The 144179-nt window shown below is 37.0% G+C and overlaps 7 protein-coding genes across 13 annotated transcripts in view; 6 read left to right on the top strand and 1 right to left on the bottom strand.

Moving 5' to 3' along the window:
- The window catches only part of LOC136856655 (uncharacterized), a 140200-nt gene extending 112891 nt beyond the window's left edge, over positions 1–27309 (top strand). The window contains 2 exon segments of the mRNA XM_067134669.1: positions 13131–13217; positions 26882–27309. The gene's annotated coding sequence lies outside the window, so the exon portion shown is untranslated.
- A 12152-nt stretch (positions 27310–39461) lies between these two features.
- LOC136856654 (uncharacterized) lies at positions 39462–44426 on the top strand. 4 transcript variants are annotated; one of them, XM_067134664.1, is made up of 2 exons: positions 39462–39836; positions 43481–44426. In XM_067134664.1, exons 1-2 carry the CDS (start codon positions 39689–39691, stop codon positions 44212–44214), a joined length of 882 nt encoding a protein of 293 aa, XP_066990765.1. In that variant the 5' UTR covers positions 39462–39688; the 3' UTR covers positions 44215–44426. The 4 variants fall into 4 exon arrangements, with proteins under 4 accessions (XP_066990765.1, XP_066990766.1, XP_066990768.1 ...); XM_067134665.1 differs by lacking the exon at positions 39462–39836 and adding an exon at positions 40105–40281; XM_067134667.1 differs by lacking the exon at positions 39462–39836 and adding an exon at positions 41519–41598.
- Positions 44427–48036: 3610 nt separating this feature from the next.
- On the top strand, positions 48037–74412 carry LOC136856656 (uncharacterized). Of its 3 annotated transcripts, XM_067134672.1 has the most exons (9): positions 48037–48180; positions 49255–50297; positions 50341–51437; positions 56965–57129; positions 60979–61170; positions 63164–63384; positions 66077–66189; positions 69140–69259; positions 70383–74412. In XM_067134672.1, exons 3-9 carry the CDS (start codon positions 50379–50381, stop codon positions 73619–73621), a joined length of 5109 nt encoding a protein of 1702 aa, XP_066990773.1. In that variant the 5' UTR covers positions 48037–48180; positions 49255–50297; positions 50341–50378; the 3' UTR covers positions 73622–74412. The 3 variants fall into 3 exon arrangements, with proteins under 3 accessions (XP_066990773.1, XP_066990771.1, XP_066990772.1); XM_067134670.1 differs by having other exon boundaries at positions 49255–51437; XM_067134671.1 differs by lacking the exon at positions 56965–57129 and having other exon boundaries at positions 49255–51437.
- Positions 74413–80922: 6510 nt separating this feature from the next.
- Positions 80923–90756, top strand: LOC136856657 (calcium and integrin-binding protein 1-like). The gene is made up of 7 exons (XM_067134673.1): positions 80923–81221; positions 84774–84808; positions 85868–86015; positions 86784–86883; positions 87853–87947; positions 88629–88732; positions 89409–90756. Exons 1-7 carry the CDS (start codon positions 81171–81173, stop codon positions 89428–89430), a joined length of 555 nt encoding a protein of 184 aa, XP_066990774.1. The 5' UTR covers positions 80923–81170; the 3' UTR covers positions 89431–90756.
- Positions 90757–92155: 1399 nt separating this feature from the next.
- Positions 92156–100727, top strand: LOC136856659 (uncharacterized). Its single transcript, XM_067134676.1, has 2 exons — positions 92156–92292; positions 97310–100727. The coding sequence occupies exon 2, from the start codon at positions 97576–97578 to the stop codon at positions 99430–99432; it is 1857 nt and encodes a 618-aa protein (XP_066990777.1). The 5' UTR covers positions 92156–92292; positions 97310–97575; the 3' UTR covers positions 99433–100727.
- Positions 100728–101745: 1018 nt separating this feature from the next.
- Cdk7 (Cyclin-dependent kinase 7) lies at positions 101746–120675 on the top strand. The gene is made up of 9 exons (XM_067134678.1): positions 101746–102048; positions 111979–112038; positions 112660–112830; positions 113002–113115; positions 114050–114177; positions 114807–114984; positions 115112–115284; positions 117146–117264; positions 120476–120675. Exons 1-9 carry the CDS (start codon positions 101953–101955, stop codon positions 120502–120504), a joined length of 1068 nt encoding a protein of 355 aa, XP_066990779.1. The 5' UTR covers positions 101746–101952; the 3' UTR covers positions 120505–120675.
- A 4471-nt stretch (positions 120676–125146) lies between these two features.
- LOC136856658 (DNA ligase 1-like) overlaps positions 125147–144179 on the bottom strand; it is a 202603-nt gene continuing 183570 nt past the window's right edge. Inside the window, exons 1-5 of one of the 2 annotated variants that reach the window (XM_067134675.1) lie at positions 142518–142767; positions 137162–138660; positions 136181–136342; positions 132094–132333; positions 125147–125521 (exon numbers count right to left, since the gene is read on the bottom strand). In XM_067134675.1, the coding sequence (XP_066990776.1) occupies positions 125314–125521; positions 132094–132333; positions 136181–136342; positions 137162–138660; positions 142518–142598 (2190 nt within the window). In that variant the 5' untranslated portion in view covers positions 142599–142767 and the 3' untranslated portion in view covers positions 125147–125313. Of the gene's footprint in view, positions 125522–132093; positions 132334–136180; positions 136343–137161; positions 138661–142517; positions 142768–144179 lie in introns of those variants that run through there. The other variant, XM_067134674.1, reaches the window with a different exon arrangement.

Here is a 144179-nt window from a genome sequence, read left to right on the forward strand (position 1 = left end):
TTGGCCTTCTGGAAGACGCACAGACGCCTAAGAGAATGACTGCGAATGGAGTTCAGTCTTGTGTCTCAGAATCTTCAGAGGGTCAAACCTGATGTCATTCGCACAAGCTGCCTCGCTAATTTCTGGGAGTCCCTCTCTATTGCCAGTCTGAAATCGGTTTGGGAGTCGGCATAGAAATCGGATACATCTCTGATGCCGATGTGACCCGATTTCTTTAGAATCTAAGACTAAACCCGATATTAAGAAGTCTCTGAATTAAATCAGTCTAATCCTTCTGGCCAGCCCTAGGAGAGCTGTTAATCAGCTCAGTGGTCTGGTTAAACTAAGGTATACTTAACTTTTTTTTTATTGCTGTACAACAACTCTCAAGGAAATAGTGAGAATCGGCATATAACGTCGTGGTTGTGGTAGACGTTCCTTTATCAGTTCTTAGTGCAGGGTTGCAAGCAGCGCGTGCAACAATATATTGTCAACTTCGCCTTCTGTGTCATCAAATATATTGCAAATATATTCCTTAAAAAAAAAACTCATACTTATCCCGTACATGAACACAAACTGCAACAGTATATACATCACGAAAAACTCAGGTGTAGAGTTAGAAGAACAATATATTTTTGAATTTTACGTTAATATATTCATCTAAAAAACATTCAGACTTACAGATAATATGATTTAAGCTTCCGTTAACGTGATGTTTTTCAAGCGAAGCCTTTTCATCGGCCTTAAACATATCTTAAGGGACTGAGATAACTTCAAAAATGCCCACAGCAGCACGTGTCATGAAATGGTGAAACAAATCCACAGTTACGTGTGGGTACGTGTATTTAAATATAATCTCTACAGAGAGCGCTCTTTGTAGAGATTTATTTTCAATACATGTACCCGTAATTAAATGTGGATTTGTTTCTCTAGTGAAGTCAATACCCCCAAGCAGTTTTGCCCTTGAAATTCACAAGTAGAACAACGACATAAACCTTGCTTATCTTCTACAGCATCTGTAGCGATAAGGAACGGCCTACACGTGGGATTTCTCACAAGGGAAGGTCATCTTCGCTCTGAAGGTACCGCCGCACTGCAAGCGGCAAGCGGCGAGGCAGCGTCTAGCAACTAGCGGCAGCGGTAGCGTCAACGCGTTGCATGGCCACACTGGAGCCGTCGAAGACGCACGCGACACGTTAGTCGAAGCTTATCACCAGTGCAATATACTGTATATTGCTCAGCAGACTTGAAGAGAGGCTGCATATACCTGTAACAAACTTCAGAGAGCCCAGTTCTCCTAAAGGAAAACGCTCGGAATTACGTGTTTTTTTTTTAAACATGCTGCATCGTGCGGGACGAGCGGCGAGGTTTAGCGAGGCGGAAAATCGCCCCACTCCGCCAGCGTGGCCACCTACGTAAGAATTGTTAAGTTTCATAACTGGCGGCATGTCGCGCCGCTCGCCGCTCGCCGCTTGCTGTGTGGCCTTGTGTTGGATGTCGATTGCTTAGTGTTCTGCGGTCCACGATGAAATACGTCCGGGATAAAACTTTATTTTTCTGGGTCACAAATGCTCTCCCGTTTCTGTTGCTGTTCTTTTTCTTTAAATGACAGATGAGGGCGGACAAACAGGTTTTTCAGGAGGAGGGTGGATGTCTCCCTTTATCCAGTTCTTACCTACCTGCCACCCGGTTGACAAACAAGATCGGATCGTCTCAGATTTTATTACATATATATATATATATATATATATATATCTATATATATCAATATATATATATAATATATATATATATATAATATATAAAAACTATATATATTATATATATACACACAATTTACAATTCAGGGTTGCTTATAAAAGCTCCGACAAACTTCATCTTAAAGAACTGAGTAAATAAGGAAAATAATTGGCTTGAAAGAAGATAAAAGACAGGAATAACAAACAGAGACAGGAGCAGAAACAGTCTCAAATCTCTGCAAAGAACGAATTGAAACGGGGATCAACAATGACCACAGACTGGAGCAACTTCGCACCTACAGTAGTTTGACATGTCAGCTCCCTGTAGGGGAATAATGCCGTCAGTACACCTCACGGGGTGGCTGTAGGCATTACTTAAAGTTCTTTGCAGCGTTCCTTCGGCCCCTAGCTGCAACCCCTTTCGTTCTTTTTACTGTACCTCCGTTCATATTCTCTTTCCTAGTGCAACTTCCAGGTTTCCCTCCCGTTACAGCTTCCTTCCTTCTTGACATGTCAGCTGTGCTAACAGCGATGTTGACCTGTCAGACTAGGTATTAAGTTCAGTGTCATTACCCATTGGTAATAACAGTTCAACAAACCCATTGTTAATAATGTTGCAACGCATCCATTAACAATACGATTACAGTGATATTACCAACGGGTTTTCACCCGTTGGTAATATCATTGCTGCAAACCCACTGGTAATAACTACATCAAACCCATTGGTAATGAATCTGCAGCAAACCAGCTGGTAGTGACTTTGAAACAAACTCATTGGTAGTGCCATTGAAGCAAACCCATTGGTAATGAAACTGCTACAAACCCATTGTTAATAACAGTACAGAAAACCCATTGGTAATGACATTGCTACAAACCCATTGGTAATAACATTACAGCAAACCCATTTGTAATGACACTGAAGCAAACTCGTTGTTAATAACATTTTAGCAAACCTAGTGGTGATAACATTGCAACAAACCCATTGGTGATGACATATCAAAGATATTGGTAATGACACTAGGAAATCCTTTAGTAATAACATTGCAGCAAACCCACTGTTAATGACATGGAATCAAACCCATTTGTAATAACCTTGTAGCAAGCCTGTTCATGATAGCATTGCAACAAGCACCTTGGTAATAACATTGCAACAAACCCATTGCGGCGGACCCGTTGTTAACAACGCTGCAGCAAACCTATTGTAATTAATTGAGGCAAACCAATCGTTAGTAAAATTGCAAAAAACCCTTGGTTAATAACACTGCATTAAACCCAGTGGTAATGACACTGAGGCAAACCCACTAGCAATAACGCTGTATCAGACCTATTGGAAATAACATTGCGACAAACCCATCAGTAACACTGCATTAAACTCACTGGTAATAACATTGCATCGAATCCACCGGTAATGCATTAGCAGAAAATCCCATAGACCTTCAGATATCCCACAGATCTAGTCATCCCACAGATCCACAGTTATCCCACAGATGTACAGTCATCCCACAAATCAACAGGCATCCCACAAATCCACAGTCATTTCACACATCTACAGTATCCCACAGATCCACAGTCATTCCACAGATCTGCAGTATCCAACAGATCCACAGTCGTTCCACAGATCTACAGTATCCCACAGATCGTCATTCCACAGATCTGCAGTATCCCACAGATCCACAGTCATTCCACAGATCTACAGTATCCCACAGATCCACAGTCATTCCACAGATCTGCAGTATCCCACAGATCCACTCAAATCATTCCACAGATCTGCAGTATCCCACAGATCCACAGTCATTCCACAGATCTGCAGTATCCCACAGATCCACAGTCATTCCACAGATCTGCAGTATCCACAGATCCAAATACAGATCTGCAGTATAAGATCCACAGTCATTCCACAGATCTGCAGTATCCCACAGATCCACAGTCATTCCACAGATCTGCAGTATCCCACAGATCCACAGTCATTCTGATCTTCTATCCCACAGATCCACAGTCATTCCACAGATCTACAGTATCCCAAGATCCAGGTCATTCCACAGATCTGCAGTATCCCACAGATCCACAGTCATTCCACAGATCTGCAGTATCCCACAGATCCACAGTCATTCCACAGATCTGCAGTATCCCAAGATCACAGTCATTCCACAGATCTGCAGTATCCAACAGATCCACAGTCGTTCCACAGATCTACAGTATCCCACAGATCAGATACAGTCATTCCACAGATCTGCAGTATCCAACAGATCCACAGTCATTCCACAGATCTACAGTATCCCACAAATCCACAGTCATTCCACAGATCTGCAGTATCCCACAGATCCACAGTCATTCCACAGATCTGCAGTATCCCACAGATCACAGTCATTCCACAAATCTGCTATCCCACAGATCCACAGTTATTCCACAAATTAAAGTATCCCTAAGATCCAAATCATTCCATAAATCTGGTATCCCAAGATCCACAGTCATTCCACAGATCTGCAGTATCCAACAGATTCCACAGTCATTCCACAGATCTACAGTATCCCACAAATCCACAGTCATTCCACAGATCTGCAGTATCCCACAGATCCACAGTCGTTCCACAGATCTGCAGTATCCCACAGATCACAGTCACCACAGATCTGCAGTATCCCACAGATCCACAGTCATTCCACAGATCTGCAGTATCCCACAGATCCACAGTCATTCCACAGATCTGCAGTATCCCACAGATCCACAGTCATTCCACAGATCTGCAGTATCCCACAGATCAGTCATTCCACAGATCTGCAGTATCCCACAGATCCACAGTCATTCCACAGATCTGCTTTATCCCACAGATCCACAGTCATTCCACAGATCTGCAGTATCCTCAGATCCACAGTCATTCCACAGATCTACAGTATCCCACAGATCCACAGTCATTCCACAGATCTGCAGTATCCCACAGATCCACAGTCATTCCACAGATCTGCAGTATCCCACAGATCCACAGTCATTCCACAGATCTGCAGTATCCCACAGATCCACAGTCATTCCACAGATCTGCAGTATCCCACAGATCCACAGTCATTCCACAGATCTGCAGTATCCCACAGATCCACAGTCATTCCACAGATCTGCAGTATCCCACAGATCAAGTCATTCCACAGATCTGCAGTATCCCACAGATCCACAGTCATTCCACAGATCTGCAGTATCCCACAGATCCACAGTCATTCCACAGATCTGCAGTATCCCACAGATCCACAGTCATTCCACAGATCTGCAGTATCCCACAGATCCACAGTCATTCCACAGATCTACAGTATCCCACAGATCCAAGTCATTCCACAGATCTGCAGTATCCCAAGATCCACAGTCATTCCACAGATCTGCAGTATCCCACAGATCCAAGTCATTCCACAGATCTGCAGTATCCCACAGATCCACAGTCATTCCACAGATCTGCAGTATCCCACAGATCCACAGTCATTCCACAGATCTGCAGTATCCCACAGATCCACAGTCATTCCACAGATCTACAGTATCCCACAGATCCATTGTCATTCCACAGATCTGCAGTATCCCACAGATCCACAGTCATTCCACAGATCTGCAGTATCAACAGATCCACAGTCGTTCCACAGATCTATGGTATCCCACAGATCCAGTCATTCCACAGATCTGCAGTATCCCACAGATCCAATTCCACAGATCTGCAGTATCCAAGATCCACAGTCGTTCCACAGATCTACAGTATCCCACAGATCCACAGTCATTCCACAGATCTGCAGTATCCCACAGATCCACAGTCATTCCACAGATCTGCAGTATCCCACAGATCCACAGTCATTCCACAGATCTGCAGTATCCCAACAGTCATTCCACAGATCTGCAGTATCCAACAGATCCACAGTCGTTCCAAGATCTACAGTATCCCACAGATCCACAGTCATTCCACAGATCTGCAATCCCACAGATCCACAGTCATTCCACAGATCTGCAGTATCCAACAGATCCACAGTGGTTCCACAGATCTACAGTATCAAGATCCACAGTCATTCCACAGATCTGCAGTATCCCTGTATCAGATCCACAGTCATTCCATAGATCTGCAGTATCCCACAGATCCACAGTCATTCCACAGATCTGCAGTATCCCACAGATCCACAGTCATTCCACAGATCTGCAGTATCCCACAGATCCACAGTCATTCCACAGATCTGCAGTATCCCACAGATCCACAGTCATTCCACAGATCTAAATCCCACAGATCCACAGTCATTCCACAGATCTGCAGTATCCCACAGATCCACAGTCATTCCACAGATCTGCAGTATCCAACAGATCCACAGTCGTTCCACAGATCTACAGTATCCCACAGATCCACAGTCATTCCACAGATCTGCAGTATCCCACAGATCCACAGTCATTCCACAGATCTGCAGTATCCAACAGATCCACAGTCGTTCCACAGATCTACAGTATCCCACAGATCCACAGTCATTCCACAGATCTGCAGTATCCAACAGATCCACAGTCATTCCACAGATCTACAGTATCCCACAAATCCACAGTCATTCCACAGATCTGCAGTATCCCACAGATCCACAGTCGTTCCACAGATCTGCAGTATCCCACAGATCACAGTCATTCCACAAATCTGCAGTATCCCACAGATCCACAGTTATTCCACAAATCTGCAGTATCCCACAGATCCACAGTCATTCCGCAAATCTACAGTATCCCACAGATCCACGGTCATTCCACAGACCTACAGTATCCCACAGATCCACGGTCATTCCACAGATTTGCAGTATCCTACAGATCCACAGTCATTCCACAGACCTACAATATCCCACAGATCCACAGTCATTCCACAGATCCACAGTCATTCCACAGAGCTACAGTGATTCGACAGATCTACAGTATCCCATAGATCTGCAGTATCCCACAGATCCACAGTCATCCCACAGATCCACAGTCATCCCACAGATCTACAGCCATACCACATATTTACAGTCATCTGACAGTTCTAAAGGCATCCCATAGATCTACAGTCATCCCACAGGGCTACAGTCATCCCCAAACGACATTACAGTTTGTCCCACAAATCTTGATTCTATCGAAATTGTAAATTCGACGAGAGTTCCTTCAGTGACTTATAACTGACTTAAGAGTGGGATAATGCGCTTAGATTCTCGTTTGACTGAGAGATTGATTACATTAAACTGAAGTTATAACGATTACGGTCACAGAAACCTGGAATTTCTTATTAGATGTCATTCGGTTTTCTGTTGAGATTCACAACGCTAATACAAAAAATAACAGAAAATCTACGGTAATTAACTGCGCGTTTTACTTACTTCCTTCTAAGCTGTAAAACTGGTATTTCTACCTTTTAGTTTAAAAAAAAAAAACTACTGTGCCGGCTTTGTCTATCCGTCCGCACTTTTTTTTCTGGCCGCACTTTTTCCTGTCCGCCCTCAGATCTTAAAAACTATTGAGGCTAGAGGGCTGCAAAATGGTATGTTGATCATCCACCCTCCAATCGTCAAACATACCAAATTACAGCCCTCTAGCCTCAGTAGTTTTTATTTTAATTAAGTTTAAATTCAGCCGTAATCTTGCCTTTGGCACGATGTAGGCCAGGCCACCACCGGACCGAAGTTAAAGTTTCATGGACCGCGGTGCATACAGCATTATACCAAGACCACAACAAGATAGATCTATTTTTCGGTGGCCTTGATTATACGCTATACAGAAAACTCGATTGCGCCGAAGTTTCTCCGTCGCATTTTCTCCTTGTTTTTCTTTGAATCTTCAGTCAAGATAAAACTCTTAGGAAACTGGGTAGTATTAAACCCGGTGCTGGAAAACGGCACACTGTTTGCAGCAGCAGGCTGCCTAGTGTTGTGACGTCTTTATTAGAATGCAGGAGAAATGATCTTTCCAGCCAATATCCTTCCTTAGGCAGGATAGTAAAGGAAAAAGCTTTTCATTCGTAGATTTTAAGTAGACTTTCACTTTGTCAAGAAGTCACAACAACCTCGATTTAAACAGAACACAAAATCTTGATAACACACCATCCTTGTTTTTATTTTTACTCACATTTCCTCATAAATAAAATAAAATAGTAAAAAATATATCACAATAAAAAACTAAAACTTAAAGATAATTATAAGTAAAAGTTATAAATGGGAATAATAAAATAATAAAAGCGCGAGGACGAACACCTTAAAGGTACTGAGGACCGAATCGGCAATGAGGCACAGTGACCAATAGGAAGACGCCATCTATGTGACGTCATCTTTTGTTTACATTTTGTGATGAAATGTCCGCAGAGAGTGAGGAAACAGCTGTCGGCCATAAATATTAAATGGAAGAAAACATAAATGACCTTTCATTGTTCGTAAGAAGTATACTTCAAAGGAAAAATGACTATATAGAAACAAATTAGGATATAAATTAGGAAATAGTCTCTGGAATAATTTCATTGATTTTATTAGAGACTCTGAGAGGATATATGCCTAAATAGTACATACACACACATACATATATATATGTGTGTGTGTATAAATATGTACATACATATGTGATATACTGTATGTATATATATAATGGTTGCTATCATTTATACCTTTAATACGGTTTTTGTGTCACCCCTGTGAAGTGTCACTCCTGCGACACAGGCCCACAGACAGAGTGACATCTGAGGCACAGAGACAGGTGGGTGACTTGGCCGGCAATCAGTCGTCATAAAAGACTCTCACACGGGACAAGTAGAGAGGGAAGTCAAGTGTGCAAGTAGCCTGCTCTCATTTTTGAAAGGCAAGCAGTTATGGCAAGTGTTGTTTACACGCAACAAGTGATTCGAGCAAGTGTCCTCTAAGTTTGTGGTGTACGTTTGCCGCGTACAGTACCTGTCCGGCAACTGATCTGGAGAGGAAGACGACCGAGTAGTGTTCACACAGGCCAAGTAAGTGGCAAGTAGCTTGCCAGCATGGAAGGAGGGGGAGGCAAGTTGCCCAAAAACAGAACTGCGGGCTATTAACTTGCCTTGCCTCTCAGCTTGCCTGGCCAGCTGCTAATTACTTAACTTGCCTAATTAAGAAAGAAAAGTATCTGTTTACACACGGCAAGTAACTTGTAGCAAGTTACTTGCACTCTTGATTTGCCTTTCCACTTGTCCCGTGTAAAAGCCTTGAAAAGAGCCGAGCACGAATCGGGAATGCAATGCTTTCCCCAGGAAACTAAAGTCATTGGGGACGGAACGGAGTGAGCGTGATACTGTAAAATCTTGAAGTCATTCACATGCCCCAGCAATAGAAAGATATGTAATTGTTTTGTATATGAGAATTTATGGATTATTATGTATTTGACGAAGTGTATACATCACTTAAGATCAAGCAATATTTGCAGAAAATAGATGGACGAGTCACGCGTCAGTTCTAAAGAAGATTTGAAACAAAAATGACTTAAGTTAGTGAAAAGTAAACTGTTTATGATTCTTATAAGGCAGTGACTAGCAGTGAGAGCCAAAACTGCGCCTGTACTGTGCTTAGAGGATGCATAAAAAGCCGCTGTTATGACGGTTACGCCAGCAGAACGTTAAACAATAAAAAACGGGTTTAGAAGTATAGAAACAGCGTCATATTAGATAAAAGTAAAAAAACAAATTTAATTAAAAGACTTGGATTCCTTCGTAATTCTCTTTCAACTGTGTAGCGTTCTTAAATGATTTTGTATTCCCCATTAATTATATAACAACTGTGTAGCATTCTAAAGTGATTTTGTATTCCTTAGTAATCATCTAACAATGTGTAGCATTCTTAAATGATCTTGTATTCCCTATGAATCATCTAACAACTGTGTAGTATTCTTGAGTGATTTTGTATTCCCTATTAATCATCTAACGACTGTGCAGGATTGTTGAGTAATTTTGTATTCGCTATCAATCACCTAACAAGTGTGCAATATTCTTAAATGAAATTGTATTCCCTATGAATCATCTAACAATTGTGTAGCATTCTAAAGTGATTTTGTATTCCCTATTGATCATCTAACAACTGTGTAGCATTCTTAAATGAATTTGTATTCCCTATTAATCATCTAACAAGTGTGTATCATCCTTAAATAATTTTGTATTCCTTAGCAATGATCTAAGAGCCATGTAGCATTCTTAAATTATGTTTTTTTTTTTCAACTGAAAAGGAAGGTTGCTATTTGGCGTGACTAGGCACTAAACCTTATCATATCTCCAGTTCTTCAAGACGTATTAGAACCAAGATTCCTTATCAGTTTAAAGTGCATTTTATTGCTGTTCAAGAGTTGCGATTCAAAAAGACTTTACCCAGTTCTTTGACGAATTGACTGTATTTTATGTACCCCAGGCAGACGCAACTGTTTCTGATCAACTGTAGAGAGGGTTTATATATTGTCTTAGGGTGAAGAATGTCTCTTTTTTTTTTTTAACCTTTTTGTGATTTCTCAACCGTAAGATTGACTCCACGTGGCTGCTATCGCCGCAGCTTGTGATCCTGTGATTGCTGTGTGATTGGGTTGACAGCCTTTTTTTTTTTTTTTTTGAAAAAATAACAGTTATAAGAGAGGAAGGTGATACGAAAATTATATTTGGGTATATATATATATATATATATATATATATATATATATATATATATATATATATATATATATATATATATATATAGAGAGAGAGAGAGAGAGAGAGAGAGAGAGAGAGAGAGAGAGAGAGAGAGAGAGAGAGAGAGAGAGAGAGATACATATTTACATACATATATATATGTATATATATATATATATATATATATATATATATATATATATATATATATATATATATATATATATATATTATGAAAGAAGGTGGTACGGAAATGAAATTATATTTGGGTATATATATACATAATATAGAATATATACTTATGTATATATATATGTATAGAGAGAGAGAGAGAGAGAGAGAGAGAGAGAGAGAGAGAGAGAGAGAGAGACAGAACAGAACTGAACATGAGCTGGAACATGAGCTCCACATGAGGCCCCCTGCTTCCTTTCACAGGGGCCTGTGCTGGCATAAGGCTCGTTACATCTAAACTTACTTCCCAATAGGGCAGAAAAGTGTGTCAAATGTGGTTCATAGAGTATTCCATTAAAATACAAACCTTGTCTTGAATTTAATGGTGGTTTTTTAAGTTACAAAAAGTTTATTGCTTGCGCGCACACACACAGGAACTTATGCTATGAATAGATATAACAAAAATATGGCTGCAGCATTATATTTCGCTGCTGTGGCTACATTTCGAGAAACAGCTTAAAGTTTGGCAGCTGATGTTCCTTTGAAGAAAATTGTACAAGTGATCATTATCAGTTATTTTTATTTAAAAATGAATCACGAACATCACGTAAATTACTTTGCATTTATTGAATGTTGGTATTCAAGAAAAAGAGGCTAAGTAGATGGAATTCTGCACAGTAAAATAATCTTGTTATGAGTCATATTACGAACAGACAAGTTATCACCGATGCCCTTACAAGAGTTGACAGTCAATACAACACTGTAAATTGAAGGACGTTTCTGCAAATTTAATTTATCTTTCTTGGGATGAAGTGTTATTTACAAAATATATTAAATTTACAGTAGATTTGTGTCAATAAATAGATTCTGTAATTTTCCAACGGCTTGGTAAATGATTTTCAGTACACAATTTTCTGTGAGTAAACACTGAAGACCCATTTCCAAGAGTTTGGTATTACTTTACTTTGAAACCAGCCCTCCATATTGGATCATTTTGCTCTGTCTTAAACCTCCTTAATATGCTTAATAGGAAAATCATACTCAAATCTATCGCAAACTTATCGTTAACGAGATATTTACCGAGGAACAGTGTCATCTAGTCAGACTTTTTCCTCTCCTAAATTCTATGTTTACGTCCGACTGTCACGCAAGTTGGGACTCCAGATAGGATTTTGTTTTTACCCAGTGTTTTGTGGGCAAAATGGCTAAAGTATTTGTAACCTGTTTTGTAATTTTCACCGGGAATTGTGGGGACGTGAAATAATGTTGAAACCTGATTGGCTCTTTTGTTTTAAGTTGGAGAAACAGACTTCAGTTTGTAGCCATGGCTACTTTAGTGTGGACGTGTGACTCTTGTTCCTTGAATTATTTTGGCTGATTCGAACTTTTCAGCTTTTGTTTTTGGGTTTTGATATATTCCGAACATCCCTGACATTTATTTCAGTAATGAACTAGTAGTTTAAAGATACTGGAACCCCTTATATCCTACAAATATGGGGGACCTTTGTGGGGGTTGGTGGGGAGAAAATACACAACGCGTGACGTGATTCCTTCCGTGTCTGACTGAGGTAAGGTTTATTGAACTTCTATTTGGTAAATTTTTACTTTAAGCTGTCTTTGTATTTTGACGTTGAAAATATGAAGTATCCGTTTTTAAATGTGTGTTTTTTATCGTTTATGACGTTTATTTTAGAAACCGTGTAGTATGATAGACCTGATTTTAAGATACTGAACTCCTCTCATATACTAGGTTAGATTAGGTTAGGTTACAACCCTATTATTTATTCATTTTGTATTTTACATTGATATAATGTTCGCTTCCGGTCCGAAGATCCCTACTCGATTTTTTAATATATCTTTCGAATCTTCATAAAAAAATGAAAAAAAATTATATTCATAATTCTTGGAAACTAATATTTATCACAATAAAAGATAAAAGATGTAAATAGTTGAGGATTTTTTTCTCAGTCTCAATTTCGCAAAATGCACTTTGGGGACATTTGAAGGGACGTTTGATCCCCAGGGGCTAGTACTATACACGGCAAAATACATTTGACCCCCCAGGGATAGTACTAAACACACCAAAACTCTGTAGATGAATCACTTTTGCCGTGTTTAGTACTAGCCCTCATGTGGAATTGGAGTTCGGATTGGAAACAACTTTACCTTACATTGCCCGAGGTTAGGTTAAGTGGGCTGGTCTAGGGAGGGTGAAGCAACCTCTTCCCCCTTTGTCAGGTTAAGACCCGGTGCCCTAGATTAGGTTAGGCTACAACCCCATTTTAATTTACAGCGCCCAAGGTTAGGGTAAGTGCGCAGGTCCAGATTGGATGAAGCTAGGTAAGGCACCCTAGGTTAGGTTTTAGGTTAGGTCACAACCCTATTTTGATGTACAGTGCCCTAGGTTAGGTCAGGTTAATTATATCCTTGTATTTAGCTCGTTTTGTGCTTTCCCCCACCCAAAAACCTAGCTTTCCCAGTATGGTACACTCTAAAAACTATTGATTTGCCAAAGAAATGAACCTCCTAATGTGATCATGTTTAAAGTAAACATTTCCCAAAAGTTTTGCTCCAGTAACCAGGTACCTAAGTCTTTAGGGTTTTAAAAATCTTATTTTGGTTTTCAGTTGTCTGTTTACGTCACCGCATCTGCAGAGACTTTAGGCCTATATTCCAAGATGCCATCCATGACCAGAAATTCTGGGGGAAGCAAGGTAAATGACTATAATAAATACATACTTCATTACGAATTCTGTAAAGATGCTTTAAGGAGGCTTTGTTGGTATCTTTTAAGGATTACTTATTAATTTTAAGATAATTACATCCCCCAAAGACTTCGATGTTACTCGGGTCTCTTAGCTTGTCAGTCAATCTGTTCAGTACCAGCATTACCTAAAACCATTGCGGAAGCATGAGACACTTTCCTCAGACACTTGGTGAACACCAATGCATTATAACTTGCATATAATTCTTTTTTATCTTGGGTTTTCTTTCTCAGGATTTTTCAAAACATTACGGGAAAGACTCCCATGAAATTTTTTGTATGAGAATCATCATTGGTCTAGACTTTAGACCTTATCATCAAGTTCGAGAGTTGATTAGGCCTAATTGCTTTCTGTTTCCATCTGCTAGCTAGTCAATTTTCCTGGGGATGAATCTGGCTCCAGTAAGAGTGAATCAATGGAAATTGGTGATTCAGATTTATAAGTTGGGTGGTTGGGAACTTGTGTCAAGCAGGGTAAAGACACGTTGTACTCCATTGCTGGTGGGGCCCCAAACATAGTAGTACCAGGAACTCTAACGCAGAGCCGTAGAAACTTGACCTGTCTTGTACAGAACTTAACCTCTTTAGAATTTAATTACTGGCAGTGGCTGAGTGTACCAAAATTTCGAGAAGCATATCTGCCACAGATGTCTGCATTTCTAGACATTTTATCAACTTGGGAGACACCTGATCTAGGCAAAAAAAGAATAATTATCTGTCTGTCCTGATAGCGATATCACACACCAATTAAATGCGATTTTATTATCGAGTTACAAGTTGCAAAAGCAATGTGAACAATAAGTTACTAAGGGAATATATGTATATGCATATAGGTGGTGTAAAACCATAAATATTTATTTGTAAGTTATAAGGGTTCTGTCTCATAATATATGTAGTTTGTGTCTCTATTCCCCATTAATTTAGACAGGTTTTGATAATCTGAAATAGTTAAATAGCTTGTATTCTCACGCCTGATTCTGTAACTTACAAAATTCTGCAACTTGCAAAACTAAAGAGCTTATTATATACTTTCCGCAAGAAGTTGTAATGGTTCCTTTGTTTTTAGAGATTTTAAAGTACCTGAAAGCATAATCATGTGATGAAGAAACAAACAGATGTCTTTAAAGGAGAGAGAAAAACAGAGAGAGAGAGAGAGAGAGAGAGAGAGAGAGAGAGAGAGAGAGAGAGAGAGAGAGAGATTACTATAAAGGAAACGTTAACACAAAAACAAGATCATTCTGAGAGAGAGAGAGAGAGAGAGAGAGAGAGAGAGACACGACACGACTCATCTCAAAAGCATTACCATAAGACCAAAATTAATATGGAATAAGTTATTTCAGTTTATAGGTAGGAAAGACCAATAATAATGACTATAATGACCTTGAGGAGAAGTATAATGAAGAAAGGATGAACTTGAGAAGTATAATGAAGTAAGAATGAACTTGAAGCATAATGAAGTAAGAATGAACTTGAGGGGAAGTACAATGAAGAAGAATGAACTTGAGAAGAAGTATAACGAAGAAAGAATGAACCTGAGAGGAAGTATAATGAAGAAAGAACGAACTTGAGAAGTAAAATGAAGAAAAAATAACCTTGAGGGGATGTATAATGAAAAAGAATGAACTTTAGAAGTATTGTGAAGAAAAATGACTTCGAGAAGTATAATGAAGAAAGAATGGCCTTGAGAAGAGTTATAATGAAGAAAAAATGAACTTGAGAAGTATAATGAAGAAAGAGTGAACTTGAGGGGAAGTATAATGATGAAAAAATGAACTTGAGAAGTATAATGAAGAAAGAATAACCTTGAGAAGAAGTATAATGAAGAAAGAATGAACTTGAGAGTATAATGAAGAAAGAATGGCCTTGAGAAGTATAATGAAGAAATAATGACCTTGGGAAGAAGTATAATGAAGAAAGAATGAACTTGAGAAGAAGTATAATGAAGAAAGAATGACCTTGAGAAGAAGTATAATGAAGAAAGAATGACCTTAAGGGGAAGTAAATAAAAAAAAGACAAAAAAAAAAGGAAAATTTACACATTCTAGGCTGATGTCACACGTCTTCGTAATCAGCGCATCTCTTGCTAAGCAACATGTTCAATTCTCTTAGCAAGTGTTACTTATATTTTTCCATATTCTTATCAAGAGTACTTATCCTTCTCCCACACTGATATGCCTAAAAAGAAATACAATGATAACACTCTATTGTCAAGTGCTGATTTTAAATTATTGGAACAGTCTCCCTGAAGATGTGCAACTAGAACCTCAAATGTTCACCTTGTATTTAAATAAATTACTTACATTCTTATCTGTTAATGTATTATTTTGCTAATTTATTTTTTTTTTTTAATTTTCTAATAACTGGTCTCTTCTTTGTGTGTTTCCTGGTACCTTCTGTTACTTCTTTTAAATGAACGCTGTGATAGTCTTTGGAAGCTTGACTTTCGATTCAGTGATCCCTGTGGGCTTATTCCATATGAAAAAGGTGTTTATGTTCATAATAATAGTAATAATAATAATAATAATAATAATAATAATAATAATAATAATAATAGTGTTAGGAAATAGTAAACTGAAAAAGGAAGGAATATCTTTATTCAGTTAAAATCTTGTTTGCCTGCAAATCAACACAAAAATAGGATCATCCCGAGAGGGAGAGAGAGAGATGGTACAATTGTCTTGCTAAATCGACTGGGGGATATAGGCCTGCTCAACCACTTGTGATGGGCAAGTTATATTTAGTGCCATATTTTGTAGTCCCTGCGTTAAAAGGCAACGATAACAAACGTTCTAATACGCTCTTATGCATACAAGCACACCTACACGTGCACACGCAAATTCACGAACAAACAATGATTGGGTACCTCCCACAAGCGTCAAACCTTTTCGTCGGCAAGAAAGGGCTAGTTCTCTCTCTCTCTCTCTCTCTCTCTCTCTCTCTCTCTCTCTCTCTCTCTCTCTCTCTCTCTCTCTCTCTCTCTCTCTCTCATTCACATCAAACAAGCCGCTCTAAGAGAAGACAGTTGTTTGTCCTCTCTCAGATTGGCTTGTTTGATTATCTGAATATTCTTCTTCTTGCATATCTGATTCTTATGTATGGATTATTAAATTAACTTGATTGACGTAGGTAAAAGTATCAATAGAGACCTGGGCCATTTAAAATGCATTAAAATGGTGCTAATTTACGTTTTCCTTATGATTTATTTATTTATTCCATAATGTATTTTTTCTGTTGGTAGTTGCGCGTGCCTTTGTCTAATAGTTTAAGTAGCGTGAAAAATAATAATAATGAACTAGAGTTAATAATTTGATGTAGTTCTCGTTATAAATATAAGTAACGGTCTCAGGTAACCGTTTTCTATAGAGTGAGAGATTATTTAAAGAAAACGTAGTTCTTTGAGTAACTATAGCATTACGTAGGTCATGGCTCGTGACTTCACTTGAGTTGTTTTTTAAAATGACAGGGGATTTCAGTGGGTTCAAAAATAAAAGGGACGATAGTGATAGAGCTTAAATAGGTCAAGATAGTCTGATACTGAGAATAATCTATTAAACCACTATGAAAAATGGCAAAATTTGGTCCAGAGAATTCGTCGGAGCTGGTTTGAGGTCGCTTGTTTAAGGAGGTAGGCCTACTCAAGAGAACACTTTTTGTTCTTTTTTTTTAAGTTTCATGGGCAAATTTTTGCTAAAACTTACTCGTTAGTAATTATAAGTATAATTAGTTAGTTGTATTCTATATTTTTTGTTTTTAGTCGTACTTATAGCCGTTATAGGTATATTTTGGACAGAAGCTTCCTATGTAAATCCTTGGATTTTGTATATTAAAATTTGTGCCCCTATCGAATATTAATGTAAAAAAACGAAAATGTCAGAGGCATTAAGGTATTCAGTATAGATATAACAGCCAAGAGAAATATATTGATCTGGAAAATATTACTCTGATTAAACGGAAAGTTCTTTCTGTTCTTAAAAGTCGAAAAAGTAACATGCAATAAAATTATGAAACACTCAAAAGAGTAATTTTCTTCTTTTCAGTAGCAGTACGCTTGAAATCTGCTTAAATTATTTGTTAAGTAAGGCCTTTCATTATTATTATTATTATTATTATTATTATTATTATTATTATTATTATTATTATTATTATTATTATTATTATCATCATTGGAGAAACAAATCCACGGTTATGTATATGTACAAATATTTAAAGATAAGTCTGTACAGAAAGCTTTTGGAAAACTGTTCGATTCCCCTTTTGAAAGGGGAATTGTACAATTTCCCCGAAAACTTTCTGCATAGATTTATCTTTAAATATACTGTATGTACATAAACATAACTGTGGATTTGTTTCTGCATTTTAGGACACATGCCACTATGAGTTATTATTATTATTATTATTATTATTATTATTATTATTATTATTATTATTATTATTATTATTATTATTATTATTATTATTTCAAAAGCTTTCAACTGAGCTACATGTGCATAGTGTGAAGATGGGAAAAGGAGTCAAGAGAAATAAATATTGTAATATACATATAAACATGAGGCGAAACAAAAATATATATATATATATATATATATATATATATATATATATATATATATATATATATATATATTTACTATCTAGTTACACACAAAATCAGTTTGGGACATGACCGATCTCCCCCATAGAGGGGTTATGCCGTCAGTGCATCATATGTGGTGCACTGTAGGCATTGTCCCTTCGGCCTGCAGCTGCACCCACTTTACCTCTATTCCCAATTCCTTGCTTCCATTGTGTTTTCCAACCACTCCAACTCCCTCTTTTCACAGTCTTCAGGACTGAGTGAAAAATAAAAGTTGTTATAATAGTGAGGGCAGGAAGCTAGTAGAAAATTCTGGAGTTTGGTAGTAGAGGGAGGGGAGGTCACTGATTTTATATAAGGACAAATTTCCCTAGCTCAGTAAGGCCTCTTTAGAAGGGTCGTCAGTGTTATAAGGTGTTAAAATGATGAAAGCGCCAAGCATGGACTTTCGGACTCGGCCTGACCAACCGAGATGAGTTCATCAGCTATCTCAGGTCATCTATTGAAAACAAAGATTTAGACCATAGATATCTTCTTTAAATTTCCTTATATCTTCAGCTGACCAGGCAATGGTTTCTATCGTGTTATACTTAATAAGGTAATAGAAAGAGGATTCTATCATATCATACTATTTTCTGTGAATATACAAGAAAGGACTCGAACTAACGAAGTGGGCGGACCATCACCGCCTAATTAGCGTGTGGCAGGTATAGTTACTGAATCACATAATCATTACACCTATTTTCTATTTTATAAGACTTTCCCCCTGATTACAGGGCATCCATGAAGGAAAATCGAATTTTGTATCCTCTTGCAGGGCTACGAGAGTAATAGCATTTGTATCTCACAGATTCATCTTCTTTTATGTCTAGGTTTTTTTAAACACTTTAATTTCTTGACCACCAGCGCCAACGATGGAATATGCTCTTATATGAAGCATTGCATTTATTTAAACGCACCATCACAGGGTCTGATAACAAGCACTAAGTATTTGTTTTCTATATATATTTATAAGAGAAAACATAAAAGAATTGCACTGACTAGACTCAGTAGCCCTTGGAGGCGGGAAGACAAACCTTCACAAACTTTAAACAATTCCTATTTGGGCGAGGAATGTTACCTGGTGTTTTTTTTTATTAAGGTTCATGATAAGGTAATACAAAACAAATTCTTATCTTGATAATGTGGCATCGTATAAGTAGTATATTTATCCATAAGGATATGCGGTGTATCGTAAATATGTTGGTAATTGTAGTTGCTCTTTCACCTTCAGCCCCGCCCTTTTATGTAATACCAGAACCGACTTCGTAAATTTCCTTGTGATTTCATAATGTTTTTCCTAAAAAGTCTTAGTTAGACATTATTATTAGGTCAGTTTGTACTGAATTTTATCATTGTTGTCGTATTTGTGTACTTGGAAATTTCCTTTTGTCCTGCTGCGAAAAACACAATAGTTTCTCCTTTGAATGGCTTAGTCGACCAGTGTTTCTCATGGTTGCCAATAGATGGCATCAGGACCTCCATTTTCAGAAACTGTAACTGGCCACATCCAGTTTTGAGTAATGATTCTTGGTTCTCACTGACTGGTCGCCCGGGCAACACGTAACTGTGAGGACGACAATAATGACTGGTTCATTGCCCTTACACTAGTTCCCAAACTAGCGAAAGACAGCCTCACAAAGGAACATTTTTTTTCGTCACTAAATAGGGTCAAATATGTACTGTACCCATATCAAGCAATGAAGAGTTTTGTGAAATACCATTCATTTGTAAATTATACCTGTGCTGCATTTGAATAATTTTAAGCTGGTAATGTTAGTATATCCATAAGGAAAGGACGCCATAAACGCTTGTAATTCAGTCATATGTTTTAAGATATTTTTTCGATTTTATTTCAATATGAATTGAATACAATTTTGCATTTCTGGTGTTCTATGTTTCAGGATTTTGAAATAATAATAATAATAATAATAATAATAATAATAATAATAATAATAATTTTTTCGACTTTATTTCAATATGAATTGAATACAATATTGCATTTCTGGTGTTCTATGTTTCAGGATTTTGAAATAATAATAATAATAATAATAATAATAATAATAATAATAATAATAATAGCATTTCAGGTATAAATCTGCCTTGATTATGATAATGATTTTTTTTTTGCCTTTACCCATAGATGTAAGTGAGTGACGAGATAATTAACAGGAACATTTGTATAAAGAAATTGTGAAATAGAAGCTTAGTAAATATTTTAAGTTTATTGTACGAGACCAATGTCCCCATACCATAGAAATAGTCCAATTTAGTATAAATAGTCCCATCGCTAGACTTTTCATATCTCAGTTTTCCCCCTTATATAGGGCTGTTTCAATACTCTTTAACCTTCAGTCCTAAATTATCCTGGAGTGAGGTTGCAAGCCCCATGGCCTTCTTCACTCAAAGCAACGAACCACTACAGTCTGCTGACTACCACTTATTTTATTGACTGCTGAGGTCAACAGATACATTGGCGGTTTTAACGGAATGTATCTAGATTGGTATATTCAGAGAGAGAGAGAGAGAGAATCTCTGGAAAGCAGGAATACAGAGAAATGAACGCTACTAAGAAAGGCAGATGAATAATTAATGACTAAGATGAGAAAAGGGGTGAGTCTGTGAATAGGTGTCTCAGAACAGTTGAGTCATGAGGGGTGTGTCCCAAAGGTATGGTCGATAATTGGAGCGTCTCCCGGGAAAAGTACACAGAACAACATGTTTTAAGAATTCATGCAAAGCCTTGCTTCCTGGCCTGAGATTTTTGCTGATCACCTGCACACAATATAATCTTGAAGGTGGACTTTGTGGCGTGTCTTATAAAGGCATCATAGTCTGTCACTGTCTTCAGTGAGGTAAATGTTTTGGCTGACGGGACTGACTCTGGCAGAGTATATGCCTGGAAAAGACTTTTTTCAAAAGTTATTGCTCCAGAACTGGGCATTGTGTTTCTGCTGAGTCAACATGGTAGAAAGTAAAAGTTTTTTATTTTTATTTTGTTGGTTTTGTCGTAGGGCTGATACACACAATCAAAGTGGTTAATCCTTTCATTTTTCATTAACAGAACCTCCCTCTCGGCAAAATCTTTTGTATGAATTTTCTATTTTGTTTTGCTCTTATGTTCCTTGTAGGAGCGAACTGAAGCACGTCTGTGAACCCATTGTGAAAATCAGGCAGTGAATCATATGCCAAACGTGACCTTTGTTGTCTGCCAGTACGTCATGTCCTTGCAATATCTGCCAGTTACGTTGCATAAATTGCAAGTGTGCTAGACTTCTATACACACCACTTTTGTGGTCTCTTAGCCCCAATAAAGAAAAAATCTTATATCAATGAACTGTCAACCTCGTGATCATATCTATGATACATTCCTGTTTTAGTAAATGTGATGGATGCCAGCAATATCAGTCAGATACCGTCGTTTGTGAAGGAAAATCACAACAGCGTCAGCAGCCCGATGTTGGAATTATCAGTTGGAAGAGAACGACGAGGAGAGGTCATAAGGACGTAATCCCACGCACTGCATCGTAATAAAGTCCCTGTAAGTCTCATCCATTGGGGTGAAAACGCGCTGTTCTCGAAAGGCCGCGACCACTAAAGAGAACAAACAAGGGACCCTAGCCCTTCGCATATAAGGACTTAGAGACGAGAGTTGACCGCATAAGCAAGAAGGGACGCTGAGTGGCCTTCCGCCGACGGCTGCTTCTCTCAGCTCTCTGTCTGTCTGAAGTTTTTCTGTCTTGTCTTGTTCGTCAGTGTTTTCTGTCTTTTTTTTGCTTTTGGTTGATATCACGGTATTGAAAATGTAGTCTAATATTCGTTAATCTTCTATATTTGATTTTGTCTGGCCTGTAGTGATGGTCTTACGTTTTTGTTTCTGTAATGTTCATACTACAGTAAAAGGGATTATGGTACGGTTGTGGACAAAACTACTACTTTCCTTTAATCAAAAGAAAAGCTTGAAGCCTCTCCAATTTACTTTGCAGTCCCATTTCGTACACCAGCTTTGGAAATAGCGTCATGCCTTAGCAACTGAATAAATGACATCATAATCATAACCGGAGAAGAGCACTTGGCAATCGTATCCAGTAATAATCAATACTTTTCAGTGTTTCAACTTGAATTCGATTTCCGTCGCACAGATTTTCCTTTTCTTTTCCTCGGCTAACTCTCTCCTATTGGATGAAATCTCACGGAAGACTTTGCATTAAAATGAAACTCAGATATTTGTCAGTTTCATGGTCAACTGACACTGAGAACCACAGTGTGTAAAACAGACTGTGTTGTTGAGCATGTGAGGAGAATCTTTGAAAAATATCATGTTCTGTAACATCATTCATAGGTTGCTCCAGGAACAGGAGTCATGTCTGGCATAAGGCCAGCTCAGTCTGGAGAATCAGGAGCATTACCATTCGCTATGTTGGTATGGTCAGGTGCTTGTTTGGACATAGCTTTTGCCAGTTACCTCTGAAACGTATTTATAATGTCTTACACAGCCTAAAAAAAGCCTCATTTCCAAGTATATTGCCTTTCTTTAGCTCGAGTTCCCCTTCGTTATTTGTCTGTTGCACAAAGAGCATCGTCAGTTGCATTTCTCTAAATTTTTTCATTTTGTTTTGTTAAACTTCTGGCAAGCTGTCAACTCCAGATAACAAGGGAGAGGGCACTTGCATTCCAAACTTAAAGTAAACCTTATTCCCACTCATGAAAATATAATTGATATACCTCAGGACGTGATAATCACTTCGTGTTGCAATGTCATTGCATGTCTGGCCTCTGCAATGAACGAGGGCATAGTCAACTGTTTGTTTATGATCCCTGTGTCTGAGCCACCATGCATTTTTCATGATGGTATTGTAAAATAACAGAAGATTGCTTATTTTGATGTTGTGAATGTTATCAGAAGATATTCATAAGATAAACCATTATTCTTAAGGAACAAGCCCACAGGGGCCAATAACTGGAAATTCAGTCTTCCAAAGAATATAATTAAAAGAGGAAAACAGACTGACCTATCAGTGTGTCACCTTGACTTAAATCAAAATATATTGTACAGTATATACAGTATATAGTAAGACTTATAGAATAAATCAGTAAGTCATATCCTTGAAGATTTTGCTATCCTAACTCGGGAGAATTTTGTGATGATACTCCTCTAATATTTGAAAGTTCTTGATATATCCTATTGTCCACAGAAACTGGCATAGTTACTTTACAGTCTGGGGATTTGTTGTATATTTCCTTTCAAACTTAAATCATCAAGGAGTTGAGTAAAGAATTTTATGTTCTTGAAAACACCTTCTGCAATAATCATTGCATCCAGAATCACAATTAAGACAAAAATCAAGGTTTCTGCATAAAATACAGGGTCAATATGCATTTTTTAATAGTTTGCATAGAAAAGAAGCACAATACACTCTTGTACTTCATTATTATTATTATTATTATTATTATTATTATTATTATTAAAATAGTTTAACCAGACCACTGAGCCGACTATCAAAAATGTATATTTGGACAACTGAATGGGCTTCATTTATATCAATTGATGGCTTATATGTAAGCAACATTCAGTGTTGTTCAAAAATCACCATATTGATAAAACAATACTCAGAAGGGTGATACAAGATAAATTATCCACAAGATAGTGTACGATGAATTTTTACCATTTTTTTCAAGAAAAGGTTCTTTCTTGTTCACTTCCAGTATCTGATATCAGATTACCCTCAGGTGATGTCAGATTGGTGTCCCACTGAACTCCTAACACGATACTCAGTCTGCTTGAAAGAGTAAATCCAAAGATCATGAAGACCAGAATGGTTGCAGGGTGACTAAAGTAATCTGCTGAACAAAAATAAAATCCTTTTGTGCTTTGCTCTGGTTTTGAGCTTGAAGTGGATCTATTTCTTTCTCTTGAGAAGTATGCATGTACGCATTTGTCACATACAGCTGAGGAAAGAAAACTGAAAATCAGCAATTTGACTTTGGCACACATATGAACCAAAAAGGTAAGACCATTCGAAGCAGTTACTTTCTGAAAATCTAAAAAACAAGGTTTTTGAGTGCAGGAACCTTGGACCTCTTAGACCTAGACCTTCTGGACATACTCCAGTTTAAAGAATGTCCAGAGGATGAGGAGGACAGTGAAACACGAGTAAACTTGAGCAAAATATTTATTTAAAGGCCTACTGTGAGGAAGCCATTAAGAGCTGGTGCTTGTGTCCTGAGCACAGACGCAATTGACGCCTGTAAGATCTTGGGCTCTCTGCTTTGACTGTTATTTATGCCCTGAATTTCTTCTTTGCCTGGAGAAGATGTGCTTAGGAGCAGATCAGTCCTGTGGAAATGTCTGAGTTATTATTTGTTTATTTGCAAAATTTATGGGGTTTTGCAAAATGGGCATCATTACTATTATTCAGAAGATGAACCCCATTCATAAGGAACAAGTCCACAGGGATAAATGACTTGAAATTCAAGCTTCCAGAGAATATAGTGTTCATCTGAAAGATGTAACAGAAGGTGATGGGAAATACAGAAAGAAGACATTAGTTATCAGAAAAGAAAAATGAACTAACAAATTAATAAATAGAGAGATAAAAATGTAAGTAAATTATAAAATACGGGGATAATTACTTTAAGGTAGTGGTGCATTGCACCTTCACTTGAATTTTAAGGTTACAATTGCACACCATCCTCAAGGAGACTGTTCCACAGTCCAGATTACACGTAGAGGGCAAATTCTTTCACTCACAGCAAGGTATATGAATTAAAAAAAGACACGTTTCTTTGTGGCGGTTAACGCTGACAGGGAGAAATTAAACCTTGGTGTTGTTTTCATGTTCAGAACACCATTACTCAGTCCTGAGAAGGAAAATCAGACTATGAAGGCTTCTGAGTCACTTTCCATGAGGTTGGTTCATATCATACTGGGAGAACTAAGTCGGCTCATTGGGTTTTTGTGAAATACGTTTTTCCAAGTCAGTTTTTCTTGATTTTTTTTTTTTTTTTTTTTTTTTTGCAAAGTGATGCTTTTAGATGCTATTACTTCTTTTGCAGTGCCCTTGCCTACCAAAACAGGCTTAGATTTTTTGCAGGTTTTGGGGAGGTAATGTGGTTGAAAAGGACGCTACATATTTATCTATTTTTATATATATATATATATTTCGTCATATCCACATTATTCTTTATCGTGCAAGCAACCACAGTCGAAAACGACGATAATGAACAAAGTACCATAATACCAAGCTTGGAGTTAAAGCTGAACAGCTGATTCCTTCGGCAGGAGTAGGAAGGAGTGCGTATTGAACAGAGCATAAGAGAGAGAGAGAGAGAGAGAGAGAGAGAGAGAGAGAGAGAGAGAGAGAGAGAGAGAGAGAGTTTGTAGCTGTAGGGTCTGGGTTAAAAGAGAGCACACACTGAGTGTTACATCCAATTCAGATGACTGACAACAAAAGTAGCAGATCATCACCTCTTTGCGAGATGTTTTAGGGGAAACGAAATTTCTCTTCTAGCAAGAGACGCTTCAAGATAAAAAGACATACATAAAGTTAAATTAATAAATGTTTGAATTAAAATGAGCTAGAGTCAGTGATCTCGAATTAAGGAGTCGTGACAGAATGTACAGTAATCGCAATGACAAGAATTGAAATACAGCATTGCACTGTTGACAAAAAATAGCATGAGTTCCAATTTGCAATTCACTTGCTAGTAAATGTACGGTTTCTTAAATCTATAATAAATCAAAATACCATTTGTCAAAAGGTGGGTGATATCAGTAATACTGACTTTCTGATATGGAGGCTAGCCTATATACAGTATATATAGTATATATATATATATATATATATATATATATATATATATATATATATATATATATATATATATATATATATATATTGTCACGAAGTGTTCCAAGTACCTTGTTATTACACAACTAATCATGGAATTCAAAAATTTACCTCACTTTAACCAGATACCTGAACTCTCTTAACAATAAAATTATGACTGTGTACTCTAAAGGCAACAGTGACCCCTTAAAAAGACTTACTAATCTTGTGAGAAATCAGACTAAGTTTATCAAAACAAGTGTGAGGTATCAACATTTAAACAAGAAATATACTAAAGTAAAGGGGATCACTCCATCAAACAACTTTAACTGTCTCCCCAGTCTTAATTCACTTCACCAAAACTATAGGAACAAAATGAAAGTGATGCCAGGACCAGCTTCTAAACTTATCCTCACCTGTCATGTCGATTTGCCTTAAGTTTGATGACAAAAATTGACACCACTGATAATCATAAGGATTAATGATAACTGAAAATCCTCATCTGGTTTATTTTGATGACTCAGGCATGTGCAGAACAAACACCTCTTGTCAGATTGAGATTCCTGACGGTATTCTTGACAGTCGACAGCCTATGGCTGCTGGTTTTTAGATCACCATATGATGCAAAGGGCCACTTGTGTAATTCCACCACTCCTGTCTTTCTTGGGCTGTAACCATCATTGTCAGCTTTGGCTCATAAGTAGTCCAGAATAGCTTCAACGCTGACTTGTATCACTGACTTGTACTGTTCTGTGACACCCTCAGCCTTTGCTGCACACACAAGCTTAATACCTTGGTGGAGCTTTTGTTGCCAAACTTGGCGCTGAGTCAATATTCCTGGCAAAAACTGGTGTCATGAATTTTCGCTGAGGCTGTGTTGCAATAGCACAAACCAAGAGTGGCTTTGATTTTGCCATAAAAATGGCTATGTGGTGTAAAATCTGGGTGCAATGTGATCAAGATGACAGAAGAAGTGTCTGCGTAATATCAGCTTTAGCCTAAATATTTTCATTATAATATTTATTTACATCAAATTATGAATATAAAACAGATGATTCATTGCAAAAGGCAACTTCTAGAATTTGGTGTCATATTTACAAAGAGCAAAATTTTACAAGTGTTTTTGGATTATGACATGTCATCACTATCCCACTTTTACGTATATTATTTCAGCTTTGCATGGCTCTGAAGTACGTCCAGTTTATACTCTGCTATCTTCTGGGGATCTGTAAAATATGGTTGCTAACTGGGAGACTTACACTGTGGCTCATGATGAATTTTCTCTACAGTAAAGGAACCACAGTAACTATCTGGTAAATGTTTTTACCCATTATTATAATATCAGCTGTATCTGAAACAGTACCAATATATGTGTCAATGTTGGAGTAAAAATGTTACAAATTTGGTAAAATGTTGCTTCTAAAGTAAGAAATCGATGCTTCATTTTAAGCACTTGATGTGGTGTATTTTGGTAGGGACAAAGTCTTAAGTCACTGCCTAAAAATGTTTGTGAATGGAACAAATAAAAATATTGCTCATTCTTGTCTTCTTAATTTAAGCACAGATAAATGTGCCAACAAGAAAATTATCTCACCACACAACTGAAAGAAAAAATGTAATTTTTTATAAATTCCTGGTCTAGACTGACTCAATAAAATACTTCCCACATGTGCAAATATTAATTCTAAACTGAATCCATTTCACTTCTGTAAACAAGCTGCAATCAACAGCTCTTCAAGAGTGTGTGCTGACTTAAGGCCTGTTCAATCTAAAACAACATAAACAACAGTGGCTTGCTTGTATGTTCCAGAGAGTTTCCCAAGTGAAATGTTTATTAACTGATTTGTTTCCTGGACGAAAATGATAACTGCTCAGAGTGAGGAATTCATTTAACTTTATTCGTCTTCATTTTGTGTAAAATATCCTTAGGGTTTTACAGAAAAAGATTTTGCAGAGAACTGGAGATAGTACAGATACTGAGGGTCTTCTTTAAATCAAAGGAATTTCTTAAAATGTTACTGAAACAATGAGCACTTCTTTCTGATGACCGTGTAATGTAAGAGAATAGATGACATGTCCCAGCAATCTTGCAATAAAGGATCTAGTTTGCAAGCATTGTGAAAGGAGAATAGTTTTGACTTGTGTTTTCAAAATTACTTTTTTGGGAGATGTATTAATTCATGATGAACACAGGTTTTCAGTTCATGTTAGTATGTCTGGGGGAAACCAAGCATTCCCAGATAAACCGTGATAGAAACAGTGCTTTTGAAACCTGCTAGAGCTGGAGATCGCCACAAACGCTCGCAGCCGCGTCTCCGTGTAGGAGGAGGCTTGCGAAAGACGACTTTCATCTATAAGTCACAGACGCGGAAAGACCAAGCGCGACCTGCCGCCAGAGGGGCGCATCCCTCCACGGATCGCGGCAAGCCACTTCCTTCTCTGGACCGCCTCGGCATAGCGCCCCCGACGTCGCAGCCAGCTGGCTGAATCGTGTCCCACGCCAAATCTCACGTCCCAACCTCCCGTGTTGGGGAAGCCGGCTGCCGGTCGATCCTCCTCACAGCGTAAGCAGCTGATGATGATGATGATGATGTCTCTCGGTGTCTCTGCTGGGCTAGCTTATCTCCACCCTGTTGTGCTGTGCTGTGTGGTCGGAGGGGCAGCCGGAATGACGGACCTGTTTCACAACGCTATGCTCCCGCGCCATGCACTGCGTGTTTAATTATTACCCATGTTCTTTATGTAGAACTTCTCAGTGCCAGAGGTCTCTTATTCCTCGCACAGTTGTCTGTGGAACAGTCTCCCTACTGAGGATGTTGTGCAATTAGAGCCTCAAAAGTTCAAGCGAAGATTCAGTGCATTACTACCTTAAAACCATTCAAAAAGAATTCACCTCGTATTTTGATAATTTATTTATATTTTTATCTGTTCATGTGTCATTTTAGTAATTTACCTTTTTTTCTTTCCTTATAACTGATCTCTTTATTTATGTATATGTTTCCTATCATCTTCTGTAACTTCTTTCAAATTAACACCATATTCTTTGGAAGCTTAAATTCCAAGTCAGTGGCCCTGTGGTCGGCTTGTTCCATATGAATAGAGCTCATCTTCTGAATAATAATAATAATAATAATAATAATAATAATAATAATAATAATAATAATAATAATAATAATAATAATAATAATAATAATAATAATAATGCCTTCTCTGTTTGCAGCTTTTGTAGTTGTTCACAGATAATCTCTGCCATTTCAAACTGGTTGAACGATTTCAGTAGGTGCAGTATCACGACAGACCACTTGTCTTGACTGGGCAAAATAAGCGGGACTTGACGAAGAGACCAGAAGAGCTTTCAGATATTATGATCACTTATCTACTATTTACCTTCTTCAGAAAGGAGATTACATATAATTTCCGGGTTTTCATACGTTAATGAAAGGTGTTATCTTAATAGCTTTAGATAACCTATTTTTTCCCTGTCCTGGGATGAATGAGACAAAATCATTTTCTCATTTATCAAACCTTGTGCTTATTCTCATATGCAAGAGCAATAAGGATAATGTTGCATATTGAACAAAGCAAGGGAAGTGATTCTCATTACTGTAATATGATAATGGAAATAGTATATATATATATATATATATATATATATATATATATATATATATATATATATATATATATGTATATATATATATATATATTATATGTGTGTGCGTGTGTGTGCACGTGCTTTCCTTCCCATTCACATTATTTGCTCGGATTTTCTTTCTGTGGACTTGGAAAGGTCTGCAACTCACTGAAAATCACTGGTCATGCAGACAGGATCTTCTTCACAGAGATGAAACGTTTAACTTGTTCACAAACTCAAGCAGTCAGTTGGTCTCAGCCTTCATGGCACCATTACCTGTGAAGTTACCAGTTGCCTGACCCCTCTGGAAAGCAGTTTTATCTGATGTCTCTGTGACATGGTCTGCAATGTGTAAGAGCTATGATCTGTGTTGTTAGTGCACTATTATAATCATTATGTCAAACCCTAACTAATACAACATTTCTCGCAAATTATGCAAATGCAAGGTGTCTGAAAGAGTGGCACTCTTGTGGCTACATTGCTAGTTCAAGCCTGATTTCAGCAAGAGCGTCTGAGGTTTCTTGCCCAGAAGGAACCATCGTTGTAGCCACACAGTCAAGAGTAATGTTGAAGCCAGACCCAGAGGGTATATTCAACGGTACAAATCCAAAATAGGTTGGATTAAGTGGCTTTGTACCAGCATGTGCACTTGTTTTAAGTTTGTTAAAGTGTTGAAGGGGATTAAAGGCCTGATGTGGATTTATGGACTCTGTCCTACCAACAGAAACATGTGAAAAGTTACATTCAAGTCTGGTTTATAGTTTATGGGTGTTTCGTATTGATCCAGGTGCCGCAATTTCGTTTACTTAAGATATTCAGTTGAAGACTCCCAACTCCTGTAACCTTGTTTGTTCATGAATTTTCAATATCTACAGTATATTTTTTCACTCGTATTAATCATTTCTGCCCAATGTTTACTAGTTTTGAAGGCTGAAAAGAACTCACACCATCATCATTCATTATACAAGAATGAGTTTTCAGCAGGTGTACTACACACGGTTAGCCAGTGGTAGTATTTTTTCCTTTTTATATAGTACAGTAAAATCCCCCGTATTTGCGGGGATGCATACCACACCCCTCCCCCCCAGAATAGGTAAAACCCATGAATACTTAGAACCCTTCCAAAAACACTTAGAACTGCCTATGTTGATAGTTCAAACACACACACAAAAATATAAAAATGCTTATACAGGTATCATCCTACTTACGATGGGGTTAGGTTCCAAAAAAAAAAAAAACCATCGTTTGTTGGAAAAAACGTATTTGGAATACAGCCTAGCCTACACTAGAGTATTCAGTACCATGTATACATATATGGTAGCCTAGCCTACACTATAAAGTATACTCTGAGTCTATACATACACGGTATAGTAATTATTAATATCAGCTAATTCAGGAGGTTCATGCAGAGTGACTTATGATAATTCATTACAAAGAGAAATTGAATAACAAACAAGAATTAGCTTAGCCTACACTATGGTATATCATATACATATTATACTGTAGCTATCCTACATTTTACTGTACGCTATATTCACATATCGTATTATACAAACATCGACATAACGAATATGCACCTTTTCCGTGGATCTTTTAAAATGTTATGCCTCAGTTCACTGTATCCAATAATATTGTATATATTCTTATATTGCTTTTGTATTATAAGTTGCGATCATAGCGATCAATGCTTTGGTTTGGAAATCGCTTACGTGGTGTTTATTTCACCGTATTTAACTCAGTTCAGAGCGCTTTTCTTGCTTCTAGTTGACATAAATGAATCTCTAGATACTTTATTTATATGGGACAAGGTTATTTTTCGTTATACGAAGTGTTTTGAAGTCGAAATATAACATAAATACGTCTCGTTGTGAAATTAATTTAGCAATTTTTTTCGTTAATAGATGACGTTGGCCGTATGGGGGCTTGTTTGTTTTGTGTAAAAAAATCAAGATTCCATTCGCTATCTTCCCTTGATTTCATCATAACACGAGCTTTACGTCTTTATCGTTTATCGGCGTAAAAATAGCAGTAATTTGTTCTTTCATGCCCAGTAGTTTTGATTAAAATACTTTCCCGCCAGTTTTAATTACGGTCGAGTTTCATCCATGTTGCCGATGCACGATAATTATAGTCATTAACAGCTTGAACATTGTTATCTCAGCTTCAGCTACAACTTGCAGCTTCAGTTTATCAGTCTATTTCCTTACCGATCTTTTATCCATACCGAATAAGGGTATGGTGTAAAAATATATCAGTCTTATTCTACTTAACGTCACTTGTACTATAACTACGCCCTAGTTGATAGATAAACGAAATGACAAGAGGGTACGCAAAGAGGGGAAATAAAAATAAACTGAAATCAATCTAATAAAATAACCAAACAAAGCTGCATGTTGTTAAACTTGACATGTTAGAGAATTTGGTGGAAATGAGAATATCTTCAAGTTAAGTTAAAGTCCTCCTGGGACTCTGTAGGCTCATAGGGAAGGCGCTGATCTCCTGTTGTCTTTAGATTTATAAATAAAAGTTTTTTGTTATTCTGAATAAAATATGCTAGAGATAACAGTATTAACGACTCGTTGATTTAGGTGAAAATTTAATGTGGACTTGAGTAATTCAAAGGCTACATTGTCAGGGATATGATCTTGGTCATATAATATATATATATATATATATATATATATATATATATATATATATATATATATATATATATATATATATATATATATATATATATATATATATATATATATATATATATATATATATATATAAATAGCTGCTGCCAAGAGACTAGTTTACGTTAACAGCCGCTGCAGAGACTACAATGTGTTGACAGCTGCTGCAAAGAGACTAGATTACGTTAACAGCTGCTGCAAAGAGACTAGATTACGTTAACAGCTGCTGCAAAGAGACTAGATTACGTTAACAGCTGCTGCAAAGAGACTAGATTACTGTTAACAGCTGCTGCAAAGAGACTAGATTATGCTAAAGCAGCTTACGTTAACTGCAAAGAGACTATATTACGTTAACAGCTGCTGCAAAGAGACTAGGTTACGTTAACAGCTGCTGCAAAGAGACTAGATTGCGTTAACAGCTGCTGCAAAAGAGACTAGATTACGTTAACAGCTGCTGCAAAGAGACAAGATTACGTTAACAGCTGCTGCAAAGAGATTAGATTATGTTAACTTGATTACGTTAACAGCAGCTGCAAAGAGACTAGATTACGTTAACAGCTGCAGCAAAGAGACTAGATTACGTTAACAGCTGATGCAAAGAGACTAGATTACGTTAACAGCTGCTGCAATGAGACTAGATTACGTTAACAGCTGCTGCAAAAGAGACTAGATTACGTTAACAGCTGCTGCAAAGAGACAAGATTACGTTAACAGCTGCTGCAAAGAGACTAGATTATGTTAACAGCTGCTGCCCTGAGCAAATCGAATTGGTCATATATAGACCAGAAACGTTTAAATCAGAAACGCGACTCTAATTCTTTGAACTGTGAAAATATATCTGAAATTACATGGAAAGGGTTTGTTAGGAAGATATGAGTGTAATTATATATTTAGGCTTTTATTGTAGGAAAATATGGCTGTATTTATACAGTGGGTTTATTATTAAAAATACAACTGTAGTTATGCAGTAGGTTCGTCAGGAAAAACATGGCTGTAGTTATGTATTGGGGTTTAATGTTAATAATCTAATTGTTTTATCAGGGTAGTGTGAATTTATTTGTACCCAGTAAGATCCAGACAAGTGTATAAGCAGACTTAAGGAGCAAGATCCCATGCCGGTATAAGGCCAACTAAATCTACTGTAACAAACAAGTACCCTGAACAGGCCGAGCAAATAACTGAGTGATTGAAGCGCCTTCAGTTGGGGCTTTGAAAGGAAATTGTCACTCTGTTTAGAGTTCCTTTGTCTTAGACCTATCGTTACGTCGTCAGCAATGAAGAATGATTACTTAATATTGTCTTAAGGCCGCCATACACGCAACGTTTATCGCGTACGATATCGGTATCGCAAGTAAATCGGTGTGTGTATGGGGTCATCGGAGGCAAACTGGCATTACTAGTTTCGGGCTCCCGATTTGACGCCCGATATCGAAGATCGCAATGCGTATGGGCTGATCGTGCGATATCCCCAGTTGGTTAGCAACCCTTGCCGCGTTAACATCTCAGGATGACAACAGACGCTGATCGAGAGTTTTGGGCGGATTCCATCCAACTTTATCAAGGTCTTCCTTGTCTTTGGAAAGTAAAATCCAAAGAATATTTTGACAAGGGGGAGAGGGACGATGCTTACGTAACACTACTAGAAAAACTACGTGAGAAAGACCCATCTGCCACAAAAGAAGTAGTATGACATACCTTTACAATGTTAGGAACACCAGAAGTTCTAGATTCATTACATCATTAGGCCTAAGTTATTATAGTTGAATGAAACTGGTAGTTCTATAGCAAAACAAAAAAATACTTTATAACCTATGTCTTTATAATAATAGCAACACAAACAGTTCTCGATTCATTAAGTCAGTAGGCCTAAGTATTATAGCTGAATGAAAATGGTAGTTGTGAAATTATATATATATATATATATATATATATATATATATATATATATATATATATATATATATATATATATATATATATATATATATATATGTATATACTGTATATGCGCTAATTAAAAGATATAACTTACATAAAATTAAACCAATCTCCTGGTTCTAACTTTAGTTCATTAAGCAGTGCATCATGTGATAGCTCATTTCTTTTCGTTACGCACTGTTTAACCCATTTCCTCCTTTTCCTCTTCGGCTTACCCTCTATGCCAGAAATAAGCCGCAGCAACAGCTCCCAAAGTTTAATATATAATATATACAACTCCTCTCGAAAGATGCTCCTTTTCTGCTCACAGTGAAGTCTTCATTGAGACTGAGATCATATGAAATGTGTGTACCTCGATTTGCTTTTCGATCTGAGCTAGGTCGAAATCGCGTCCGACGATCGTTGCGTGCATGGCGGCCTTTATAGCCTTACTGTCCTTGACCTAACCTAATGTAGAGTGCTGCATCCCACCTAGTTCAATTGGATGGGTAAGAGGAAAACTGGGCTGAGTCAGAAAACATCTAGCTTTGCCAGGGGTAGTAGTGAAGTCTTTTTTTTTTTTCAGCTGAAACTTACTGGAAAGGGGGCGAGTGGTTATTAGTCCCCAGCGATTTAAAAGTAATGGAAGACTTTTAGAAGACCACTGCACTAAGATATGGTTCAAGTTCTCGTATTTTTGTAAGTAAATATGTGACTTACTCGTATATCCCAGGGGAAAAAAGTAAAAAAAAAAAAAAGAAAAGTAATTTCTGACGTAATTTCTGTGATGGCAAGGAATTAAAGTATGACAGTGTTACCCCCTTGTTTCTAATGTAGCTTGTACGCTAAACCACAGGCTAGATGTTAGGCTTCTGGCTGTGGTATGGATCTTGGTAAGCTAATGAATTCTTACCAAACACATGAACCAAATACTTTTGTCTTGTGTTTATTCATTTTTGAGCAGGTCTAGCCTATTATTGTTTTGCTATACTGCTGAGTTTTTTCCTTTGTTTGTAAGCTTCAACACTTGTTTATTTAACAGTGAGGGGGAATTTTGAATAAGAACAAAAATGATAGTTTTATCCGACAGCACTTGCGAAACAGAACTTTGCTCAAAACATAAGTAAAGCGCCTGAAAAATATATGTGGTTCAGAGGTTGTACTGTGATAAGTCGGGCCTAGAATCTCATCAACATTGAATAAAGTAGTGCTGTTGTATAATAACGGGGAACAGAGTGCAGCATTGGTTTACTATGAAACGTGAGAAGCAATTTATTTGATAAGCAAGAGTTAGTCTTGTCGTGGGCATGATAAACCAGCAAGAATACCAGGTTAACTCAGTCTTCACGACACAAATTGAACTGTCTGAGCCTAAGCTGTGAAGTTGCCTTGCCTGATTGGTTAAACCTTTATTTCTTGCAGTGTCTTGGTAAAACTTGGTGAGAGCTTCAAGGTCTTTCCAAGATATAGTAAAAGAAACACATGACTGGGTTCAAGATACCTCAGGACATGTTCAATTTTGGCAAAATATTTGATATTAAAGACTTAGTCAAATAGACAGGAGTCAAGGTTATACTTTTCTGTCTCAAGAAAGTTCTGTACACCACATAAAGGAATTGATATGCTGCAATAGATTAGGTTAGGTTATAAATGAATTTTTTAACATATATTTTGTAATAAAATAGCTTGACACATGCGGTTCTTATGCAGTGATTTTCCGCTGCACACAGAGTGAGATCTCCAATCTCTGCCTTCTACACAAGGATATCTTTTTTTTTATTATTATTATTAAAGGTTGGTTTGTTTTGTCAAGAAACACAGAAAATATTTTAAGATTCATGTTCATGCACATACAAGCCATTATTTCAACTACTTGCACGGGATTAACATCACTTACTGGTTCTCTCTCTCTCTCTCTCTCTCTCTCTCTCTCTCTCTCTCTCTCTCTCTCTCTCTCTCTCTCTCTCTCTCTCAGTTCGGGCTGCAAAGAAGCAAGAGCCCGTGCTGGCGCAAGGCAGGCTTAATTCTTCTTATAATGAAGAGACTACGACGAGCAGAAATACCCAAATCTGGTTGTGAAAAGAACATAAAAAATGATAAAAAATAGACGACAATAAAAGATTATGTAATAATAGAGGCAGAAGGAAAAATCTATGTATAAATGAGGATGCCTCCTCAAATGATGGTAGAGACGTGCTTTATAGAGAGAGAGAGAGAGAGAGAGAGAGAGAATATATATATATGCGGAATAACAACAGACGCAGAGATTGAATTGACGTTGTTTTTCTTTTCACGAAATATCTATAAACCTTTCTCGAGATTTCGCTGGGTGAAGAACCAGAGAGAGCTTGCTTAGGAAAGGGCTTCCATTATATGCAGCGTTGAGCGACTACAGTAGGCCTATCAACAACGCTGCCACATGTACACTGAGATGGAAGACTAATTATAATTAAAAGGTTGTCATGACTCCAGTTTGATGTGAATTTTATGGCTTTTGAACAACCCGAGTGAAATGCTCATCTTTTAAGATGGATCTGTCCCCAAGAAAGTAATGGTAGAGAGTGACAGAGGTTGAGTTGACACACGGGAAGCGCGATTCGACGATTCAAAAGGTCTTTTTTATTCAAGATATCCTTCCCACTCTAACACACGTTTTATTTCTAGTGTGTGTTTATACGTCTGTTGCGTCATTTTGATTTGTAGCTTGTATATAGCGGTTATCTTTATGAATCTCTGGCAAAATCTAGCTTAATCTGACAACAATAAAAGTAAATTTCGATATTTGTATACTTGGAAATAGAAATACATTGCCGACCGTAATACAGTAATTACTTTTCACTGTGTTTCTCTGGTAGGCCTTTCGTTTTACATCTTCAGGTTGTCAACAATACAACGTCTCATCTTCATATATACATACATACACACACACACACACACACACACACACACACACACATATATATATATATATATATATATATATATATATATATATATATATATATATATATATATATATATACACTATATATACACTCACTCTCAAATATAAGGAGCCCATAAAAATGCCAAAATGTAGAAAGTAAATGCTATATTTCAGAGACCAAACTGTCTCTCTCTTCAGGCAAATAATGAATGAGAAAGAGTTACAGAAAATCGGTATTTATACCAGAGGGTCCATAGGTCAGCCGTTACGTCACTCTGGTTGACAATTTCTCTTTAATCTTCTTAATTGCTAGTTGGAGGAAGATTTTATCTATAATATCTGAGTCTCAGGCTCCTTTTGAAAGGTTCATCGTATTTCTTTGTTTAATCAGAGCTGATTTCACCATCTGGCTTTTGAACTGACAATTGCTGATGTAAATTATACATGACAAATTCCAGTTTATTCTGAGATTTTGGATATTTATGTGGTTAAAAATAGCTGAGCTCTGTTGTCCATACCTAACTGAACGTTGATGCTGTATTAATATCTGGGGGAGTGATTTACCTGTGAACAAATATAAGATTGTTCACAATCGAGGCAAGGGGTTTTGTAAACTCCTGTGTCTTTGGGGACTGGCGTTTGTTGGACGTTAATCAGGGATTTGGCCGAGGTATTTGGGTGAGTAAAAGCAAAAGGGTTCGAGTTTCCAAGTGTGGATGTGTCAACGTCTTAATCCTGTCCAGGTGTGGGATTTTTATTTCATTGTTGGGCATCTCTCTAGTCTTGTTTTGAGGGAGATGGTAGAAGATTATGTTAGTTTTGTGGATCGCTTTCTCAATTATATGGTCAGGGTACTTTAAAGATGACAGCTGATTGTGGATTAGTTCAATTTCCTTTTCCAGGAAATCTGAGGAGCAGATCCATAAGGCGCTTAAGAATAAATTGCTGGCTACGCCAATCTTGGTAGAGATGTCGTGGTAGCTAAAAAAGTGGATGTATGAGAGTGAAAATGTTGGTTTTCTGTATGTGGTAAATTTGTATTCTGTCGTGTCTCTGATTATTCAAACGTCAAGGAAAGGAATTTTGTTAAACAAATTCATTGAAATTGCCCCACCTATTATCCCAAAACGTTAAGATATCACCTACATATCTCATCCACAACATGTCTTTAGGTTTTATTGCATTTATTATTATAGTTTCAAAATATTCCATGTATAGATTGGCCAAAACAGGACTTGTGGGGCTGCCATACTGCACCCGAATTTATGTTTATAGAATGACTCCCCAAGAGAAAAGACGTTATTTGATACACACAATTCAACTAACATTATTTTCTCTCTCTCTTTCTCTCTCTCCTACTCTCTGTGAAAGGTAGGAAGGGGAGAAGGGACAGGGCAGGAAGGGAGGTCCCACCCCTCCCTTTCAGTCCTTAGCTTCTTTTCTCTCTCTCTCTCTCTCTCTCTCTCTCTCTCTCTCTCTCTCTCTCTCTTTAACCATTATCTGCTGGGCAGAGGAGGCCTATGCAATGACCACGCAACCCTTGTGGCCATTCCCTTGACAGAATAACAATAATTAGATAATTTAGCGTTGCTAGACTTCTCCGAAGTTTGGAAACAAACTGTTGAATTCTTCCCGCGCCTTCAAGCATGAATGACGCCCTCTTTGCAAGGACAGATGTTTCCTTATTCACTTTCTTATTTAACATATTCTCTTTTATTATTTATAAAGGGACGGATGTGGTATATAACATTTACTTTAGGCTATGAGTCATGAATTGTTATTTTTCCCAGAGGTTATGATACTAATTCCACAGAGAGCGAGAGGCCTGAATCAGTCATAGATTAAACTGGCGTGATTTTTACCTGGAAAACAGAGCCAAGTTACTCATTTATGTATTTGTTTATTTACATTCCATACGCAGTGATGACTAACTCTAGCAAGCATCCTGTCATCTGAACATGTTCACGACAATGTACTGCAGGACGTGACATATTCTAAGCCATTTACCTCGACATTTTTCAGGGGAACCTGTCGCCTGTGCTGTCTATCAAGTTTTATTGCAGCTAAACGCAAAATCAATACTTCTACCGCTGAAACTGTCCCGCGTACCTTTCTTATCTCGTCACCTGCAAGAGGAAAAAGATTTACGAAGGCAAGGAACAACTGAGAGAGAGAGAGAGAGAGAGAGAGAGAGAGAGAGAGAGAGAGAGAGAGAGAGAGAGAGAACTCCTACTGTCTATCTTCTCGTCACTATAATCCTCAGTGATAGGAGACAGACGAAAGATTTACAGAGCTGAGGAACAACCGAGGTTTAATGAGAGAGAGAGCTCCTTCTGTTTAATTTTTCGTCATTAATCATCAATAATAGCAAATGAGAGAAGAGATTAAAGAGACAGTAGAGGTGAAATGAATTGCTATATAGTTACAGTAGCCTGCTTTCGTTTCTAGCTAGGCCTGTTGTACAATGTCCATACACACTTAGACTAAGACGCTGTTTTGGCTCGCGTCTGAATGTCGTGGGAACACGGTTTTTGTCCGATTAGCATCGGCTTAATAGGACCTTTTACCCTTTCCCAAAAAAAGCGAAAGGCCCTATAGAGAAGGACAGAGGCCTATCGAACGCCCGAGAGAGACGAGAAGACCCGTCTGTCATTCCCCCGCGGGGGAAGGGAAGACAAAAACCGCCGGCGTACCTAAGACTCGCCACGCCAAACGGACACAATTTTGTAGGGAATCGAACGTGCGTCTGACATGTCCGCCGCTCTCAACAAAGACTACACAAACCAGTGCGTGTCGCAGACATTGAGGGAGATGGTGCTACAATGAAGGACGATCCCAAATTCAACATTCTGTTCGTGAGGGAAGTGGAGAAGCATCCGGCGCTGTACACGTCGACGGTGCACGGACATGTGAACAAGCAGGAACAAGAGCACCACTGGAGATTAGTGGCCGAGGCGCTGAACGAATCAAGTGAGTTGAGCAGGAGAATGTGTTTTTTCGCCGCCGCCGCCGCTGCTGCTGCTGCTTTGCTTTGTTCCACGTCGTCCGTCCTCTCTCTCTCTCTCTCTCTCTCTCTCTCTCTCTCTCTCTCTCTCTCTCTCTTAGCCTCGAGCACAGCGAAGGTGTGGGAGTGTGGTTGAGTGTGTTCGTGCGTGTGTATGAGTGTGTACGAGTCCTTGCGTGCATGCTGCTGCCTCGCTACACTACTCTCTCTCTCTCTCTCTCTCTCTCTCTCTCTCTCTCTCTCTCTCTCAGTCTTCGGAATTCATGTCTCTTGTCCGAGGCGTCCCGGAGAGGAAGGATGAAGCGTGTTGTTTTGTCATGGCGTTTATTTATAGATTTGTAATCGCTGTCCCTTCGAAGAATCGCGATCATTGTGGTTCTGCTTTCGTCACAAAACGACCGCTTTGCTTTTGTAAGTTTCAGGTGAAATTCACCGGGGAAATATTTTTGTGCTTTGGGAAGTATGAGTAACGGGATGCTTAAATGTTGACGTATTGGGTAGAACTTTGAAGAAAGCAGCCTACGAGCAAGTAAAAAGAGTTGTAAGATGAACTAGGGAAATACTATTTCATTAATATTCCTTTGATTTCGTAAATGGATGTCAGCTTTTCGTGCAAAATGACGCAGCCGCAATTGCGCGAACTTTAATGATGAATCTGAAGCATTGTAAACACTTGTTAATACTGATAACATTTGAAGCAAATGCAGTGATACTGTTTGTGCGTAAGCTGTTGTTTTTGCTCACTTCGTAAACAAGTAAACAAGATCACGCATCGCGCTCTTTCTTTCGAGATACCTTTTACGAACGGAGCGACTGGCTTTATTCGATCCTGTCATTAAAGCAAAACAAGTGTAAGGAGTAAACAGGTGTCCGTTGGTATAGCTAGCCAAGCAGAACACCAACAACAACAGGTGTCTCTGAGCATGTGTCCCGGGTAGCCACCGAAGGCCAAGGTCAAGGTTACTGAGACCCGTGTCCTCCAGACCTTGACTCATACACCTTAGGTTGAAGGTCACTGAAGGTGGAAAGGTATAGTTCATGGTTATTCCCGAGGAGAAAGTGAAGTTTCAGGGGTTTTCTTATTAGAAAGTGAAGGTGAAAGTCAATCCTAAAGAGAAAGCCAGTGCTTGAGGTTGTTGGTAAAAAAAGTGAGGTTACTCTCCAGGAGAAAGTGAAGCTTAAAGTTATATGGTGAGAGATAGTGAAGCTTAAGAAAATGAAGCTTAAGAAAATGAAGCTTAAAGGTTACTTAAAGAAAGTAAGTGAGAAAAGTGAAGCTAAATTATATGGTGATTCCTAAAAAATGAGAGTGAAGTGAAAGGTTACTCCTAAAGAGAAAGTGAAGCTTAAAGTTATATGGTGAGAGATAGTGAAGCTTAAGAAAATGAAGCTTAGGGTTACTTCTAAGGAGAAAGTGAAGCTAAAAGGTATTCCTAAAAGAAAGTGAAGTGAAAGGTTACTCCTAAAGAGAAAGTGAAGCTTAAAGTTATATGGTGAGAGATAGTGAAGCTTAAGAAAATGAAGCTTAGGGTTACTTCTAAGGAGAAAGTGAAGCCAAATGGTATTCTTAAAAAGAAATAGTGAAGTGAAAATGAAGTTACTACCTAAAGAGAAAATGAAGCTTTACTCCTAAAGAGAAAGTGAAGCTTTAAAGTTATATGTAAGAGATAGTGAAGCTTAAGAAAATGAAGCTTAGGGTTACTTCTAAGGAGAAAGTGAAGCTAAAAGGTATTCCTAAAAGAAAGTGTGTGTGTACATACATACATAGAGAGAGAGAGAGAGAGAGAGAGAGAGAGAGAGAGAGAGAGAGAGAGAGAGAGAGAGAGAGAGAGAACAGAAAATTAGTTATAAAAAATTGCGAAAGCGAAATATTTTAGTCAACTTTTTAAGAAAATATTAGAAAAGTTCATCAGTGCAATAAATGGTTTCGTTACTAAGAAGCAAGGTGGCATTATTATTATTATTATTATTATTATTATTATTATTATTATTATTATTATTATTATTATTATTATTGCATAAAAAATCCAAGTTTCTTGACGCGTCGGTTGTCAGGATGCACCACTTCTACGGTATTTAAAATAGGTTTTCATATTTCCCCAAAAACAAGATTTTGCAGACCCAGATATCTTGATGTTGCAGAAATGTGCCCAACCTCAGCAAGGCTTACGTCCTGAAAGTGGTCGTTCTCACAAAATGTCTGTTTTCTGTGTATTTCAGTTCTGTAGTTACTGTGCTGCAAGGAAATGCTAGGATATTGATGTACTGTTGCAACAGTTTTGGGAACTTTGTTCTGCATTTACTGCACTGAGACAATGCCTAGATACTGTAGTACAGTTGCAACAGTTTTGGGAAGATTTTGTTCTGAAGTTACTGCACTGTGAGACAATGCCTAATACTGTAGTACAGTTGCAACAGTTTTGGGAAGATTTTGTTCTGAAGTTACTGCACTGTGAGACAACGCCTAGATACTGTTGTACCGTTACGACAGTTTTGGAAACTTTCTGCTCTGAAGATTCGCTGAGGTTAATGAGGTGTAAGTAGGTGCTAGGATACTGCAGTTTTGGGAGCCTTCTGTTCTGAAGTTATTGAGCTGCAAGAAAATGCGTCGACACTGATGCAGTTTTCACACTGTCCAAAGTTGAGTTTTGGATCATGTAAAGGTTTTATGAAGGATAGTTTTATCACTGGAATTTAAAGCTTCTGGTATAATCTCTCTCCCTTGGACTGCAATGTTGTGTGTAAAGTCTAGTCATATGAATGGTTTACAAAGAGCAGTTTTATCCTGAGAATTTAAAGCTTTTGGTACAGTGTCTCTCCTTTTGGTTGTAAAGTTATAAAGTTGTAGAGCTTTACGTGTCAAGTCTAGAACTTTGAAACGTTTATGAAATGTAGCTTTATCCTGGGAATTTAAAGCTTTCGCTATAGTCACTCTCCCTGGGACTGTAAAGTTATAATAGCTATAAAGCTTGAGGTAAAGTTTCAAATCCTCTCAAGTACTTTGCGGTAATACTCTCGTAATGTTTATTCGATAATGTACATCGAGTTTAATTTTATTTTTATCCGCTGCATTCCTTCAAAGTTTATTGGAATAACTTTTCCGTAGATTGTAGGTGTATTGTACTTAAAATAAGAAAAAAAAAAAACAAACGGCCGAAAAAAAATATTACTGGTACTTCCATTGTTGACTGAAATGAGTAGTCGAAAAAGTAACGAACTGATTTATTATAGTTTTTTATCATTCGAATAAATAACGGACTGATTTATTATAGTTTTTATCATTCTTGACATTGGAGCTTCAAAGTCAGGGTGTTTAGAAGGTATAGGAGATACTTATAAATTGTGCTACACAGTTGTTTTATCGATATATTGATTAATCTTTGAATTAATCAGTCAGTATTATTCGTGGAAAGTTATACGACTGTTATAGATACATAATTTCGAAGAGTTCTTTCTAAATCCTGTCACGTCATTACGTTGTTTTTAAGATAATTTTGCAACCAGTACCTCAGGAAATAAACTAGTTAGCTAATATATATTATTTTTTATTATTGTTGATTGATTTACAGAATCAGCTGTACCATTCATGATCATTTTCTTTCAATTTCAGGCGCCAACTGCAAGGAAAAATGGAAAAACCTGAGGTCATCATTGTGTCGACACCTGCGCAATCAGTACGCCTACGGCCCAGGGGCGCGGTGCAAGAAGTCCTACTACCTGGCCAAGTACATGGAGTTCCTGATCCCCTACATCAAAATCCGCCAGCCGGGGCAATTCGCGTCCGTCGTGGACATCGTCAAAGAAGAAGAATTCCACGAGGCTGACTACGAATACGACCTGACGACCGAAGCAGAAATCAGAGAAGATGATGATCCCTACAACAATACCCCAACGGAGACGAACTCCGACCACCACCACCACCTGCAGCCTCCAGACGGGATGGCGTCCCCGCCCCTCAGCGTCCTCTCTCCCGTGCAGGAGCTCCACGAGCTGCCCGTCAAGAAGCGACGCAAACTGCTGGAGGAGGAGGAGGAGGAGGGAGAGAGGGTGGAGGTGAGTCCCTCGTACGACAAGCTGACGAAGGAGTACTTCGCCCTGAAATCAAAATTCGACGCCCAGCCCGAAGACCCCGACTTGCTCTTCCTGAAGAGCCTCCTGCCGGAGATGCACAGAATGAAGGACAGGCAGAAGAACAAGTTCAAAATGATGATCCTCGGTGCCATAGAGACGATCCTTTACAGCGCAGCACCCTGCGGCGAGTCTTCCAGTGCCCAGACAGTACGAGCGCAAGGGCCCCAGCAGCCGGTGCCGGCTGTGCCTCCAGACGACACGGGCACCGTTTAGAGGCGTTCCTCAAGGTGGTGCAGTAAGCCTGCTTCTGTTTGAGTTGTCAGTAGATTTATTTTCAAAGCGCATTGTGATTTCTTGTGATTCTCTTGAGATCGTTTTTATTTTCGTATTTTCTTACTTTGTCGAGAAAAGAAAAAAACTTTTGATGATATAGAACTATATTTCTTAATGTGAAGATGTTACGAAATAAAAATTTTTGGAACTAAGTCGATCCTCTTTGATTATACCGGATGATGGTGTCTTTGTAAATGCTCTCTCTCTCTCTCTCTCTCTCTCTCTCTCTCTCTCTCTCTCTCTCTCTCTCTCTCTCTCTCTCTCTCTCTCTCTCTCTCTCTCAACAGTTCTGATGGAAAAAATTTCAACTCATGAAATGGTATGTAATCAAAAACAGTATTAAATAAAGTATATTTAAAGTATATTTAGGTTGGTAAGGGAAAAACGAGAGAGAGAGAGAGTGAGTTTATAAACTGAGAATGAGTTTTACTGAAAATCCAAAGAAGAATAACAAAGAAACAGGATTATGGTCACGAAGAGGAAAAAATGAAAACATAACACTGAAATAAAGAGCAAGAGAATGGAACTAGCTTGATGCAGTTAAAATGATGTACCGCTGTTTCCTCCCGCATGGAATACCATTTTAAACATGTAAAGTAACACACTAACTCGCCTATCATTCCAATTTAACTTTGACTGGTTAATTAACTGGAAGTTACCGGGCCTCACAACCAACACATTTACAAGACGAGTCCATTTGCCTCTGTTTCCGGAACTATGGTGAACTTCCGGAAGTAGTGAACTTTAAATTGTCCAATTCCTTGAAAGAATAACCATGACCACTACAGTGGGTTAGATTTGAATTGAAGTACTGGGACCTATGAGGTCATTCAGCGCTGAAACGGAAATTGACAGTAAAAGGTTTGAAAGGTGTAACAGGAGGAAAACCTCGCAGTTGCGCTATGAATCAATTGTTAGGAGAGGGTGGAAAGTAAGATGGAAGAAAGGGAATATGAAAGGAGGTACAGTAAAAGGAACCAAAGGGGTTGCAGCTAGGTGCCTACAGTGCACCGCATCATCATTCAAAATAATGTTAAAGTGTGCTTTTACGAGTTTACGGGCACCCCAGTCTTCTGGGCCGTGTATTTACACCAGCCAAAAGCGTGGCACCCTCAAGGAACAGGGAACCTTCCCTTACACCTCGTCCTCTGAAGACGAGCCAAGAACCCTGGCTTAACAAGAATGGCAGAGAATCAACAGGAAATGAACCAAGCAACTGGGAGACGCATCAGAGATGAAGGCAGGGAATGAGCAACCTCGTCATGGTGAGCAACAGCACAAGAAGATTCAAGGCCATCCATCACATCCTCTCCTGTCAAAGCTTAGTGCTGTCCTCTGAAGGACGTCATAAGCAGGAATAACTAGTCCTAGAGAGAAGTAACCCTCAGCTCAAGATTTTGGCAAGTCCTAATCTAAATATACGTTAGAATATCCCTAGACAACCCACCTAGTGTTGCTGAAGTGCCACGATGCAGAGGAAAAGTGGCACCACTGAAAGGAATAGTACCATTCTTTCTCCACAGAACACTTTCACGCCAGAATCACTGAGACGTTGCAAATGAAAACAAAAAATGAAGGCATCACTAGAGCAGTAGTCTGCTCACACAGGATGTGTTGTTATTTGTTTCAAGAGACGCGATACCAAGGAGAGCCCTAACAAATGAAAAAAAGACAGTCAAACTATATTTATAAAAACTGCACCATGCACAGCACCACTGATGTAGAGTACGACACTAAAGAATAGCACTGAAGAAGGGCAAGGGCAAAATTCTAACCTACACCACAGCCCAGCCATCATCCAGAGCCCACCTCCCAAAACAACAGTACAGGCCACAGAGAACGACCCAGAGCTAATTACAAAACAGCCTCTACAATTTAAACCACAGACCAACGAGAACTTCAAGAACTACAGGGTCTACCAAAAAACCTGAGAAGGAACAGAGATGCAGAAGAACAATAATCCCATCATAAGTACCACCACTGCTGCCAACACCCTGACCTTCCGTTATTCCTTCCACTCCTGGAAGGACAGGACATTTCCTCACTTCTCTAATCCTGATTTTTTCCAGCACGTGCTACTTCCTCACCATCCTCCTGTCCTTGACACTAGACTAGCTAAAAGAACCCAGCCAACTTCTAGAGGAGAAATTCGACAGCAATAGCCATTGCAAAGAAGAGATATGAATGGATTTCCCAAGATAAGCATAAACTTTTTCTACACTGTGTGTTATATTTTAAGCAAAGCAGTATTACCGCGTCGAAAAACAGTTAGCAGGAAACTACTTGACAACTGTGTCAAGAATTAAGCAGAATTGCTGCTTCACTTACGCATTCATAATATCGTCTGATTTAGTGCTCAGTTCTACAATTTCGTAATTATCAAACATTACCATGTGTAATGTTGCCATAACAGTAATCTCTTTGTCTTCAGGTTTTTCAGTTTGAATACCATCTGAATTTCAGTATTAGTCCTGTTACCACATAAGAAAAATGTCTGAATCTCTTGCTCCTAGTTATTGTATTTCAGGAGGTCCCCTAGGAAGAGAAGCTGGTCAGTAGGCCTATTACTCCTCTTAACGACGAAATGTAGATTTGGCTTCAAGCACATTCTTCAATAATTCTTAAGTTATCTTCCTCGTTGATGCAACTAACGAAGAAGTTTGCAAAAATTATTACCTAAAATGAATAAAAATACGAATTCAAAGAAAACTTTGGCATACAAGGAGGAAATAAATGTTAGATTCATTTGGCGCTTCTTCTCTCTGAAATTAAAAACTCACAATTACTCACTATTACTCACATGACCACAACTAGTAGGCCTACTTGTGAGCGTAGCGTGATGATAGCCTGTACTTACCTATACATTCGTTGCAAACGATTTTATACACCTGCCTTGATACAGCTTACAATTATCGTAACCGGTAAAGAATTAGGTTAATTGATTTATTACAAACATATTCATTTATGACATTAACTGGTAGTACCAAACTACTTCTGACTTCATACGGAGAACTCATAAATACTTAATTTAACGCATAGGCCTAATGAACTGATGTGTACACTTCTTAATGAGGTTTTGCTAAAGGTGAATTGAAAACTAATGAATAAATATCTTTATAAATGGTCAAACACATAGAAGGATAATCTGCAGTAAGTAGTCACATTATGACGTTATAGAACCAATTAAATCGTTTCCTAATGAAGGTATTACGAATCGCTAGCGCAAATAAAAGAAGATGAAATAAATACAAATATTTGACGTGTAAATGGGAGAGAGAGAAAAAAAACTCGATTGGAAATTTATTGAGACCAACATTCCAGTATATTAATATAAGAAGAAAAATCTTAAAACGTTCGAGAGTTTTTGTTTTCTGTTTTGATGAATTACAATCATATGATTAACAATAAAAAAAATTAAAAAGACATTTTGGAGCTTACCTATCAATAAAGAAAGATCAAATTTTATTTATGATAGCTTTTTGTTACGTAATAAATGATTAATAAGTGTTAATTACGATTTAAAGACACAAAGTACGAAAACTTTTCTGTTGTCATGAATTCCAATCAAATGATTTACAATAAAAAGATTAAAAAGGCGTTTTTGGCCTTAAATGTCAATAAAAACATCATATAAATAATTAATAATAGGACTTTATCACATAATAATTGATTAATAAGCTTTAATCATAATATTCATGGCTTTAAAGTAAGAAGCACGACAACTTGGCTAAAAGATGTACGATAACTCTATTGTTTACGTTTAGTTTACCTAGAGAAATGGAGGTTGTTGCATAGCGAACTTCCGAAGTTATTTCCGCGGAAATGAACTTCTGTCCATTATACAAGGTTGATGAGCCTCCTCTCGTCGAAGCCGAGGCAGATGGATCCAGGGGAAATGCGGCGCTGGTATGAAATGATCGGAAATGTTATTATTTATTGTATTTTTCCCAAATGGAAACATTAGCAGGGTTAGACTCCTTGTGTCCCCAGCCACCATGTCGTAAGGCTTTTAACAGAGGCCTATTGATTATTTAAGCTTGTTCTTTCTTAAACAGGTTATTTTACTTTCATTCTGTCAGTCAATATCGATTCCATGGGCCACCATGCCCTTGATATTTAATATTGGCGATGGTTAGTAAGCGTAGTCAAAGGCTAGCTTGGGACTCGAAGCTTGAACCTGATGTTTAAATGGCTTATAGGCTTGGACTCAGGCTTTCCAGAGGCTCTGTTATGGTTATTTTCGTTATCATTGTTATTTAGCTTGTTATTATTGTTATTACACAGCAGGCTTCAGCTCTAATTAGCCAAGCTAAGCAGAATGCTGTAAGTCCAATTGTCCCGATAGGCCAAGTGAAAGCAGCTAGATAGGCCAACAGAAAATCAGATTGAGAAGTAAAGAATAAATATGAAAGAGAAGTAACAGCGAAAATAAATAAAATAAACAACAACAAATTATCCTAGTCACATTGCAAAGTAAAGCTAATTAGACAAATCACAAACAAACCTATTGTATAACCTAGGTCTGGTTATTTTCAAGTGCACCTTTGGTTTTTGTAGAATGCTTATAGGCCTATACATCACCAGTGGATGAACAAACTGTCTTTATACAAGATTCTTATATTTTTACACCTCTGAGTGGATGTTAGGCCTAGTTTTATGAGTGAACCAGTAACTTCTTCCCACTGTGACAGTTTAATATAGTTTACTTAAAAAAGGCACATAAAGTAAAGCCTTTAATGCTTGAAAAGAGTTTGTTGCAATTTCATAATTTTTCAGTGTTTTGCTTTGCTTAAGGTAGCCAGCTGATGACCCATTAGATCTTTATAGTATCAGTATAGGAAATGACTGTATGTGTGCCAGAACCACACACTTGACAGGTAGCAGCGTATATTGAACAAAGTTTTATTTACAGTTATGGTAACCTGTGTTTTTTAATAATTAACACTGTTTGAAATGGACTAATTTTATCCATTATTTCAGAATTACGATGTTGGAGCCGAAGAAAATGCGGGAAAGACACTGGATGAGATGCAGGGTACCATCCTTGGGTCAGAGGGTGATTACATATCAGATGAACTCCTTAGAAAATTTGAGTCGCATAACAGCTCCTTTGAGGGACCAAAGACTCTTTAGATAAAAGTGTAATCCCTGAAAAGCGGTGTTTGGTGAGAACTAATTTCATAAATGTGACTGAAAAAGCTTGTGATTCAGAAGAACAGGAGCAGAACTCTTTGCAAAATGAATCAGATAATGTAACTCTAGGAGAGAGAGTCGAACTCAAGCAAAATGAAAATGTTAGCATACTCCCTAGTGAAAAGCAAGTTCCTGACAGTACGAGCAATGAAATTAGTAATATGAATGCACATCTAAATTCTTATGTAGACTCGTGTAGTTTTTCAAGAAATTGGGTTGATAGTGCAGAGGTAAAAGACAATTCGACGAATGAAGAGAATGTTGATGCACTTTTTTCAAGTGCAGTGGTGTTGAATGAAGTTGCCAACAACATATCAGGAGAAAGGATATCATCCTGTGGTGATGGAAGTGAATCCTTTGGAGAAAGTGGTGTTATTTTATCACAAAGCGATGTTCCACTTTTGGAGAACTTGAAGGATGAGACGCAAGTGAATCAGTGTTATGATAATGAGGGTGAGACAACGCTGTTCTGCAATGTAAATGAAAATGTTAACGCAGTTAATATTGATGAAGATGAAGCTGACACAGAATTGCAGAAATCTCAGCCGTTGGAGTCGGTAGACAGTGACTCCATAAATGATGACAAACAGGGAGAACTTGTGCATTTTGTGGAGATTGAAAAAGAGGTTGAAAATCTTGAAGGTGAGAAAGAAACGGCAAATATTGAGAATGAGCCGAGAGAAACGACAAATATTGAGAATGAGCCTGAGAATGACGTGAATAACATGTGCAGAAGGTCTCAAGATTCTGATCAAGAACATGAAGTCCAGTCTACTTGTTTGGTCTTGGAAGAAAATCTAGATAATCAAGAAAATCCCTTTCCAGACGAAGTAAATGATTTAAAAGGAGAGGTTTTGCCTGGAAAAATATCAGATGAAACAGTTCTTGAAGTAATTAAATCTGGTGACAAAATGGTATGTATGGAGGAAGATAACGATGGTGATGAATTATTGAATGAAAAGGATCTCTCATCAGAGAAAGTGAACAGCCCTATGGGAAGCTGTACTCCCACCAGTTTAACAGAAGTTCATCATTTGGAAGAAGAGAAGACATTATACCAAAAAGACACTGGTGTTGAGAAAAATGTTCCGTCATTAATAACTAATGAGGGAGAAAGGACCTCAGGAGAGGTTTGTGAGGCAGATGGAGGAACCACTGATCCAGAGAGAGAGAAGCTAGATTTGACAACAATCAATGAATATTGTGAAGAAGAAACTTGTGATGTAAGTAAAGAAGGAGAGGATGATTTTGAAAAACAGAATGTTGGGTCATTGGATGGTAATGGAGGTGATCCATTGGAACTGGCTGTTGAAGAGGATAAATTAAATTGTATAGATGGTGACCATGTTCGAGAGGAGAATGAAATAAGTGGAGAAAACTTTGATTTGAATGAAGAGAGGACTTTGCATTTTGTGGATGTTACATCAGATGAAGTAAAAGGGGGAGAAGTTGAAGGTCCAGAGAGTCAGTATGTTGGTGAGATGCAGCAACTCTTGACTATGAACGATATAACCAGCAGTGTCCCAGGAGTAAATGAGAAACAGGAAGGTGATCCTTTGTCGATAGGTGAGCCAAGTAAATATCATAATGTTGAAGGATCTGTAGGAAACTATGTTCAACAATATCAGCAAGAACAGCAAGAAGACAGTGCAGTGTTGGAAGACTTGGAGTTATCTGTGGAAACTACAGATAGAAACAAACTTTTAGAAAGTTATGGTATAGAAAACCATGTTCTGCCAGGTTTTAGTGAGTCACAAACTGGTATTAATGACCATGCAACATTACTTACAAAAGAACTAATCTTCGCTGGCGACCCTGTTCATGTGCGTTCAGCTAGAAAGCCCCTAACAAAGGAGGAAGTCCAGTTTGTTAAAATGGGGCAAATAAAAGCATGCTCGGTTGAAATGGAGAAGATGAAGCCTGAGCTTATTAAGGCGTATACATTTGGAAGAATCAGGATACGCGGTAGCGTAAGTAGTATTTATTTACTTTATGTCTGCACCTTTAAATATATTTAATGTGTTTAAAAGGACAGGACAAGTTTTTTTATCATATTTGTCACTTCTTTTGGAATGTTGCTTTTGTGTCTTCACATTTTTTTGGCACTAAACTAGTCACCTAATGACAGTTAGACTTGGAGTCATGTCAGGGGACTAACTTCTCTTGACAACTGTTACAGGAGAGTGCAGCAATTGAACCCATAGCTAACTACACTATCGTGCATTAGCTGTGACCACCAAATACCCTACAGTAGTGATAATCTCTCATCTGACTTTCATGGCTTGGCCTTACCCACATTTTCTGTCCCATGTAGCTCTTGCTTATCCAATATCTCTGCCGTTGCCCTTGTTTCATTTTAAATTATTCTTATCAGTGACTTCTTATTGCATTTTTTATTGGGCAAGCTGGTAATTGTGTCAGGTTGTTACCTTACCCTATGTTATATCCACATCTTGTTGAAGACTTACTTCACAAGAATCTGCAACCTTCAGATTGTTGAGTCCAGTGATATTTTGTTCCCTGAACTGGGAAGCATTGTAATTCTGTCAGTTTCCATTTTCTTTTATTGCAATTATCTTTCTGCTTCCAAGAAGCGGGTTCATTGCTGCTTTCAGTGTTTACAACTTTCCTTTCATGATTCTGTGAGTTCCTAAGCAAGGGCATTGATGCACTGTAGTTTTCCCATCAGATTTTCCATAAAAAGTATGTACCCCTTTATGACATTTTACATCATATTAATGTAGACTAGCCACACCAGCCTTCCAGTCCTTAAGGAAGCTGGTGTGTATGCTCTGTAGTTTAACTACTGGATATTGATCATCTTTACTAAGACCTTCCACTGGCATGCTGAGTTGTTCTTAGGTTTTTTCTTTCTGTTGTGGTCACTTTTGCTATGCTCATTAAGGCCTCTGTATAACATGCCACTTTGGGACTTGTTCATCATGTGACCATATGGCAGATTTTCTCTTTAAATTTTTTTTTTATATGTATGAATCTGCTTTGTCCCATTTCTAGATCTGTGATAACCTGCAGGTCTGTATGCACTCACTGGAGGTCCTGGTCTAAGACAGCTTTCCAGTGAGAACTCACCAATTAAGAATGCCCAGTTGGAAACAGTACTTTTTTTATGATGCCTGGTGATTGCAGTTACAGAGTTGTGCCCACCAAGAATGGAAGAATCCTATACTATATATTTTTTAAATTGGGCTTGGTAGTAGAGAGGTGCTTCTCTCATAATGGCCACCCCCCCTTGTTTCCTCACAATAGCCTGTTTTTTTTTAACATCCTTTGTGGTCTTATGAAATGATTTTACAGCCCATAGTGGGTAAGGTTGACTGTGTTCATACCCATAACTAATAATTTTCATGAGATTCAGGTCCTGCGACCACCTCTGGAGATTCATTAATAATTTTATGCCACTGGGGATGCTTGGCCCTTCAACCACAGGTCTCCAGGAATTGATCGGCAGTCCATGGGGCAGACATGAAGAATTTCTCGCCTTCAAATAGTGTATGAACTGAACTTTAGGGCAGCATGGTGATTTTTTAAGGTGGGGTGTTATTGGTAGGTTGACATTTCGGCTACACTCTGGTCATGCTTCTGTACAAAAATTGGGATGTTTTGAGGATATCTGCAGGGTGTGTCAGATCTGTTTCTCTCAGGTAGTTGGCAGAGCAGCAAATTCAGATGATGATGCACCCAGTATGATCATTGTTGAGATGCAGGACTGAAACGTCATCCTGATGTGTGACGGTAACAGAGAGACTATAACCTTGGCAGATGATGTGAGCTTTTCCAAGATGAAGAAAAGCAACATTTTGGTTGAAGAAACCCAGGAATAAAGTCACAATTTCAACAACGTGTTATAATTCTGAGACTGTATAGATATCATCAGCAAATACATAAATACCCCATCTTTAGATGCCAAGTGAACTGTTTGCAGTACCAGAAGTTGTAATATTTTTTAGATGAAACTTACCCTCTATCATTAGCTTTATTTGTGCATTTGACAAGTGTCAAAATTGAAAGAATCGTTAGCAAATGCTCCTAATAGTGGGTGGGAGTAAGACATCGAATGTTTTGGTTCCCATTCTTTTCTCTTGGGAAATACGGCCAGCCATTTAGACAAGTGCTCTAAAATTGGTTGACTGTATTTTTGGTGGACACGTTAAGTCATCCAGGGCAGGTACTCTTCTGCGATTGATCATTACCCTGTAGTTTGCAAGGTGATTTGGCGTGCTTCTCCAGTTGTATGTCTCCCCAGTTCCGGGCCCTCAATCCTGGGCAGTAAACGTTATAGTTCAAGATTGGACAAACCTATTCGTGTATGCCATCCCTATGTTTCCACTGTTGAAATTGGTGCTCTAGGGTTGAGGACTACTGGGAACTCCACCATGTTCCTAATTGTAATTTTGGTGCCCAAGGAGTCATTGACTCTCAGTCCTTCCACATATCAGTAGAGTTCCTAGGCATTACCTCCGTAGACAAATCTGCTTCGTCAGGCGGAGACAGGGTAACCTTTACAGAAATATCAAAATGTTTCGCCTAACTGCATGGAACCACTCGTCTAGCTCCTCAGCTCAAGAGAGTTTTATAAGTTATGTATGAGCTCTTTCCTAATGACAGGGGGAAAGTCCACTAATTTCTTGTTCAGTATCACGAGAGCTGTATAGATTATGTTGCAAGTCCAAGGGTAGTCTGTCTTCACACTAATATTAACAATGTATACGGGGCTGCACTTCTTGAGAGATGCCAAAGATTTGTCTGTTTCTTCCATCAGGCTATAAATCCATGCTGACTTAGGTGAAACTTCACGCTTTACTCTTGGATTGCTGAAGGTTCTGCTAAGCTGCTTTTATTGAACCTAGTCATTGGCTTAAGCCTCCCTAGTGGCCCTCCTTCCTACCCCAGAGAGAGATTTTTCTCAAGGCTCTTTCATAGTACAATCTTTCTGGTGGCCTTGGCTTTGGCCAAAAGAGTAAGTAGGTTTTATTAGATATATTTGTTAGTAGGGTGTCACATGCCGGAGCAGAACTATCCTTTTTAGTGCATCCTTTCATGTTAAGATGATGTCAAGACCAAAGTTCTTCCAAGAGTTTTCTCTATCCCTGCCTTAGAGACTCTGACTCCTGAGGAAGATGAGCTTCTTTGATGCTTTGTTAGGGCTATAGGGATTTATACATCCGATCTTAACCATTAAGGAAGCAGTGTAGGAACCTATTTTGCACTGTGAGGAGTCCTTAGGTTCCTAGGTCTTAGATGCCATGGCTTTCTTTATTAATCCTTAATCCTGGAAGCACACCATGCATTGTCTCCAGAGGATTGTCCCCTTTTGAAGGTGAAACTGCATGATGTCAAAACAACAGCCACACTGATTAGTTTTCATCAGCACCTCTCTCTAGATTGTCAAGTCTTGGCAGCACAGTGGAGTGGTAGCTCTGTGTTCACTTCTAATGACTTGAGGGCCATCTGTATCCAGTAGGAACATGCCGTGCACAAGCACCTATCATTGTGGCAGGGGAGATTTCTCCTAGTCTTCCCCTTATGTGTTACTAGTAAGTACACATAGGTGTTCACTATCGACCCCATCCTGGGTAAGTGAGGAACCATGTGTATTGGAGTTTGCACATGGTAATATCATACTCTGCTTTTGTTTGGATTGCAGTATTATGCTTTGTTTTTTTGCTTTGTTTCTTTTAGGTAGGGACAAATAAAGTTCATTAGATTAAATAAATGTTGGACTTATGTTGCAGAGCCATTGCTCCTTATTGGAGAAAGCTACCTTGAGCTGATCAAGAACCACCTTTTTTTCAGGCAAAAATGGTGGTTTTGTTTTGGATGTGAGGTGCCATAGCAACTCAGTTAGGTAGGTGGTAACTCTTTACGGATCATGTTTAGTTGTGGTTTTAGCTCCCATCAGCTCTACAGACCTGAGGCACAGAGGCCTAACTTGCCATTCTGCATTGCACAGTTTCAACTAATGGCTGTATTCAGGGTCAACATTCCACATCCTTGCAATAGTGGACCTCACCTGTTGAAGATCCTCATCTGGCAAGAACTTGCCATGGAATCGTATGCATCAGGTAAGCAGCGATAAGGATATTTCTAATTTCTGATAATTTGGTTATAGGGAAATCTCTTAACCTCCTCCAGCACTCAGTGTTGGGGTCAGCCAATGATAGAGGGTAAGTTTCCCTCTGAAGAGAACAAGAGAAGAATGACAACCAAAACGTTCGCTGTCTTACCCCCACCCTCCAAAGGGTGGGGGTAACTATTGGGAGCGTTCATTAACGATTCTTTCAATTTTGACACTGGTCGAACCTGTGCCAAGTAGCCGTAGGTAAAGCTAATGGTAGAGGGTGAGTACCTAAAAAATTGCTTTTATCATAAAAATCATTATTTTATAAGTAAATTACCAGTCCAACTCATATCTTGTGTAATATGTATGACTGTGAGTGCCTTTCCTATAACTGACATGTTGGATCAGTGAATACAGCTGTAAAGACCAGACATGAAAGTGACCTGTATATACAGTGCTTGAAGGCTTTATATGCAATACTTACTTGATGTGCTTGAAGGCTTTATATGCAATATTTACCTGACATATATCCTTGCTTAAGGCAAAAGAAAATGCTATTTTTAAGGATGCTTGTCTGCAATGCCTCTTCTTTCAACAAATATTTAGGATTTAAATACGAATGTTTGTTCTTCATGTGAACCCATCGGAGGTTTTAATGGAATATTTTTGTCCTGAGCACAAATATTACACAGGTATATTGCTCTTATGGAGTTCCTCACTTCCCTTCCATCAAATTGGCTGCTGGGAATTTCTTTGCTATGCAAGTGAACACAGAAGTTGAGATTACAAGTTGTTACTATTATTATTAAGTTGACTAAACTGACCATTATGCCAAATATTTTGACACTCAAAGCAGACTAAAGGATTTGTTTTTAAATGAAAAGAAGAAATTTTAGCAGGGAGAGTTGAAATTGGACAGACCTCACTCTCCAATTAACTGCTTCTTTTGAAGCAGCTTAAAGCTTCAGACAGTCTCACATTCAAAAACCAGTGGATAAGGTATTTGTAAAGCAATAACAGTCATATGAATTACTGTATAATAGAACCTGCTCTTTTGGGGGAGAGCATTAAAATGGTAAAAATTCAACTTTTATGGTTTAAAGAAAGCATTTCCTACACCATAAAGTTTACTACAAAGCACTTTTGTGAAATGAGAATTTAGGGTTGTGTTTAATCATTAGGAGTCCATTTGATGCTGTAAATCTATAGCAGTGATTGTATATATGATACTAGTTCCTCATATATCAGGTCTGTAACTGAGTTCCTTATATTATCCTTACCTTTCAGTTCTTACCTGGTTGGCTATGACGTACTGCCAGGTTATATGACTTCTAATTAGAGATCAGTATTTTAGTGCAAGAAAAACCGTCGTGGAATTGGAATTTTTTTCCCTTATTTCTTTTTCTTTCCACCCGTAGGGGAAAAATATTAAGCGGTATTTGTGCATCCCTAATGCCCTGCGGCTCAAAATTGTCAAGGAATTGAATTTTGGAAAAAAATCGAGTGAAGTTGCTTCTGCTTATGGCATCAGTAAAAGTACAGTTGAACGAATAAAGCTGAAAATGAAATTAAAAGAAAGAAAGGTAAGGATCTTAATGTAAGTTAGACATTGGAGGTTAGGTCTGTGCTACGTTAGCCGACTTTTTTTTCTTTTATTGTTTAAGGCATGTAATAGAATTAGAAGTGATTGGTAGAGTTAAATAGTTTAGTGTTCATATAGACTTAAGAAAATTGCATATTAATTTAGCAACGCCATTTTATTCACGTCAAAATAGGGATGTGAGAAGGATAAGTATACTATGCTAAATATGAGGAACAGAAATTTCTTAGAAGTGCCTTGTTTGATAAAGGAAGTCTGGCACTTGTCTCTAGTTGTGTACATAAATTTCACTCTTAGACATCTGTACATTTTGTGACCTCAATAAAAAACTTGAAGCATAGCTGTACAATATATAGACCTCTTTATTTTATTTTAGAGTGAGCTTGGTCACGTGGTATGTCTTTAAGTGAATATTCTTCCTCAAGATGGAGAATAATGTGATAATGTCAGAATGCACTGATAGCATTTTTGCAATCTGTGTTGTGCTGTATAATAGAGAAATATAAAGGAGACAAAGCAATGTTTTTTTTATATAGGCTAAGTGAGGAATGCCACAACATTTGAATTGATATTGTACATTTTACTTACAGGTCAGGTGACATGAACTGTAGAGGTAGCTACATTGCTTAATATTAGTAGCAGACTTATTTTCTATTAATAAGACACTTGATATTTTGGGCTAATAGGGAGTTGAGACCCTTTTGGAATATGCAGATATGCTGGATTTCATAGCTTAAAGAGTGCAAATGCTATAGAATGCAAAAATGCCAAGCTATTTTATTTTTTCATTGTTTTGCAAAATTTAGTTGATTTATTAATACTAGCTTGAGTTTGGCTTTGAAACTGCAGCTGTTCATATAACCTTTTTTGGTGTTGTAAGTTTGTGGTTAAGATTGACATACGATTTTTCCCAGTACAGTTGAACCTCTTAAAACTGGCATTCTGTGGTCCAGGAACTCCGTGGTTAGGCTTGATTTTGAATCAGATGCCATTAGTTCATTGCACAGCCATGAGGGCAGTGTCACTTAATGTTTACAACTTCCCATCAGCAAAAATTTGCCATATCTTTGTTTTTATTATGAAAATAATTGTTAGAAACAAAAATAAATGAAGTCAAATGTGTTTTCGATATTAACTTGAACTGAATATAAATAAACATTTTTAAAGATTTCACTTGAGAAGGTTCTACCAAGTCAAAACTTTTAAGCAGAACAATGAGACATTTGGCAACGCACGAATTCCTTACTCTTAGAGTGCTGGAAACCCCTAGGGGTGATATGGTTTTGATCATTTCTTTTATATAGCTGTATATTTACCCATTCAATATTCCACCCATGAGATCAGATGATGCTAGAGGTAAGAAGCGCAAGCATAAATCTTTACCTGTGCTAGAAAGTGTTTCTCCTGTTAGCGAATGTTTAGTGCTCATTTTCCTCAATAGATGTTGGTGTGCTTTGTTTATGTTTCGACGTTCAAATGCACTGAGTGATGGCCGAAATTCATTCTTTACTTTTGCCATTTCATTATCCTCTACAACCAAAATAAATGACAAAGAAACTAATAGTAATAGTTATGAAGATGGTAAATTTAAAGAGATGAAAGTCATCGATAATATTCTGCAGAATCTCTTAGAAAAGCCAAGTACTGGCTAACTAGGGAATGCATGCTGAATCTGTTAAATAAAGTACACTATTTTAAAGAAAATTATATAGTATGAAGTTATAAAATGATAAAGTGAAAATATATGAGTAATAAAATTATAAAAAGCAGTGTCAGAACTTAGCCAAGTAGTAGCCTAAGTCGACAACTAGGCTATTTGTATGTGGATTTAGCTTGCAAGACTATGTTTGCAGAGGGGCTTCATTTTTTAGGGATGTATTCTATATTCCGGGATTTTCTGTGGTTCGGCAGTGGCCTGGTCCCAAGGTTCCTGGTTCAAGAGTTTGGTCTGTACCATTCGTCGTGATGGAATGCATCTTGGTCAAAGCAAAGATTATTGTATCCCAGAATGGCATTTACCATTGATGGCTGCAGCTCATCCCAACTGCGTATGGTGTAGACAATTGCATCCCTTACCTTAAATCTCTTCCAGATTTCTCTCACCTTTCTTTTAGGCTAAGATCAAGAACTTGACTATTTTTTGTATCCTCTGCCATAGGAGGGATGACCATCAGGGCTTGAGTCTTAACATCATAGGAAATCAGAAATTACAACAGGACATTAGATGACCCAAGGAAACACACTAGAAAAGGTATTAAGATGCATAGAGGAAACTGTAATTAAATGCAGTAGCAACAGCTATTATATTCAACAGTTCTGCTCTTAGAGAAGGTCTCTTACCTTAATGTCGTTAATATTATTATTTAATAGTTTTACCACAATGATGATGGTAAGACTAAAAGTGAGGCACTCCTGGTAACTCTTTTTCAACCGTACACAAGCGCCTTCCACTTTTGTATCTTTCCTCTGTCCTCAGCATTCAACAAATCCTCTGTCCTCTCTGATCAGTGTACAGTAACCTCTCATTTATTCACACCAGTAGAGCCATAGGCATAAAATGCTAAAACAGGCTGTTACCTACCCCTGGCCCTTGCTAACCTACCCTAAACTTTAGGCTAATCTTGCACTACTTGGTCTACCTTGTGCAGAAACACTTAAATCAATTAAACTGATAGACTATGTGAAAGAAAGAGTGATGCAGCATTGTAATAAAAGTAAAGTCCAATGAAAACCTCTGTTCACTCCAAAAACACCCATAAATATTGTAATTTGGTAAGCAGACTATTGGTTGAGACTTTCATCATAATTTCAAACTTCAGTTTTGGTCGATTATGACTGCACAGTGTTCTGTAGAGTACAGTATTAGAAAGTATTTAATACTGTCCGTAAACCCATTAATCATAGATAACAATATTCCAAACAAATGGCTCCTGTTACCAACAACTTGATAGATCTTAAAGGAAAGGAAAAGTCCTACTGCTCATGCCCAGCTTACACTCCACTGGCCTGGGAGGCAGGGCACCATTCCTCTTCGCTAACTTATTTTGAAGTGTTAGGTGGGGAGGAGTGTACAGGAGGTTTATGATTAATGAGTTTGTTAAAAAATATATTGTTTCATAAAAAGCCTGAAGTGTAATTTAAGGAGGATGATAAAAGATGAGTCATGGAAGAAAAGAGTAGACCAAGACCAAGATGTTCAGTCCCCTCCTAATGACAGCACACAGCATTCAGCTCCTCACACACTAAGCTTTCCTTGCCAAGTAGCAGTTATCACGTAGGACACTCCCACCCTGAGGATCTTCCCCTACATTCAAGTTTCTGCACAGTTGTCACTGTGAGCCACACATTGGGTGATAATTTTCCATCTTAAGGGGGAAATAGCTGTTTCTTGGTAATAAGTATGAGTAATGTAAATGCAGAAAGTTGAGTCATTAATTTGTAAGTTCTCTGGTTTGCAAACAGTTAAGAATTAAGTACCTTCAGTCAGTGAGACAATGCATATCCTCTAACAGGGAAGCTGTTACCAGGACCAGTTCTTTATTCAGGGCTATCTATAATTGCTTAAGCCAGTGTTAAGACTTTATGTATCTATGAAACAAACATTTTTATTTGTATATTTTTTCTGTATTGAGCACCTTGATACTTTTATGCAGCCTCATTAAATTTTTTTATCTGTATACAGGTACTTGATTGCAGTGTTCATATCTAATTTATGGTTTTACTGCTTCAGTATATCACTGTCTTTATCACATAGAATGCTGTTATTTAGTTCTATATATGTCAGGAATTGAAATATTGCATTTATATTATTTGTACATTTATTTTTTTCAAGTCCTTTAAGTTAGCAAGCCATATCGGTAGTGAATCTTCTAGTAACTCCAAGAGGACATTGACCTTTTCCACCCGAGTCAAGATTATGGGGAAGCTCGAGCGTGGAGTATCAATAGAGGCCCTGTCACATGAGTACGGGATTAACAAGTCCACATTGAAAACCTTACGGCGATTAAAAAATGAGAAGATCAGAGTAAGTTGAAGGTCAAGATTTTTGTGCTGATAGTCAATTTTTGTTTTGCTTATTTTACCTTTTTTTATGATTTCATTAACAGCAATAACATTTAGTAATAGCTAGGCAGAAAGTCCTTTGTAAACAAGCATAATACAGTATGTCTAAAAATTGGTATGTGAGTTTGATAGGTCATGTCCTGTCCTCGTAAACTGTATTTATAAATTACTTTGGTCACCACATAAGTGTAATTGTTGCTTATGCACAAGGCATGTGTGACTCATTTTATATAGAGTTAATAATTGTTGCTTGCAGTTTTGGTCCTGGTTTAATCATTTATACATTGTATCTTACATCTCCAAATCCCTTTTTATTGGGACCTTTAGCGTTCGAAAGGGCCTTTAATAACCCTTTGCAAAATCCATTGTGTTTTACAGCGAACCCATCATGTATAATTCAGCCCATTTTGTGGTTAGCTACATGCCACAGACAGTCTAAATTCCACAAAAGAGACAATAATTTAGCAGTTAGTAAAAAGGTAACTAACTGGTGTTTCAGTTGGTCCCAGATAACATATCCAACAGGCTGACTTGCATGTTTTCTGTGAACCTGTTCACTTTTCACTAGATTCCTCAGAATTTGTTCATTTATTTCAATGGTTGAGTTGTGTTTGCATTCTTTTTCTTTTCATCATGCCTCCATTTAGTGCATTTTGATGGTGTTTTAGTTTTTTAGTTTTGGTTTTATTACTTTTTTCCTGGTCGTTACTACTGACGTGAATACTGCTATTGCAGTTGGTAACTGTGGTTCTTTAAGTATTTCTTGAGGAACGTTGGTTACCTTTTTCTTGGTACGCTTCTTTTCTGGCTTTATTTGGGTAGCATGTAGAATGTATATTTTTCTTAGTTTATTATTTACTGAGTGCTGTATGAATATTAATCCCCAACTCACTTCTGAGTGATTTTCAGGGTTTTTGTGTTTCATAAGCATTTTATTATCATTGTGTTGTCATTGTTATCATTGTGTATTTTATCGCCTTGTGTTTTATTTCTACAGTTGCCGTTTGTGCCTGCTTTATTTCTACTATGTATTTTATTGGAATTTTGCTAGGTCTTATAAAGATGACTTTGTGAAGGTGTATTGGGTTAACCAGCTAATTTGAACATAAACTTGCACAAGTTTGGTGGGTGGGTGCTGGAATGAGGATTGGTTTAGTCCATCCTGCTCTCCATGTCATGATTTGTCAATCATCCAGTAGAAGTGTGCTAGGAAGACAGTAGTGGACATTCCTCTGCATAGGCACCTTCAGTTTCAGTTTTGTGTCATGGCTTGACCTTCATCACCGCTTAAGTGAAGGAGCCTTTCTTGTTCGATATCACTCACTATCTTAAGGAAAAGTGGTAATTTCTTGTGTACATACTGAAATTGAGTTTTTTTTTTTTGTAAGCTAGCTGGAAGGGGATCTTTTTTCACTTGTTGGAAAATGTCTGTTGGCAAAAAATCTGAATGTTGGTGAAAATAATTATCTGTTGCATAGTTTTCAGTCTGGCTTTCACAAGGGGCTGGGTGCTTGAGATGTTCTTTCAACTCCATCATTGTAAAGGAATCCTTAGACTCAGGTTACGGGGTTCATATATTTGGTTGTAACTTTATTGTTGGTCATGAGGCCTTGTTTTCATACTTAGATGGTCGTTGCTGGACCTTATCTTAGTAGTATTAGTGGATTTGATGTTCCTTAGGATAGTGTTCTTGGCCCATTGCTTTCATTTAAATGCATATTCTTACGATATATGGTTTGATCTTTAAAATGTGTATAAACTCATTATTTTTGTAGATGATGGTATTATCTTTGCATAGCAGAGGTAACACATTAAAATTAGATATCTTGTATCCACAAGGATAACTTTTTATTTCCCCTAGGTTAATACAGTAAGTACTGTAAGGCATTTCCCTACGGTAATGTGCATCTAAAACTGTTGTATTACCAACCACATGCTTCTTTCTTTCTTTCTAGGAAAGACAGAACAGTTCCGAAAGTTCTGCATCACAGGAAGGTTCAGATAGTCCTGCAAAGGAAAAGAGAGATGTCTCCATTGGTGCAGAAAGTGGGCCACTTAAGAAAGTCAAGAAAGAGTACAAAAAACCCAAGTGCACTCTGTCGGTACTTATGGCAATGATACTTCAAAACACGGAAACAAGGTCTTTGTCTTATATACAGCTTAAGAAGCTGTTATGGTAAGAATTCATCATTTGATAGAAGTATTTGTGCTTTTTATCTGCATGACTTAACAAAATACAGTAAATTACTTACACAACAATTCCAAAGATTTTTACTACAGTAATCCTTCAATTATCTGGATTGCCATTATATGAAACTTTACAATATCCAACACACCCAGACCAAGGCCCCAAAGATGGATGTGAATAAATTTTAAAAAGTTTGAAAAAATGGCCTCAGGAAAATATTAATAACACTACTTACACTCTGACAGACTGAGAAAGGGTTTTTGGGGGATGGGGGAGGCCTCAAGAAATTTCCAAGGTTGCGGGGGTGGGTCTGATGGATGGGCACCATGGGAGAGGAGGGGCAGTAAGGCTGTGTAGAGGACTGAACTCACTCATGAGAAGGGGTTGTTTCAGATGGTGGATGGAGGTGGGAACAGTTACCCTGGCTGGGAGGGGGTGGGGATGCAATGTTGGATGGGTGAAGAGGGCTAGGTAGACATCTGACTTGTGAGAGCTTGTTATGTGTTGTTTTGCTTATGATTTTCTATTTATATTTTATGCTTTTCTCATTTATATTTTTACTGTATCTTTTCTCATTTATATTTTTACTGTATTTTCTCATTTTTTATTTTTAGAACCCAAAAGATAAATGATATTGTGCATAGGGTACGAGCAAGAGAGATAACAACTGAATTGAAATGTCAACAGTGATGAAATATTTTGTGTACTGGTATGATATGTGATATAATCATACTTAAAGTCAACTTATAATTAAATACTCTTACAAAATTGTAGTTAAATACTGTACAGGAAATCAAGCAAAGTGAAAAAGAAAGATGGCAAGCATGATACTGAGCTAGGAAACTTGCACTTGAATGTACACACTATGTAAAGATGGTAATATGAACATTGATGAAATGTCACACACACACACACACCACTATAATGAAATTTAATATTGACCCCTTGGTACATTGCCAAGTGTAGTATATACACTTTTGCAGTTGTGTATATAAGCATGTTTATGGACATTTTTAAATTTTTTTTTACTTTTTTTACAGTGTAAAGGTTATATGCATATTCTAAATGCTAACTTGTCATACTTTTTATGGGGAATCCCTCGGATTCCAGTGTTTGGCTTCAAGCCTGAATTTCATATTCCATTCCATTACACACACACACACACACATAAGTGCTGTACAGCTTCTGTGATATTATGAGGTGAAACGAAAAATCATTCAATATGAATTCAATTCCAATAAAATAGAAAAGATCAACTACTTTTAGTAGTGTTCTTAAAAATTAATTTGCTTTGAAGAGTCATCATTGAGAGATGCCATATGTACCTAAGATGTAAACACTGGGCATTCTACACAACAGTTTCCATGATAGCCTTTACTTACCGAACGAACTTCATTTTCGGTAGATTGTTCTAGGCTAGGCTTTCAAACAAGATTACCAGACTTATGGCTTATGTAATAATTCATAACCATCACTTATAATTAACAACTCCTTACCAAAGAACTGACATAAACAACATCGAGTATGACATAAGCAAATTAATCGGGAGACAGCTGTTATGTGGTTTTGAGGAATTTTACTTTAACATAAAGTTTGTTAGTTTTACCGTGGTATACCCATTTTACATTTATGTACAAAACTAAAAATAATCCAAGCAATATATATGTTTCTTTTAGCAACTAAAAAATGATTTTCCTAATTCTTTCACTAGTAGGCTCAATCAGTTGATCCTGAGAACTTAAATTGCAAATGGCGGACGATCGGTTTTTTATACGTTATGATGATGATATAACATGATAATAATAGTGTAAATGGATTCAGTAAAATAGCAGTTTCATTACCTATACCTTTATCTTAAATAAAGCTGTAATAGCCTCTTTGACTTTTGAAAATGGATATTGTGTGTTACAACTCGCATAGGTCAGTACACTCACATTTTATATCTTGTGTAGGGTAATACAGTATGGTAACAGTGGATAGGAAAATTGCTGTGCAAAAATACATTAATGGTCATAAAACCATGGTAGGCTGGGAGTACAGTAAACAAATAACTGGCTACCTACCCACTGAATTATGTCATTTACGAGAGAGAGAGAGAGAAAAAGAAGGGGGCTGCATTTTTTCAAAGTTTATTTGTGATGTATTTTGTTATAAATATGGGGAAAAAGGTAGATAATTGCCTTTTGCATAAAAGTTTCAGTTTAAAGTGTGGTGGTTGTTGTTTATAAGCTTATCGAGTGTTTACGGTTACGTGGTCTCAACAAAGTTAAGCGAGGGAAGGGTATGGGGTTGCCCATACCGGTAGATTTTTTACTGTGCCTTATTAGGATTTTGCCATTATCCAACAGGCCCTTAGCTCTATTAACCCGGATAATTGAAGGATTACTGTATTTTATAATAAACATAGAAACATGATTTTTAAGCAGAATAGATTTTTGGACTTGCTTTATTCTAAAACTCCTGTTGGTTTGATACAGCTTAGGCCATACATCACTTCATTAAGCTAGGCTAGTCTGAAAATGTAGCTTGATGCTTTGAATAACTAGTGTCGGTATGTTTGGTATGACTTTCGTCTTGAGGTATATTGAAAGAAGGATAAAATTGTATTGCTTCAAGTAGTACTATTCACTGTTTGCTTTTTTCACGCGTGTTAATTATGAATTCCATAATATTATTACAGTTACCTGTTCCCATCCTACTGCAAGGAACTCAGTGGGAAAACGTGGGGGAAAAATCTTTCAGTTGCTGCTGTGAAGAGAGCCAAGGGGTACTTCTTGAAATCACGTGTTGGAGGTAAGTTGGTTATAGGACAGTAGTTATTTCTAAAATTACCACCACCAGCATTGAAGGGAACTAATATGTGTGCAAAGTAGCGTTTATGGATCTTTATTTTTCATATTACTTTCTCCAAGGCGCAACAGGCAGTGTGATGGTGCCCTCACTAAAATACCATGTAAATTCTTGTTCTCCATCTTCTGTTAGTCTTCAAAATATCCAGTGCTTTTGTACTTACCAATGTACCAATCTACAAGCTCTGTGTATAATCTGTATCACCTCAACAAACTTTGCTTTGTTCTCGTGTATACAAACCTGTTTATCCGTCTCATGTATTTGCGCTTGTTTCTTCACAGTCCCATTACTTTTATGGTCTGTTCTTGCCTTTGATTGAATCCCAGACTCTCCATTTTAAGAAGAGAAGACCCAGACCTACTAACTACCAATGTTTGGTATATTTAATAAAAAATAGTTGCATATAGTGCATTTGTGAAGGTTTTTCAAGATGATTGTTATTACATTTGCAGGTTTTGGAGTCGTTAAGTTTTTTTTTAATCACTGCTTAAGTGGTGGTGCAACGGTACATCGTAATTTGGGTTGTCTTCATGCTGTCGCTCAGACAATTCTTACAAAGTAAGTCTCGCTCTGTTTCTGCTTAGTATGTTGTTTTTAGCAGGAGGGTTTGATTTAGGGTTGTTTGAAAGTTATCAGTGTTATTGTTGATTTTTTCTGTTAGGATTTCCTTTTGGCTTTGTTGTGGTTTGCTTCTTGTTTAGCTGAGAGTAATCAAACTCCTTTTGATTTTGTGGAGGGTGAGTCTGAGTATGCCAGGATTCTGTTTTTGAGAGCCCTTTTTTCTATTTTTTTTTTTTAGGGAGGGGTCTTGTCTCTCTTTGTTTTATATAAAAGTTATATTTGTTGGTTTTTGTTTTGTTTGAGTGTGTGGTACTTTACCACGTTTCCGTTATGTTAAGTTGATATATAGTTCGTTAGCTACGAGCTGCCGGAGAAACGATGGCAAAGGGATCCTTTCCCTAGCTAGGGAACTGATCAACTGAGCTTACTGTGAAACTTCCCACTGGTCATCAGTACATTTTGGCTAAGATCTCTAGAAGGCAAAGTCATCCATATGTCTGTCACATTCAGAAAGGACATGTAGTTTGAATACTAGGATAGAATATATTTGTGAAATTCACATGCATATCCTCTTACCTTGGAATGTTGACCATAGGCAAAGGGATCATTTCTCTGCCTAGGGGAATGGCCTGAACGTACCCTGCAATTTCCTGGTGGTCATTAGTACATTTGAGGCAACATATCTTAGGGGCCACAGTCATCCATCGATCTGTGTCATTCAGGAAGAACCTGTCGATCTGGTGCTAGGATAGAATGTAATTGTGCAGTTCACGTTCTTATCCTTTTACCTCGGGTTATTGCCCTTGGGTCCTTGGACTCCTTTTCCTTGGATCCTTGGTGGGTGCTCAATAAGTCGTGTAGCTTACCCAGATCTTAAGGACAGGTTATGTCTCGCATAAGGTGTCCAGCTACAGGGAGAAAGTGTTGTCAAGACTGGCTTCCTACCTTCCTCCTGTTTTCCATCCTCTTCCAGTGGACAGAGGAAGAGTAAACAAGCCGTCACGAGCTGGACTAGCATGCATGCAGGTGACCTGTATGACTGAGTATCCTGCCTATATTCCATTTTTGTGTGGATTATTTTTAGCTACATAGTCTTCAACGTTGTAGGTTCGTCTGCACCTTTTGAATTAAGGGTTTTCTTACTTACCTTTGATTCAAAGTGCCCAGAGGTCTGGCAGTTGAACATCCCACATGTTCAACAGATCAAAGGTATGGTATCCTTTCTTTGCTCTTTCATGACCAGAAAGAGAATACCAGGTGAGCCGAACTACCAGTCAGCTCAAAGAATTACATGGAATCTTCCCTCCAATAATAATCTGTCCAAGGGTTTGTATCTGTAAAGAAATGACAAATTTTTAATTAATTTTGTATTTTTCAAACTTGACTTTACCTAAAGGCCATTTACCACCCCTCATTCTTTTACCTGGGCCAAAAGGTAAACTGAAGAGATGGAATGCATACTGGTTGGGTGGGCGGTACTTATCATAACCGCCTTGCAAAAGTTTAACGGCCAAACTTTCCCGCTTCACTGAAAGTTATCCATATGTAAAGACCTCAGGCTGGTATGTTAGGAAAAATACAAATTAATTGAAAATTTATCATTTTTATACTTAGCTTCAATAGACCTAAAGGACTCTTACCTTTAGGTCACAGGTTTTCCAGCTTCCAGGAAATTTTGGTATGGAAGGAGAAGGTTTACCAATTTTAAGCTCTTCATTTCAGTCTGGCAACATTTCTCAGGAATTTGCGTGTGCACTTTCCCCAGTGATAGATTTTGCCCACTGGCAGGGCAGTAGGCTCTCAAGTTACATGGATGACTGGCTAGTTTCATCCTCATTTACCATGATTTAGCCATCTCTTTATGCATAAGCACCTTATTTCATACTCTTAAAGGGACATGTTCTTTCTTATAATGATTCAGTGTCACTGGAGCATTTGTTCCTTGTCTTCAAGTGGTCTCCTATAGTTTTCAGGTCTCAGTCACCACTGGGACACTCATCAGTGAAATCTTTTCACCAAAGTTGAGGCAGGTGACTGATGAGCACCTAAGGCTCAAGGTGGCACACGTTCAAAACTCCTAATGATTCTTTTCTTTCTTAGTTGAAAGAGTGCGCCTGGGAACATTTATGAGACTACAAATGTGGACCTATATGAGTGATGGCTTTGTTTAAAAAAAAATTATATTTTATAAAAATAAGTCATTGTTTAATTTTATTGCCATATACTACTAATTTAGCTTTATGAAACAGTATTAAAATGTTTCCTTGGAAAACAACAAAACTTGGAAAAAAGTCTATTATGAAACTGTATGCTTACAATTTATTCTTCACAGGAAAAAGTGATCCATTTTATTTGGCACTAAATCCAGAGGAGGAAGAAAATTGGAAGAAATATGTTCGAGAAGGTACTCGCAATTTAAGAAGTGAAGCAGAGAGGGTTATGCGTAGGCCAGGTAATATGTAAAATTAGAATTATTCTTAATTTTGGTTTGTTGATTTCACATCAGCAGTCTTTTAGGCAACTGGCATTATACTATAAGTCAGATCCTTCAGAAATAGCTCATCAGTCAGTAGTTGGAAAATAACCCTGTTATACCATGGTTTTAATGAGGATATGCTCCTAGTCACTCAAAATAATAAAGAATTTAACTTTAAAGAGCCCTTGGCCTACTGTAGAGTACTTATTTGCAGTAAATATACTCATAATTCCACTTTGAAGAAAACAAAGCTGTTTAAAGAAAACACTTAGGGAAAAAGTATTGGGAGGAAACAGGAGAAATTATTTCCGTCACCAAGTATCCATCCTCCTTGACCATAGAGCACTTACATATTGGCAATAGTATAATCTTTGAAGCTTTTTACTTATATTTGTACATACATGTTCTAATTTATTATTAGCTCATTTGGCATGTAAATAGTTAGACAGCATTCATATCTAAAATTTAACAAATACCTTGTGTAGTTAAACCAAAATGACTACAAACATGTAATATGTTTTAGACATTGCCACTTTCCCAAATTTGATTCATAAAACCTTGACCTAAGTTGGGATATCGTGTAGATGTGGCAAACATGGTGCCACATCTTCCCGTACTAGGTCAAAAAGGGTAAGCAGCTTGGCAGTTTTTTATTTTTTTTGTATCTAACAGTGGAGATGTAAATTCAGTGAAAGAACTGAAATCTGAAGAATTGAAATAATCCATTAAACTGCTTTGATCAGAAGGTAGGATAAGGACGATTTAGTTTGTAATCATCTGAATGAATTATGCTAATACCCAATATCTAGCCCAGACTCACTGGTGAAAATAAATTATACAAGGCAATAAAACAAAACAAAAAAAAATACTGTTTTTGGCTCGCCAAGAGATGGTAAATTGTAAATTTAGTCAGCCTTGTCGGGGAACAGTCTTTTTCTTCTGGATAGCCCATGGGAGGAATAAGTAGGATTTGATGACTAGATAAGCTATAGTCAGATTATAAGTCAGGAAGAAGTTTGGCAACGTAGCTAATGACAGCCATGCTCATAGTCATTTTGGTTTGACTATATAGTTGAATTTTTCTTGCATCTCTTTTCAGAACTGCTTGAATCCCTGCTTCTTGGAATTATGCGACTGGATACTTGGAAAATAGCTGATGAAGAAATTCAAGTGGACTCAGATGAAGAAAGTAATTCAGTTGGTACCTCTGAAAAATTGCAGGAGGCATCTGCCATTAAAACAGTTAGTAGCCAGTCATCTAATGGCAATGAAAATAAACCAGGCAGTCTAGTAGCACTTAGTTCCATAAACAGTGTCACGACTGAAACTGTGAAAAAGACTAATATTGCAAAAAGAAAAAGTAGTTCATCAGTGGATAAACCCCCAAAATTAATAAAGACAGGTAAAGCTGAAGGGTCTACTGATGCTAATCAACTTTCTAGTGCAGTCAGTAAACCTGGGTTGGGTATTGGGATATGTGATACTGACGTTAACAATAGACTCGTCAATCTTTTAATGGGTAAGGAGAAGCATCAGTCAGAAAAATCAAAGGATGTTGCAAAAACGTCCAGATCAAGTCTTGTGCAAGATAATTCTGGTAATATCTTGGCAGAAGTTAGTAAGGAAGGTATCAAGAGTGTTGATTGCCTTGTCAAAAGAGAACTTAAGTCATCCCAGCATATGATGAGTGATACAACCACAAGAAACTCTCTCGAACAGAGTGATTCAAAATTCCGAGAAGCCCATTCGCAAGTGCTTGGTTATTCCTCTGGAAGTGATAAACCTCAGCAGGAAAGCTGTTCTTTGTTAAGGGAAAGCAAGATTCCCAAGGTGAAACTGGAAGCTTCTCCTACGGATGAAAGATCAGGCAGCCCTGCAAATGATGAGGAAAATTTGCCCCGAATCATAAGCGTTGAAGACAGGGCTTACCACATGTGGCAACACAAAGACCAAGATGACTCTAGGGATATGAAGTGGGAGTCTGAATCCTTACAGAAAAAGAAAAAAAGTTCCAAAACTTTTGGGAAGTCTCTGTTGTCACTAGTAAAGAAGAGTGGACCTAAAAGTAAAAGGCCAGAACAGTTGGAATCTGTATATAGCCGTGATCAGCAAGTTATTGGACCTGGAGACTTAAACAGAATTAACCTTGCAGCCACCAGTGTTCCTGGATCGACTTGCATTCAGTCTACCTCAGGAATTGTTAGAGTCCCTCACAGTCAACCAGGGCAGAGTGGAATATCCTATTCACAGTCTTCTCAAATAGTGCAATCACCTAGTCAGCCTCAGTTTAAACAGAGTTTAGCTGTGGCACCTGATTCTCAGCCACACCAGACTAAGTGTGAAATATTTCAACCAATTCAGAATCCTTGTAGAGATGATCGATTTCCACTTCCCGCTAGTTCTTCAACTTCTTTGGACTTTGGGTCCCTTCAGAACAGACTGCATTTGCCCCAGAGTCTTGCAGGTAATCTCTCTTCACCTAACATTCCAGCATCTGTGAGCACTCATTTTGGAATTAATAATCAGGGAATTCAACCTGGACATGCAGTAGCACCCCAAGAAAACTTGTTCAGTATGAGGAATTGGCCTTCTGCACAGGTGCACCCTACCCAGCCACAGCCAGGTAAACAAGGTGAAGAGAGACCTTCACTTCCAAAGGTATCTGAGTGCATAGAGACTTGGCAAAAGGTTTTTCCTTGGATGTACTATTTGGAGCATGAAAGGGCTTTTATATGCAGTATATGTGAGTGGTCATCCTCAGATCGTAAGGACATTGAAGTATTCAGGCTTCAGACTCCAAAAGACGTGTATTTAGTTGCGGGTCAGCTTCGGTATCATAAAGAAACCTCTCTGCATAGGGTAGTAGCTTTTAAGCGAGAAAAAGTTATAGAATTGTTTGACTATGTGTATCCTGTGTTGAAGGGACACTTGCAAGAAATCTCTTGTGTGGACGACATCATTAGAACTGTCAGTGATTTAGCTGGAGGTACATTTCCTGGCCCCCAACAATCACCACAGAAAGAATATTTTATCTCATACATGATCAAGCACATAGCTGAGTGCATAGAAGAGAAACTGTTTGAATCTCTTTCAGAAAGTCCTTTCTTTAGTGTCATAGCTGTGAAAGATAAAGACTATGCCATAATACGATGGCTAAACAACAGGGGTGAAAGTGAGGAACATTTCTTTTGCAGCCAAATAGGGTATCCAGGTCAGGTAATGTCATGTTTAACCTACTTAAAAAAGCGTAATGTGAATATGAGTAAATTGATATCATATACAAGTTTAACAAATTTGATTGAAACAAACATTGATAATTCAGTGATGCTTCAGGTACCAGTGCGTTATCCCCCACTGTCTGTTTGTCTTGAGTGGCTGGACAAGGCAAGTTTTCTGAAGAACCTCTTCCAACATTTATCTGTATTAACTCGGTTATGTAAAACATCCTACCATAAGTTTGCGCAGTTTCCTGAAGCATCGGAACTCATGAATATGACCGAACCATACAGTCATAATTGTATTGTTAATTCAAGAATCGTTAATTTCTTTTTTGGCAATATCAAAGTGCTAAGAAAAATTGCTCAAGATATATATAAGACAACTGGTAACATGGAAGCTTTTGGATTCAGTGTCCTAGAATTGCAAGACTATGATTCACTGTTGAGATGTTCATCACTGCTAACTAAGCTTCATTCAATCATGAGTGCCAAGCATACTGATCCCCAGTCATTATGTCAATTAATGAAGGAGTTTAGATCTCAGATCTGCCAGAGGTTACCTGAGCTGAAGCACGAGAACTTGAATGAATATAATGTAATGTCACTTATAGATATCTTCCTCTCACATGTGATGTTGACCTTGCTCTCTCCTGGTAAAGAAATCACTGATATATTTTCTAAAAACATGAGGCACTTGTCTTCAGCAGACTTGGAAAAGATCTTTCCAAATCTGATGTCAGAATATCAAGGGAACAGTTCGCAGTGCTTGGCAAATTTACATTCACTAGGGAAGCAGTTAGGGGAGAGTCATGACAGTAGTCTCTTGCATTTACTTTCCATCATTGTATCAAAGCAAGACTTAGCCCAGATGTACCCAGATTTATATAGACTTTATCAGAAAATTACTGTTTTGCCATTTCTTCATGCCCACGTTGAGCAGAGCATGTTCAGCGTGGCTGCCGCTGAGGTCTTTCTGACGAACAAAGTGGAAAAGCGTTTGTTACTACCAGTGACGTTGATTCTCTTGGAAGGTCCCCCCACAGAACTTATGGACAAAAGTCACATATTGGAGGCATGGTCAAGGAAGTGGAAAATATGTAAACTTCATAAAGATATGTAAAAGTCAGTGCTATTTTGTTTATTATATTTTTTTTCAGTTCATCAAAAGTGGTATGTGAACATCATAGAGAGTGGTTTTCTTTAAGAGAGGGACTTGTATAGTAGATTCTGGTTTTTATGTAAGCCTTAATGTATTTCGAAGATGCAGTGGAGCGAGTTTAGTCAATGGCTGGAACCAAAAGAAATAGTATTAGGGAAGTATTATATATTTATATAAAAAAGGCATTTCTGTTGGGTTGTGCATTTTATGTTAGAAATTTAAAAACTTGCTGGAGGGTAATACCAGATTTATTTAAATTCACGCAGAGTACACACATTTTTATGAAAGTGTCATTCAAAGGGATTGACACATGAGGATGAATTTAATTTGGCCATATTTTGTGTCCATAAGACAGCATTCCCTTACTGTTAGTGGCAACCTGAAATTTTGCAAAATTACTTATGCTAAAATTCAGAAAGAACAAAATACAAAATAAATGATACTTCATTGTAGTACCTTTAATATTACACTCCAATGAGAGAGGCAGACAACAGTATATTGAAATCTGCTATTTAAAACTGCGTGATTTCACTCCCTAGCTGTTGCAGGAAGATATAAAATAAGAACATTTAATGCCTTCATGAACATTATGGAGTCAGATGTCTCAAAAGCTACTTTGTGTTGTTTACTTTGGTTACAACTGAATGAAAAGGATATTCAACTCACGACTTTGAGTGTGTGTGTTAGTCTGCTAGGTATTTGATTACCATATGCAAGAAGGGTGTTTTCATAATCTACACGTTAGGTTACAATAAGCAATTTATAACTTTTTTTCCATATTTGAGACTAAGCCTATGTTAAGGTGTGATGTCAGATGATATTTATTACACTGCCAGTTGCAAATGTGGTGAATGGTCAGAGAAAAAGATTTTTTAATATTTATTCAGTGAATACAGTATTAAGGTTTCATTTTTGTGAACATCATAATTTTTTCAGATTTTTGTAATTGACAGAAAGCCCATTTGCTGACAATTAAGTGATCTGTGTACAGACCAGTCAGTCACAATAGGACTTCATAGTATCACTTCCAGAATGTTATGCATCTATGACTCTTTGTAAAAGTTTAGATTTGAAGTAATTTTGCCATGTTAAGTTCAGCATATGAAGTTTCAAAGCAAAGGACAAGTGATTAGTGAGTATCACTTCTCTGGTCAGTAACTGCTGGTAAGTTCTTCAAAAAGTGTTGTTAAGTTTAAATTTCACATCTCAGGATTTGGTGATGAATCCTTTAAAGGATGTTGAGGATGGGATTATTAATAAATGATTTTGAGGTAGAATTGTTAATTTAAAAGTGGTTCCAAATTTCATGGGCTTGACTGTACACTCTGTGTTCTTTTCCCTTCCCCTGAACATCAGTGTACAACTGTCAACCAATACCATGGATGTCACTTGTTTCAAAATTAATTGGTGCACATAAGCAGAGGACCAGGATTCTATTTTGATAAAGCAAATAATTTAATGCATCATACTTTTAGTAGACAAATATTTTAAGATTTGGACATGCACCATCACAATGGTAGGTGTGTAAAATGTGATGGTTTTATATCCGGAATAGAAGTACTATTATTAAAGAAAAACTTGTAATGGAGATGTCTGTAAAAGTTTGGTCAGAAGACTTGACGGCCAAGTGAATAACCACCCATTCTTTGTTATGTGGTTTATAGTTTTAATTACATGTATGTTATTTGAGTTTCAAAACTTTTATGTTGTCATTTCAGGTGGGGCAAACTCTGTATAGAGTGTGAAATAATTTCCTGTATCAGTTTTTGTACAGTTTTGTACTAAGAAGGGAAGATAAAAATCTTTTTTAGTACTTATTTTTTTATACTGCATATACTGCATGAATAAGAAGAGTGTGAATGTTACAGCAGTATCTCTCAGTTACATGTGATTCAGGATAGCAGAGTAGACCAGGTGGTAAACATGAAAGCCACATACTTTAGGTTAACGATTCCAGTCCAGTTCTTGCAGTCTATTATATGAAGAGTTGATTATCATAGGGGCTGTGGAGGCCAGCGAAAGATCTGAATCCCTTTTCAGTTATGTAAACCTCATACTTTGAAGAATAAAAACTGCTACATATGTTTTGAAATCCATTGGGGAGCTGATCTTGTGCTGGTAGATTTGAAAGATACCCAGGTCCAGTTACTTTTGTGGCTATCATCAGCGAGTAAGTGAACTTCATATGGTAATTGTGACCTGTCTGTTTTGGACACTTGTTTACCCTTTCCCTTACACGTCACCATTTTCTCATTGAGGTGCGACTCCACAAACAAACATATCTTGTGTCAAGACTTACTTTTTCACAGATACAATTAGCGTTGTGAATTTCAGTACACAACAGCAGGCCAAGGAAGCATGTGGTAACTACAGTGTGTAGCAGGAAAAATACTTATCTTAAGCAAACAAGAAGCTGTTTGGCAAATCTACCTTTGGAATGAAGCAGCTAAACATGAAAACATGTAACAAAAGCAAATTTATCAAATGGCAGAATATTTATTAAATAACTGTTAACTAATAACATAGCAGAGTTTTCAGATGCTCTGTAATTTGACATGCTAGTTATACATTTTTTTTTTTTTTGCAAGATTTATTATCAGCAAGACATTCACTTCTGTTGGTATTTTGGGTGTTCATTTCTCCAAACTTTCTGAGATGTCATAGTTCTAATTGCTAAATTTTGCAGAGAAATTGTTGTATTTAGAGGCCACAGATATTTTTCTTTATCCAAGTTAGTAAAGCTTTAGCTATTTATCATTTACAGTATAGAGTTTTGTGATCAGTGACCCAATTCTCACCTCATCTCTTGATCATCTTTCTATCGAGCTCAAGGAAATATTTCCTCTAACTGTCAAGTGACCTCGTAACACCCGTCAGTTCAGCTCCTGCCATATTTACCCTATGCAAATGAGTAATCCTCAGATTGCACATTTTGGCAGCTTTCCTACTGCTACTGCCAGTTTTTTTTTTAATTCATCCTGCTTCGATTTTCCTGTGAAGTGCTCTGTTTCCTTCATTATTGAGATCAGCTGTTCTTTCTTTCTCATTGTTTGGATCTGGAAAAGAAAAAATCATTAGATTGCCCATTCCGTAACCTTTGCATTTGAAAAGCTTGACGTTTGAATGTACTTGAGAGATTTGTCAGTCTTTCAATCACGTTAATCATGGAAAGAAATAGTCACCATCGTCATCTTTCTGGAGGATAGCTGTTAACCCTTTGAGGTTCTCATGATGTCCAGTACAGTAATGGCCTAGAAATTTCATACATGACATTCAGATAATGTCCAGTGATGTCTAGAAATATCATACTTGGTATTCTGATAATGTCAGGTGACATCATGGAAATTTTATCCCTTGAGATTTTGCTGGCATCATCACTTTGAAAATTTTATATATATAAAAAAAATTAACCCTAAACATTTGAATGTCGGGGAGTACTGTGATGACGTCTGGAAGGTATTGGGCTGGGTTTAACTTAATTTTACCCAAAAGTATTGTTCTGAGAGAAATAAACCCATTCTAAATAGGATATCATAAAGATGTTTGCTCTTTTTTCGTTGTTTTTCATGTTTTTTCATATGCAATGTTTTCCCTTGTTTTCATGTTTTTTCATATGCAGTATTTTTCCTTGTTTTTCATGTTTTTCCTTATGCAGTAGCAGGCATAAGCTGCAATAGTCTACACATCATTTGAAATAAAACATGTAATACTTTCCACAGTGCAAAAAGGATTTGTAAATCTGTATTGTGGAAAAGAAAATTACAAAAAGCAAAGCAATTTCTGTTCTCGGCTAACTTCAACACAACATTCGTATTATATAGTTCTGTTTTTCATTTTTAAAGTATTTCTGCCACATCATATTACAATTATTCAATTATTAATAAAAGAAAACTATTCAGTTATTAATAAAAGAAAATTCACATTTCTTAGAAGCAGTAACCCAGAAAAAAAATGTTTTGCTGTGGACAAACTTTGAATCTCCAAAAATCTTTAAGAGTTAGGGTCAGAATTGTTTGTAAGATACAGTTTTACAAGTGAAATCAGTGTCTTTGGTATTATACATTTTTTATGGCCCAAAGTTTCCGTGTTGCTTTTACAACTACACAGTATTTGTTGCTGTTTATAACTGTATTTGTCCAGCACATAATTGTAAGCTTGTATTGTCTCCCTGCATTATTCTGTTTTCTTGGACAAGCCTTCTAGGAAATGTGGTATTTGAATTCAGTGGCCTAAATACTACAGCAGTATTATTACTTCTTGGATAATATATGCCACGTTCCTATCGACTACTTAACATTTCATTATATGTGACACAACTGTAATATGGCACATTTCCTTTGCCATTTTGGGAAGTGATGTTTTTGTAATTACCTATGCTGGTATTTGTCTGACATCTCATGAATATTATTCGGCTGAAAACTTACTTATTTGCAGATGCAAATTTAATGTTCCCAGAGGCTATGCTCTTCTGGCAAAAATGCAGTGAGTGTATTTACCAACTTGAGATTTGTTTATCTCCTTGAAAGGAGGAAGTTTTGTTGTGCCCGTGATGAAAGCAGTTTTTTATTTATTTGTTTTTTGTTTGTCCATTTCTGTGTTTGTTTAAGTTTGAATGCTAAGCTGTAGCACTGCCAAAGCAAATTGTACAAAGTATTTAGTCGTCATGATAATTTTAATTTGATTTCTTGTTTTGAATTATCAATTTGGAAGAACAATTACTTGAATTAAATAATTATCTTTTGATAGATTCAAGTCCACATGAAATGATCTTCAATAAATGTTAGAATATTTTTGTCTCACTGAATTCTGATGGGGTGTAATTTCTTATACAAGACATATATGTTTAATTATCTCTCTTTCCAGTTTGATAGGGAAGAGTACTTGCACTGTACGAAGTTTGGTAGGATTTTGTACAAGATGTGAACAAGTAGTTAAGACAAATCACATCAAACTTTAAGCTGCGTGTTAGTATATAACCCCTTATAAGAAAAAGGTTAGTCTTCATTTCAAAGATTATGATTCTTTTTGTTTAATCACACTTTAATTTTATTCTCAACCCAAAGGAGGTTTGTTTCTTTATTATGATTCTTTTTGTTTAATCACACTTTAATTTTATTCTCAACCCAAAGGAGGTTTGTTTCTTTAACACTGCCATAACTGTGTAGTACTAAACCTTATTTTGGAAGTCTTAATTTTTATTAAGATGATTGAAAGTAAGGATTCATAGAGGATACTTGGGTGAAAAAAGTAGCGTACATTTAATTGTATTTTTTGTATATAGTTATGGCATAAGTTGCCAGTTGTTTTTGTTTTAATTTTTTTTTATTTTATAATAGAAACTTGTTATATATTGTACAGATTTCCTAAGTGTTAAAGTTGAATGACGCATGTAAAATGCGTAAATGGAGTAAATGATGAATGATTTGTTGTTGAGGTTTCTGTTTTCCTTCTATTGTTTGTGTTATAGATTACCACTTACAAGCAGAACTACCACAGGGGTTATAGTACCCATACTGTCCAGCCCCTTATAGCTGACATTATAAATGTTAACAGTGAGGATGTATAACCTTTACTTTTTCCATCCAACTGACCAATTTCTTTAGTTTCTTAATAGTTTTGACAGCCTTCGAGATGGATTACTGTACTCTGTGATAATTAGTCTTTACTGTATGCAGATATTTATCTGTGAGGAGCCTAAACTAAGAAAAAACTAAGAGTGGTCGATGTTTGCTGTCTTCAACTGTATGACTCAAGTATATGATGTGTCTGATCAACAGGAAAGTTTTATAAATGTCCCTTCCTTTAATGCTGGATCTGGTTTTGACAAACTGACAGCCATGAAGGCATCATATAAGTACAGCCATCCCCTAGATAGCCCAACAAGGGGTTAACACTACTAATTCTTATTTCATTTTAATTCCAAATATTTGAGGAGCACATTCATGAAATCCGTCACAAGAAATTGATTGTAGATTTATTCGTCCAGAAAATTCCACAGGGCACATTGAAATTTGCAGTGAACGACTTGCCAGCATATTGGAAAACTGAGGGCTCAAGTTGAATTTCTTTTAATGCATATAAAAGCAGGATTTTAAGAAATATACATTCATCCTCCAGAAAAATCAAAAGCTTACTACGTATCTAGTCATATTTTGACAACGGCTGTTACTAGGTTCCTTGTGCCAGAAGCAAATTCCCTTAAACTTCGTGCCATAAGAGTGCAATTTCTAAATTTTTCCCATCAGTCGAATTTATTTTCCAATCATGAATGGTCTATGGTCTATAGTTAATGAACCCAGTGTGGCTTTGCATATGGCTCTTGTTACACCTAAAGCATGAAAGAGGGTGATAGCATGCCTCCTCACGTACAGAATTTGGGTAGCTGGTAAAAGCGAGAGTTTTCCTAAAGTAGGCCATCTGGGGTAAACCTGGTCTTGGCATATGGGCTGATGGTATGGATGGTAATAATGTTACCATTATTCACAGACATCTTTTCTTATGTTCGAGGTGATTGAACTTATAATAAAAGAACTGCAATATATAAAAAAATTAAATTTTAGGAATAAAAACAAACCCTTTGGTCAGCCCTGTTAGCATTTAGTGTTTTTAACCTAATACTGTGGTTAAACTTACCATATTGATAACAGTGTCTGAATTATGAAAGATTTCTCTCTCTCTCTCTCTCTCTCTCTCTCTCTCTCTCTCTCTCTCTCTCTCTCTCTCTCTCTCTCTCTCTCTCTCTCTCTCTCTCTCTCTCAAAAGAATATGGGGATGAAAGATGTCTATAACCAGTTAAAAGATACTGCTAGCAAATGATAAAACTGTCAGTATAAGAACCTAATTCTAACGTTGCATACAATTTTAAAATGTAACAGTTTTTCGTTTGCCAGAACAAATTCTTCAAACATGTACAGTACTCTGTATCCTTGTAGACTAGTAATTTTACGAAAGACAGACTTGATATGACTAGAGAGGCGGTGTTTATTAAAAATAAAATTGAAAAATATGAAATAATTCTGAAGATAATAAAAACACTTAACCTATGTATTCCACCAAACGTACACTGTAGCCTTTTGGAACAGCAGTAATTTTACGAAAAAGACGTGATATGACAGGGAACAGCAGCTTTTATTTTGGAGATAAAATTGAAAATTGGAAGAACTGTAGGAAATTATGATAAAATCAATAAACACGGCGAATTCTACGGGGAAATTGGGGAGCTGTTGAAAAGATGTTGCCACAACTCGCCTACTACTACTACTACTACAACTTTTTTTTTGTTTACATTATGTCTTTTGTCGAAGTTTATTTCCAAAGGCTCACATCGGAAGTGTCGCAATAGATGAGATTTCTGAGGCCTTAAAATTCAACAAATAAGCTCAAAAGGATATTAAAACGTATCCACTGTAGTCTAGGAAGGTATTTTGGCATTTTATTCATCTGTAGGGCTAATCTGAGCTATAAAAATAGCCTAAAAGTGAAAGACGTATTTGGACAATTTTCCGTAATCATGGGTCAAGGCAACAGCCAGTTCACCGAGATAGAGCTGGAAGAATATCAGGTACGTTATTTCGGTCTCATTTTGGTCTTTTGGGCAGGCTAGTGGGCCTAATCAAGGAAGACTGTGGGCCTAATTTCAGGATAGGCTACTTGGCTATTGTCTTGGGTAGTGATTGAGAGGTGATGACCAAAGCTTTCCCGGACCTGGGAGCCTGTACAGTAAATATTTATAGATTGCTCCCAATTCCCCGTTATTTACTTAGGCTAGGCCTATTTTTGGTAGTTTCGCAGGAGTTCCGCACAGAAATATCGTGTTGATCAAATTTTTTTGACGAGTATAGAAAATGGTGTACAGTTTAGGCCTTTATAATGCATTACAGGTGAGGTAATTTGAGAAAAACTGTCCGTCATTTATATGTAAATGTAAAGGAGACGGATGCATGAATATATCAATTTTTAATATTTTTTGGATGAGAAATGTAGAAAATTGTATATGTATTGCAAAACAGGTGAGAATTTGAGAAATTTTTGTGATAATGAGAAATTTGTTGTGTTTTTACTTTAACCCAAGAGATGCTAGGAGGATGCCTCTCAAGGATGACGGCAGTATTATGCATTTGCAACTTCGGTAATGGAACCAATATTTTCTTGCTAATTTTTTAACTTATATCACCTAATGGTACACATGGTTGTAATTGCCTTGTGTCGCAGGTTAGGAATCAAAAATAAAATATAAGATACTTTTAAAAACTTATATTTAAAAAGAATATTTTTTGGAAAAAAAACATTACTTTAAAGGCCACTTTTTAGTTTTGGAATGCTTCGTTTCATGACAGCCTTACCCCTTAGCTATTCAAGAAACACCTATAAATATACAAAAAATATATAACAGTTATGAATTGGTTGATTGGGTGTATATGTGTGTGTGTATGTTAACTATCCTATGCACACTAACTTTAAAACCAATATTACAGTTGTCACTGTCATTGTAATTATCTATCTCGATATCACTATTTGATGAAAATGAATAAACATCATCATCAAAAGCCATTATCTCCAAAATTCACAAAATAAACAAAGATTTATAAAAACCTTCGACCGTTGCTCAACTTCAGGACACAAAAGCCTCCCTGGTCCCGCCCCCCGGCCTGACGGAAGGTTTACAATTTTGCTATTTTTATACCTATGATTAAGAGAAATCTGGCATCTTTTATGTTCAATTGTGAGCTGAATGGCTGGTGAGACTGTTGACGTCACTCAAACAGAGCTAAGGGGAGGGACTAAATTTACCGCAGCACAGTATTTGAAAATAAAGCATCGATAATATCAACGTTGTCCTTACGCAGCATATAAAGTGTCGATTTTACAATGTGCCGCACCTTGTGGGTTAATCCCCAAGGGACTGGCACTAAGCACGGCGCCCTGTGGAGCTTCCTCCATGCTTAGCAACAGCCACTTGGGATGGTTGTAAATTTATCAAATTTTCTCACCCATACAGCATTATATACACCCTTTTCTGTATTGTATCTGCCTTAGAATTAGTACCAAGACTTACACTGCAACTTGGTTCCTGCCAGTTATTGAGGAGAATATTTACTGCCTTTTGTTTACGTTTTTCTTTATATTTGCGCCTTTTGTGTTTATTTAGATCACATTTCAGAAGATAGGCTAGTGTGTTCTTAAGCCTAAACTGCAGGTATTAAAGTGTTTTTGGTAGCAAGGTTTTCAAGGTTATCTTGGTTAAGGTATATGCTGTGTAACTTGGGTGATATCATAAAATAGAAATTATTTTGGATTATTTAATGTTTTAAGGTTTTGGCTAAAGCAGTTGTGTTTCCTTCATATTATTCTTTGTTGGGATCTTAGAGAAAAGGATAGGCATATGGGTAAATTTTTAAGAAAATAATTTCAAATTTTTATCCAAGGCATGTTTTTCAGATGATACAGTGGATTTATATTGCTATATGTAAACAGTACTATGTTGTACAGCCATGCTCAGAATTTATGTGACTTGACTGCATAGGATTTTGTTTAAAATTCACTAATTGGCAACTATCATGTTGCATATTTATTTATTTCAAAATGAAAACACTATTATTTCTTAAAATAAGGCCACAATATGTTTCATAAAAGTGAAATCTGTCATATATGTATCAAAACTGTAAGAAAATATTACCTGTAGCCAAATTTCGTAAAAATATTAGTGACAAAACATTTCCAAAACTTTTGTTCACTCAGCACGAATACATTCGACAGAGAAGTCCTCGTGAAACCTAGGTTCAAATGTTAGAATAACAAAATAAAAAAAAATATATTTTCATAACATTTTCATATCACTTGCATTGCAACAAAAAACTAAATACTAATCTTATTTGATTATTTTTACCCCTTTACACTGAAAAAAAAAAAAAGATAAATAAATACAAAAGTGTTGCTGTAGCTAAAACGCATCCACCAATATCAGCAGGTGGGCGTGGCCTGTGGGACGCAGCCATTTGAGTGGTGGCAACATGAACCACCTGGAACATAGGTCTGCAATGTGCAAAGACAATGAAAGGATCTTGAAAATATTTTGTGTTATTTTTCTTAACTACTTCAAAACTAATGGTTTACAAGTAAACATTTGCCTTCGCAGTTACACTTTGGTTAACGCCAAGGTTTTGTTCCTAGGCCTAGGTGTGTTAGTTTTCTTTGCTTGCAAAATACACATTACATTTAACATTCACATCTCTATACTAACAATTTGTGGCGGGAAAGGATGTAAAGTTATCTACATATTTGTTATCTACATATTCTCGCACTTCATGAATGAATTATATACCAAAATCAGGTAGAAGGATTTTTAATAAAATAAAATCTTCGTTAGTTTAAAAGAGAATCTGTTGCATAAGCCTTGACGTGATACTAATAACCTAAAATCAGTAACTATCTTTTCGATATGTAATTTAAATAATGTAATCATCATTATCTTTTATTATTCAAAGAACAGGTAGTCTCTAAAAATAAATACTTTAGTAAACTAGATTGCATCTCAGAAGCCTTAGATTTTTTTATAAGGCCTGTACATCATTAGTGCAACATGGGGGCAGTTTGAATGTAGCCTAAGACTCCAAATTTCTAAAAAAGTTATCTGTAATTCATATCTCTATTTCGAAAATTTTGTTATGACTGTTGATACTTTTAGATCTATTGTTATATGCTATACAGGTAGGTACGATGACCATTTCTTGTAGCAAGTTGTGTGAATTGACTTAACAGCACTGCCAACCTTGTCACACTGCAATCTTTGAGCTAAGTGGTACAAAAAAAAATTACAATTATATTCAATTAATTTCATGCAAATTACGAATGTTCTCAGGGAATGAGATATGATATCTATTAAGCCATAGAGAAAATAATGTTAGCTGTGAATTCACATACTTATCAACATATATGACATTAGAATAAAAAAAAGCTTAACACTTCTTGGCAAAGCATAAAATTTTCCGTTGCAGCTGAAATTTTGGGCAATACAAAGAGAAACATGTTGCACGACATTTGAGCATGGCTGCACACTACATAACACTGCAGTTTAATGATTCATGGTTTACTAAATGATATTTCGTTTTTCCAGGAACTAACCTACTTCACAAAAAAGGAGATTCTATAGTAAGTTTTTTTATTATTTTTTAATTTTATGATGAATTGTCCATTAATAATGGTGATATAGTAATAGTAACTACAACTAATATTGTAATGGACTTACAAGGGTTGGGGATGTTAAAAATGCTTGTAACTGCCTATTTTAATAGTTCAAACACCAAATATGCCATAAACTACCATCCTAAAACACTGTAAGTCATCTTAGAACATTATCCTTAAAATATATGGCTTACAGCCATGTGTGAACACTCCTACAACTGTTACTCTTACCAAGGCAAAAACTAATCAAGTTAACCCTATACTCAGGCATGCACATTTTCTTTTATACAGTATTCGAGCTTACCGTTTCCTTTTAATGTATACAGTAGATAGGGGTAACATTAGTACATCCTCAATTACAGGAAATAGTTAAGTTCTGTACCTAAATATTAAATATGCGTTTGGTGAATATTTTTAAGAAAAAAAAAATATTAATGTTTGAAAATTAGTAAATAATTTTTTTATCATAAAATATCCATTCAGTCATGAAAATAATTAGCAAATATTTGAGATATGCGCTATTAAAAAATCTGCAAATAGGCGAATTTTCCGCGAATAATTTGGAGTTATGTTCCACAGAAAAATCTGGGAATAGGTAAATCCACGAATACTGAACTGCGAATAGGCAGGGGTTGCCTGTAAATACCCATTATTCGTGGAAAATTCACCCATTTGCGGTATTTTTCACTGAGAAATATTCACTAATTACTGTATTTTCATATTTTCATGACTCAATGCACTTTTTGTGATAAAACTATTAAAATACTCAGGTATAAGCATTTTTAAAGGGTTTTTCTTGTGTTTAAACTATCAAAATAGGCAGTTCTAAGCATTTTTAGAGGGGGTTTTAAGTATTCGCGGATTTTAGCTATTCACAGGGGCGTGCAGTACGCATCCCCCGCGAATACGGGTGGTTTACTGTACCTGAAAAAACAATTGTTGGTTTGTATGTTATGAAACTTTGAGGGGTAAGAGTTTTATATAATCAGCTTTTGTGGTGTAATTAACTCATTTATACCTTTTCAGTGCTCATAAGAGGTTTAAGTATCTGGCACCTGAAAAAGTTGGTCACAATAGGAACGTTAAACTACCAATGGATAAGCTTCTTACTTTACCAGAATTAAGAGCAAATCCGTTTAGTGAGAGGATGTGCTTGATTTTCTCATCAACCAAGGTAAATTAAATAATTGCAGTTTATATCTTCTTTAATGTTATTTTTAATTTAATTTTTACGCAAATAGAATTACTGTAAAGGCAAGCCAAAGCTAATTGGGGTTCAGATCAGGGGAACAGGGATTTTAGTCAAAACTTTTTTAATGGATTTTAGTGTTGAATTGTGATGTAATGCTCTATAATATTAGTTTAATCTTCATAAACAATTTGCTTTGATGAATGTTCAGACAAAAGGTTGTTGAGTGTCAGAAACCAAAAATGGCTTGTACATTTAACATTTTCTCTCTCTCTCTCTCTCTCTCTCTCTCTCTCTCTCTCTCTCTCTCTCTCTCTCTCTCTCTCTCTCTCTCTCTCTCTCTCTCAGTTAGCTGGTTAACACTTTCAGTATGCCTTTTGCAGTGCATTTCAGGTGTTTTTTTCAGCGTTTTATTTTTACATGTGCCCCCTTTGGTCTCTTCCTTAGTAGCTACCCAATACCTTATTCCAGTTTTCATCTCTCATTCAAGAAAAAATCTTTTAGGAATGGTAAAATAGTAGAAAAGATACTTATATTAACAAACAAAATGAAGATCCTTCAAAATTCAAAGGAAAGATTCTCGGGTAGTGCCCTAGAACTGGGAAGAAATATAGTACTCACCTCAAGAAACCTTTCATGTGTTGAAGTATATTTGCACTTGGTCAGCCATGCCTTTCTTGAATGAACACTAAATGAAATAAGAAGTTTATGTAATGGGGATAATTATGTAAATTGGTACATGTATTTCCACAGGATGGGGACTGTACATTTGAAGATTTTCTAGACATGATGTCAGTTTTCAGTGAAGCAGCACCAAAGTCTGTAAAAGCCGATTATGCATTCCGAATTTTTGGTAAGTATATTTTCACAATGAACTAAGCAGGTCCACTGATATAAAAAAAAAATATTTAAAACAAATTTTATATATCATACATAAAACCCATTGCCATGGATAACCTTGCATTTTCATTAAAAATGTTGACCACATTGGTAAATTTATTAAAGGAAGGTGATCACACAACCCTTATTACAGTAATAGTAAGAGGACCTCATCACAGCATTTTTAATGTTCTTAAACTGTACCTCAGAGGTTGTAAAAGAAATAGCCACATCTTAGCTTTATGTAAACTGAGTCTTCACAATGAAGTTGCAAATTGTCTAACTAACCTGTATCCTCTCAGTGACTCCATAAAAAGGAAAATGATTCACACTCATCTTCACAATGCATAAATAAACAATGACAAAAGTCAAGACTTGAAATGGTCAGGAGATTTAACTCCCACGAAACTTCAAATAGTAACTGATTGAAATCAGACTTGGGAAGAGGAATGCTGACATTCCATCTTAAAATTTGGGGTGAGGGTTCTGATATAGAAACAGGAATAGTGAACTACTAGTTCACTGGAACTATATACATTACATTGAGAATCCAAACATTTGAAAAATCATAATCTCACAGGGTTTGTAATTGTACTGAATGGCTGCCCTGGCTCCAACATTAGTCCATATGGCTCAAATTTAATTATATTTATTTATAAAAAGGTTCAACTTTCCGGTTTCATTAGTTCATGCTTCATTATGCAATTTAGGAAGAAGAATGCAAGAAAAGACTAGGTGTCACCTACGCCTAATCCAGAGACGTTTGTGGTGACTAGCAAATTCCCCGTAACTGTTAAATAATGTTCTCAATGTATTCAGCTATTAGAGCTTTTGCAAAAATATGGTTTGTGTGGAAACCTTGAATATAGTTGTCCCTACATATTAAACTTGTTTACTTTTGATTTAGATTTTCCATAATTGCATGAATAAATTAACATTGCAGATTTTGATGGCGATGATTATCTTGGAAGGAGAGATCTTGAAGAAACCATTACGAGGCTTGTGTCTCCTCAGCGTTTTTCACAGAGTGACATGGAGGTGATGTATTTGATCTTTTCAGACAAACCAAGTTGATATCTGCAAATGGTTCTGGAGGGTTTGGGAAGTTCATACAGTAGTCCTGTATGGCTACTCTGAACAAGGAATGCCTGTAACATGACAATTGCTTTTGGTTAATAGGTATAAACCTGTTTCTGATGTCAACAGGCAGGAGGAAGAGGTGAAACAAAATGTTGATCTAGATCTTGTTTGTTTATTATGCCTCCTATGGGTCAAGTGGTATAAAAAATTCAGTTACTGAACAAAGAGACTCCTGTGCTGATTAAGATAAGAATAAGCAAATAGCATATTTAACACTAATTGTCTAAAAATGTGTACAAGTTGTTCATCCAGCCAGCACTTACCTGGACTGGTGTGACCCTAAGGAAGAGTAAAAAAACAACACTCATTTTTTTTGTTTTTTCCTCATGGCCTTTGTCATCTTACACTGAACATTCAAGCATTTTGTCATCGATGTTGCCAGGTATGGTATTTCAGTTAGTTGAGAGGCTTCCTAAATTGGGAGGGTCTCACATAACTTGTAAACTACAACTTTGCTCATGACAGCGCTTTTGACAAGGCATCATGACATTATTGAAAAATAAACACGGCCTAAATTTGGAGTAATGAATAAGAATCTATTCTCATTCCTGATGTTTAATTTTTTCTTTGCTCAAACAGGCCTTGGTGACAAGAGTTTTAGAAGAAGCAGATCTAGATGATGATGGAATGCTGTCGTTTGCTGAATTTGAACATGTAATCTCCAAGTCTCCTGACTTTGCAAAGTAAGCTTTGATTTTCTTTATATATGTTTTATATCCAATTTTTTTCTGATCTTGCATTCCTTTTATTACTCGTTAGCAACAATCTAATTGATCCTAATAATGTTTTGGCATATACAGTCCATTTCCTACCAGAATATATTTTCATTTTGGGTTGCATATGTTTAATTAATTCAAAACTTTTTAATGAGTAATATTTCCAACATTAATTAAAATCCAGCTAGTTGCTTGTCTTATTGTCATTTCTATACATTTGTACTTCTCTTATCTTTCTTATTTTTCATGCTTTTCTTAATCCACTTTGTTATCCTGATACATAATTTTCTTCTCTTCACTCTGTTGAAATTTTGAGTTCATTACTACCAAACATTTTTCTTTGTTTGCTTGTTTCACTCGCTTTTTAACTTCCTTCCACTTCTCTGTATACATCTGCCCTTTTCCACGCCTGTCCTCTGCTACAGTTTGAAGGCTGCCCTCATTTTTGTCAGTTTCCCCTTTGCATATCTTAGTTCCACCACAGTGTCATTTTATATATTTTACATATTTACCTGTTTGCTTTTATTACATCACATACGTCTGCTGCTTTGTAGGCACTTTCTCCTTTTATATATATATATTGAAGTAGTACAATGTTCAGTTGTTGTTACTGTACTGATATATGTGCATTTCTATTTTTCAGCTCATTTAGGATTCGGCTGTGATGCAAGAGGGAGGGGAGTAGTCTACTTTTTTGTTTGTTTAGATACTACAGTTTTTCATTTCCATCCTTGATGGATGTGGATAATTTAAGAAATATCTTCTCGTGTTCAAGCTCTGGAAAATGGCTTTTATTTGAATTAGCAGTTATTTTGCTCTGAAAATGTTTAGTTGTCCAGATGTATTGTGTCATGTTGTGTGTTAATCTGATACCAAAGATGTATTCAGTATTATAGAAAAGTTTACTCAGAAATGTTTGGTTATACATTTACTGTTCTTTATTCGTATAATTAATTACTGTACAACTTGTTTATCTCCATATCTATATATAATAAGGATAATATACTTCCACCCATACTATGAAATTTGAAGCAGGTGATTAGGGTTTGCATTGTTCAGATAATTTTAATATTACTTTGTGTTTGATGTTATATGTGGTGCCTGATGCACTCACCAAAACTTTAATATTTATGTATCCTTGAATTTTGTTAAAGTGTTTTTTTATATATATATACAATGAAGCCCTTTGTGTCACAAAGTGTTGGACGTGATGAACCAAAGAGTGTATGAAACACACTACTTGTCCTTTGCATCTATGTTCCTTTTAGATGTGAGACTTAAGTTTGATTCGACTCCCCTTAACATTATTGATCACAAGTAAAAGGTTCATTTTACCTCAGATTTTGCTTTTGGCACATAATTTTATCTAACTGAGGTACATTCACTCAAGATCTTTACAGTTATATTTGTAGGAATAGTGGTAATTAACTCATTTTGTCTTCCATCATTCAACTTTTCGTTTAAATCTCCAGCTTGTTTGACTTCGAAATGAGCATTTTTCTGAGATATGGCAAATATGAAATTTTTGCTTGTTTGAATTTTACTCATGATTAAAGTAACTGTAGCTCAAGCTTTGGGAAATATATAAAATGTTTGATTTATATATTTATACTTTCTGTGCAATTTTTAATTGGGTTTGAGTACAGTATTAAGAAATTTGTCGGAATTTTCTCTTACCACCTCTGTTCATAGCATTTTTGTTGTTCATCATAGAGGTAAGGAATTACTAAATTAAGTTAGAAATTTACCTTTGAATGTTAGCTTTTCAACATTAGCTGGACAGGACTGTGCACAAATTTTCAAGAGTAGGAAATTATGATGTATTTTAAGAGTTCTCCATTAATCTGTGAATATTTTGTTATTCTTTTTATTTTGTTAAACATTTTAGTAAAAATCTGTTTGTTACAGGTTGTTAAAAGTATCAGATACATTTATACCCTGTATTGTAGTTTTACTTAAATCTATTTAAAGCAATAAAGAACTGTCATGACTATTTATGACTATTTCCCTTTTTTATTTAATAGTGCCACTGCAAGATGAATGATTATTGTGCTAACGTGTGGCAGAATCTTCTCATTGGGAATATCATGATTCTTACTTTGCTTTTAAACAAATATTTAAATTTCAGTGTTCACAATTCAAATACAAACTCTGTGTAATCCTTCACATCTTAGCTGGGATAGTAAATGACATAGGTTAAATACCAGTCAGTTATTTAGAAGTTGTCATTAGACCTCTGCCTGATGTCTGAATGTACATAGTGAGCAGCAATTGGAAATGTACAGTATATGAAAAATATATTGATCACTGGTAGAGCAATATTTACCTTTCTTCAGGTGTCAGTCATTCCTTGCTTATTAATGGCTAGTATGCCCTTTGCTGACCTTTTTCATTGCTGGAGGTGATGAATGTTGAAGTCAGTTGTCCAAAAGTAATTTTTTACTTGGATTTTTGTTGGTACTCTAGCTAAGGTTGCTAGGCCTATTTTTTTTACATTTATAATACAGAATTGAAATTACAAGTGGGTAGAACTGGCATTTTTGCCACAGAAGTTGAGCTGGAATTGATAGTTAGAGGACTGTCACTTACAAAAAGTTCTCCAAACATCCAGACATGGACTCATCAGAAGCTTGTATATGTATTAATCATCTTTTTTTTCAGTAAATTTTTAGAAATACAGTATTCAAACAAAGGATTCACAAAATGAAAATAATAAAGCAAATCAACTAAGAAATATGCAATGAAAAGAAATATTGAATATCTAAAGAAGGATAGGATGCACACCAACTGTAGCACCATCCTCCATCAAGAAAGTCCAAAACAGGCAATCAGTGATGTCACAGGTGTTACCGTGTTTGAAAAGACCTTGGAAAAGAAGCCGAATTCCAGAAAAGGTTGCTGTAAGAACCAGTCCAAAAGAATGTGAAGCAAATGATAGTATTATAAAAAAAAAGGCAGTACTCAAACATCAGGGAAAAACAAGGATGGGGTTTGCAATTTCTGTAGAATGGAAAGATATTTAAAATGAAAGGCCAGGCAAATTTTTGCATTTAAGTGAAATTGCTCAAGGGAAATGGACTAGAAAGAAATGTTCAAATAGGTGACAAACAAAAACAACTATTGAAGCTTACATTAAACCAAAATCTTGTAAGTCAAAGAAAACTGATAGAGGTGAAATCGGTGTCAGATAAAAGAAGGGGTGGTATACCAAACGTAAAAATGAAACTTAACACCAATTTGTGAATTATTTTTAGAGCTGACTGTCCTCATAGGTCTCAGCACTTGGCCTTTGGCTTAAATTTGACATTGCAATTCCAATTATCACTGTGCGTAAAAAAACGTGCCCAGAACTGTGTTGTGGCGCCCTTTTTGGCCCAAGAATACCAACTTAATCTTGAAGAAGAAGAAGAAGCTGCTTGTTTACATACGAAGTCGTCAACTTCGTCAAGGAACCAGGAACCATAAATGACGTGGAAAAATGACCTCGAACACCTTCTAGGCTACAAGAGGCTGCCTTTAAACCAAAGGTAATTCTTTCTCAGCCTCTTAAGGCTTATTTAGCGTAACTTACGCTAGGAGTCTAACTTTGTCATGCAGCGTTACTGTAACTTGTTACATTTAACCCTGTGTTGATTTGCTTGGGTAATTCTAAGCAGTAGTTACGCGGTGAGCTAAACTATGGCAATTGACGTTTTCCTATGTTATTTCACTTTACAAACTGTAATTGACCAGCTTAGATCAACCCTGTCGTGTAGTCTTCAAAGATCAGTTATATAGTTTAGTTACAGCCGGCCGACAAAGTATTGCTTTAAATTCTTGTAAAGCAAGTAAAGTAACGTAGGAAAACGTCAATTGCCGTAGTCTAGCTCACCGCAGAACTACGGCATAGAATTACCAAGACTTATTAAATAAGATACTATTTTATTATCATAATGCTAGAATGCAAAAGCCAGGGGTAAGGTTAGGCTAGTGGAAATCGTTCTTGGCTACTAGGCCCAGGCAAGTCGACTCTAAGACTTGTTAGACTTTGCTATTTTATTAGATCGAAGGCTACTCAATAAGAAACTACCCTACATAGTTTTTAGGGGCATTTTGTTAATGTTATTAGGCTATTTATTGCTTATGCAGTACTCAATGTAATCCTACAGTTTAGGGGGTCCAAATTCTCTGCTCCCTTGTGTTTAAGTTTTCTTTCCTATTTTCAATTTCTTCTTTTGACAGATCTGCCAACAGAAGTATATTTGCTAAACAATGATTATATAGTTTACCTGCTTACAGAAATAGAGATCGTAAAAGAACAAAGTGAGTAAAGCTCTGCACATCACGTGAATAGTGTAGTGTGCCCACAACTGTGTTTGTGGAGTGGGTGCTTAGCAACCAGGAACCAGGTAGGAACCTGGCATGGGCTCTTGCTCTTCAGCAGCCACTTTTTGATAAATTTGAAAAAAATGAGCAGTTTATCTGCTTACAGAAGTAGAGATTTATGATTTTCTCAAAATTCTATGGGTGTGTATCCCCTTAGACATGTTTTTGTTTATTTACCTTTGCCGTTTATTCCCCTTTGTTTTTTTACAATCTGCTTTTGTAAGCAGATAAACTGCTCGTTTTTCATTGTTTTCCATGATCCAATAAATATTTATGTAATGCAATGAATTTGGACCCCTAAACCGTAGGATTACCTTACTATATTTTGTCCTCTTTATCAGCTACAGTATTGTAGGCCTATAGCATGTGCATCATTTTCTTTTTAATTTTACCAAGTAGGCATACTTAACAATGACCCCATGATCTACATTTTGGTATTATTGGGGGCTAGGGAGACGGGTGGGCATTGGTAATTTCGCAAACACCTCTGGCTAAGTTAAATTAGGAAGGTAGGTTCTGGTTAGGTCAGGGCAAGATGCTATACAAAAGGTTAGGTTAAGGTTGTTTTGGTAAGATTGTAGCCAGAGTCAGACCACATGCCTGAATTGAAATTTAGTCCCACCAAATTGTTTCCGATATTCAGTGTTACTTGTGGGGTCCAGGGGCGACAAATTCCCCCCCTGGCCAGTTCAGGGCACAGAGCCCTAAGTCAGGTTAGGAAGGTAAGGTCTGGTTAGGTCAGGACAACGCATTCTAGGAAAGGATAGGTTTGTTTTTGTTGGCGGAACCTGCGTCCATCGTTCTCAACTGGCCCTGGGACATTATTTCTATTATATAAATTTTGATGCATTTGTGTAGTAATTAGGCTGCTTATTGCTTGCACAGTATATGTTTGCTTAGTACAATAAGTTCACTTATTACAATATGTTGTAGTCTCTTCTTCTTTTATTTAATTTTACCAAGAACTTCAGTGATTAAATTTGTCAAAACTAAATAAAAAGAAGGTAAAACTGAAGACTACTATCATGCTCTATCAGTTTATGTGCAAAATGGGTGCCATGAATATAAAAACATTAACAAAAGACGGTAAATGTAAACATACATAAAAAAGACACAAACATAAACAAAACATAAAGAAAAGGCAGTAAATATTGTGGTCATTGACTATTGGGAACCAGGCTGTGGTAGTAGTCTTCAGTTTTACTGTATTTTGTTTACTTATTAAATACAATAAGTTATACCCTATGTAAAATCTTTTTTTCAATTTTATGAAACTTGCAAAAACAGCAAATTTGCAAAAAAAAAAAAAAACAAGAGAATGCCTACACAATTTTTTTTATTAAATTTTGTCATATCCTAAGTTCTTAGTGGTGATAACTGATCAGTATGAAACTCTGAAACTTGGAAAAAACCACAATTTGGAGGACAGCTATATTCAAAAGCACATGCAGTTTTTGAGCATCAACCTCCCTCTTCGGTGTGGAGACTCTGAAACCTAATTAGTATCTCCACACTGAAGAGGGAACATGACGCTCTAAAACCATATGTGGTTTTGAATATATTTTTTCTCCAATTTGTAGTTTTTTTTAAAAGTTTTTAGGGCTGATATACCAGTGCTGTAAGTAATTTGAAATGACCAGGCTCATGAGGACTGAAGGTTTAAACAGTCTTTACTGTAAAATTCTCAGTAAATTTTTACTTGAAATCATCATTGCATTTTGGGCTTGAAAATAGCATTTTTCTGTGTTTTCATGTGTTTGATATGTTTCTGACTTTATTTTCATTAGAAAATGAGTACTTTTAGAGATAGTGTACTCACCCTTATTTCTAATAAATTGGGGGGACCACAGTGGGAAAACTGGGATTTTGGGTGGGGGAAAACACAAAATGAGTGAAATTCTAAGATGTTTATTGCACTGATAGTTCTCATTTGATCACGGTAAGTTTATGGAATGTTTTCAAACTAATATCTTGCATTTGGGTAAGGACAGGTACCCTGAGTCAGGTTAGGTTAGGTTGTAACCTTATTTCATTCATTTGCAGTGTTTTAGGTTAGGTTAGGTGTAGTTGGTTAGGTCATTTGCTAATGAAATGAATGACAGAAACATTTAGAGCATACATTAAACCATAGGAAAATGGTATTTTCAAGTCTAATATTCAATAATTGTTCAAAGTAAAATTTTACCAAATATGAATTTTGGGTATTGGTAAATATTAATGTAAAAGGCAGCTACTGAAATTAAACATTTCCTGCATCAATACAATATTAGGGTTTATTCAGAGGTGTTCGTTTGTGACTAGGCAATTGTTCTTGAATCAAAGGGGTACTGAGAATGAATTGCTAGCTCTCTCTCTCTCTCTCTCTCTCTCTCTCTCTCTCTCTCTCTCTCTCTCTCTCTCTCTCTCTCTCTCTCTCTCTCTCTGATCATTAGCAGAAGTGAGTTTTTGCTCTTAATCTGAATTTGTGTGGTTGAGTAAAGAGTATACACTTTCTTTTTCATATACTATACTTAACTGCTATAAGGGCATGTAATCCAATTGCCAAGGGATTTTAATAAATGAAGAAATTGAGTACTTTTCTCATGAAAGTTTTTCTCTGGCACTAAGGGAGCCACCCGTGTCTCTGCATCTGTACTTTACATTCTTAGCTCAGTGTGCTTTAAAAGTGGATGGTCAACTTGCAGTTGTTCTTTTTTACATTGCTGTATACCTTTTTTTAAAATTTTCATTAATTTTCTTTGGTCTCTTTAACTTAACATTACTGTGAGTGAGTAGCTGCAGTATTCAGTTACTACAGTATAATGATATCCTTCATCCCAAGCCTCTTTGATGGTAGGCTAAATATTTATTTGATTTTATCAATAGAACCAGAAATGTAGGAAAGTGATAAGCAGTGCTTTAGAGTTTACTGTCACAATTTACATGTTGATTGTTTTTACTCTGTGGTTAACAATATTATTTAGGAAGTAGACTAAAAATAAAGTGAATACTGGATCTGTCTGGCCTGTTCTTGGCTTTCAAGACCACATTCAATATCGAGTACCCATATCCCCTCTTTCCTTCTCTTCTGACTTTTCCATTCCATTTTTCCTCCACATCCTATCCTCCCCAATCTTAGACACAAGCGTATCAAGCACACCCACAGACTGGGCAAACTTTAAGGTTGGCCAATTTAAGAAAAAAACATCAATGGAAAGAGGAACATATGCAAATGCACATGGTGTAAGAAAAATAATTTAAAGAAATTTTCCCTGCCTTCCATGGGAAGTTGAAAGTGACTATTTACAACCCTGTGTGGGGCCTCTTCTACAAGACACTCATAAAAATATGTTAATTTTACCAAGTTATGCATTTTTTTTAATAATTTATTTTATTTTATTTTGTAAAATTATAATTACAGCTCACACAGTATCATAACAGATAAGAACTAAAATCAGTAACAAATTCCGAGTATATTTGTTGTAAAATATAAATGAGATTTACTGAGATAGGGAGATGCAGAAAGTTTTTGTGAGGTACACATGTTTTTTCTAATATTTCTCTGCACTTTTCTTGACAAAATTACATTTATAGCTGACATACTATCATAAAAGATAAGAGCTAAAACCAAGAGCAATCCCTGGGTATATGTATGAGCAAATAAATAAAAGACATCCTGGAGCTGAGAGAGGCAGTATATTCCCCTCTGAAATCTCAAGGCATACTGATTGATGTCTCTCCCATGCTGAGCTATTATGGTTGCCATAAATCATTTATGGGCCACTGAAGTGATATGAAGATTTTTCCCACTAAATCCATCCAAAGCAAATGGCATGTAATATCAATACTGTACTCATGTGAGTTAGCTCGTCCATCACTCAAAACCTGTTATAGGTATTCACATGAAGATGCCCATCCATTAAGGGTTAAAATCAGAACTATTTAAAATTTCATAAAGCTGCAGATAGGGAAGAAATGATGAATGTATGTGGAACTATCCCTGCCTGAAATAATTTTTCATCTGAAACTTGTGTTTTACTTATTAAAATTAGTAATTCATATCTTAGTCTAATGCCCTTGTCTTGATATTTCATATTGGCAGTCTAATGCCCATGCCTTGATATCTCATATTGGTATCAGTAAAAGCAATGTGTTAGATCTTTGTAGCCAGATTTATTGATTATTTTTTATGTTTTTCAGAATGTGATGTGTGATTCATGCACGAACTTCAAAGAAGCTAGTGTTCACATCAGTTGGTGAAAATGCTAAAAGTTGAAGGTCCCAGGACATATTCAGGGATTTCAAGTGATTACCAGAATATCATTTATGACAGGAAGTATTCCAGTTAATTTTTTTGATGAAAATAGGAAAGAATATTACAAGTGCTGCGAAATAACAGATTTGAACCACCTCAGCATTTCAGTTCTTTCAGACAGTATTTCTGTTTCATTTTTCTATTACCAGAGATGAATTGCTCACAAAATTCAAATGAAGGTACAGCTGTCTCTGTAACAACTCAAGTGGCAGAAGGTACTGGAGATGGCCGCCTTGCTTCGTCATCACCTCACAGTCGACTGCCTCCAACTTCATTTGCCACAGATCTCACAAAATGCATTCCATCTTGGCAACAAATATTCCCATGGCTACATTATGAAGAAAAAACTTCAATGTTTACCTGTTTACTATGTGAATGGGGAAGTATGAACCCAAATTTGATCAAAGTTTTTCAAGTTGCAGTTCCAAAAGATGTCCATTTAGTTGCAAAAAAATTGAGGAAACACAAAGAGAGTCTCAACCATCAGAAAATATCTGGAAAACGCCAAACTCTCTCAGACTTGTGTAAGTACATGTATCCTCTATTAAAAACTTTCTCACAAGACACCTCAAGTTTAGAAGATATTATCCAGACGGTAACAGATTTAGCAGGAGGTTCATTTCCAGGACCTCAAGACACACCATCAAAATTTGCCTTTGCAGGCTATATGAGCAAACGTATTGCTGAGTGCATAGAAGAGGATCTTCTAAATTCACTGTCAGAAAGCCCATGTTTTAGCATCCTAACCTTGGAGAACTATGAGTACATCATATTACGATGGATTAATTCCAGTGGGGAGAGTGAAGAGCACCTCTTTTGTAGTCACATAGGCTTTCCAGGCCAAGAAATCTCTTGTATAACATATTTAGAGAATCGTAGTATTGATATGAGTAAATTGGTATCATATACAGTTCTCTCTAAATCTTCAGAAGGTGAGACCAGTCACAAAATGTCTCCAGTTATTAGCTCCCCTGTCCGCTGTCCAGATTTTGAACTCTTTGTAAACTGGGTAGAGGAAGCGAGCTTTCTGAAAGAACTTTTTGAGCATCTGAATGTGTTGACTAGGCTCTGTAAGACATATTTTCATAAATATGCAGGTTTCCCAGAGGCATATGATTTGATATGTATTGAAGAACCATTCAGTCAGAGTTGCATTTTAGATGAGAAAATATTAACTTTTTATTTTGAAAACGTTGACTTGCTTAGGGATATTGCCACAGACATTCATAAAAGGACAAGAAATATGGATGCTTATGGCTTTAGTTCTCAGAAGTTGCGCAGTCATGAGGTCATGGCTCGATGTGCTTTTCTCTTTCCCAAGTTGCATGTGATAGTGAAGTCATTGTTTTTGGATCATAATCAGTCTGCATGTAAAGCACTTGAGAATTTCAATGACGAATTATGTATGAGAATGAAAGAACTTAAGGAAGATACAGATGAATATGTTCTTCTTTCGTTGTTTAACATATATGTGTCACACCTGATTGTAACCCGCCCATCAACAGAAAAACACGTCACTGACATACTGTCAAAGAATGTAGACGACATTACACAAGAAGACATTGATGTTTTGTTACCAAGTTTGCTGAGAGAATACAAACACATTGGGAGTGAACAGTTACTGAAAGATTTTAAAGCTTTACAGTCGTGTATATCAGACAAGGATAGTTGCAGTATGCTTCACGTTCTTGAAATTCTTCATGCAACACCAGATTTGCAAAGCAAGTTCCCTCAGTTTTCCTTACTCAGCAAGAAATCAAAGGTGCTTCCTTGTTTTCTGGCCAAAAAACAACAGAGTCTTTTTAATGTTGCCTCTCTGCAGATGTTCTTGGCAGGACGTGTTGCAAATCACTTGAAGCACCCTATTACCCTTATCATTTTAGAAGGTCCTTCGTGTGAACAGATAAGTGTAGATCAAGTTTTGGAAATGTGGTCAAGAAAATGGAAAACTGGACCTCCACACAGAATGGATTTTTCAGGCCTGGGAGAATCTGTGTACAAAATTTGATGGCTGGTAATTTCACTGGACAACTTGTTATAATCTTTTGTGTTTTTTTTTCTTCATTTAAAGAGACATTCTATTACTTTCCATATATAGTATACTTCTTTTTGCAAGCAGTAGTTGCAGTGTAGTAGGCAGATTAGACAGTCAGGTGGTGAGGAAACTTCTTTTGCCTACTGAGTTTGCTTTTCTCCTCATTTCCACTTCACTTCATGAAGACTTTTGGTTGCTGCAAATGTTAGCGACTTAGACAATCATCTTAACTTGTACAGATATTTTTCTTGCTCTAACATAATTGCTTCAGTGGAAAGAATGTCATGATTCAGTATAAGGGAAATGATTGACAATTGCAGAAACATTAATCCAGAGATAAAACACAATGGAACTGAGATGTTTATTAAAGTTAATTGTAATGGCCAAGTAAAGGGTACAGGTACTAGGAGAATAAGGTAGCAGTTGTTGCTTTAGGCTCAACACTGGATACGTTAAAAATCGGTAGGATGTAGGTGTGCCACATGGAAGCTATTATTCAATTTCTATCAAAATTTTAAGATAAAACCAGGGAAAAGCATTAAAAATATTGTTCAAGATTGCAGCATTGGCCAGTTGGCAAGACTTCAGCTATTCTGTTAAAGCACCCACAGTAGGCATATTTGGCAGACCACATGAGAATCCCTGGTTTTATCAAGGCTGTACCAGCTGCCGTCCATTCAGATTGGTTGAAGCAGCTTTGCTTTGTTCAGGAGGCAAATGGTTAGTTAACTTAGTAAGTAAAGGGGATTTCTTAAAGGCAGTATTGGTAACAAGACAGTTTATGAGCAACAGTGCCAACTGAAATTGGCAAAAAACATTTTATAGCATCTTTGTATCTGAAAACATGTCAACCATATTTTGTATTTTTATACCATTGTAAAATTCTTGATTTAGATCTTGGGTTTTATGTGAATTTTAAGAAATTCATGTTGTAAGTATTGCTGGCTGTTCTTGTAATTGAATAGACAATTTTTTATAAGCAAGTTCATGTAATGCAGCAATGTTGTATTGTTGCAGTAAGATTTGGTTGGTATCATAAGTGGTGTTTCAATGTCACTTTATAGCATGTGGTGATAAACATTGCCTCAGCTGTGTCATGAGTGGTTTGTATAACTGACATGGTAATAGATGTTTACAGTATTTTCATGAATTGTTTATTAAAAATTTTATATAATACTGTTACTTTTATGTAAAAATGTAATGTATGTACTATTGGTCTGTATGCCTTGCAGTTATTTTTATAAAGATTAAATGTTTGTATATTAAAATTTATAATTTTCCCTTGATTCCTGATGTAGTGTTCGAACTGGATGTCAAGGATTTACTTGTTTTTAATTTTCATAGTTATCTCAGATTTTACACTTATGTTTGATGTACTGTAAATATTTTTTAAAGTAATGAAAAATTACTCTAAAGTAACATGATGATTATTACTTTTGCTGAAGACCTTTATTTACTTGTACGAATGTTGTAAACTGTCATTTTAATTTGTGCTGTGAGATAAGGGCTGGAATAATGAATGTAGTGGAACATGTTACTACTTAACAGCTAAGGTACCTTTACGGACCAATTTTAAGGATAAACCTTCCAGATGCCAAATGGTATGGCCACAACGAAAGATTTTGTCACTTCTAAAATAAAGATTGAATAAGAATATTATGAGTCACATAACAGGATATAGTTAGAAATATCACAGTTTAAAATGTGGAAGGGGAGATAGAGGTGGGTTGGACATATTCTTCACACCACTTCAGGGAGAGCTATATACTATAATGTTAGCTGGGCTCCTTGCAAGATGGGAGTTGTACGAATGCAAGAAAATGGAAATTGGTGGAAGTCAGTAGAATTATTTAAGAAAATGAACAAGAATAAGAGAGGAGTAAATATAAGGATGGAGTAATTGATTACTATTACCAGAGAAGAATATTAAGAAATGTAAAACTGACCAAAACAGTACTTTTACAATGTATCATTGAGGTTTTGCCAAGAATACTGAAAAGAGATACTGTGTATAAAAAAAGGATTACTATAACATAGTGAAATGAACATAGACCTAAGTCTATGCTATAATTAGTTCACTGATGTCTATAGGGTGATAACCCTTTAGCCTAAGTTGACTTACAATTTTTTGCACCGATTTTGTCATGAAAAGGAAACTTAAGAATTTATTAAAATAAATCACTCGCCCATATGCAAAAACATATTATTTAATGAAAACAATACATAAATGTTAAGATATTTAATGTCAAAAGTAAAGCAATACATGCATTTCAAGATATTTGCAGTAAAAAATGAAGGAAAACGAGAAAGAAGGAAAAGAAACCCACCATAAAAAGTTAGAAAACACAGATGAAGAAAACTGAGGTGCCGTTATAAGGGGAAACGCCTCTCAATACTACTACTACTACTCCCAGCCGTCGACCGCTAAGCGAATGGTCATATTTTGAACTGACCTCTTGATTATATCTCTTCGAGGTCAGCCGAGTCCTCACGATGGAAGTGGACGGGGAAAAGCGGCAGACGAGTAGAATAAGGATAGAAGAGAAGTTGAAGAGATACGAGAAAATAGACTTCTTAGGAGAGGGTCAGGTACGTTAGGTCAACAAACCTTCATTCCGGTATGCCAACGGCAGCCCGATTTATTCGAATAAATTCTTCGATAATTTAATTTTCATGACAAAATCGTAGCCTAAAATAGTAACTTAGTCAAAGGGATTATTATGCAGGAGTTGGCATTTATTTACATAGGTTATAGGCTCTGCCAGTAGCCTACTAAATTGGGTAAATTTACAGTTTCGGTCAAATTCACATTTCCTATATAAAATTACATTTTCCCTGGCTTAAATAGTGTACTTTCAACGAATCTGACCTTTATTTCTACCGCAAATGATTAGATTTAGAGATACATGGCGCCATGGGTACCGCTCTCAGTTTGGGTGGTGCAAAATTCGCCGGCTTATGCACATTTGAAATGATTGTTGCAAGCTCGTATGTTCTGGCAATATTGCGCTCTTGGCGCTTGCCTGCCACAGGGGTTACAGGGAACGAAATTTTACCCCTAACGTCTAGTTACAGTTTCGGTGAAATTCACGGCGAAACTGCAATGTTACCCTTTTCGTTAACCACTTCACTTACCTTAAATAGATGGTAGTACTAAATGTTCACGAAGAAAGGTATTCAAACCTGTGGAGTTCCATTGTAATGTCCCTGGAAACGACCAATAGCCTCAAAGTAAGACAGAGAACACCCACTGCAGACGTTTTGACGGAATCCATGGCAGTCAACTGAAGCGCACTTTTGTAGAAAAAGCCGGCTTATTCCAAAATCGCAGTTAATTGGATATTCTTGAAAAAGCAACCAATCAGGTTTCAGCATTTGTACCGTACTTATAATTCATAACGAAAAACAAAAGACGATTAGGCATTTTTACCCACAATACATTGACAAAAAACAAAAACGCATCAGCAGAAAAACTGACATGGCAGCATAAACGCATCCTTGCGATAACAACAAGGCACAATATTCATCGGCAAATATCTCCGTAACTCTTAACTTGCGGAAGATGCGAGTAAGTATTTCGTATGAATCATGACAAAAATATATGATAGCAAGTAAAAAAATATTAGATATCCGAATTTGACCGAAACTGTAATAATACCCTAAATTGTATATAGACGTAGGCTATTGGGATTACTTGGCATTCCAGAGTGTAAAACTGAAGAATAGCTCCGCACGGATTACTTTTGGAAATTGTTTTTTCCTATACTTTTAGTGTTGCTGATGCAGGAGGTGATGTTGTTTATTGTTGGTCAGTTATTATTAACCTCATATCTACTCAACATGGTTGGGAACCCTTTGGAAATGCAAGGTTTTGGAAACGATGTTGTTATGGAATGGTTTCTGTATTGTTTCTGTGCAAGTCATTAGGAGCCATATGTTCAAGAAGGGATTGGCTAAGGAAACCTATTATAAAAGGAACCATACTAACCCAGCGTACCCTTATCTAAACTAACTTAGTAGGCTGTGTTAGTCTCCGGATTCCCCCGGTGAAGGAAACTCCACTTTTTACCAAAAGTTCCCCCATAACACTGCACATGTGTGATTGCATTCCAGGATGCCCAGCATACAATAACATATCAGTTCTGAGGTTAATTACAGTCAACCCACAAAAATAATTGTAAATTGTTGGTAGGGAACCAAAATACTAAAGCCAAGAAAAGTCAATTTCAAGGTAATACCTCATGTGAAGCTGTTGTATAGTTCTACCTTTCATAGGGGGGCAGGACCTAACAAGACTTATCATAGATGCTGTGCGCTAACCTGGCTGGGAGATGAAAGTAAAAGTATAAAGAAAAGTTGGTAAATATCTTAAAACTAAAAAAAGACAAACAAACAAAAATGAGCAAAAGACGTTAAATATTCCAGTCAGTGACAGATGGGAAATAGACTGTGGTAACAGTTCAGTTCTACTGTATATAAACAGGCAAATGTAGCCTAAGCCATCATTGTACCTTTTTTTGAAAGACATATTTGATTGCCTCCAGTCTCCGTGGACAACTACCTGAGGTTTCAGCATTTGTACCGTACATAATTCATAACGAAAAACAAAAGACGATTAGGCATTTTTACCCACAATACATTGACAAAAAAGGAAACGCATCAGCAGAAAAACTGACATGGCAGCATAAACGCATCCTTGCGATAACAACAAGATGCACAATATTCATCAACAAATATCTCCGTAACTCTTAACTTGCGGAAATCATGCGAGTAAAATATTTCGTATGAATCATGACAAAATATATGATAGCAAGTAAAAATATTAGATATCCGAATTTGACCGAAACTGTAATAATACCCTAAATTGTATATAGATATAGGCTATTGGGATTACTTATTTCCAGAGTGTAAAACTGAAGAATAGCTCCGCACGGATTACTTTTGAAATTGTTTTTTCCTATACTTTTAGTGTTGCTGATGCAGGAGGTGATGTTGTTTATTGTTGGTCAGTTATTATTAACCTCATATCTACTCAACATGGTTGGGAACCCTTTGGAAATGCAAGGTTTTGGAAACGATGTTGTTATGGAATGGTTCTGTGTATGTGCAAGTCATTAGGGAGCCATATGTTCAAGAAGGGATTAATAAGGGAAACCTATTATAAAAGGAACCATACTAACCCAGCGTACCCTTATCTAAACTAACTTAGTAGGCTGTGTTATTCTCCATTCCCCGTGAAGGAAACTCCACTTTTACCAAAAGTTCCCCATAACACTGCACATGTGTGATTGCATTCCAGGATGCCCAGCATACAATAACATATCAGTTCTGAGGTTAATTACAGTCAACCCACAAAAAATAATTGTAAATTGTTGGTAGGGAACCAAAATACTAAAGCCAAGAAAAGTCAATTTCAAGGTAAAATACCTCATGAGCTGTTGTATAGTTCTACCTTTCATAGGAGCAGGACCTAACCAGACTTACCATAGATGCTAGCGTTTAACCTGGCTGGGAGATGAAAGTAAAAGTATAAAGAAAAGTTGGTAAATATCTTAAAACTAAAAAAAAGACAAACAAACAAAAATGAGCAAAAGACGTTAAATATTCCAGTCAGTGACAGATGGGAAATAGACTGTGGTAACAGTTCAGTTCTACTGTATATAAACAGGCAAATGTAGCCTATAGCCATCATTGTACCTTTTTTGAAAGACATATTTGATTGCCTCCAGTCTCCCGTGGACTAACTACCTGAGGTTTCAGCATTTGTACCGTACTTATAATTCATAACGAAAAACAAAAGACGATTAGGCATTTTTACCCACAATACATTGACAAAAAACAAAAACGCATCAGCAGAAAAACTGACATTTGCAGCATAAACGATCCTTGCGATAACAACAAGGCACAATATTGCACGAGTAATTTGTCAAAATAACAAATATATCGCGCTCGGCAAATATCTCCGTAACTCTTAACTTAGCGGAAGATGCCAAATGAATCATGACAAAAAATATATGATAGCAAGTAAAAAATATTAGATATCCGAATTTGACCTTGTAATAATACCCTAAATTGTATATAGATTGGCTATTGGGATTACTTGGCATTCCAAGTGTAAAACTGAAGAATAGCTCCCATGAGGGATTACTTTTGGAAATTGTTTTTTCCTATACTTTTAGTGTTGCTGATGCAGGAGGTGATGTTGTTTATTGTTGGTCAGTTATTATTAACCTCATATCTACTCAACATGGTTGGGAACCCTTTGGAAATGCAAGGTTTTGGAAACGATGTTGTTATGGAATGGTTCTGTGTATGTGCAAGTCATTAGGGAGCCATATGTTCAAGAAGGGATTGGCTAAGGAAACCTATTATAAAAGGAACCATACTAACCCAGCGTACCCTTATCTAAACTAACTTAGTAGGCTGTGTTAGTCTCCGGATTCCCCCATGAAGGAAACTCCACTTTTACCAAAAAAATGTTCCCCCATAACACTGCACATGTGTGATTGCATTCCAGGATGCCCAGCATACAATAACATATCAGTTCTGAGGTTAATTACAGTCAACCCACAAAAATAATTGTAAATTGTTGGTAGGGAACCAAAATACTAAAGCCAAGAAAAGTCAATTTCCAAGTAATACCTCATGCGGAGCTGTTGTATAGACCTTTCATAGGGAGCAGGACCTAACCAGACTTACCATAGATGCAGTTTAACCTGGCTGGGAGATGAAAGTAAAAGTATAAAGAAAAGTTGGTAAATATCTTAAAACTAAAAAAAATGACAAACAAACAAAAATGAGCAAAAAGACGTTAAATATTCCAGTCAGTGACAGATGGGAAATAGACTGTGGTAACAGTTCAGTTCTACTGTATATAAACAGGCAAATGTAGCCTATAGCCATCATTGTACCTTTTTTGAAAGACATATTTGATTGCCTCCAGTCTCCAGTGGACTAACTACCTGAGGTTTCAGCATTTGTACCGTACTTATAATTCATAACGAAAAACAAAAGACGATTAGGCATTTTTACCCACAATACATTGACAAAAACAAAAACGCATCAGCAGAAAAACTGACATGGCAGCATAAAACAGTCCTTGCGATAACAACAAGGCACAATATTCATCGGCAAATATCTCCGTAACTCTTAACTTTGCGGAAGATGCGAGTAAGTATTTCGTATGAATCATGACAAAAATATATGATAGCAAGTAAAAAAATATTAGATATCCGAATTTGACCGAAACTGTAATAATACCTAAATTGTATATAGACGTAGGCTATTGGGATTATTTCCAGAGTGTAAAACTGAAGAATAGCTCCGTTAGGTTTACTTTTTTGGAAATTGTTTTTCCTATACTTTTAGTGTTGCTGATGCAGGAGGTGATGTTGTTTATTGTTGGTCAGTTATTATTAACCTCATATCTACTCAACATGGTTAACCCTTTGGAAATGCAAGGTTTTGGAAACGATGTTGTTATGGAATGGTTCTGTGTATGTGCAAGTCATTAGGGAGCCATATGTTCAAGAAGGGATTGGCTAAGGAAACCTATTATAAAAGGAACCATACTAACCCAGCGTACCCCAATCTAAACTAACTTAGTAGGCTGTGTTTTAGTCTCCGGATTCCCAGTGAAGGAAACTCCACTTTTACCAAAAGTTCCCATAACACTGCACATGTGTGATTGCATTCCAGGATGCCCAGCATACAATAACATATCAGTTCTGAGGTTAATTACAGTCAACCCACAAAAATAATTGTAAATTGTTGGTAGGGAACCAAAATACTAAAGCCAAGAAAAAGTCAATTTCCAAGGTAATACCTCATGCGGAGCTGTTGTATAGTTCTACCTTTCATAGGGAGCAGGACCTAACCAGACTTACCATAGATGCTGTGCGTTAACCTGGCTGGGAGATGAAAGTAAAAGTATAAAGAAAAGTTGGTAAATATCTTAAAACTAAAAAAAAGACAAACAAACAAAAATGAGCAAAAGACGTTAAATATTCCAGTCAGTGACAGATGGGAAATAGACTGTAGTAACAGTTCAGTTCTACTGTTATAAACAGGCAAATGTAGCCTTGAGCCATCATTGTACCTTTTTTGAAAGACATATTTGATTGCCTCCAGTCTCCGTGGACTAACTACCTGAGGTTTCAGCATTTGTGACCGTTTATAATTCATAACGAAAAACAAAAAGCGATTAGATTTTTACCCACAATACATTGACAAAAACAAAAATGGATCATCAGCAGAAAAACTGACATGGCAGATAAACGCATCCTTGCGATAACAACAAGGCACAATATTCATCGGCAAATATCTCCGTAACTCTTAACTTGCGGAAGATGAGAGTAAAGTATTTTTTATGAATCATGACAAAACCTATATGATAGCAAGTAAAAAATATTAGATATCCGAATTTGACCAAAACTGTAATAATACCTAAATTGTATATAGACGTAGGCTATTGGGATTACAGCAGAGTGTAAACTGAAGAATAGCTCAAGATTACTTTTGGAAATTGTTTTTTCCTATACTTTTAGTGTTGCTGATGCAGGAGGTGATGTTGTTTATTGTTGGTCAGTTATTATTAACCTCATATCTACTCAACATGGTTGGGAACCCTTTGGAAATGCAAAATTTTGGAAACGATGTTGTTATGGAATGGTTCTGTGTATGTGCAAGTCATTAGAAGCCATATGTTCAAGAAGGGATTACTAAGGAAACCTATTATAAAAGGAACCATACTAACCCAGCGTACCCTTATCTAAACTAACTTAGTAGGCTGTGTTAGTCTCCTGGTTCCCAGTGAAGGAAACTCCACTTTTACCAAAAGTTCCCCCATAACACTGCACATGTGTGATTGCATTCCAGGATGCCCAGCATACAATAACATATCAGTTCTGAGGTTAATTACAGTCAACCCACAAAAATAATTGTAAATTGTTGGTAGGGAACCAAAATACTAAAGCCAAGAAAAAGTCAATTTCAAAGTAATACCATTGAGCTGTTGTATAGTTCTACCTTTCATAGGGAGCAGGACCTGAAGAAAGACTTACCATAGATGCTGAATGGCTGGGAGATGAAAGTAAAAGTATAAAGAAAAACGTTGGTAAATATCTTAAAACTAAAAAAAGACAAACAAACAAAAATGAGCAAAAGATGTTAAATATTCCAGTCAGTGACAGATGGGAAATAGACTGTGGTAACAGTTCAGTTCTACTGTATATAAACAGGCAAATGTAGCCTATAGCCATCATTGTACCTTTTTTGAAAGACATATTTGATTGCACCAGTCTCCCGTGGACTAACTACCTGAGGTTTCAGCATTTGTACCGTACTTATAATTCAAACCAAAAAAAAAACGATTAGGCATTTTTACCCACAATACATTGACAAAAACAAAAACGCATCAGCAGAAAAACTGACATGGCAGCATAAACGCATCCTTTAATGCGATAACAACAAGGCACAATATTCATCGGCAAATATCTCCGTAACTCTTAACTTGCGGAAGATCATAGTATTTTATGAATCATGACAAAAATATATGATAGCAAGTAAAAAAAATTAGATATCCGAATTTGACCGAAACTGTAATAATACCCTAAATTGTATATAGACGTAGGCTATTGGGATTACTTGGCATTCCAGAGTGTAAAACTGAAGAATAGCTCCGCACGGATTACTTTTGGAAATTGTTTTTTCCTATACTTTTAGTGTTGCTGATGCAGGAGGTGATGTTGTTTATTGTTGGTCAGTTATTATTAACCTCATATCTACTCAACATGGTTGGGAACCCTTTGGAAATGCAAGGTTTTGGAAACGATGTTGTTATGGAATGGTTCTGTGTATGTGCAAGTCATTAGGGAGCCATATGTTCAAGAAGGGATTGGCTAAGGAAACCTATTATAAAAGGAACCATACTAACCAGCGCACCCTATCTAAACTAACTTAGTAGGCTGTGTTAGTCTCCGGATTCCCCCGGTGAAGGAAACTCCACTTTTTACCAAAAGTTCCCCCATAACACTGCACATGTGTGATTGCATTCCAGGATGCCCAGCATACAATAACATATCAGTTCTGAGGTTAATTACAGTCAACCCACAAAAATAATTGTAAATTGTTGGTAGGGAACCAAAATACTAAAGCCAAGAAAAAGTCAATTTCCAAGGTAATACCTCATGCGGAGCTGTTGTATAGTTCTACCTTTCATAGGGAGCAGGACCTAACCAGACTTACCATAGATGCTGTGCGTTAACCTGGCTGGGAGATGAAAGTAAAAGTATAAAGAAAAGTTGGTAAATATCTTAAAACTAAAAAAAAGACAAACAAACAAAAATGAGCAAAAGACGTTAAATATTCCAGTCAGTGACAGATGGGAAATAGACTGTGGTAACAGTTCAGTTCTACTGTATATAAACAGGCAAATGTAGCCTATAGCCATCATTGTACCTTTTTTGAAAGACATATTTGATTGCCATGTGAAAGCAATCTTTTCTAACTTAACCCAATATAGGATGCCTTTTTATAATCTAACCTTACATAGGACGCCTTTTCCTTACCTGACCTGACACACTTTGCCAAGTCCTATCCAACTTGATACCAGATGGAGTTTCAGTGAGCAGATATCTGGTAGCCTAACTGCATGGTTCCGATGGAACTGGTATGTAAGAAAATCGTTTAAAATTGATAAGATGTAACAATGCAAAGATAACTAAGTAAATGCGGGCTCTTTGTAATGTAATACTACATGTTTCAGAAATTATCCATAATTACAGACATTTCTGGATACTTTTGGTATACGTTAGCTTTTGTAGGTGAAGGCTGCTTATATATATCTATAAACAAGTATTAAGCTGTTGTGGGAAATATAGTTTTTATGGTAGCTTTAATGTGATTTCATTGAATTTTATATTAAATCCTGCCGTAGGTACTTGATTAATCATTGGTCACTCTCCAAGTCATAAGAATAATGAGAGACTGGAATGAGAAACTTGGGTAATACAAAATAGTAAAATACAGGGGTGCATTCTAACCTGACATAATGTAATGTATTACAGCATGCAAGGTCAAACCTAATCTAAGGGCTTTGTCTGCCTTGATATCCCCACCCAGCCTGATCCAAGGTGCCATAAATCATAGAGTGAACACAGGGTTGGCATCCTAACCTACTCTAGTGATTTTCTCTTCATAGTTACATTTTTTAATGAAGTTAGACTTGCATTTGGTTCTTTTCATATCTAGTGCAATCAAAATAAACTTAACTTCTAACAAAGAAGGAGAGGCAGGGTGCTCGTTTACTTGCTCATGGACATCTGCCCTCCTAAAAAAAGATTGTACAATGGGCTTCCATCTTTCTTGGTAGTAATTGGGCTTATGTTTTCCCTTAGCCCTTACAGGTTTGGCTGAAATATACATTAACACTCCTAGACCAGGCAGACTTTAAGGTTGGCCAATTTAAGAAAAACACATCACTGGAAAGAGAAGGATTTGCAACTGCACATAGTATAAGAAAAAAATAGAAAAAATCTTCTGTACCTTCCACTGGAAATTGAAAAGTGGATGCATATTTCCAACCCTGTGTGGGGCCTCTTTTCCAAGAAACTTGTAAAATTATCCTGATTTCAGCAAGTTATACATGTTCTTTCTAATGTTTTTTTTTTTGAAAAGTTACAGTTACACCTCACATAATATCATAACAGGTAAGAACTAAAATCATCATCAGTCCCCGAGTATATATTTATGGCAAAATATTTATGTGAAATACTGGGATGGGGAGATGTTGTACCTTTTAGTGAGTTACTGTATTGTTTTTTAAATTCTTTTTATACTTCATTTTGTAAAATTACAATTATAGCTGACATAGCCTACTATTGTAAAAGATAAGAAATGAAACCAGCGGCAGTCCTTGAGTTTATTTATGGGCAAATACATACAAGATGTCCTGGGACATTCCCCAGTGAAATCTCAAGTCACCCTAATTTCCCTGTATCCTGATCTGAGGTGTGAGTGTTGCCGTATACTGTAGTCATTTATGTCCTATTCAAGTGATAGAAGCATTTTCGCACAAGATTCATTAAAAAATTATGGTGTAAAATAACAGTAATCATATGAACTGAACAGGAGAGTGTCACATGCAATTAATGGGGACCAAAAGAGCCCGGCTGTCCATTAAGGGTTAAACGCTGGTAGTGTTTGCTCTCCATTATATACCCAGCTCTCCATTATATACCCAAGATATCACTCAAATAGTGGATACTGTATTTTAGTTCAGTATTGTATATTTTCTGTGCTTTGGAAAGTAAAGTGCATGTTTGTATGTTAGGGAACATCAAAATTCCAGTATAAATTAAACTTAATACCATATGTTGTGTCTCTTTGTAATCATTTATTGATTTTAATTACAATAAACTGACTTGATTCCATTTAAAAATACTATTGAAAAAATATTTGTGCAGTAATAATTTTTAATAAATATGATTGTTTAAACTGATTTAGGTTTTTCTTTTGCAGTTTGCTACAGTCTATAAAGCTTTGGACATAGAAACAAAACAGATTGTTGCTGTGAAAAAGGTAAGTCTTCGTTGTTGGTGGTTATCTTAGGTTTTACCATATGGATAATCTGTGGAGGAAACCTATGTTATCTAATTTGAATAAAGATTGTAGTCTCTGCATATTTTATCATATGTAAAGCAGGCATTGTAGTTTTAATATCAGGCAGATTTGGGACCTTGAATCCTGTAATAGTTCATTTTAGTCCCAGTATATCAGTCAGCCTCTGAGTGGCAAACATTTAGTGAATGCTATGCAATCTGAAAGGAAAACTAGACTAAATGAGTATAATGTAAATCTAAAGAACAGGTAATGATGATCTTGAGAAGCTTATCTTTTGAAGCATCTTAGGAATTTAATTACAAGGTACAGAGTACCTCAAGTAATGTAACAAGAATTTCCAGTCATCATCATATTGATATTTAGAAATTGATTTACAAGAGATTTGCATGTCCCATTTTGAAGGAATATCTTGCATCTGTATTGTGAACATTATTTTAATTTTATCACTTCAGATCTAAAAATATTTTTTTTAAACTCATCAAACCTAAAAAATGTTCTTTTTAAACTCATTCATTATTTCTCTTTTCTCTTTTTAAAACCATTAAAAACTGATGCTCACTTCCTTTTAATTTTCATTAGATTAAACTGGGAAGTAGAGAAGAAGCACGGGATGGCATAAATCGCACAGCTTTAAGAGAAATAAAACTCCTGCAAGAAGTCCATCATCCAAATCTAATTGGTCTTTTAGATGTTTTTGGATACAAGTCCAATGTTTCACTTGTCTTTGACTTTATGGATACTGACTTGGAGGTGACGTCTTTTTTGTTTCACAGTATTGTATACAGTCCTTTGTGTGATATGTATATACAGCTATAGTGTAAAACAGTTTCATCTTGTATGATTTGTCTTTCATTTTGACAAAGCTGAAACTTGATGAGTGAGAACTATTTTACCATTGACATTTACAAAAATCTTTTGCAGGTCATTATCAAGGATACTGAACACATCATTCTAACTCCTTCAAATATCAAAGCCTATATAATACAGACATTACGCGGTCTTGAGTACTTACATCTTCATTGGATCCTTCATAGGGTGAGACGGCATCTGATCTGTGTGCATGTTAAATTCTTGCCCTTATCAGAATTTTTATGTTTAGATGTGCTTTTGTTGTTAGGTGTTTTGACATAAATCATAAGTTGCATTCATGACTATCATTTATATTTATTCAGAGTTTTCATACAGAAAGAGAAATGTAAAATTGCTGGTTTCATGTGGTTTTCCCGCAAGTATACTTACCGCAGTTGTTACTGAAATTTGATTTATTGTTTTATAAACAATGATTTCAGTTGACCATGAATTACTCTTTTGTTTTTCATTTGTAAAGTTATTTAATTTTTCTTTTAAATCATTTGAATAAGGAAACAACTAGTAGCTATGAATAAAAAAATTGAGCCATTTTCAAGCTTGAGCTTTTGGCAAGATTAAGCACCTTTGTCATTCCTTGCATACTCGCCATGGAAGCAGTGCCTTGCTGCCCTTTTGTTGAGACAGGATAGGATGCTACGATTGTTAAGTCACTAGGTGATGGAAAAATGTAACTTTCAGGACAGGAAGCAGTGCATCACCTTCTTACAACGAAGGCTGTTTTCTAAGGCCTGCGAATATCCATACTAGTAGTATAATTGTTTTCATAAAGGTCAAAACAGCTTTTTATACTAGTGGATCACTGGTGTTTATTTCTCTATGCTACAATACTGGTGATAAATCTTGTCTTGTGATAAATGTGCAAGGGCATGGAATGCAGAAAAGACTACTATACTTAGACCACTGAATCACATCTATACACATAGAGCTAGCCAGTAAGAATGTGTTTATTGTTGAGGAACTGGAAATTATATTAAAGAATATTGTTTGGTGTCATTGAGGAATTTCTTAGAATGAACCAATTTGCTTTCCCTTAGAAAATGGTAATTTGTATGCTAAAAATAATATAATTTAAGTATAGTAATTCAATTTTCTTTTGCAGGATTTGAAGCCAAATAACTTACTAGTCAACTGTGAAGGCATATTGAAGATTGGTGATTTTGGTCTGGCACGATTCTTTGGCTCACCTAATAGACAGTATTCACATCAAGTAGTAACAAGATGGTATCGGTAAGTTGTAATTTTCTATTATGCATGTCTGGATTTGTTAGAATCCTTGAAACTTTATTCATGAGAATGTTAAATGCTTGTGGTGTAATTGATTTTCTTTGCTACAATGCTTTAGTGAGAGGTTGAATGAAGCAAAAATTTTGCCCACAAGTAAAATGTATTTTAATATGCTTGGTTAAGGCTAAATAACCAGGTACTGTACTGGATGGTTATTCAAAGTTTACAAGCTTTGGTTAGTACCAGCCAAGAACTTTTCCTTCTAAGGAAAGTGTTTCATTTGTCAAATGTTCTTATTCTATTCTATTAAATATTTCTTTGTAAGAGAAAATGTATGAGTATTTCCTCAAGAATATTCCAGTATTCCATTTAATTATCATTTCACTTTTATTGATATCAAGTGATGTGATGGTTATTGTACAATACATACAAGAACACTTTCGTTCTTTAGTGTGAGGTGTATTCTTTGCTGTGTTAATTTTAGTGTAGAAGAGGAAAGAGTATTATACTATACACAGTCTTCCTTCTCATTTCATATTTTCTTTAGTTACTAGGATATCTAATTTGTTTCATTTATTGAGCCTAGGAAACTTTTTTTTTTTTAAATCTTAATAAGTCCTATTAAATTTTAGGAGTCCTGAGCTGTTGTTTGGAGCACGGTCTTATGGAACTGGTGTTGACATGTGGGCCGTAGGTTGTATTCTAGCTGAGATGCTGGTTCGCTGCCCATATTTTCCTGGAGACTCTGACTTAGATCAGCTTACGAGGATCTTTACTGCCTTAGGTACACCTACAGAAGAAAATTGGAAGGTATATTTTCTCTGATTCTTCCTTGTCTAGAAATTTAGGTACTGTGCAGAAATTTTGGTTGGCATTCTTTAATTAATTATCACTTGTTATAACTACTGATTTAACTTTTATGGTGTTTTGTTTCCAGGATTTAACAAAGTTACCTGATTATGTAGCCTTCAAGCACTTTGAAGGTTCTCCACTGAGAGATTTATTTCCTGCGGCTAGAGAAGATTTACTGGAGCTCCTAGGGTCATTGTTAATGATTAATCCTTTAAAAAGGTGTAATTGTACACAGGCATTAAAGATGGCTTATTTCAGGTATGTCATTTAGTGTATAGAATAGTATTACTTCATATGTTAACAAATTGTCATCTTAGAAAATGCTTTTCCCTTTATGAGTTAGTCATGAAATGAGCTTCCTTCACTCTCCTCCGTCGTGCAGTCATTTTGCCTGAGCTATCATCAAGACTAGGTCTTCATCTGTCCCCTTTTATTATTTCCTAGGCCTTCCTACTGATCTTCATCCTACTGCTGTCATATATACTGCTTTTTGTCTGAATGTTCCACATCCCTTCTTATAGCATGTCCAAACCACCTCAGTCTTTGAAAGCACACTGTTTTCCAGGCCAAATCTCTCCATCTTTCTTGTAATTTGATTTTCCCACTGCAATCCAGTCATGAGTCAGGACATTATTAAGTCACCTTTTCAAAATCCACTCCTTTTTCTTTGTAATGCCCATGTTTTTTCTTAAACAGTATTACAGGCCTTATATAGGCATTGCAAGTCTTTGCTGTCTCTGTGAATAACATATTTTTAGGCACAAGTTAGATTCATGTTTGTTGCTACCCACCATCATAGCTTTTTGGCGAATCTTAAAAGGAATTCACATTTATTATTAGTAGAGATGCATAAAAATGCTTTTCATTGTTTGTTCCGCATATGAAGAATGTCAAATTTTTTAATCAGTTTGTGTTTTTCATTGCTAACAAACCTGCAGTCTTAACTTATGGATAATTCTTCAAGTGCCAGCTGGAAAACCGGTATAAAGAAAACAAACAAAGAATTGGTGGCAGTGAGGTAGGCTGATAAGCCTAGGTGGCAACTGTCAAAGTCCTTCGCATATTAGTGTAAGATATGATGCTTCAGTTTCTTCCAGCCCAGGTAACTTGATTGAGAGTGGCTAGAGGTGGGCCCTACAGTTAAGACCACAGGTTTGTTTGATATGAAAAATACAATTTGATTAAAAAATTTGTCATTTGCTCACATGTGGAATAAACCTGTGTCCTAACTTATGGACAGACTCACTTTTGGAGGGAGGAAAGAAAGTCTGGAACCGACTGGAGGTTCAGCACACCTGGTAATTCTTTCTGGCTTATAGAAGCCTATGGAAGGTAACCAAAGCCTCTGTCATGATAAATAAGTGATTATTTAACACCCAGACTTCAGACTTCTGGGCCTTTGTACAGTATGATTTGACAATGTAAAAGGAAGTTAAAATCTTCCAGAGAAAATGGAGCAACTGAGGATTTGGCAAAGAGGAGGCAGAACAAGGAGCATGTGACGCAGCCATCGAAGGAGGGAACCCCCTCCTGGATGGAGCCTCTGACTTCCTCTTATGCTGCCTCTTCTTGGCAAAGACCCTCCACTGCTCAGGAGGCCAAGAATGACATTAGGGCATGGATTAATGATATCAGCACCAGGGGACTTCCTCTGATGTTTGGGAGGACTGACCGAGGCTGGAAGCCGAGATGATTCTTGGGGTTGCATGATCAAACACAGAAGCACAAAGCACACATAAACACAGAATCACCCAAAAGTACAAGCAAACACAAAACAGGCAAAGAAGAAAAACACCGGCTTCGGAGAGACGAGCGTAGGACATTTTCCTACAAGGGCGGTAAAGAAGAAACTGAAATGTCATCTCTTTGCCTCATATGTGAAGGAGTTTAACAGTTGCCATCTAGGCCTATCAGCCTTCTCGTTGCCACCAATTCCTTGTTTGTTTTCTTTTTTAGCAGTTTTCCAGCTGGCAATAGAAGAATTATCCATAAGTTAAGACCCAGGTTTGTTCTGCATATGAACAAATGTTTATTATATGAATATATCATGACTTTCACCCTTGGAGAAGTTTTTAATTTTGTATTACATTTTTGAAATACATACATTTTTTGTTTACAGTAACAGTCCAGCACCAACACCTGGACCTTTATTACCTCTTCCGCCATCAATACGCAAGAAGACAGAATCAGAGAAGCCTAGTCTGAAGCGGAAAATAATGGAAGAATCAGGTTTTGGAGGTGGGTACTTTTGGTTGATCATCTGTGTGGTTAAGAGTACTTCCTACATAATGAAATGGTTGTGGAGAATATTGCAATTAGTTTACTAGATAGTTTAGTTTAGTATAATTACAAAGTGCTCATTGAATTACAATTAATGAGTTTGAGAACAGTGTACAGTACTGTAGTTCCTCAGTTTATCTCATGCTATGGGGTGGTCTTTTTGACAAATAGCAGAATCTTTTTTGTAACAGAGACCTGTAGCATAGACCGCAATTGAGAAGTCAAGATATCCCTTACGTAAGGGTAATTCCTTATTATTTATAGCTTAAACTAAACTTTAAATTCATCATACAGTTTGAGATTTATTTCTAAAATCTATCACTTCTAAAAGATGGTAATTAAGGACCCATCTTTTACTCCTTTAAGTATTTTAGAAAGAAGTGGTAGGATATGCCACTTTTCCTTTAAGTATTCTTGGAAGTTTGTGAGGTGCTTGTAAAAAATGTAAGCCCCAATATTTTTTTGTTTTACTACAGCTTAAGAAATTAGAATATTCAAAGTGGTTGTAAACAGTAAATGGTGTACCCACAGCAAACACTGAGAGATGACGAGTTACCTTTATTTGTTCCTACACAATATGCAAACCTTTCGGTCTTTATAATAGGAATTACCTTCAGTGCAGTTGGAGACCAGCTGTTTAGTTAACTACCAACTATGGGTGGGAGCCTCGCCCACCAGTTGCTATACACTGTACTTTGCTTTTGGCTAGGGAGAGAGTTGGTATACACTGCACTTTGCTTTTGGCTGGGGAGAGAGAGAGACTGTGTCACTCTTCCTTCTGTGCCTGCTGTTTGACTGATTCGTTTATGTTATGTTTTCATGATGTATATTAGTGTATTGCTCTTTTCCTCCTGGAAAATAACGTTCATTTGTGATATAATGCAAATCCAACCTCTAAACTTGTGTTATGCATTCAGTATTCTGATATAATTGATTCACAGGCGCATGGATTTTGTGGATACACATGTCACTGGAGGTGCACGGTTCTCCACGGACACTTGTGTCGCCAGAAGTGCATGGGGCTCCAATTAAGACCCCCGTGTCACGAATTTCGGCCTCAGATTAAGGTTCTTCTGCTGCTGCACAGAGTCCCATGGACTTGCATGACACCAGTAAAGTCCCCGGGTCTACGGACCTGGGCCCAACTTGATGAGAGAGAGAGTGATGGTCCGATGCATGGGAGCAATGCCAAGATCCCAGACAGGTGATGTGACTCACAGGTAAGCTCACCTGGAGAAGGTCTCCTGCTTAGTCTTCTTGTCTGTAGAGGCCTCGGTCTCTAGGAAGACTATGGCACATTCAGTCCCATAGTGCTATCTTCAAAGGACCTGACATCTCCGGCCTGAGCATCGAAGACTCTTGATTAGTACTGGCTTGACTAAGGAAGAAGTGTTTAAGAGCATGATTTCTTTTTTGTCCATCTCTCGCACTCCGGAAGAACCTGTTGGTTTTACGGGTATTAAGACAGACAGTAGCGTAGGCTGTCTACTCTCATGTCTTCCTACCTGGCAGTTGAACATAGAGTTATTCCAACTTCTGGTCAACACGTCAGAGGCTGGTCTGCTTCCTTTGCTATTACATGACCAGGAAGGAAACCCAGGTGAGGCAAACTACCAGTCAGTTCAGAAGCTTACTCAGAATCCTCCCACCAAGAAGTAAGTCTTCCTATTATAAAGACCAAAAGGTTTGTATATTGTGTAGGAACAAATGACCAATTTTAAAAGTATTTTGTATTTTTCCTAACTAAACAAACCTGAGGTCTTTATAGTTATATGCCCACCTCATGCCACCCCCCATTATGGTCCCTGGGCCAAAAGGCAAAGTGCAGTGTATACCGACTGGTGGGCGGGGCTCCCACCCGAGGTCTTTAGTTACCTATGTACTCCACCACCTTGCTTAAAGTTGAACGGCCGGTCTCCAACAGTGCTGAAGGTACAGTCGACTCCCGGTATTTGCGGTAATGTGTACCACAACCTCCTGTAAACAGCTAAAATCCGTGAAAAAAAAACTTTAAAAATGCTTATACCAGAGTATTTTAATAGTTTTATCACAAAAAAAGCATTTAGTCATGAAAATTATATGAAAATACAGTAATTTGTGAATATTTCTCAGTGAAAAATACTGCAAATAGGCAAATTTTTTGCGAATAATGTGTATATATGTTCCAGGTTTGTAACCAATTGGTTCTTAGCCACGTAAAATAAGTCTAATCCTTTGGGCCAGCCCTAAGAGAGCTGTTAATCAGGTCAGTGGTCTGGTAAAACTAAGGTATACTTAACTTGTATAGTTAGGAAAAATACAAATTACTTTTAAAATTTTTCACTTCAGAGCCAAGACTGTAATACTGTATCATGGTGCAGTGTTACTAGGCCTCCTTATGAACTTCTTTTGGATACCTTCTTGGATCTGCTTTTCAAAACTGTGTTCCCGATTGCCCTTGCTGCCACTGAGCATGTCAGTTAGCTCTATGCTGTTGGTTCTTGGTGGGTATTTTGTTTGCACCGGGGTTTGTGACCAAGACTGTCTTCAAGTGGAAGCTGCTTATTCTTGGAGAGCTTTGCTATTCCTGCCATGTCCTCCTCTTCTACATATAGTTTCTGGCCTTCTTGTCTGTTCAGTCATGCAAGTTGCAACTCAAGATCAAAGCCCCTGAGGTTCAAGTGCTCTCCTCCTCCTCCTGGGCAAAAATTTTATGTATAATTTTTGCTAGTCGTTATCATTAGATTAGGCACTTGGCATTACCAGAATGCTTTTGCAAGATTTCATCTCTTGATGTAGGCCATAAATTTTCTGGTTTTTTATGTTCATTTGTTGGAACATTGTCATGGCCTAGTTACGTGTTACAGTTGGGAGGGATCCAGGTCATTCATTCTCTTCCTCCTTATTACCTAATCCTGCACTATTTACAACATGTATTGGCCTAGTTATGTGTTATGTAACAGCATGGGTCCAACTTGAACTTGCACAGTGGGACTTCTTTTTTCAAAATATATTGAAGTGGTGTGATTGGTCTCTTTTGTACATAGTGAGGCTCTTTATGACTGATTGGTTTGTAGACAAAGTTGATTGTAAAAACATTTTTATGGATTATTTTACTTATACTTCAGTAGTTTTATATAAGTACTACTACTATGTATTTTAATACTTATTACATCATCTTGTTTTACAGGTTCTCTAGCCAAAAAGCTGCAGTTTTGAAGTTGTGAAGAGAAGAAAAAATACCTAACTGAAAAGTATTGTTCATCAGTTGATAAGCTATGAAGACTGTAGAGCAGATCTTTACCATTTATGGTGTTTTGTCTCATAAAATATATTTTTATATTTACTTGTAAGATTCATTTGGGAAATTAAATAATATTGTATCTATAATCTTTGTAACCTTTCTAGCAACTCTAACTTCACTATACTTAAAGTGATTACTGTTGGTAAAAAATTATTTATACAAACTTGTTTTATAAACTTGTTAAACACTCATGTTTGTACACAAGAGTTAGATGAATGAATTCATTATACCACAACTATTTTACTAATAAAACTTTTGGTGGTTGTTGAGTCCTCAAGGAGTTACCTTCCATGGGTCTGTCAGAGCTCCATGGTGACCAAACTAATATCAAAGAATTCTCTTTTAGTCAGTCTTGTGGCCAGGTATTGTGTCATAATGATAAACAGTATAACATGTGATGGAGTATGTGCTGGACTCAAAGATAAGAGGGCCTTTCCCTTATCCAACAGCGAAGCTGTACCCAGGTTCTTTCCTTTGTCAAACCTTCTAGAAAAGGAAGTGATTATTGTGCATGCGCAGTCCGCCATATTGTCGATTACTTTCTGTTGGTCAATGCAGGATGATTCCTTGCCCAAATCCCATGCCTTTTGGTCAGGGAAGTGGGAGGGTTTTGTGTTTTTTGACAGCATGGTCGCTTGTTTCTTCCTCAAGGAACTATAAAAAGAAGTTGACAGGTGATGAGATGGCTTAAGCCCTCAAATTTTAATCCCAACACCCCAAAGAAAAACATTTCTGGTCCAAGGTCAAGCCACAAGTTTCAAGCCCCATTCTTTACTCCAAATACCCCTCAGGTTTTGGTAATAAACAACAAGAAACTAAACACAAACTTATGTTTTAGGGTATAGTTCTACAGTGACTTACCTAAGCATGCTGGGTTTGGTTGCAGTATTGTCGGACGTTCCCCAGATAGATAGCATACTCACTGTCAAGAAGAACCCTGGTTTTCCACTGTAGCGCCTATGAGGCTAGGACTAACCATGCCACCAACTTATACACAGTGTAGTCAAATTTGTTTGAGCTCGTGGCAATAATTTAACTGATGACCACCCTGTACATTCAGAGACTTCTTCGAAAGAGACATTTCTAAAGAAGGCCAATGACATACTACTTTCCTAATATCATGTGACCTAAGAAAAGGAGTGTAGGTTTGCCTTTTTAATGAGAGACAACACAGTCATTCTCTGCCCTTGTAAGAAGAGTGGTTAGTTTGTGCAAGGGTGTAGGAAAAAACGGACCCTCTGAGATGTTTGCTGTAACCTCTTCAGTAAACCTTAAGTGCTTGAACCAGGCATAATGTTTTGTCTGTCAAATTGAGTTTTCTTATCAAAATAGATTTCCTTTTTAAAGGATTCTCATTCTTGGCCAGGGGACAATAATAATTGATGGTCAACTGGTTGCGTGAAGTATCATCTCTGTCTAAGAAAGCCCAGTTCACTGATAGGAGCTCCTGATGCTAACGCAATCAAGATTGCCTTTTGCAGCATGTGAGTTGTGGTTATATTGGATCCGCTGAATTGTGGGGTTGACAGAAGTCTAAGCACCTTATTCAGGGACCAAGTAATTGGAAGCCTTTTGGGAGTGGGTCTGGTAAGGCAAAAGACCGGAGAAGGGAGGTGACAATTTCTATACTAGAGTCAATACCGAATCCATAAGCGAGGGTTCTGTTAATGCTGCCTTATATGCCATGACTGTTGTAACAGCAAGGCGTTTGTCTTCAAAAAGTATATGAGAAAATTTCAAGTGTTTCCACAGAGATCTCAACTGGGCTCTCAGCATTGATATAATCTAACCGTATCTCCCGCACAGACTGCTATTGTTGGATAGATGATGTCTGTAGTTTCTGCACTATGTACTTAGCAATGTTGGGTGAGTAATTTTCACAGTAGACAATATTTAAAAATCCAAATGTGAAGGTCTCAGCTCAGAAAGGATGATGCAGAGACGACTTTCCCTCCTAATGTCTGGGATAGAAATGTGGACAGTAGTGGAATTGATCTCTTCGTCTGTTGTTGAAGTAATAGGAATCAATGCCTGTCTGGCCAATTTGGTGCTATTAAGTAAGTGCTTCCTTTGAAGGCTAGAAGTTTGCTCAAAACCTTTGAAATCTGGGACAATGGAGGAAATGGGTATATTGTCTTCCATTTGTTCCAGTCTTATAGGAAGGCATCTCTTCCTGTTGCCTGATTGTCCAAGTTTGGAGACACATACTCTGGAAGTTTGTGATTCTTGTATGTGGCAAACAGGTCCACTTCTGGTTGTGGAAGCACGTTGGCTGTTGTTTGAAAAGAGTGGTTGTCCAACATCCACTCTGGAGGCTGTCGTTTTCCTTGATGGAGAGTCTGCTATTACACTGAGAGACCCTGTGAGGTGAATTCCAGACAAGTACCATTTCCTTGCTTGTGCCATCTGAAGGATGGCTAACATTACCATATTGAGAGGAGGTGAATGTGATCCCAACCTCTTGATGCAGGAAATTGCAGCCATGTTGTTTAGAACCAACAAAATGTGTGTCTCTTTTGGAATTTGAGTTTTTTGAGACAAAAAGACAGCCATCAGCTCCAGGAAACTGATATGACAATTTCTCAGAGTAGCTGACCACCTCCCTGCCACCTGACAATCCTCCCAATGTCCTCCACAACCTGTCAACGAGGCATCTGTAAGTTTTGTCACTTGTACAGATGGAGGAGTTAGGGTGACCTGTTTCAGCAGAGACTCCTTCTGGGTCCAAGGCCAAAGTATCTCCCCAACATTTTTTATTCTTTTGAAGAGGTCAGTCTCGCATCTTTTTCCTTGCATGCGATAGCCAGAATTTGGTCACATTTTTTAGTTGCAATCTGAGTATTGGATTTATTACTGATGCGAACTGCAGCAGGACCATCATACGTTCTAACTGCCATCTGGAAACTCTGGGCTGTGCAAGGAATGTTTTGAGGTCTTTCCTTATTCTGTTTTGAGTACTGATGGGGAGAGACAACTATGCATGAAGAGTATCCCATCACAGTCTCAGCCACTGAAAAAGACTGCTGGGTGTGAGGTGGGATTTTGTCCAATTTATTAGAAAACATCTTGACTGGAGTCTGCTGACCACTGCTCTTAAGTTTCTTTAACACTTTTCTTGTGGGCCCCCAAATTAACCAATCGTCTAGGTAGTCTATTAGTTGTATTCCTTCTTGTCTGAGTTCCAGGACAACTACTGTTGCTAATTTTGTAAAAATTCGTGGCACAATGTTTAGTCCAAAGGGCACAACTTTGAACCTGTAAGTGTCTTTCCCTATCCAGAACCCTAGGAAGGGTTCATACTTATCTAATTTAGGTTGCTACCTAATCCAAGTTATTCAGCTCACACTTAAGAATATGTAATCCTAAGTTATAGGCTACAGACAACATCCACTATTTATCCAGTCTAACTTATTCTCACTTAATCTGATCTAGGCTACTTCCAAGATTATTGCAGACATTGTATAATCTGAAAAGATTTTCTAAATTAATGATAAATTGTGGAACATTTCTTTTAATTAAAACATCTAGTTGAAAAGACAAATTTTAAAAACAATTTGCACTTTTCACAACTAATAATCTGCGATTACGATTTAACGCCAGCCATGTGTTCGCAAGAAAAACCGGGTTTTCGGCTTTCACACACAAATTAACTACCAATTACAAAAGTTTAAAACTTTAACTGGGACTTAAAACTAAGCACTTAACTTGCTTCTTTTGGTGTTTCCATAACTATTGAATTTTGGAGCACTAATGAGAAATGAATCTGTTCCAACTCAACCAACAAAAGGTAATGGCTTCCTGGTCTCTTGCCAGCCTGTTGACGACAACATTGCGGACTGCGCATGCGCAACAATCACTTCTTCTAGCAGGTCTGACGAAGGAAAGAACCTGGGTACAGCTTCGCTGTAAGATAAGGGAAAGAGCCCTCTTACCTTTGAGTCCATTACATAATCCATCACATGTTATGGTGTTTATCATTATGACACTCATTACAAAATCCATCACATGTTATAGTGTTTATCATTCTGACACAACACCTGGCCACGAGACCGACTAAAAGAGAATTTGTTTGGTCACCATGGAGCTCTAACAGACCCATGGAAGGTAACTCCTTGAGGATGAAACAAGAGACTATGCTTTCAAAATAATAATTAGGTGATATAACCATACAAACAAAATTTCAGGACTTGCCATGTTCTCTGCAGTGTTTTGTCACTTCCCAGCTACAGGACACTGCTTTCAATGTTTGACTCTTCACCTGTTTTTCTTTTTGGTCTCCTAGAACCAATAAATCTGTCTGACTTTAACATGAAAGTACTCCAATATCTTTCCAGTTAGCACTGATGGTTTAAAAGTGGGACTTCTGGACAGTAAAATTTTCTGAGCTTTTGAGTCATCTTATTCAAAACTGTTAGTAGGGGGCTTCTCTTCACTGACATAATGCTCAGCAGGGATAAAGCTTAACACTTCTTTCATGAGTAAGGTCATGTGTAAACCAACTTTTGCACAATGGGGGTCTGCATACGTAAAATAAGAGGTTCGATCATTGTATAAACATTAGGGTGTGTAACTTTTATTTTTGGTATTTGACTGAATTTTAGTAATAAATATATTATTTGATATTGGTAGTTCCTATAGTTCTTGAGAAATTAAATTTTTTCCTTTACTAATAAAAACAATAACTTACAAACTTTCTTTACAAATCCAGTGTATTAATATTTTCACTATCTTTTCTTATATTTACATGGTTTTAATATAACATTTGGAACATCTTTCTTATTTACATTAAAACACTTCTTGAAGTCAAACATGTAAAAATATTTTGTGGATGTGTCTGAATAAGTACATTTGAATCCATACTTCTCTATCTGGGCCATAATGAGTTTTGTATTGCTAATTCTGCTTTCCACCTCTGCAATCTTCAGGATACCTCTGTTGAAAAAAGATAGTTTTTGTGCAGCACTACATAAAATTTCCTTTGATATTCAACCTCTAACATGACAACAGATTGTTAGATGATGAAATGTGATTTAATAATTTCTGAAGAATTCCTGGCAATACAAAAGTAGTTATGGAAAATTGTGGTTTAAACTAAATCCCTATAACTGGGTTTAAAAGTTTTCAAGTTAACATTTACTGCAAGCCAACAGTGCAGAGTACTGTATATGGTGCTCTACTGAAGTTGCTACTGTTACAATCAGATTAGTTCAACACTAAATCTTCAAATGTTTTGAGTACTGAATGCCTCATAAAGATCAATAATAAATTGTACCGTGGTTCAGTTTACTTTTGTGTGTTGCAAAAGGAAACTGAAAATTAAAAAGAAAAATTTTGTCAATACAAACCCACTGTTCACTTTAGCCCACATCTGTGGTCTTCATGAATCCTAAACACACTATTTGGAATAACAAAAAATAGGTCTGCAGGCTGGATGGCCATGACTTCTTATCCATCCCCATTGATCTTGGCTTCTGAATATGAAAGAACCTCAAATTATCCATCTAAGTATTAATCAGCCGAATCATTGATTTGTTATCTATTAATCAGCCAAATCACTGAGTTGTCTATGTAATAATAAGCTAGGTTAGGAGCAAGGAAGTTAATGCAATAATGTGTTCAAATGAAAAAATTAAGTTTTGTTTCCAAAAACCTACATTTGTTTCATAACAAAACCATCATTTACATTAGCCTGAATTGCAATTTAGGTGGAAGAACTAGTGGGTCCTTGACTTATGGCTGGAGATCCGTTCCAGCGCTGTGAAGTAGGTTGATTTCTGCCGTAAGTTGGTGTTTCACTGTTATTGGCGCTTTAACGATGCTGTAACTTGATGATCAAGTTACAGGGCCATTAACTGGATGCCTATTCTTGCCATTAGCACCATCAACGGCACTGTAAAATGCTGTTAAAGATGCTGAAAAAGGCTTTAAGATCAAATCCGCCATAAGATGGCAACCCTGCATTAAAAAAATTCCCAGAATAGCTGACTGAAACCAAGGAGCAGATTTAAAGATCATGGGATTGAGATTTCCAAGGAATCCAAGGCTCCAAAGTGAATGGGGGAATTATAAAAGTTACAACTACTTCCAACAACAATGTAACAACATACAGTCAATTCTATAATAGTTAAGATTTTCAACTTAGTGACCCAGTATCGCTGAATGTAGTCTTGTTCTAATATTTGGCTTTTAAGCCTAAATTTCTTGATCTGTCCATGCAGTTAGCTGAGGACAAGGCAGAAATTGACTTGGAAAAAGAGCTCGCTAGCCTACCCCTCATAACTAGTTTGTATTACCAAAATCAAACAAGAAACAGGCCAGAGATTCTTTTGTCAAGGCCTAAGGCTACACATTCTACATAAAAATTAAACAAAAAGAATAAAAGAATAAAACACCACACCAATTGATGGTCATCATTCACCATATATATGGTGAATAACAAAATAACTTGAGGAATTAGTGAGAAAGAAGCCAACAAAATCAGTCACATTGGCAGTGACATGGAAGACATCCATTTCAAAACAAGACTGGCAGAATACTGAGGAGCTACAGTAAGTTGACCAGTGGCTCCAGGCAACTATTGTGAAGGGAGGAGGAAGGGCCATCTTTCTCTGCTTGTGACAGGTCAAGCTGATGTAAAATATGAAGTCTTAATACAGGGTAGGACAATCTTAAACGATATATTTCTGATATTAAATAAATGAGTGGATGTATTTACACTCTGTACTGAAAAAAGAATGACAACTCTAAGTAAACTGGCACCCTTAAGCCATGATTTTATTCTTGATGTACCATGTGGGACACTATAGTAAGATACTGCTTACACACAATAAACAAAGCTAATCATGAGTTTTGGTGTAAAACCTGTAACACTCACTAATTAATCCAAAATTATTCACAAGGATATAATCTTTCGAGGAACCCTTTTACTATAATCACAAAGAAGTTTAAATGACTTAAGCTTTACCATCATATATTTTAGTCATTTTTATAGTATTCTTTCCTTCTCCCTCACTTGTAATACTGTCTTTACAATAAAACAAGTTCATATACAAACCTACCATTCTTGAATAGTTGTCAACTGTAGGAAACACATCCAGGTGCACATCAATCATGTATAGTCTGAATCACCATTTGGAAGGGATGACAAAGCAGATGCGGTAAAGAAAAGGTAGCCGTAACTGCCAAAAAATCTTGTCACTGGGAAAAATGGAGGGAGTTGGCAAAAAGCTTTTATAAAGGAGAGCTTCCATAAGTAATGAGTTTGTGTTGGAAAGATTCTTTGTGTAATGGCACTTACCAAGCATAATAATGCTAAGTAAATATTACTGTACAAATGAGGAACCTCAATGACAATAGGGAGCCATTTACATTCATTTATCATTTTTAATATTTTTTTAACTATTAGTCTCCATAAAATTACTGTCATTACCATTACAGTATTATGAATTCTATTTTTTCTACTTCTTCAGCAACTGTGTGGATGCAGTACTGCTGATTATTATTTTAATCATGTTATGTACCTAGATTGTATGTATTGTATTTATACATTCCATATTTATGGCCCTGAGCTGAAATAAAGGATATTATTATTATTTTGTCAAATAAAATGGCTGCATTTTGCGAATTGATTTTATACTGAGTTTTCTCATTTCTTCTAATAATTTGCTTTTCCTGCACATCAATATTAGTCAATAACTGTCCAATGTTCATATTTCGATGGATGAAACAGCGCATTTCTTACAGCAGAAATTCTTTATTTTAAAGCATTACAGCAGGTTACTGAAACCTGGGATGTAAATCCGTAGATTCTCCGGATGGTACTTTCGCTGGTATTTCTTCTTTTTCTTTTTCTGACGTCTGTCTGGTATTTTTAGTACTTTTTCTGTCGACATGTTTCGACCAGCTCCATGGTCATCTTCTGGACGTTGGGATGAGTCTGGAGACACAGGGCACTTGTGGCAGAATATGTAGGGGGTCTCAGATCAGGTCGGTTTTTCATTGGCTGCCTGAGGCGATTCTCCTTGGGTGAAGGCACATTAATAAGTGTGTTATTCGGAGGGTTGCTGCCTGCAGATGGACGTCCTGATTGGTTTGCTCATCCAGGGTGCCAGTAGGTGCCGCCCTTTGTGCCGATGTCGGGAGGAGGAAGGTCTCCTATGTGGTACTGAGACTCGGCTTCTCTATCCCGATGTGTAGGGCTTCCAGGAGGCGTAGGCAGCTATGGTCGGTCGCTTGATCTATTATCTCTATGTTAGGGATAGGAGGCGTAGGCAGCTATGGTCGGTCGTTTGATCTATTATCTCTATGTTAGGGATAATGTCATTCCTTTTTAAACTCAGGTTATGGACAGTCCTGGTGTGATTAAGTATGGCATCCTTCTGGGCATGACAGGAGATCCTCTTGGAGAAGCGCATGGCAGTCATACCAATGTAAGAGCTAAGGCACTCTCGGATGGGGCATTTGTATCGGTAGACTATGTTGGTTTTCTTCAAGGGAACCTGCTTGAGTGGGGCTGGGTTATTTCTCATCACCAGGCTGCTGGTTTTCTTATTCCTGTAGAATACGACGAGTTTAATTTTCTCATCGGGATCGGACGGGCTGATGTTACCTTCAATGATGGTCCTGAGGGCATGTTCATCTTCTTTATATCCTTTATGGAATTTTCCTCAGTAAAAAAGTCTGATGTCATCAGAGGCATTGGGGCGAGGTTCTTGATGGTACCATCTGTTCACAGCTCCTCTAGTGCACTTGTCTACCTCCCGATTCGTATGTCCATTATCAATGAGGATCTGGGCAGCATGTTCCAGCTCTCCATGGGTGTCAGTCCAGGAGGAGCAGTGTGAGAGCTCTTCTGATGAAGGCGCTCATGGCGGATTGCTTATATCTCTTGGGACACTCACTCTCTCCATTTGGACACATGACCAAGTTCGTAGGTTTCGAAACCCACGAACCTGGGCATGTGTCTAAATGGAGAGAGTGAGTGCCCCGAGAGATATAAGCAATCTGCCATCAGCGCCTTCGTCAGAAGAGCTCTCTCACACTGCTCATCCTGGACTGACACCCATGGAGAGCTGGAACGTGCGGCATAGATTCTCATCGATAATGGACTCACGAATTGGGAGGTAGACAAGCGCATTATTATTATTATTATTATTATTATTACTATTATTAATTATTATTATTAATTATTATTATTATTATTATTATTATTATTACTGAAAGTTAATGTAATGTACAACTCACATAGTATTAAATCACAGAACAAAGATAAAGATGGAATGAAAATGCGCTGAATATTATATCCTGTCATAAAGCACAGTAGAAAAGCTCAGTGGTCTTCAAGTGAACGGTGTCACACAATTTTTGTTCAAGAATAAAAACGGCATAAATTCATGGACCAGGGAGTTGGCTGAGCATATGTGATAAGATCTATCTTTGAAATGTTTTGCTTCATGTGTTCCACACAGTTAAAGACTGTTCAAGGTTCGTGGATTCATAATAACGAATTTTATTTCTTGCTGGATTAACATTATTCTGACAATCTCCTTTCTTTTTTCTAATGAAAAGTTCCACTGCCTAAATTACAATGGAATGTTGCTGGGCTTACTAAGATGAAAACCCTCTTGTTGTGTATGTTGATGAAACTGGTAAGTCTTTTTAATTTTGGTTCTTCAGCCATCATAAGAAAGTTCGATGTCTTAATGACGACCAAGTGCTCATCCAATATAACATGACAAATTTTAAATAAATTTGTATTTTCCGTAACTAACAAACCTGCGGTCTTAACGTAAAGGAAAAATTCTCTAGCGCCTGCCAGAGTCCGGTTAAAAAAAAATACAAGGATTTTGGTGACAACGGGAACTAACCGAGATGGCAGCAAGGAGGTGGCATAGTCGACCTACCTTAACCCACCCCAGCTACAACGCATCAGTTTGCTTTAGCCCAGGTAACTTGAGGTGGGTCATATACATTAAGACTGCAGGTTTGTTAGTTATGAAAAATACAAATTGATTTAAAATTTGTCATTTGTTCATATACAGAACAAACCTTTGGTCTTAATGTAAGGGAGATTTACTCTTGGAGGGAGGATAGAGAAAGCTTCAGAACTGACTGGAGGTTCAGTGCACCTGGGCTAACTTCCTGGCCAAAGTAGGACACAGGAAGGAGCCATATGCCTCTGATCTGTTAAGTAAAATGTTACTCAGCAGCCAGACATCTGGGTTAAGAGACAATGTGAACTCCTATTACATTGTGTCTTCTAAGAATATAAAGAACCTGTAATTGTCGGAGACAACAAAACTTACGTTAGCCACCAACCTTGTTTGTTGCCATTTCCTCTCTCCCCTTGTAAGAGAGAGGAAGGGACTTGCTTCCATATATAGTTTGTATTGTATAGAAGCAATAAAAAAAACAATGGAACGATGCTCTCTCACCTGTATCTTACCAGTTCCAGTGCATGATGGATTAATTCTCTCCACTGCCTGTCGGTACAGGAGAAAAAGAAAGAGAAATGAAGAAGACCAGTCATCACTTTCAGAACCAACATCTTAGGAAAGATACAAAAGTGTCCTGCTAGGGGCATTGGATGAGCTACACAAATTGTTGAGCAGCCACCACTGGACCCATGGAAAAATCTCCCAGGGAAGGGATAAAAAAAGACTTGAATCTGTCATTGTGATCCGGGGGATTTTGAGTCTTAGCTATGAATTCTGGGACAAATTCGAAGGCTACAGAATCCTAACCCCTCGTGTGTTTAATGTCAAAGGAGAGTCCGTGAACTTCACTAATTCTCTCCGAAGAAGCCAATGCTAAAAGGAAAATCGTCTTGAGGGTTAAATTTCTATCTAATGAAGCCCGTAAGGGTTCGTATGGACTGCGTATGAGACTGCTAAGCATCAGTGTTAGGTCCCAATTAGCAGGTCTAACATCTCTCGGGGAACAGGACTGCTCAAAACTCCTGAGAAACAGAGACTTCCCAAGAGTATGATAAGTCTACATCCTTCAAACATAGAACTAAACCCAGAGCAGCCCTAAAGCCCTTGATGGCTGACACAGAAAGCAGTTGCTCCCTTCAGAGAAAAATGAGGAAGTCTACTACTTGTTGAATAGTAGTTCCGACAGGAGAGAAACCCCGATGACAACACCAATCACAGTAGACAGCCCCCTTTCCCTGGTACACGGCTGTAGAAGACCTTGAGATAACCAGACATTTCCGACGCTGATCTGCGAGAAAAGCCTCTTGCTCACAGGAGCTCCCAACTAGTGAAACTCTTAATGTGCGGCTGGCACAGAAGGCTGTGCCAAGGGGGAATCTCTCTTGGTGCTTCTGCCGGCAAGGCTAGTAGATCTGGGTACCATTCCGCGTGTATACAATATTACATAATTAATTCTTTTATAAAGTAACTAAAAACTTACCTTTTTTACTTCCATTTACCTGTGGAAAATCTTAAAAAAAAACTGAATAAATTCACCTGAAATGGATGAAGTATAACACTGTATCTTACCCTTTTTTGAGGACACGGCTGGCTTCCAATAAAAAATCTTTGATATTTGTGCCCATCAATGACAGACAGAACACTGCCACATCTACTGACTTTGACTGCAAAGGTGTGTGAGCCATATCACAAACTGTTACCCTTGGATTTAAAGCCACCAGGTCAAAGGAATGGACTTCCTTTTGAGGAACGCTCGCTGCTAGGACTGCCTCACCACAACCAAAGTCTGCAACTGTTAAGGTATTTGGCCTGTTGAAGAAAACAAGTGTTTTAGTTTAAAATTACTTCTTCTGTGATGTATACTACATGTAAATTTACTTTCCAAATAACTCATAAATCATCAACATTAACCTGAAAAGCCAAGCTTTTGTACCAGATTTGCAGGGAAAATATCTCTAATAATGTCACATACACTTTGGTCCCTGTAAAGAAAAGGGAATAGATAGGTTGGTGCATTAGGTAGATACTGTAAAGGCTTGCAGTCAGCAGTCAACTAATCATTTTTTGTGTCTACCAATATGTGCACTGCTTACAATTTTCCTAGGAATTTTGGATGTTTCGGCTTCTGCAGACTGCCTTATTATACTTCTAATCACCATTTTCATATTTACAGAGTGTATGTTTTGCTCTTGGGAAAAGGGATATTTGCACGATTTTGGTTAATAAGTCTACATCTGAGTGCTCCTCTAATACCACAGCAACTGTTGAACTTGTGGATGTACTGGCCACTCTGTAGGTAGTTTTTTCTTCTGAATCCCGAGTCGCCAAAAACACTTCTTCCACAGAATGAACTATCAAACCAAAATCATGTTGTTCATTTCACTCAAAGAAGCAATCTTTCCTACGACTTTGTTTCTGACCAGGGACAAAGCTGCTAGGCATCTTCAATGGTCATTCCACTGCCCTGACATCTAGTAAGCTTTAACAGGTGTAGTGTTGACCCTTCTATGTTGTATGTAAGTGTAATGACACTAGTCCAAATTCTTTTTGTGTTACAGAACAGAAGGGGAAAAAGCAAAACCTGGAGAGAGGTTTAAAAATAAAATGGTCAGCTTTTGGTTTCAGTGTCCCTCCTACAGAACCTGGCGACAATGATGGTCCTAGATTACTTACAAGTTTAATGAACATTAGCTCTAAGTTGTAATCTCTTAGCTGAGACTATACTGTAATTGAGCCTGATTATTCTGACAAAATCCCTAGTGAGGCCATGTTTCTTAAAGAAAGCCCTTACCACTTAGGAGCTTCCTTCATGGCTAAAATTCTTCAAGAAGCACGTGCCTATTCAACTTCTGACAGAGAAGCCTGTAAATTCGAGTATCACTCCCACATCACTGAATAAGAATGAGGAGTTAGGGAAGTCGGCTCAAAACTATAATGTACAGAGATTGAACCAGGTGAAGCAACAGATCCTTGGCCTTTGGCATACTGTCGAGAGCTGGCCAACTTGAACCACCTGACTTAGAGGAAAAGATTTCTTGCTCTTAAAAATTGACCTCATCCACCTATGGGCAACAAATTCCCTGTGAATACATATTGAGACGCTGTGCACAAGCCCAAACAAAGCACCTTGAATAGCAATACCTACTCAGTAAATACACCTTGAAAAAACTTGGGTGATTGATGATGTACTGGTATGAGAAAAATGTCTCCTACATGTCCACCAAAACATCTGATCGTTCTTTTGGAAAGTCACTAAAACCATGCTGGAAAAACAAAACGCATGGGGGCAGACACGTAAAGTCATTCAGTCTCAATGTGTCCAGCAAAGTCCGCCAATCTCCAGTTGCTTAGGGAGCTAGGTAAAAGTCAGAGGTAAAATCCCAGTGAATTACTGCCTGGTCCATCTCATTCTCTCTATTTTACAACCTCCTACTAAAGAATGAGAGATTTCTGCTGGAGAAGACGAAGGAACAGCTATAGGGGATTAAACCAGTGGAGGGTAACCAAAAACGAATCATAATTCCCCCTCACTGCTTCTAACATGCAAAGTTCTGCTCCTAAGTCTCTCCAAGCATGCCAGGAGGCCTGCAATTGGCCATCTACCAGAACCTGAGGGCTAAACTTATTCCCAAAAGGTATAAAACATGGTTTAACCAATATATCCTCCCTTACTGCCTTAACCTGTGCAGCATAAGCCCTTACTACAGATAGGAGCATAAGTGTTCTCCTTCCTCCAAACCAAGTTAGTATAAGCATAAGCATGAGAACAGACTGTAGCATCAGAAATTAATTAAAAACTAACACTCTTCCTCGCTAAACTCCAGCTGGCGCCAAGAAACCTTAATGCTGGCACCACAAACACACTAAGCTGGTGCTTCATTCTCTCTAAGCTGATGCAGAGCAGAGGTAATATACTGAACAAAAGTTCAATAAAAGATAAAAACTTCAACAATCTAAACTGAGACTCCATTTCAGCATGTCCAAAGCACTTATCAGTCTTGAGTTCGTCTCTTCACAGGAAAGAGAAAAGAAACCAAGCCTCCTACCGAAGACAGATCTACAGGGAGCTTTGTGTGACCGAGTACGAGAAAACTTACGAAACGCGCTCTTCCCCAAATACTTCAAGGGCGCTGAAATACTCGAAGGCAAGTGAGACCTATTTGAGGGAGATCCCCCGATTCAAAATTTTCTTCAGCCAGAGGGCGACAGTAGGAGACAGCTGGTGAGAGGAGGCGACAGCAGCTGAGTACTGCAACATGAGTCAGCTAAGTGAAAGAAAACAAGGCGCCAAAAGAGAATGGGAAATGTTGGGGGGTGGGGGAAAGAGGAGTGGCAACGACTCTCCCTCCTCATCCAAAAGCAAGTCAACATACTTGAGAGAATTCCCATACAACACATCCTTCAAAAACTATGTAGCTAAAATAATATCTAGCTTCGAAACAACAGAAGATACTGTAACCATGGTAGATTTGGAAAGAGAGACATTAATTGAGGCAGAAGTAAGAGATTTGCCAATAGCTGAAGAAAAAGCAAGTAAGGAATGAACAGGCGCATTTCAATGGAGAAAGAGGAATAGGCTAGCAGACAAGGATTTAGAATGAGCAAAAGATGAAGAGATAGGTTAAACAATCACCCGAGTCGACATAACATCAGAATAAGTAAAACTTGCTACAGACATATTTTTAATATAACTGTCTATACCTATATAACTAGTCATACTATGTGTTGATGATGGCAGAAGTCGCATAAGTAGTGAAGATTAACGTTTACCAAAATGATCTTTCCACTAATGTATATGCGAGACTGTGAGCATGAAAAACAGAGGCAGGTGATGGAGGGCACAGAACCACATCGCCCTGAGAACAGACCTGGTTCCCTGGCAGCAGACTCTTCCAACTGTCACAGGGCAGTCCTAGGCTTGGGCTACAGGCAGGGGGGGCACCGACACCTTACCTCTTATAAGGAAACGCAAAAATGATCGTACACTATGTGGGGAACCAATTCAGACAAACCTTGTACTAATCAAAATGTGGTTTATGTCCCGCTCTAAATTCTCAATACGCTTTTCTGAACTGAAAGGGGAGCGGAGGGTGGAGCTAAAGAGGAAGCCTCGGTACTAACTAAAGTATTAGCAAAGGGAAAGCCTAGACAGAGCATGGATAACTAAAGACGAAGGACCTGGAGATGGGGAGAAATGACAGGTTGATAACCTGACCTAACTAACTGTTTTCACAATCTATCTGCTTCCCTTCTCTTCCTATCTAATGAACTTAAGCAGAAAGTCCTTCGAAAATCCCTACTTCCTCACATCTATTCTCAAGATCACACTTTATACCACTGCAGCTGGCATAAACAGTTTATATCTCCTAAGAATTTAACATCCTGCTAATTAACAGAACCTGAAGTTCTCAGCCTTGATTCCACATGGAGGAATCCTAGGAAAATCAACGTACATTACCGTGATAGTAGCAAACAGCCACAAAATGCCAACAAGTATCTATACACAATGGCAGCAAAGAGAATTATGATAAGAGCTAAAACATTTGAAACACACCTGGAGAACAGGTGTACTAGACAGTCATTCAGGCAGCCATTCGATCTTTTGTTTGAATGCCGACTTGGCTATCGGCTTGGAGATACAAGCATTAAAACTTACTTCTTCTTCAGCCACTTGATAATCTTGTCCAATGGATTCACTGGCCATCGAGCAACCTGTGCCTTAAACCCTGTATGATAGGCTTCAAAAGAGTTAGGGTCTGATTTAAATAACTTCGCTGCCTCAGAACTTGTAGCCGTGTACATCTGCTCATTCACAAGCCTGTAGAAATATAGGTAAAGCTGTGTTTTAAAAGTTCGCGTCACCAAGATAACATTATGGCATCCTAATCATCAATGGAAAGGTCCTCCGTAAAATCAAGCCACTCATGTCTTCCCAGTCTTTCACAGCCTCAAATCTTACTAAGTACTTCACTCCAGTAAGAGCACAAATATGGGACAAGGAAAAAAAAAATTAACAGAAACCTCTTTGAATAATCAGCACATTGCTGTAAAGTAGGTTCGGTTGCTATTCATAAATTAACATGAAAATTACTACAAAAATCTAAACATATTCTAATTAAAAATCTTCTATTACTGTTCACCAAGAGCACTATGAGAAAATATCAAATTCTAAAGTAATTTGTATTTTTCCTAACATACAAACCTACGCTTTCATACAGGTACACTTAGTGCGAGTGCTCCATATGTGAAAGCACAGGTTCGTACTCATGTTGAAACAAACTTGCAATTTTAAGTGAATAGTAATCAAAGAGATACAAACTCAGCCCCTTCGCATGTGCATCTGTCTATGGACTTAGTTTAAAATGCTTAGATGGATATGGTGAGTGACAGAAATGGATAGGATCAAGCATGAACCTGGTGGGAACGCAAGAGGAAGACTGAAGCGAAGGTGGATGGATACTGTTAAAGAAGATCTGAGACAAACAATTGTCAGTGGATGATGTGTATGACTAAGTCAGGTGGAGGAAAGCTATCAGAAACATCAACCCTACACAGAAGTGGGAAAAGATGCAGAGGAAGAAGATTCTGATGAAATATAACCATGAGAAACATGAAACGTGAGAAAATTTTTTCTTACCTAAATCTAGCAGCATTAAGCTGATTTTTCATTTTCTCTCTTAATTCTTCTGCAGCACTGAGTGCAGGATTTCCTGACGCTGCTTTTGTGCCTTTCTCTCCTGAGTCTTTCAGCATTCTACTCAAAATATCCTTATCAAACTTGGCCCCTTCATTCTTGCTCGAAGTAGGATTAAGTGGACGTGAAGGCTTTTCGTTATTCTTGCCTGAAGCAGGCAAACTTTTGCTTTCTTTTGACAGGGTAATAACTTTGCTTTTATCCTGATTACTTTTTGAAGCTTTTTCTTTACCTGCAACCTTTTTCTCTGAAGAAATGATTGTCTCCTTTTGTGCCTCATCTTCAATGTATTCGTCTTCAGAATCTGAATCGCTGATATTTCCCAAAAGCGAAGTTTCCATGCTACCTGAGGACTCTGTATCATATGCAATGCTATTGTTCACATTAGAAAAATTCAATTCATTTAGATATTCTTCCAAATCTTCTCTAAGTTTACTATCCACTTCCTCATCATCTGCATCTTTGGGTTCCTTGTCGCCTAACGCTACCTGATTCTTACAAATACCCGAGTCTTTGGAATATTTATTTTTCTTCTTATCACCATTTATTTTTGTCTTTTTCTCTTCACTTTCATCACTTAATTTCCTTTGCTTTCCTTTTTTATTATCAAGATTTACTTTTTTGCTAATTTTGCTATCTTTCATTATGGATTTTGAAGTCTTCTTCCCTTTCTTTTTTGAAGTCATGTTTGTGCTGCAATTACCACTTTCAACACCGGGATTTACACTTGCATCCATTTGATCAGATGAGAGTGTGCTTTTTCTTTTCTTTCTTTTATGGCTTTTAGGCTTTATCTTGCCATCAGCTTTTTCTACAATATCCTTGTCACCTTTATCAGGGTTTAATTTCAGTGAATTCAACAGCGGTTTGTTAGTCGTCTCCAAAATCTCAGAAGCACCTTTGTTGGTGACATTCTCACTGCAAACGGTATTATTAACATTGACCACTTCATGATGAGAGGGCTGCTCTTGAAATTCTCCATTAACCAAAGTGGCATTTTTCTTCTTCTTTCCAGTATTTAGTTCCTTATACTTGTTTCTCTTGTTAGCATTTTTATTTTTCTTTTTCACTGGGATACTGGCAGGGACAACATGATCCTCTGTGTCATCTAAGCTTGTCACATTATCTGAGTTGGTCTTGTTATCTAAGCTTTTCACATTATCTGAGTTCTTCTTGGACAATTTCTTCACATTGCTCTTCTTATTACTCTCTGATGTATTAGATGTACTGCTTTGCTGACCCTTTGAAACTTTACCATCTATTACTTCTGATTCTTTCTCTTTTAGACGTTTAGGCTTTTTATTCTTTTGCAAAGTATTAGCTTCTTCTGTCTCTTCCTCAGAATGCTTTCGCTTTTCTTTTTCTTGCCCTGTCTCACTGTCTATTTTAGATTTCTTTGCCTTCACCCTCTTGAGACTGGTTTCCAGTAATGAAGCGGACACCTGAAAATAATCCATAGGTTAGCAGTGAATAAGTAAACAATGAAGAAATGCATCAATCTTTTTGCTTTTAGATGCAGGTTACTCCTGCACATTAGCTGCTACAATACTCAATAAATACAAGAAAAAATATAATGAACTGTGAGCTATTTGTTCTGTATACTGTGTATAGACCTCCTATTGCTTAAAAATTCAGAAAAGGTAAGAGCTGAATGTCAAGCTACAAAACAAACAATGTGAAGTATTCTTTGCAGACAAACACTCCATAGATAACATTCCCTTTTTCTCACTTGTCAACGTTGTCATCAACTTTTTACAGCAGTGGGATACTGGGAATGTCAACTGAAGGAGATGAGCAAAGGGACTCCATGAAATTTTACCAATCATGAGCGTCCCATGGTTTCATTTCCACGAATCGCTGCTCAAATTTATGTGTACAGAGTTAAATTAAAGACAAAGAACATGTACGTCGCTAAATCCAGTGACTCTGTAATTAAAAAACTAAAATTAGTATGTAGTCTATATCAGTGACTCCAGATATACTAGCAGACTAGAGTACAAAGAATGCACAGTGGTAATACCTTGGGCTATGAAATTTTCTGGCACAGAAATATTACAAACAAAATAATGAAAACAAGAGAAAAAAGATATGATTATGAAAGAAAGAAAAAGGGCTTATGTATAAGAATGTGACAACAAATACAACAGATGATGAAGACATCACAGAATCTAGCCTATAAAAGACAAGAATAACTGGTTTGAAGATCCATCACTAATGAAAATTTGAAGCTATACCCTTTTAGGGTACAGCTATCCACCCTGTAGGGGCGTAGTGCCTTCCATACTCCTCAAGCGCTGCACTGTAGGCATTACTTAAGGTTCTTTGCATAGTACCCTTGGGCCCTAGCTGCAACTCCTTTCATTCCTTTTAATGTACCTCCATTTATATTCTATTTCTTGCATCTTGCTCTCCACCCTCTCCTACCTTTCAAGCCTTTTTACTGTTACTTTTTGTTTCAGCACTGAATGACCTCATAGGACCCAGTGCTTGGCCTCTGGTCTAAATTTTATATTCCAATTCTAATACAGTTTTCTGCATTTTCCTTGCTTGTAAGTAACGTAGCTGTATAATTTAAGAACTTGGTAAAACTTACAAAAACATTTGTAAGAAAATGCCCTTAGCTTAGGCTCTTGTGAATACTTCTGTTTTCAAAATTAACTTAGTACCAACAATGTTCAGCATTGTTCAATTCAAAGTACTTGTTTACCTATTCACATGATCTTTATATAGTCTGGTAAGTTTAAGTTTCTCTTCATCGTCCTTAGTCTGTGTGGTTCCAGTCAAACCACTGCAGACCCAAAATTCATAAAAAAAATATAAAGGTAGAATAAGGATGCCTGCATGAAAAAGGTGGATGATGCAGTTTGCACGAGCTCAGTACAGTAGTTAGTTTGATGGGATGCTGGTGAGCCTTCTTTGTAGGCAATACCTGGCATCCTAGGTTAGGTTAAACAGCATTAGCCTATTGTCTTACAATATTGGGAAGTTTCCATTTCCTAAATTTAGAGCCACTGTGAATGAAGGGGTCAAGTGGTCTGGCCTAGGCTACCCCTTAACTATAGTATACATTTTAGAGTGAATATGACCTATGAAGACCTATTTTTACCTATCCTTACCTTGAACGCCATCCCCTTACCTGGCCGTGACCCTTTTGTCTGAATATTGCCCCCAAATCTTCCCAGACAAAAACCCCTTTGTTGCTTACTGTGATCCCGTAGGCTATTACTATTTGGTATAGTTTAGGCTACCTGATCTATGGTGGTTTATCACCCTAACTTGACTAGCCTAATGGTTCTGCAGGAGATGAAAATCAGACTGGTCTGAATATAAAAAGCTTTGTTGCAGACTATATTTTATATACATAAATTGGTAAAATTTTAGAAAGAGGAACCAGCCCAAAATGACATGAAAATATGTTTTTCATGATTTTGATGTGTTTTGCAAATATCATCTTCATTTTCCTCGAAATTAACGGTTTTAGACTTTACTCGATTTTCCGGGCCCATCAAGAACACCAAACCAACATGTCGCCCTGTTTATGTGTGCTGTCAGTTGGCGGGAACGGCGCTTCGCGCTTATCCGCATATTTAAAGATTCTTGGCAAGCATGACATTTTCTGGCAAGAGGTAATGTTCGCTGTGCTAGCCACAGGGGGTTACAGTAAGGTCAGTGTTCTTCCGCCATTTTTCGGTTATCGAAAGGGGCCGGGAAACTGTAGGTGCTCTGAGTAAAGTCTAAAACCGTTAATTTCCGAAAAATGAAGGTGATATTCGTGCAAAACTGAAAATCACCTAGAAAAACATATTTTCATGTCATTTTGGGCTGGTTCCTTTCTAAAATAATACCCATAAATTTATAAAATTTTACTTTAAACCATTATCATATTTTAGACTTGAAAATAGTTCCTGATATTCATTTCATTTGCTAATGACCTAACCAACCACACCTGACCTAACTTTACCTTTATCCTAGTGCATGATACTGAAAGGGTGATTATGTTATTTGTGAATGAAATGAACCTCAGAAATATTCAAAGCACACATTAAAACATAAGACAGTAACATTTTCAAGTCCAAATTGGAAATATGGTTTGAAAAATTTAGGTAGTTTGCAATTGTTACCTCTGAATGGAAGCTTAGTCCACTGTCTTCAATGTTTAGTGTCACTTGGGGATAAGGCTAGGTCAGGACATGACCTTCTAGAAAAAGTCTGGTTTGTTTTCGTCTGCAGAACCTGTTCCTGTTGTCTACACTGTCTCATAAATTATATGAGGGGCGGCGTAACAAGTGTCACTGGGGGTTTTTTTATTGTGAGCGAGCAGCTAAAGACAGCACTATCCTGTACACACACTTTTGTCCCCTTATGTTACTGGCAAAGGTTCGAAAATCCATGCAAAACAAAGGGAAATTTCTGGACATCATAAGACTCATCATAAAAAAGGAGGCAAGCGGCAACCAGTGGAGGTGCATGTAGACATACTATAATGATTTTTGCATATGTAATAGGCGAATAAATTTCCTTTAAAATGAGGTATGATTCATAGAAATCGTTTGGCTGGTTTTTTCTCTTATAAGCGTTTTCATAGTTGGCAAACTTTAAATGCGTTTTATCATTTTTTTAAAAAACGCGCTGGCACCTTATTACACTGCGCCACTCATATGTCTGGCTAAAAACCAATGTCTAGCCTAACTGAGCCTAGTCTGTGCCCTGACTAACATACCTAAGCCTAGCCTAGGCTAAGTAGGTTAGGCTATCTCTGAGTCCAATTACTGTCATATATTTGTAATACTCATAAACTTATTTTCTATGTTATTTTACTTGCTAAAAAGTAATATTTTGTCAAAACTGTGATTGACCTTGAAGACTAACTTGAATTACTAGTCTGTACCTTCCGCCCCTCCTCCATAATAATACGGCAAAATTGTAACCAGTAAACACGTCTAGGTACGTTATTTTGGTATTTTTAGGGGTGTTTACTGGTTACAATTTTGCCGTATTAGTTATGGAGGGTGGGGGCTTGCTAGAATGCTGGCTTAGACCTACCCTGCGTTAGGCAATTCAAGTCGCGTAGTCTTCAAAGGTCAGTGACAGCTTAGTTACAGCCGGCCGACAAAATATTACTTTAAATTCTTGTAAAGCAAGTAAAATAACACAGAAAATCGTCAATTGCCATAGTCTAGCTCACCGCGGACAGCCGGCTTAGAATTACCATATATTTTCCACCCGAAGATCAGTGTAACAGCCCCAAAAACTCTTGAAAACAACCCTCCAGGCGTTGTTTACTTCCCTTTAAACGTACCTTAAATTCCGTAGTTCCTGGAAACTTGTAATAAGAGAAAACAGTCGAATTTCCCCACTCTGGGTCTTCGAAAGTATCCATCGCCGGCTTTTTGATTAATTCATTTACTAAAATATAATTTTATTCACTTCGTCGTTCTATATTGACCACTGAAATCGTTATCACTGATAAACTATAGGACGATCACACTTAGGTCATCGAAGGGCAAGACCACATGTGCGTGCTGCTTGGGTTTGTTTCTTACGTAATTATTTTATTACTTTCAATAAAATCTTTTTTAATAAAGGTATTTTTATTATGATTAAAATGATATAAATATATTTTGCACTTATAAATTGTATTATTTGAATATAAATAAGAATTAATAGCAAAATTAAAGGATTTTATTAAGATGTGCGCTGTATTTTGCTGTAGGAAACAGTCACTTCAAAATAAGAATTCTTCTTGATGAAAAAGTTGATCTCTTGACCACAAACATGTATTTCGTTGTAGAGGCACATCCCTACTCCTAATTCTATTGATTTTGGAAATGCAATATTAGCTCTCTCTCTCTCTCTCTCTCTCTCTCTCTCTCTCTCTCTCTCTCTCTCTCTCTCTCTCTCTCTCTCTCTCAAGACTCTGAATATAACATTTTAGGATATCTTTTCATCTGTGGTTGTTGGTCCCCATTTAGTCTCCCAGAAAAAATACCGATTTTCTCGCATCATTTGTTAATCAGTTACAATTTTTTTTCTTTTATAGAAAAGTCATGAAGAATACATGCATGATCACAACTATATAAAGCTAAAAATAAAAATATATAACTGTATACAGTGACAGTGCTACAGTCAAATAAAGAGGAGTCATACGTTAGAGTGAACTAATTCGCTAATTCCATTACCTGTACTTTGAAAGCACTCAGTGGCTCAGTTTTTTGTTTTTTTTTACCCGTTTTTGTTAGGTGGTCTAATCCACAGGAACACACTGGGGCTCTTGTTAGCTTTAAAACTTAACGTTATTCATACGCACATTATTTTCTTATAAAGCAGATATTAAGACACAAATACCCCTTTAAGTACAAAATATCATCATAATTAGCCATTTCTTACAAACTTAGCAATCCGTTATCACAGCAGAGAAGGGTTGATTTCGATTGTACGTACAGAATCTGAAACGACAGTAATCTACCCAGCAGAGAAGAAATTAAGTTATACCACTCTTGGTAGCCGAATGGATAAGTCGAGTTCTATCTGTGTATCTCATCCAAAAGGCGCTAGTTCGAATCCTGGACAGGGTAGACGTACTTGTCAATTACAGTTGCAACTGGATGTAAGTTATTCCAAGGTATATGTATATATATATATATATATATATATATATATATATATATATATATATATATATATATATGAATTTAATTTTTAATGCAATCTAACAGTGTTCTATTGAGTTTAAAAGACTTTATTGAACTTAAAAGACCCACAGAGGCAGACACATGAGAGAAGATGAGAGAATTTTGCGATTTTGAAAAACAGTCATGGTCTTTCAAGGATATACCCGGAAACGAATGTTAATAATAAATTAGCATTAAAAACATTCATAAACATATTTTTCCTCAAACGTTGAAGAACACAACAACAAAACGTTTTGGTGATGTTGGATGTGGAAAACTGGAAATTAGTC

The sequence above is a fragment of the Macrobrachium rosenbergii genome, chromosome 36 (genome assembly GCF_040412425.1).
Source record: "Macrobrachium rosenbergii isolate ZJJX-2024 chromosome 36, ASM4041242v1, whole genome shotgun sequence".
Classification (NCBI taxonomy): Eukaryota; Metazoa; Arthropoda; class Malacostraca; order Decapoda; family Palaemonidae; genus Macrobrachium; species Macrobrachium rosenbergii.

Bases quoted from the DNA above. Each gene is read 5' to 3' on its own strand.
- Cdk7 (XM_067134678.1), top strand. From the start codon at position 101,953: ATGGAAGTGGACGGGGAAAAGCGGCAGACGAGTAGAATAAGGATAGAA. The intron at 112,831-113,001 runs GTGACGTCTTTT...AATCTTTTGCAG, and splicing joins TTATGGATACTGACTTGGAG to GTCATTATCAAGGATACTGA. The intron at 114,178-114,806 runs GTAAGTTGTAAT...ATTAAATTTTAG, and splicing joins GTAGTAACAAGATGGTATCG to GAGTCCTGAGCTGTTGTTTG.
- LOC136856654 (XM_067134664.1), top strand. From the start codon at position 39,689: ATGAAGGACGATCCCAAATTCAACATTCTGTTCGTGAGGGAAGTGGAG. The intron at 39,837-43,480 runs GTGAGTTGAGCA...TTTCAATTTCAG, and splicing joins CGAGGCGCTGAACGAATCAA to GCGCCAACTGCAAGGAAAAA.
- LOC136856656 (XM_067134670.1), top strand. From the start codon at position 49,629: ATGAATGCACATCTAAATTCTTATGTAGACTCGTGTAGTTTTTCAAGA. The intron at 61,171-63,163 runs GTAAGTTGAAGG...CTTTCTTTCTAG, and splicing joins TAAAAAATGAGAAGATCAGA to GAAAGACAGAACAGTTCCGA. The intron at 66,190-69,139 runs GTAAGTTGGTTA...TATTCTTCACAG, and splicing joins CTTGAAATCACGTGTTGGAG to GAAAAAGTGATCCATTTTAT.
- LOC136856657 (XM_067134673.1), top strand. From the start codon at position 81,171: ATGGGTCAAGGCAACAGCCAGTTCACCGAGATAGAGCTGGAAGAATAT. The intron at 84,809-85,867 runs GTAAGTTTTTTT...ATACCTTTTCAG, and splicing joins ACAAAAAAGGAGATTCTATA to TGCTCATAAGAGGTTTAAGT. The intron at 88,733-89,408 runs GTAAGCTTTGAT...TCTATTTTTCAG, and splicing joins AAGTCTCCTGACTTTGCAAA to CTCATTTAGGATTCGGCTGT.
- LOC136856659 (XM_067134676.1), top strand. From the start codon at position 97,576: ATGAATTGCTCACAAAATTCAAATGAAGGTACAGCTGTCTCTGTAACA.